We start from the raw sequence: 130,492 nt of genomic DNA on the forward strand, positions 1-130,492 counted from the left end.
TCAAAAAATAATAAAACACAAAACTTTTTTGTTGTTGTTGGTTTTGGGTCACACCCAGCAATGCACAGGGGTTACTCCCGGCTCTGCACTCAGGAATTACTCCTGGCAGTGCTCGGGGAACCATATGGGATGCTGGGAATCGAACCCGGGTTAGCCACGTGTAAGGCAAACGCCCTACCCGCTGTGCTATTGCTCCAGCCCCATTTTTTTGTTTTTGTTTTTTGGCCACACCCGCCAGTGCTCAGGGGTTACTCCTGCCTCTGCAATCAGGAATTACTCCTGGCGCTGCTCAGGGGACTACAGTGGGACGCCTGGAATCAGACCCAGGTCATCTGTATGCCCAACCCACCGTACTATCACTCTAGTCTTTAAAAGACAACATTTGATTCCTAAAAGAAACACAGAGTCACGGCACACTCCATTGCCTCCTGTTACCATCAGAGAAGGTGGGATGTGGAAAAGGTCTGCATACAGGCTACAGTGATAGCACGGCGGGTAAGACGTTTGCCTTGCACGCGGCCGACCTGGGTTCGATTCCCTGCATCCCATATGGTCCCCTGAGCACCGCCAGGAGTAATTCCTGAGTGCAGAGCCAGGAGTAACCCCTGTGCATCTCCAGGTGTGACCCAAAAAGAAAAAAAAAAAAAGGAAAGGTCTGCATATACCCCAGACCTCATCGAGTCCATTTACTTGCATCTGTTGCAGAACTGGCCACAACTGCAGTGTGCAACAGGTGATTAAGGGTGAGTGTCCCCCATAGGCCTATGGGGTACACTCTATGAGAAAGGGAATCCTGCTGTGTCCCCAGTAGTGGTGGGCTTGGAGGAAGAAGGTCCTTGGGGAGCTGAGGAAGAGTCAGTTAGTTCTCCCAAAGGCAAGTGGGTTGCAGGGAGAGTGTGAATGTGCCTTTAGATCTTCAGCACCGTGTGGTCCCCAGAACAACTTTGGGGGCCACTCTGGAGGCCTCTGGAGGTCAGCCTGGGTCACCTAGGTAATCCCCACATCACCTCGCCCCCATAACCCTCCCCCACCTCAAACACACCCTCCACCCTCATACCATGGCCCCTTGCATTGCTCCACTGGCCAGAATTGCTGGGCATTGCCTGGGTTTTCAGAAAAACATGGGGGGGGGGGCTATGGTTTCCCCTCCAAAAAGCCACAAAGAAGCAAATAATCCAATGCCGTTACCATGTGTTCTGTAGAACAGTCCAAACCACCAGAAGAGAAAGAAGTGTGGTTGTCAGGGCCGCTGGAGGGGAAATGGGGAGTTTTCCGGTCTACAGGATGAAAAAGGAGCGGGAGGTCTGGCAAGTTTATTGGGGAATGGAGGCCAGAAAGGTAAGATACATGCTCAGGAGAGAACGGGGGCTTCTCAGAGTGGAGGGACTCCAGTATACACCCCAGCAGGAAAGCAGGAAAGTATGAAAGCACACATCACCCATCTCAAGGAGGAGATGCAGCAACACGTGCTTGGGCAACTGGGCAACACGTGGGCATGGGTAGCACTCATGTGCCCTTTCTTTGTTCCAGTTGGCTTTCTCACACTTCTCCCAAAGTGTCCCCCCACCCCAGTCTGTTGCTAGGGTGGTTGCCAAGGGGAAGAACTGATGGTATTTTTCATTTGTTTGTTTGGTTTTGGGCCACACCTGGCAATGCACAGGGGTTACTCCTGGCTTTGCACTCAGGAGTTACTCCTGGCGGTGCTCAGGGGACCATATGGGATGCTGGGAATCAAACCCAGGTTGGCTGCATGCAAGGCAAACGCCTACCCACCGTGCTATCACTCCAGCCCCACTGATGGTATTTTTTGGTTGGGTTTTGTTTTGTTTTGTTTTTTGGCCACACCTGGATATGCTCAAGGGTTAGTCCTGGTTCTACATTCAGGAATCACTCCTGGAAGTGCTCAGGGGACGGTATGGGATATTGGGGATCAAACCGGGGTCTCAGCATGCAAGGCTAGCACCCTTACCTGCTGTTCTATCGCTCTGACCCTGGGGTGGGATTATTCTGCCAGGCATGAGAAGGTAAAGCTAGACGCAGCAGGCTCCAGAAAGGGGTGCCCGGGACGGTCTCCCTGGGAAGGTGACTTCGCCGAGAAAGGAAGGAAGCAGCAGTGCAGACAGCTGAGAGGGGCACCCCAGGGACCGGTAACCGTCGGGCAAAGGCCAACAGGTGGGCTCTCTACGCCACACAGGGTCTTTGCTGGCCCCAGTGGTCCCTGCAATCTGCTTGAGGAGCAGAGGCCTCAAAGCCCCGGTCATCACTGGTCGCTGGGCACTGTCTCTATGGCCCATGGCTCCTCAAAGGTCAGCGCGTCCTGTAAGGAGGAGAGGCTGGTTCAGAAAGGGAAGGGGACAGCGGGCGGTTCCTCCACCCAGCGGGGATGAGCGGTCACCTGGTCTTCGGCCTGGCCCGCTCTGTGCAGGGTGCGTCGGCGGTGCCACTGGCGCAGGGACGCGCGGGCCTCACTGCTGAGTCCCTGGGGCGAACGGGGTCCCTCCGGCTCGTAGTGGGCAATATGGTGCAGTGCCCCAAACCATGTGGTCAGGTAGTAGCCGGCTAAGAGTAATGAGGCGACATCAGCCAAAGTCCCAGAGCAGTTGGGGGCCTGGGGTTGAATCTGGGAGTGGGGGTGTCTCTGGATGGGGGTGGGGTCTCACCCTCTCCCCGTAGCTCATCTGGATCCAAGAGCTCCATTAGAAACTCCACGTCCAGCTGTGTCTCCCCGATGTTGGGGCTCCAGATTAGTTCCTCCGTCAGTGCGGGCAGGAAGGCGTCAGCCCCCAGGGGTTCTAGGGAAGCCAAGGACAGGCTGAGGGGGTGGGGGCGTGCAGACACGTTCCGTTTGATCTAAGCCTGCACCCCTCTCTTTTTTGGGAAGGGGTGTCACCCTGCCGTTCCGTTTGATCTAAGCCTGCACCCCTCTCTTTTTTTGGGAAGGGGTGTCACCCTGCCATGCTTAGGGGTTACTCCTGGCTCTGCACTCAGGAATCACTCCTTGAGGAGATCAGGGATGTGGGGATATGGGATGCCAGAGACTGGACCCTGCTGCTGGTGCAAGGCAAGTGCCTTCCCATCCCTCCCCACACCCTTTTGAAAAGTTGTCTGAAGGTGACTGACAGCAATGGCCAAATAAGCCATGCTGCTAAATTTACCTCCAAAGGTTGGTTTAGCACATCAGAAATATCTTCCCCCCCCACTTCTCATTACAAGCAGGTACCTCCTATCTGCCCCCATAACCTTCAAGTCACTTTTTTCCCTTTGAGTCACACCCGGAGATGCAAAAGGGTCACTCCTGGCTCTGCACTCAGGAATTACCCCTGGCGGTGCTCAGGGGACCATATGGGATGCTGGGAATCGAACCAGCGTCAGCCGCGTGCAAAGCAAACACCCTACCAGCCCCTCAAGTCACTTTTTTGTTTGTTTTGTTCTGTTTTGTTTTGGAATCACACAAACTCAACTTCTTTTTGTTTGTTTCAGTGTGGTTGCTTTTTGGCGGGTTTTTTTTGTTTGTTTGTTTTTTCAGGGGAGGTGAGGGCTCACCCGGAGGTGCTCAGAGGATCACTCCTGATATGCTCAGGGGACCATACCGGGTGCAGGGGATCAAACCCGGGTCAGCCACATGCAAAGTAAGCGCCTACTGGCTTTGGAGGAGCTTACCTCTTTGACTCCCCCAACTCTACTTTTGCTTTTTGGTTGTTGGTTTGGTTGACAGGTTTGGGGCCACACAGGTGTGGTTGGGGGGGGGGGTCTCTTCTGGAGGGTGGGGCATTGCGTGCAAGGCAAGCGCCCTGTGCGCTTCTCCACTCCTTTGTTTGGGGGCCACGCCCAGCGGTGCCGGGGACTCCCTCCTGGCTGTGTGCCTCCCACTCCACGTCCCAGCAGACACCGTACCTTGGTTCTCGCTGCCAGCCAGGCCTGCGTAAATGTCCCTACAGATCGCCAGCAGGAGCGCCACCTTGCGGCGAGGGGAGCAGGCGTCGTGGAGGTACGCGAGGCGCGCGTGGATGCGGCTCCGCAGGGCGGAGGCGGGGCCCTGCCGCTCTGGCCCCGCCCCCGCCCGCAGCGCTACCTGTCGCCTCTGCAGGTGCCTCAGTTGCGAGGCGCGGAGGGTGCGGAGTCGCATCCACAGGGCGGGCTTCAGCGGGACCAACACCGCCCAGCACAAGGCCTCCTCCACCGCGGAATCTGCGTGGGGGAGGGAACAGGCAGCAAGGTCGATTTGTGCCCTCCTGCTCTGGCACCCCCTGTTCCCACCTCTCCTAAGCGGTGGGGGAACACGTGGGGGCTGGGGACTGTGGCTGTCACCCACGGTGAGATGGAGCAGGAGAGCACAGGTATAACATGTACGGCACAAGCAGGTTACAGGAAGGTCTAATGGGGGTCGGAGAGGTAGTACAAGCCTCGCATGTGGATGGCTGGGGTATCATCCCTAGCACTGCATATATTCCCCTGAGCCCCACCAGAAATGTTCCTTGAGCACAGAGCCAGGAGTGAACCCTGAGCAAAAAAAAAAAAAAAATAGTAAAGATAAAAGCGGTAGAAAATGGTGTGAGGGGCCCGAGCGATCTGGGTAGGGCATTGGCCTTGCACACAGTTGACCTGGGTTCGATCCCTGGCATCCCATGTGGTTCCCTGATACCGCCAAAAGTAATTCCTGAGTGCAAAACCAAGAGAGGAGGAACCCCTGAGCACTGCCGGGTATGACCCAAAAAGCAAAAGAAAAAGAAAAAAAAAGGGAAAAAAGAAAAGAAAAATGGTGTGAGTAGAATAGGAAATTTGTGGGCCAAAGAGATCGCCCAGGGCTGGAGCAATAGTAAAATGAGTGGGGCATTTGCCTTGCACGCAGACAACCCGGGTTCAACCCCTAGCATCCCATATGGTCCCCGGAGCATTGCTAGGAGTAATTCCTGAGTGCAGAGGCAGGAGGAACTCTTGAGCATTGCCATGTGTGACCCAAAAAAGAAAAAAAAAACAAACAGTGATTGCCCAACATGAACACGGTCACAGCTAGTCCTACCAGCACCCCAGGGAGTGACCTTGAACACTGAGACAAGAGTAGCCCTTAGCATGACAGGTGTGCCCCTCCCTAAAAAAAACAAAACAAGGGGCTGGAGCAATAGCACAGCGGGTAGGGCGTCTGCCTTGCATGCAGCCGACCTGGGTTCGATTCCCAGCATCCCGTATGATCCCCTGAGCACCGCCAGGAGTAATTCCTGAGTGCAGAGCCAGGAGTAACCCTTGAGCATCACCGGATGTGACCCCAAAAGAAAAACAAACAAAAAACAAAACAAAACAAAAAACAACAACAAAAAAAAACCAGAAAAGGTGTGCACGCAAATGGGGAAAAGTTGGCTGTCAACATACACATGGGGAGAAAGATAGTCAATGCAAGCCCATGGGAATTTGGTTCATGGAATAACCCTAAATTGCTTCCCAGTGCCCCTCATTACCAAAGTCCTCTTCCTTCTGGGTGAACCTAGGCCCCTTGCTCCCAAACACAGCCTTGACATCCAGGTCCTTGGCCAAGTGATCCTGCAGGTCGGTCAGGAGGTGCCGCATGTCCTGTAGCAATTCTGTAGCCGGGTCGCCAGGCCTGTGGGGGCCCACAGCGTCTGAGGTCAGGCGCGCCCGAAAGCCACGGAACTGCCTGGCCACGTAGTTGCTCCGGGCCCTGAGCAGAGCCCGGATGTGACGGGTGAGCACATCCTCAGAGCCTCTCTCCTCCTTGAAGTCCTCCTTCTCCTCCTTCTCCTCTGCCAGGCAGGGCAGCCCAGCGCCAGCAGGGTGCAGTTCCGGGCTGAGCAGATCTTCCACCCAGGAGACTCGATGAGGGGTGGGGTACCTGGGGGCTAGATGTGAGGAGAGGCTCAGGACCACTGAGTGGTGTCCACATGCCCCCCCACAGCGGCCCCATGGCCTACCCTTCTCACCTGGAGTTTCAGCGGCATCTGGAGGCGTCTCGGGGGGCATCTGCTCTATCCCCTGCTCCTCATGGTGGGCCTCCAGATAGAGCTTGTTCACCACAGACAACCCCCTTTCTGAGGACAGGAGAGGGACAGTAGCCTTCTACAGAAGACTGAGGGGCCAGCCCTGCTTTCTTTGGGGTGCCACCAGAAGCTTGAATTCCCACCCTCACTCCTGGAAGAGCTGAGTGAGGGCCCATGGGACCTGAGGCCCAGGAGTCGAGCCCTCCCCGCACTCAGACGCCCACCCGAGCATCTCTCCCGCCCCTCCCTTTTCCAATCCCCCAAGTGGCATCCTCAGACCCCGGTGGTGGTGAGCAACTTGGCTCTGCCCCCTGAGAGATCTTGTCTCTTACCTGTGTGTTGGCTTCCAGGCTCTCGAGTGTTGGGGGGCAAGAGCAGTGTTCTGGGCAGAACATCCCTGAGAAGAGAGAGAGGGGACTTGCAGTCAAAGTGGGGTATCTTAGGAAACGAACCCACTGACCCCTTTTCTCCGTGGGGCCTTCAGGACGGCCAGGAGCCACTCAGACCAAACCAGAAAGTGCTGAGGGGTTACTCTCGGCTCTGAGCTCAGAGATCATTCCTAGTGGGGCCCGAGGGTACCGGAGACTGAAACATGTGCAAGGCTAGTGCCCTCCTCCATGTGCTATCCCTCCGCCCCCTCACTGTGATTCTTAGCCGACTGGGTTCACTGTGAGAGTCTAAGGCCCCGTGAGGCTGGGGCGGGGGGGGGGGGCATTCCTGGGCCATCCTTGGGGTTTCCTGGGGGTCTCCAGGGCTACACCCAGTGACATTCAGAGTAACGTGGGGTACCAGGTATCAAACCAAGGTTGGCATGGGCTTTAACCCCTGCAGTCGTTTCCCTAGGTGCCCTGTACCTGCTAGCTGAGAGGAAGGCCAGGAGGTGGGGCAGGCTCGGCATGCAGAGGTTAGAAGATTCCAGAGACACACCTGACAGGAGGGACAAGGAAGAAAATTTGAGGGGTGGCAACTCCTTTCCCACGTGTTTCTTGTCCCATCCTTCAATCTCCCAGAAAAGCTTTATTGTATTTTATTTATTTATTTATTTATTTATTTTTGCTTTTTTTGGGTCACACCTAGCGATGCCCAGGGGTTACTCCTGGCTTTGCACTCAGGAATTACCCCTGGCGGTGCTCAGGGGACCATATGGGATGCTGGGAATCGAACCCGGGTCAGCCGCGTGCAAGGCAAATGCCCTACTTGCTGTGTTATTGCTCCAGACCCCCAGAAAAGCTTTAGATGAGGGGAATTCCCACCCTCTGGAGTCTTCTTTTCTCCTGGTTTTGTGCTTACATCCTGCTTAGGCTATCAAATAGTACTGATCCACTACAGAAATATTTATGGGGCACTTACTTACTTATCTCTAGGTAAGACAGAGCTGCAAAGGCCGACACATTCACTACCATTCTGCCATCTATCTTTTACTGGAGAGACATAAAAGAAATAAGCTAACAGCTGACATATATGTGTGTCTTGTATTGATCACTATAACAGGAGGGGTCAGAGAGATAGTACAGTGGCTAAGGTATCTGCCTTGCAACCAGCCGATCAGGGTTCGATCCCCAACATCCCAATATAGTTCCCTGAGCATCACCAGGAGTGACTCCTGAGTGTAGAGCCAGTAGTAAGTCCTGAACATTGCTGGGTGTGGCCCCCCACAAAACTAAACCAAGAAAGCTAAACAGAATAATGAAATAAGGTGCCGGAGAGACAATACAGCAGGAAGAGTGCTTGCCTTGCCCATGGCCACCCTGGCTTCGATCCCCGGCATCCCATATGGCCCCCAGGCACTGCTAGGAGTAACTCCTGAGTGCAGAGCCAGGAGTAAGTCCTGAGCACCGCCGAGTGTGGCCCCCAAACCAAAAATTAACTAATTACTCAATAAAATAAAAATAAGATAAAAAGGAACAGACGGATGGGAAGAGGCCAGGGCTCAGCAGTGGTGATCAAGGAAGATTATGAGGTGCTGGAGCGAGAGCACAGTGGGTAGGGCATTTGCCTCGCATACAGTTGATCCGGCTCCATCTCCAGCCAACCAGCACTGCCAGGAGTACTTCCTAAGTGCAGAGCCAAGAGTAAGACCTGAGCACGGCCAGGTGTGGCCCCCCAAAATTAAAAAATAAATAATAAATAATAAATTTTTTTTTTGCTTTTTTGGGTCACACCCAGCGATGCTCAGGGGTTACTCCTGGCTTTGCACTCAGGAATTACTCCTGGCGGTGCTTGGGGGACCATATGGGATGCTGGGGATCGAACCCGGGTCGGCCACATGCAAGGCAAACGCCCTACCCGCTGTGCTATCACTCCGGCCCCAATAATAAATAATCTTTAAAGGAAGGTTATACTTTCACAGAGCCCTGAGGATGGAGACAGAATCCCTAATTTACAGAGAGATGCTCCTGCCGGGAGAACAACTGAAAAGGTCCTGAAGCTGGGACATACTTTGGGTATTCAGGGAACAGAGGTGACTGGAGCAAAGACATTGAGGGGCAGGAGATGGAGAGGTGGGTGCTGGGGAGAAATTGAAATAAAACCCAAAGGGGCTGGAGCAATAGCACAGCGGATAGGGCGTTTGCCTTGCATGTGGCCAACCCGAGTTCAATTCCTAGCATCCCATATGGTCCCTTGAGCACCGTCAGGAGTAATTCCTGAGTGCAGAGCCAGGAGTAAGCCCTGTGCATTGCCAAGTGTGACCCAAAAAGAAAAAAAAAATAAAAAAGAAAGAAAGAAAGACAGACAGACAGAAAGAGAGAGAGAAAGAAAGAAAGAAAGAAAGAAAGAAAGAAAGAAAGAAAGAAAGAAAGAAAGAAAGAAAGAAAGAAAGAAAGAAAGAAAGAAAGAAAGAAAGAAAGAAAGAAAGAAAGAAAGAAAGAAAACCCAAAGGTGCTGCACGTCCTTGGAGAGGCTTGGCACAGCCACGTAGAACAGTACCTATGCTCGAAACGAAACACAGAAGGAGGCGGCGAGAGCTGGTGTCTGGAAATCCCTACAATCGTCCAGGCTAGACAGGAGGTGCAGATATCGCTGCAAGTACTGGGGAGGAGGTTTGCAAGTGCATTGGCTGTGGGCTGGCGCCTCGTGGGGGCCTGTTACCTCCAGGAAGATACAGGATCTGGTAGGTGTTGACGTAGGTATTGACGTTCCCTGGTGATCCGTCTGTCTTCAACACCAGGACCTGCCTTGAGGGGGGTCCAATGACCAGGAAACTCTGGGGATTGGAGGCAAAGACCCGAAGACAGTTTATGCAGATATTTCGTCTAATTCACTTTTTCTTCTTTTGTCACACCCATTGATACTCAGGGGTTCCTACTGGCTCTGCACTCAGGAATTACTCCTAGCGGTGTTTAGTCGACCATACTGGGCGCCGGGGATCGAATCCGAGTCGGCGGCGTGCAAGGCAAAAAACGGTCTACCCGCTGTACTATCGCTCTGGCCCCTAATTCACTTTTTTCTTACCAAGCACTCAATTCCTTTATTCAGGGTTGCACAACCCAAATTTCCTTCTGGGAAACCCCTGCTCAACTTGCAGGACCTGATTTAGCCAATTGGAGAACAGAGCTGTCTGACCACTGTGATTGGTCTAGAGATATCAATGAACCAATATCAGCCAATGAAAATCCCCCAACACGGGCCTGTGAGATAGAACAGCAGCCAGGAGGACGGTTGCCTTTACACACACACAGTAAATCCGGGTTCAATCACCAGCATCCCATATGGTCCCTTAAACACCGCCAGGAGTGATTTCTGAGTACAGAGCCAGGAGTAACCCCTGAGTATCGCCTGGTGTGACCCAAAAAGCCAAAAGAAAAAAGAAAATCCTCCAACAGGTTTTTGTTTTTGGTTTGGTTGTGGCAATGTCCTGGGCAGCACTTTTGGTTGGAATGAGCCAGAGGTCTAGGAATCCCACTGACTTGGGGTGGGAATTGGGGGTTGGAGGTTGATGAATAAGGATGTGGGTTTGTGCGGTGGTGCCAGGGATCCAACTTGTGGTCTCTTGATCACAGAGATGTAGGCTTTGTTTGATTTTGTTTGTTTTTGGGCCACACGAGTGGTACTCAGGGCTGACTCCTGGCTCTGCGCTCAGGGATCACTCCTGGCAGGCTCGGGGACCCTATGGGATGCGGAGGATCCAACCCAGGTTGGCAGCATGCAAGGCTGCCCATGTACCCTACCCCCTGCACTCTGGCTCCAGCCCCTGAGCTGTGTCTCTAAGCTGGGGACAGCCACCTCGCTACCTCCAGAAGCCCCCCAAAAAGGAGGCTGTGGTGGGTGCCCTCATTGCTTGTTTCTTGCAGTACTCGTTTTTGTTCCACACGTTCAAACGGGGGCGGAGGGGGGGCCGCGGTGGATGGGGAGCAAAGCAGGTCTGGTTTTTCATTTCTACCTGTATCCCTCCCAGGCAAGCTCTCAAATATTCCTACCTTGGGGCCAAGGAGCTGGATTACAGGGCTGGATGCCCTGGCTCAGTGCTCAGGAGTAGCTCCTGGCTATGCTTGGGGGACCCACATGATGTGAGAGATCAAATCTGGGCTTTCTACATGCAAAGCATGGTCTCAACCCATTGTGTTATCTCTCTGGATCAAAGGGGGAAAGAAAAATATACATATATATGTGTATACTTATCTCAAAGGGCTGCGATGCAGGCTTTGCACGCCGGAGCTCTGGGTTCAAACCCTGGTACCACATGATCCCCTTGACACTTCCCAGTGTGCCCCCCAATTTTAAAAATATTTCTACCATTCACATATTGAAGGGGCTTGGGGTGGTCGGGAGGGGCGCACACGTGCTATGGTGCTTTTGGGGCTATACCCAACTCGGTGCTCCGGAGTCCTGTCGCATCACTCCTGGCAGTGCTCGGGGGCCAGTATCAGGCGGTCTGAGAGATTGCATCTAAATCTCCTTTACACAAACCACGTGCTCAGCCCTGTGAGCTATGGCTACGGCCCTACAGAGTAAGCGTTCGTCCCCAGGCATTCAGAATTCCCCGCAGTTCACATAGACACCAATTAATGGGATGAAAATAAACTTGTGAGTTGTCTGATACTCCGAATCTGGACTCGGCTGAAAATCCCTCTCCTGGGGCTGCAGCTAGCCTTCCGGGGCCCAGCAGGTGTGTGTGTGTGTGGGTGGTGGTGGGGGGGTTTGTCTCATAGCTACCAGCAGGGGGCGCCCTGGGGCCCGTCCGGGGAGGCGCGGGGGCCGTACTCACCCCGGGCGGCCACGCCTCCACGAGGGCTTCCGCATTCAGACCTTCCAGCTCTGGGACCTGCCATGCTCCCCGCGTCCTCTGCAGGCGAAGGATTGGCTCTGGGGGCCTCGGGGCCCCTAAGCGGGTGTCAGCTACTCCGTTGGCCTGTGATGGGGCCAGTCTGGGGCAGGATCCGAGTCAAGATCAAAGAGGCAGAGAGTGAAAAGCGAGGGCAAAGGGTCAGAGATGGGGTGCAGGGTCCTGTCGGGTGGCGGCGGAGGATGGAAGGGGCATTTAAACCCAGGGATGGGAGGCCCTCCCGTCCACTCTCACCTCTCCATATCTCGGACCTGCAGGGGCCGTGGACTCTGGCCAGGCCATCGTCAGGATGCGGGGGTCCAGGCAGCCATGGTGTGGGTCCAGACAGGGTGGAAGACAAGGCTGGAGGTGGCTCCAGCCCTGGGAGTGGTAGAACTATTCACAACCAGGGCCAGACAGACAGGACAGGGGTAAGGCACTTGCCTGTCTTCTTCGGTGGGGCGGGTGTTGGCGCCACACCCAGAGGTACTTTATGCTCATGCGGGACCCCCCAGTAGCTCTGAGGGGACTATATGCGGTGCCAGGGGTTAAAGCTGGGTTGGCCACATGCAGGGCAGTAATGGTGCTTGCCTTGCATCCCAGTGACCCAGATTGACGTTGGAGCCCTCGGCACCATATATGGTCCCCTGAGCACAGCCAACGGTCATTCCTGAGCACAGAGCCAAGAATAGTGCCAAGAATAGTCCTTAAGCACTGCTGGGTGTGGCCCAATCCTCCAGCCATGAGGAAAACAAAAATAAAACTTTGGGGCTAGAGAGACAGTACAAGGTGCTTGGCTTGTATGCAGCCAACTCAGATTGAATCACGCGCACTGCCAGGCGTGATCCCTGAGCACAGAACCAGGAGAAATTCCTGACAAAGCACTGCCAAGAGTGACCCCCAAAACACATTAAAAAGAAGAAAACTATGTACAGCCAATAAAAGACTATGGACATTCTCCTTGAAGCATGGAGGGTACCGGGTGCTCGATGGTGGGGAGACCTGGGGCTCCAGTGACACCAGCCAGTGTCCATGGGTCATGGGAGGACGGGAGGACTCAAAATGACCAGTTTACCAAGTGAAAGAGTTCTGATATGATTTATTTGCTACTCCTGGCTCTGTGCTCAGGGGACTATATGCAGTGCCACAGGCAAAAAAAAAAAAAAAAAACTTTACTCCTGTACTATCTCTCTGGTTCCGAAATAGCTCAGATATTATATGATTTTGTTCTGTTTGGTGCTCTGGGCTTAATCCTGTATTCAGGGATCACCCTTTTTGTTTGTTTGTTTGCTTTGGGGCCACACCTGGGGATGGCTCAGGGGTTACTCCTGGCTCTGCACTCAGGAATTATTCCTGATAGTGCTTGGGGGACCATTTGGGATCTGGGGACTGAGCCCGGGTTGGCTACTCCCTGGCCCTCCGGGATGACTTTTAGCAGGGCTCAGGGAACTATATGGGATTGAGCCCAAGTAGGCTGTCACTGTCACTATCACTGTTGTCCTGTCCCGTTGTACATCTATTTGCTCGAGCGGGCACCAGTAACGTCTCTATTGTGAGACTTGCTGTTTTTGGCATTTCGAATACGTCACGGGGAGCTTGCCGGGCTCTCCGAGAGGAATGGAGGAATCGAACCCGGCTTGTCTGTGTGCAAGGCAAATAAAAAGCCTTACCCGCTGTGCTATCACTCATTTTTTAAAAAAATAAAAATATATAGTTATTATAATTTAGGTCATATATTTATAATAGTTTTAATGCTTATGAGTTGGAGTTTTTTTGTTTCTTTGTTTTGGGGCCACAATGACAGCGTTCAGGCTTCTCCTGGCTCTAGACTCGACATCACTGCCAGTGGAGCGTGGGAGATCATACAAGATACCGGGGATCAAACCTGGATCAGCACTTGCAAGACAGGTACCCGCTGTGCTGTCACTCCAGCTTATTTATGGTTTTGATGCCGTTACTTCCCCTCACCACCATCAGAGTGCCCAAGACCTTCCACACCCCTATACTGCTTTCAGGGCACCTGTCACCATCCCCAAATCTCTTCCTCCCTTGGATTTTCAATAGTTCCCCTTTTTTGGGGGGTGTTCTTGGCTTTGTGCTTAGGGATAACTCCTAGCTCTGGGTGCCATATGGGATGCCAGAGATGGAACCCATGTTGCCAGCATGCAGGACAGTGCCCTTCTATCTCTCTGACCCGAATAATTCCAATTTCAACAAGCGCTAATGCCCGATGATGGCACGTGGGCTGGATGGATAACAGTCCTTTGCTGAGACCTGGTGTCTGGCAAAGCCCAGAGTAGGGACTTGAGAATGTCAATAAACTTTATACAAAAGGGGCTGTGCCCAGAGATAGCACAGTGGGTAGGCACTTGCCCTTGACTGTGGTTTGACTCCACTGTTCTTTTTTTTTTTTCTTTTTGGGTCATACCTGGAGATGCACAAGGGTTACTCTTGGCTCCGAACTCAGGAATTACTCCTGGGAATTGAACCCAGGTCGGCTGCATGCAAGGCAAACATCCTACCCGCTGTGTTATCACTGCAGCCCTTTGACTGCGGTTTGACCCCTGGAATCCCAGGTGGTTTCCTGGGCCCCCCAGGAGTGATCCCTGAGCATAGAGCCAGGAGCAAGCCCTGAGCACACCCAGGTATGACCCAAGTATGACACACCCGGGTATGACTAAAATGTCAAGCCTAATACAACAACTCTTCCCGGACCAGGGGAGGGGTCCTCAACAGTTTCCCAACTTTTTTGTTGTTTTTGGTTCACACCCGTGATGTTCAGAGATTACTCCTGGCTCTGCATTCAGGAATTATTTCTGGCAGTGCCTAGGGCACCATGTGGGGTGCCAGGGATGGAACCTGGGTCGGCCCCATGCAAGGCAAGTGCCCTCTCCACTGTGCTATCTCTCTGGCCCCTCCCCATCATTTTCTTTCTTTCTCTCCTTTCTCTCTTTCTTTCTTTCTTTCTTTCTCTCTTTCTTTCTCTCTTTCTTTCTCTTTCTTTCTTTCTTTCTTTCTTTCTTTCTTTCTTTCTTTCTTTCTTTCTTTCTTTCTTTCTTTCTTTCTCTCTTTCTTTCTTTTTTCTTTCTTCCTTCCTTTCTTCCTTTCTTCCTTCCTTTCTTTCTTTTTTTGCTTTTTGGGTCACACCTGGCAATACACCGGGGTTACTCCTGGCTCTGCACTCAGGAGTCACCCCTGGCAGTGCTCAGAGGATCATATGGGATGCTGGGAATCGAACCCGGGTCGGTCGCGTGCAAGGCAAATGCCCTACCCACTGTGCTATCGCTCCAGCCCCTCCCCATCATTTTCTTATGAAAAACTAGCAAACCCTCAGAGGAAGCAGAACTTCTACAGGGAACAGCCATGTTTACCCCTGATTCCATTCTCCCTTAGACACTGTCTCCACTGCCCCTCTGCCCATCTACCAAACTCTTGGCGACAGAGTCTTCCAGGGGTGATGGCTTTTCTGAATATTTTCCCTGCAGGAATGGGAAGCTAGTGCCAGAATGGAGGGTCCCTGTGCCTCCAGCCAGCCAGCCAGGCCCAGAGCTCAGGCCCAGAACCAGGTGCCAGCACCCTGCCCCCCACCCCACCCCCCTCCCTTCTCCCATCTTGCTAGGGGTGGACACAGGTCTGGACGACACAACAGCCCAGCACACACAGGGTCCCACTGCATCCTAGGAAGTTCTAGGCTCAGGGTCCTAGAAAGGGGTGGAGTGGGGATGGGGGCCGGAGGGGGCGGGGAAGGGAGGTGAGGGCCCCATGGGAGCCAGGCGGCTGCCTGGTCCCCAAGGGCCACGGCGGGGAGCCGGGGAGCTGTGAAGATGCTGGGTCCCTGGGGGCCCTACCTGTTCCGGAGAAGAGGCCTGAGACAGCAGAAGCGAAAGTCAGTCTGGGCCAGAGGAAGTGGGGTGCAGGGGAAGAGGCGGGGCTGCGGCATCTGAAATCTACCTGCTTCCCCTTTGAGGGGGTGGGGAGCTCTGGGCTGAGGTGAGCAGGCTCCGGACCAGGGGGCCCTGTGAAGTGGAGACCCCCCCACCCACCTGACCTAGCTCCCACGCCCCACCGTCCCTGGCAGCACCCCTCACTTTCTTTTTTATCTATTTATTTATTTATTTATTTATTTTTTGCTTTTTTGGGGTCACACCCAGCAGGGTTACTCCTGGCTTTGCACTCAGGAATTACTCCTGGCAGTGCTTGGGGGGACCATATGGGATGCCGGGGATCGAACCCGGGTAGGTCGCGTGCAAGGCAAACGCCCTACCCGCTGTGCTATCGCTCCGGCCCCCACCCCTCACTTTCTTGTGAAAGCCCGAGATGGCCCGGGGTCCGCACCCCCCCCCCAGCTGCCTCCCGTGTGCGCGCCCACGCAAGAGAAGACAAGAGCCAGACAAGACGGACGAGACAGACGGCGGTGACTGGTTAGCTCCGAGCGTTTAATTTGTCTCCAGCAGAGAGCAACGGATAGGCTGCCCGTCCCTGCACGGGAAGGGGGCCCCCAAGACGAGGGGGCAGCACCCACTTTGGGAGCTGAGGTTTCCAGGCTCAGACCCCGACCCACGCGGCGAGGGCGTGGGGGCCCATACCCCGGCCCCGGCCAGGCTAGGTTAGGCTCCGTCTGTGTGGCCACAGGCCCCGGGACTCCCATGCTGGGGTGGTTAGCAGTCGGGGAGACCGTCTGGCTGCTGGGAGCAGTTAGGAAATTAGGGGAGGGGGGCGCCTCACCCCTGGGAGGGGCTGGGGCTGTTAGAGACGGCCACCCCCAGTCGGCCCCACGGTGTTAGACTGGTCAGGGTTCTGGGAGATGGGGGGCACTCGGGCGTGGGCGGGGCTTGATTAAGAGATTGGGGAACTGTTCAGCGCGTCCAGAGGAGGAGAGCTATAAGTTAGAGGGGCTGCCCTGAAGGAGGTGTGGATCCTGCAGGGGACACGCCATGGTCACTGGGTCTGCTCCTTGGCGGGGGGTGGGGAGGCCCCGGGAGAAGGCCCTGAGGTGGAGGTGGGGTTGGGGCTCCTTGGTTCTGCCTGGGCATCGATGCGGGCATGCTCCTTCCGGACCAGCTCCTCCAGCTCCTTCTGCAGGGAGTGAGAGGCCAGGTCACTACACCTCAGGGGCCCGGCCCGGGGGTGGGGGGGTGGGGGGAGAGGATGTGGTGGTGGGGGTGGATAGAGGGGTGCAAGCTCCTCACCTTCCATCCCAGGAGGTCGGCAAGGGCCAGGCAGCCCTGGTCGCAGTCACCCAGCCAGGCCACGTCCCTGCGGCAGGGGTTGGGGGGTAGTCAGCCCCCAGCCTGTCCTCCGCCACCCCCTCCCCTGCACCGCTGTGCTCACCACAGGCCAGGCCTCACCTGTAGGCCTTCTTGGAGTCAAAGTCCATGCCGCCTCCCATGCCCATCATCATCCCCAGGAACGGGTCCGTCTGCGGGGAAGGTGAGGGGTCGGGGGCTCATAAGAGCGCAGAACCCCCCTCCCCCACACAAGTCTGGAGGACTCCCCCACCCCAATCGCCTTCTTTGTGGTGCGGGGCGCCCCCTAGTGGTGCCTGCGAGGGAACTGCCCAAGCCATGTCCAGGGAACGGCCCTCCCAAGGGGGTGCGGGGTTGGGGTTGGGGGGGTCTTCTTCTTTGAGGCTCAGTTGCTCAAGAACAGAAACGACCTCGGGGGCCCAGGGACTCTGAGTGTGTGTGGGAGACCGGTGCGTGTGCACGTGCGCACAAGTGAATGTGTGCGGGCACCTGCGTGCGAGCGTGTGCGGGCCTGCAGGAGCGTGTGCACATCTGTGTGGGTGCTAGAGAGGGGGTGTGTGCAGGTGTGTGCACGCGTGACCGTGCGTGCACGCTGTGTGTGCGCATGCTGCGTCTGGGTGTGCGTGCTTGTGCACGCGCGCCTGCTGCAGGCACGCTGTCAGGGCATGGCTGGAGAAGGCGCGTCCACGAAGCCCCTCACCTGGCCACTCTTCTCCTTGTTGATGAGCAGGCGCGGGGTGGAGAGGGGGGCCCTGCGGGAAGATGCCGTGAGCCCCCCTGTTCCGGCGCCCAGTGCCCCGCCCCCGCCCCGCCCCCTGCCCACCTACTTGCTGATGAGGGAGGCGAAGGGCTGCACCTGCAGGGAGGTGCCCATGATGATGAGGAGGTCCACCTTCCGGAAGTCCTGCGAGGAAGCAGCCAGTGAGGCGTGGGGTGGGGGGGAGCAGGGAGGGGGGGCCGGCCGGGTCGGGTGTGGGGGACACTCACCGACTGCAAGCAGGAGAAGAAGCGCGCCGGCAGGTTCTCGCCAAAGAAGATGATGTCTGAGGCCAGAGACAGGACAGACACACAGACACAGAGAAAGGATGGATGGGGGTGGGGGGGAGGAGAAACTGGTGATGTGGCTGGCCAGGCCGGCAGGAGCCACTTACCCTCAGGTTTGGGGTGACCCTGTGGGCATGCATAAGTGTGTGTGTGTGGGGGGTCCCTCCTCCCTGGCCACCCCTCACCCCTGCTCACCAGGCTTCACCAAGCTCTGACACTTCTCACACTTGGGAGTCACCTCGGAGAAGATCTTCTCTGGGGAAGGGGACAGTGAGGAAGGTGAGGACCTCCCCCCCTCCGCTCTCCACGGGTCCGTCCGGGCCCCGGGTGCCCCCTGTGCCTGGCGCAGAAAGAGCCTCCTTTCTGTTTTAGGGTTGGGTGTTTGGGTGACACCTGCGGGTGCTGGGGGAACCGAGTTGTGCCAGGGACCAACCCTGGGCCTCCCACAGGCAACGCGTAAGTCCAGCCCTTTGGGCTATTTCTCCAGCCCGGCCTCCCTGCTTAGAGAGCCCCACCCGCGCCCCGCACCTGTCCACATTGCTGGAGGGAGGGACGCGGAGGGGCAGACACTCGACTGTGCCCTTCTCGCCCGGGTTCAGGGGGGCGGCAGCAGAGGGAGCGGAAAGGGCACACTGGGATAAAGCCGGTTTCCCTGGGTTCCCCCCCCCCTTCTGCAGCAGCCCCTCCCCCGCCCCCGCCGACCTTTTAACTTTGCCCCTCATTGCTTATCCATCAAGGCAGCGGAAAGCACCATGGGCGCGGCCACCCTCAGGGTCCCTGTGTCCATTCGCCCACCCTCCAGGGCTCCTGTCCTCCCTGCACCCCAGCTCCCGGGGGTCGCCCTGTCTGGTGGGAGGCAGAATGGCACAGTGTTCCTGCAGCTGCCCATCAGGGGGCTATTCAGGACACCCGGGATGCAGCTGTCCCCTGCCGGACACGGGGGCTCTGTCCAGTGGCACAGAGAGCTGCAGAATAAGTTTCCACGGGCGACATCGGTGCTTCTCGGCTGGCACAATGGGGGCCAGACACGGGCGGGTGCCCCCGTGATGGGGGCCAGCCGGCTTGTGGGGTTTCTTGGGACACTGCCCTGACCCGCAGGGCCCATGACGTCTGTGAGTCCTGCCCGCTGCGCACCTCGGGACACCCCCACCTCCCTTCCCGTCCTGCCAGCCTGGAGCTGGTATCATACATCACAGGTCCTGAGCCCGCTCTGGTTCAGTGGCCCTACAGGGGTCGGAGCTGCAGGGCTGGGGGAGTGAGGAGGGCTTTTTTCTGTCAAGCAGTAAAAGTTTTTAAAAAAATTTTTTTTTTGTTTTTGGTATTTGGGTCACACCCGGCGATGCACAGGGGTTACTCCTGGCTCATGCACTCAGGAATTAATCCTGGCAGTGCTCGAGGGACCATATGGGATGCAGGGAATCGAACCCGGGTCGGCCGTGTGCAAGGCAAACGACCTACCCGCTGCGCTATCGCTCCAGCCACCAAGATTTTTTAAATTTTGATCTTGGGGCATAGCTGCTAGCACACTCCCCCCCCCGTCCCCCCCCACACACACTCGAGTGTGTGTGCAGAGATGGAAGTAGTTTATATTGCAGAAAGCTCTTTGGACAATTCTGCTCTACTAGGACGGGGGTGTAACCAAGGCAGGATGGGGTCACAGCACCCACAGAATAAGAGTCAAGGGATCCAGAACCTGGGGGCCGGCTCTGTGGGAGGCGCAAACTGGCTAACACCTTGAATGAACCCCCTTCTCACCGGGCTGTGAGGGGTGCTGGATGCAGTGAACCCTCAAAGCCACCTCCAATATTGGGGGGTTGCTATTATCTACTCACGAGGACAGGGGAGAGGAGAAGGATCAAAGGGCAGGTGCTCATCCTGTGGCGGTTGGAGCCCCGAGTTCCATCCCCAGCACCGACAGGAGCGATCCCCAGGCATAAGCCGGGCGTGCCCCCCCCCAAAATCAAAACAAACCAGAAATGAGGTGTCGCAATGGGGCAGGACAGGAGCCCTGTGCAGTTCCTGGAGTGGCGGTGGGGACGGACGGTGGGGAGTCAGGGGCGCTCACCTTTCATCCAGCTCAAGGGGTACTCCTGCCGGCACAGCGGGCTGACGCAGTGTGACGTGTGGAAGGTGCCGTGGGCCTCCACCAAGTCCTCGGGTTCCAGCCCCGCAACACGCTCCAGGGTGTCGATGTTCTGCAAGGAGGCATGGGCGGGATCTGATCACCCTGTCAGATGGTGGCACAGGGAGCCTCGGGGCCAGGGCAAGGAGGGAGGGCCGGCCCAGTTGCATGGCTGCAGAAACTCTCCTGTCCTCTCTGCTCTTTCTCAGTTTGGCTGTGACAGGGATCGAACCTGGGGCCTCACGCACGCAAGGTTAGAGCTCAGTTGCTGAGTTACAGTCCTGGTGCTCCTGTCCATGTAGAGAGGGCGATTCAGTCACAGTGCCGGGCCAGGGATGTGTGTCGCACGCTCACAAGCACCTGATTTTGACCCCAGCACTGCGTGGTTCCCTCAGTACTGACGCATCACAAGGACCAAACTCTGAACTGTGAGGACTGGAACCATAGCACCGCAGGAAGGACGTTTGTCTTGTATGCAGCCAACCTGGCTGTGACCCTTGGCATCCCGTATGGTCCCCCGAGCCCACCAGGAGTGATCCCTGAGTGAAGAGTCAAGAGCCACCCCTGAGCACCATGGGGTGTGGCGCAAAAATCAAACCAAACCAACAAACAAAAAACAGCAAAAAAAAAAAAAAGTCACAGCCAGAAACGCAGTTCTGAGACAGAGCGCTTGTCTGGCATATGCCAGTTCTCTCCTCTGCAACACACACACACACACACACACACACACACACACACACACATACACTGTCTCATGGGAGACAGTGGGTCCAGGCCCAGTTGGAGGGCCCTGCCCCTGTGGTGTTTGGCTGCAGACTCGTCCATTCTGCCAGTTTTACAGAAACGCCCTTTTGTTCCACCCAGACTCTGTCTCGCTGCTACCAGACTGAAACCCATGGCAATCCTCGGTGCATGGCTCCAAGGTCTCCACTGTCCCCCGACCCTCCTCCCAGGTGGTGGCCTTGTGCAGTGCTCAATGCACAGCTGGATGTGGCGGCTTCGGCCAAGTACTAACATAAACCTGTAACCAGGGCGCAGGTCTGGGTGGAAACCCACCATTTTCTTAGTTAGCAACCAGGCTGCTTACTGGGATCTAGTGCCAGGGTGGCTGAAGCCTGCATGTGTGTGTGTGTGTGTGTGTGTGTGTGTGTGTGTGTGTGTGTGTGTGTGTGTGTGTGTGTGTGTGTGTGTGTGTGTGTGTGTGGTGTTGGGGGTGGGAGGCACACACAGCAGTGCTCAGGGCTTACTCTTGGCTCTGGGATCTGCAATCACTCTGGCGGGGGATTGGGAGACCGTACGTGCCGTGGGGGGATTGAGCCCATGTTGGCTGATGCAAGGCGGGCACCCTACCTGCTGCATTATCCCTCCAGCCCCTCCTGCATGGTTTTTGTTTTTTTTTTTAAAGAAAACAAAGAGATAATTTTGCTTCTGCAGCTGACACTCCACTCCTCTGTCACAGAGATCTCTGTGTCCCACCCCTCTGCAGCTGCTCTTGTCGGGGGTCTCGGGAGCTGCAGATGGCCGGTCCCTGTCCCACAGCTGTGCCTTGCGGCTTCCCAGAGACGTGGCCAACCACAGGCGGCGCTTCTTTCCCTGACCAGATGGCCCCAACTGCCCTCTGCTCGGCGCCAGCAAGCAGCTTGTCCTCAAACATGCAGACAAGAGTCAGCTGTACCCCCCCCCGTCCGCCACCCCCGCCCTGCTGGCTTTCCCACCACTGTCCGCTCCCACGGGGCGGGCTGTGCAGTGTGAATGGTGAATGCAGAGCTGGAGGAGCGTGAACAAGAACTGCCCGGTGACGGTCATTCTTCTTCCCTCTTTTATTTTATTTATTTTATTGATTTGTTTGTTTGTTTGGGGGCCACACCCAGCAATGCTCAGAACTTATTCCCGGCTCTGAGCTCAGGGATCACTCCTGGCCAGCTCAGGGGACCATATGGGGTGCCGGGGATCAAACCTAGGTCGTCTGTGTGCACAGCAAACATCCTACCTGCTGTGCTATCTCTCCGCCCCTCTTTTATTTTATTAAAAAAAAATTTTTTTCCCCTAAGGGGGAGAATGTTTGGTAATGCTGAGGGGTTACACCTGTCTCTGTGCTCAAAAATCACTTCTAGGGCCGGAGTGATAGCACAGTGGGTAGGGCGTTTGCCTTGCACACGACCGACCCGGGTTTGATTCCCAGCATCCCATATGGTCCCCGAGCACCGCCAGGGGTAATTCCTGAGTACAGTAGCCTGAGCATCGCTGGATGTGACCCAAAAAGTTTAAAAAAAAAAAAAAGGTGAGAGCAGAGGGCAGCAGCAGTGTTCCTGGGAGGGACAAGGACCCAGAAAGTTCTCTGCTGAAGGCCAGGAGGCAGACTGATGTCACCATCTGGGAACAGGCCCAGAGGCTACCCCCCTCCCCACACCCCACGGGAAATAGGCGGGGAGGGGCCTGGGCCAAGGCAATACCTTCTCCCAGAGCAGCCTCAGCTGGCGCCCGCTGAGAAATCTTTGCCAGTGTTTGTTTGGCCGCATCTGGCAGTGCACAGGGGCCACTCCGGGCGGTTTGGGGATGCTGTGTGGTGCTGGGGAGGGAACAGGGGTGGGCTGTGTGCAAGGCGAGTGCCCTACCCGCTATATTATCTCTACCCGCTGTCTTATCTCTCTGGCCCACTGTATTATCTCTACCGCTATATTATCTCTCTGACCCACAATCTCTGCAGTTTTATTTATTTCCTGTGGGTTTAAAACCTTGGCTCGCTTCTCAGGGAGGGCAGTGTCCCACGCAGTGCTCACGAGGCCCCAGGGACCCCACGGGCGACCCTCCGCCATTCAGGCTGGTGGTATAACGCAAGGACCTGGGGCGGCAGTGCTGCTTGGGCCCTGCAGAGGTGGGGAGACCCAGACCATCCTGTGACACTGGGGCCCTCCAGGGCTGCACCCAGCGGTGCTGGGAGGACTGGCGTCTAGGAATCCTTGTACTATCTCCAGGCCCCATGTGGCTCACTTTTCATTCCACGACTTCATATCGGGGGTTGGAGAAATGGTACAATGAGTAGGGCGCTTGCCTCACATGCAGCCGACCTGGGTTCAATCCCCAGCATCCCATAATGAGCCCCGAACCTCATCAGGAATCCCTGAGCACTACTAAGTGTGGTCCCACACACACACACACACACACACACACACACACACACACACACAAACACTCTCTCTCTCTCACATAAAAAAGAAAAACCAGCATACTGCTAATTGAAACACCATCTATGACAGCTTGTTAAAAGGTCAACTAGGGGCTGGAGTGATAGCACAGTGGGTAGTGCGTTTGCCTTGACACAGCCCACAGCTGACCTGGGTTCGACTCATTCATATAGTCCCCCGAGCACCTCCAGGAGTAATTCCTGAGTGCAGAGCCAGGAGTAACCCCTCTGTATTGCTGGGTGCGACCCAGAAAGAAACAATAACAAAGTCAACTTGGGACTGGAGTGATAGCACAGCGGGTAGGGCATTTGCCTTGCATGTGGCCAACCCGGGTCTGATTCCCAGCATCCCATATGGTCCCCTGAGCACTGCCAGGGGTAATTCCTGAGTGAAGAGCCAGGAGTGACCCCTGTGCATCGCCGGGTGTGAACTAAAAAGCAAAAAAAAAAAAAGTCAACTAATCCTACCAAGTTTTGTTCTACTTAATAAAAATATATTTCCCAGGGCTGGAACGATAGCCCAGTGGGTAGGGCATTTGCCTTGCACGCGGCTGACCTGGGTTCGATTCCCAGCATCCCATATGGTCCCCCGAGTGCTGCCAGGAGTAATTCCTGAGTGCATGAACCAGGAATAACCCCTGAGCATTGCTGGGTGTGACCCAAATAGAAAAAAAAAATTCCCTAGGGCTGGAGAGACAGAGGTGCACACGCTTGGCAGTCATGGCGCTCCCCGCGGTGCTCTCAGGTCGTGCCAGGGGCTGCACGCTCTGTGGTGGCACTGGCAGTCCTGCAGAGTGGAGCTGCTGGGTCTGTCCTTGGACTGGAATCAGACTCACGACCTCAGACTGTCCAGGCAGAAGCTTGGAGCCATGGAGCCACCTCCCACCCCGGTCCTGAGGGTGATTTCTGAAGAGCAGGAAAGACAGCAGAGCAGGAAGGGCACTGGCCTTGCACACAGCTGACCTGGGTTCAGTCCCGGACATCCCATCTGGTTCCCCGAGAGCTGCCAGGAATGAACCCTGAGTGCCTAGCTAGGACTAAGTCCTGAGCACTGCCGGGTGTGGTGCAAAAAACTTAAGAAAAAAAAAAAAGCAGGCTGAAGAGATAGTACAGAAGGGAGGGCGCCTGCCTTGCACACAGCTGACCTGGGTTTGACCCCTGCCACCCCCTGTAGTCCCCTGAGCACTACCAGGAGTGATCCCTGACCATCGCTGGGTATGATCCAAAACATTTCAAAAACTTATTTTTTAAATAAAATAAAAAGCAGGATTTCGGGTGACTGAGTTAGTCGGGCACCTGCCTGGCAGGAATGACAGAATGTGGTCCCTGGCCTGGCCCCACATGTGATTCCCAGTGCGAGCACTGCCACCAAGCGTGTCCTCCCCGCGGAGGGTGGCAACCAAGTCACCATGACAACAGTGAAGGGAAGGGGACAGGACCAAAATAAAACAGACCAAAGGGCAGGAAGCTTCGGGGTGGGGATGCGGCTGGCGGGGCGAGTGGAGAAGCCAGGTTCAGAGGCCGACTTCTAGCGGACCCGGCAGAGACACCGGAATCACACAGGCGCCTGGATGAGCAGCTGCGGGCAGGGCAGGTGTGGAGGACGCTGCTGTGTCCTGGGCGTCACTCCCAGATCCAAGGGCCGCATCATCACAGCTCAGAAAGCAGCACACATGGGGTGTTCCAGAAAGTGGGGTCAAAGTCCAAAACAACGAAGGTTAAAGAGGGCCACAAGTGTGAATGAAACGGTTTCATGAAATGAGAATGAAACTTAAAAAAAAAAATTTTGTGGGCAGTGCTCAGGGCTTACTTCTGGCTCTGGGCTCAGGGATGACTCCTGGTGGGGTCTGGGGGGACCACTTGGATACAGGGTGTGGGGGATCACACTGAGGTTGGCCTTGTACAAGGCAAGCGCCCTACCTGCCACACTAACACTCACGCCCCAAGATTTTGCTTTCTCTTTCTTTTTCTTTTCTTTTCTTTTTTTTTTTTTTTTTTTTTTTTGCTTTCTGGGTCACACCCAGCGAAGCACAGGGGTTACTCCTGGCTCTGCACTCAGGAATTACTCCTGGCGGTGCTGGAGGACCATATAGGATGTTGGGAATCGAACCTGGATTGGCCATGTGCAAGGCAAACGCCCTACTCGCTGTGCTATCATTCCAGCCCTTCTTTTGCCTTTTGTCTTTTTTTTTTTTAGCCGTCTCCGGGGGTGATCTGGAAAGCTTATGGGGGTACCAAGGATTGAACTGGGGATGTGGGGGCTGGAAGAAAAGTAGGGCAGGTAAGGGCACTTGCCTTGCACATGGCTGACCCAGGTTCGACCCTGGCACCCTGTCTGGTCCCCTGAGCCCTGTCAGGAGCACAGTGCCAAGTTCAGCCCCGAGGGGGCTGGAGGGATGACAGAGGGGAGGATGACAGATGCCTGCCTTGCACGCAGCACCCCCCCCCACCTCCCCGCCCCGGGTTCCATACTGGACATCATGCCATATGGTCCCCTAAGCCTCACCAGGAGTAATTTCTGAGTAACCCCTGAGCATAGTGGCGGGTGGTCCAAAACCAAACAAAAATAGGAGTCGACCCTGAGCACCACTGGGTATGGGCTTTCCCCATCCCCCCCCAAAAAAAAAAACCGAAAGGGGGTTGGCCCCATGACTGGCAGTGCCTTTACTCCTGCACTATACCCCCACAACCAGATGAATTCCCTGAAACAGACACAGTTCTCATTGTAACTGTGCCCTTGTGTACGGGACACCCCTCCCCCCCACCCCCATACACAATTCTCCTGGGCCTGCATAACTGTGCTCTCTGCTTCTCACCATCTGCTCCTCGTCCTTCCTGCCCACGGCTCTCCCGGGCCTCAGTGTCCCCGCTCCAGGGCAGGCAGGGGTATCTGCTTTGTGCCGGTCAGCAGGGCCTGGCACGGCCTAACACTTGGGACAGCCGCCGACAAGTGGGGCTGGCCGGCCGGGCCGTGGGGAGGACGGCCAGAGATCCCGCACAAGTGCCGTTTGTGTGGTGGCCGGACCGCGCAGAGCGCACGGGAAGAAAGGGCAGGCTTATCCTGAGCGCGGGGCTCCCCGGGGGGCCAGGGGGCGGCCCGGACCCTCCCCCAGGACCAGCTGGAGATCCCCAGGCCAGCAAAGGGCGCGCTGGTCCCCCTGCCGGCAGCCGCGCGCACTGCAGGTGCAGGAGTACCCAGAAACGGGACCTCTTTCTGCTCATGAATGGGGGTAGGTGGGTGGGGGTTCTGAGGCATGATTCTATCGCTGCTTCAGCCTGTCCTGGCGTTGGGGGCGGTTGGTTTTGGGGCCATACCTGGCGATGCCCAGGGACTGCTCCTGGCTCTGCGCTCAGGAATCACTCCTGGCGATGATGCGGGACCCTATGGGATGCTGGGGATCGAACCCAAGGCCAGTAAAGCGCGCTCCCCGCTGTGCTATCGCCCCGCGCCCTGTCATGCCATCTCGACGCGTGTTCATGAAGGTCGATGGGGGATGGCAGGAGAGGGGACTGCCAAGAGCAGAGTCTGGAGACTCGCTGTCCAGGGCTGCGCCCATGGCCACAGTGCCGCGCCAAAATCTAATTCATACTAAAAGGCTGAGCCTGGAGAGACTCAAAGGGCCCAAAATGTTTGATTTTTTTTTTCTGTTTTTGGGTAATACTCAGGGTTTACTCCTGGAAGGTTTGGGAAACCACAGGGGTGCCAGAGATTGAACCTGAGTCGGTTTCGTGCAAGGCAAGAGCCCTGCCCGCTGCACTGTCTCTGGCCTTCTCAAAATAATTGCTTTGGATTTTTTTTTTAACCTATTTACTTTGGGACCATATTAGGCAATGCCCAGGGCTGATTCCTGGCTCTGCATAGGACTCACTCCTGGGGGTGCTCGGGGGACCCTATGGGGTGCTGGGAACTGAACTTAGGTTGGCTATATGCATGAGGGTGCCTTAACCCTTCCTGCCCAGACAGTCTTTATTTATTAATTTTTTTTGTTTTGGGGTCACATCGGGCAATGCTCAGGGGTTACTCCTGGTGATGCTCAGGGGACCATACAGAGTGCCGGGGACTGAAACTGGGTCAACTGTATGCAAGGCAAATGCCCGACCCACTGTGCTATGGATCCTGCCCCACAGGCCAATCCTTATTTTATTTTTTTAATTAAAAAAAACTACTTTTTAAATTTTATTTTTATGATGATCTGTTCGGACTGGAGCGATAGCACAGCAGGTAGGGTGTTTGCTTTGTACACGCCGACCCAGGTTCGATTTCTCTGCCCCTCTCGGAGAGCCCGGCCAGCTACCAAGAGTATCCCGCCTGCACGGCAGAGCCTGGCAAGCTACCCATGGCATATTCGATATGCCAAAAACAGTAACAACAAGTCTCACAATGGCGACGTTACTGGTGCCCGCTTGAGCAAATCGATGAGCAACAGGATGGCAGTGTTGACAGTGATACAGTGATGATGATTTGTACAGGGCACTGAACATTCCGACACCAATCCCATTACCAAAATTAAATACTTTTTGTTGTTGTTTTGGGGCTACACCTGGCTCTGCACTCAGGAATTACTCCCGGAGAGGCTCAGGTGGCCATATGGGATGCCGGGGATCAAACCTGGCTTGGCCGCCTGCAAGACCCAGCACCCTCCCTGCCATACTATCTCTCCTGCCCCAACCACAGACAGGACTCTGAAACCTCAAACACAAGTGACAGAAAGATAGAGGCATCTACATTTTCGAAGTTAGAGGTGCAAGCCCAGAAAGACTCCTGCGTATAAAAAGCCCCATAGGGCAGCCCTGGGAAACTCAGAGTCGGCAGGTTTTGCCAGGTCAAGTGCTTTTGGGGTGATCTCCGAAAAACCCTAATCAATACCAGGTTCCCCTCAGATGGCGGGACCCTCCCTGCGGGAGCTTGCTGGACCAAGGAGGATGGAAGACAGCTGAGGGGGGTGGGGAGGGTCATGAGCGCTGCGGTCACGTGACGGGCAGCACTGCGCTCTGGGCCTGCTGGGCCCTGCTTCGGCGGCCCCCACCCCGACAGCCCCCCCAGCCCTGCTGGCCCCCCTACCTGCGTGTAGCAGCGCTGCAGCAGCCCTTTCTCCTTCAGCAGGCGGATGAAGTAGTGACAGATGGTCGGCTGCAGAGAACAATGGGGCAGGCCTCGGGAATCCCGTCCAGGGGTGGCACCTGCTTCAGCCCTCCCCCTCCCCCCACCTGCCCACTCTGCCCTTCAGTTAGTGCAAGTGCAGGAGCCCAGCACCGGCCCATTTCACAGATGAGGACACTGAGGCCCAGATGGGGAAGCGGATGTCTGCTCCTGCCCCCCCTGGCTGGAGGGGGAAGGAACTGGGGTTTGCACAAAGCCGGTCTGGCTCCAGCATCTGGGCTTTCACCAACTCACAGCCCTGAACAACCTTCCTCCTTGGCTATGTCCGGCTTCATTTTACAGGCGGGCCCAGGAAAGGAGGGGCCAGGAGCAGGAGTCCCACACAGGGCGTCCCGGCCTCCCAGCCAGGGCCCAGGGACTTAATGGCCCTCGGACATTTTGTTTTGCTTTGGGGGTCAGACCCAGTTATGCACAGGGCTTACTCCTGGCTCTGCACTCAGGGATCACTCCTCACGGTGCTGGAGGACCATAGGGGATCCTCCAGTACTGGGGATCGAACCTGGGTCGGCTGCATGTAAGGCAAATTCCCTCCCTGCTGTACTATCATACTGACACCCTCTCTCTTGAAGTGTCTGAGGGTCCAGGGGTCCTTCCCACACCCGCTGTCTGAGAGAGAGAGAGAGAGAGAGAGAGAGAGAGAGAGAGAGAGACGGATAGAGAGGGAGGAGAAGAGAGAGAGAGAGAGAGAGAGAGAGAGAGAGAGAGAGAGAGAGAGAGAGAGAGAGAGAGAGAGAGAGAGAGAGAGAGAGAGAGAGAGAACATACCTTGAACTGCCCAGGATAGAGCTCCTTGGCAAGGGCAAAGAAGGGCTCCGGATGTTTCTGTGGGCGAGACATCGTGGGCAGATGGGCACTCAATATCCACCCACTTCCCGCCCTGTCCGGGCAGACACCCCCAGGCCATCACTCACCTTGAAGAAGCCGATCTCAAAGATGGCCTCGGGGTAGGGCAGCTTGTACTTCTCCAGGTTGGCGTAGAGCCCGGTGGTTGGTGAGCGGAAGTCAGGGATGCCAGAGGCTGGGAAGGAGGGTCATACATGGGGGGCCCCTTCCCATCTATACCACAGGCCCCCCTCCCCAGGTGAGGAACCCCCCACACACGGCTTCTCCCTCCTGGGAGTGGGGGGTTGGGGTAGCAGAGAGGCACTTACACGTGGAGATTCCAGCTCCCACCATACAGATGACCCTGCGGCCTGGGGGAGAAGTGGATGCGTCACGTGATGCACAGGTTGAGGGAGGAACCCCACAGGAACCCCCAGCCCCGGGGCCAGAGCGATATACACAACAGGTCGGGCGTTTGCCTTGGACACGCCCAACACAGGTTTGACTCCTGGCACCCCAAATGGTCCCCTGAGCCTGCCAGAAGTGATCCCTGAGTGGAGAGCTAGGAGTAAGCCCTGAGCACTGCCAGGGGTGGCCTCAAAACTAAATATCAAAAAAGACAAACCCCCACAGCCCCTTTGCTACTCCTTGTGCACCAACTTCCCGGATACGATGATGATTCTGCCGTCCCCGTGGAACAAATGGGTAACAGAGGCGTGGAAAGGGGAAAGGGGACTGACCCAGTGCCAACAGGTGGAGAGCCTGGCATGGGGACAGAGAGTCCAGTGCTTAGGACGGGGCCCGCTGACGAGAAAGGGCTGTGCAGAGACAAGCGTCTCACTAGATCTACTCAAAACCAGTCTGAGAATGGTTCTGTGGGTTTTCCCGTTGCGGGAAGTGGCGCCCCCACGCCCACCCCCACCCCACCAGGGCCACCAGTTATTAAAAACAAAGTCTTGGGGTAGGGGTGGTGAGGGCTCAATCCTGGCACCTCACCTAGTGCCCCAGAATCTGAGCGGAAAGCCCAGAGCAAGCCCCTCGCATGGCTGGGTGTGGCCCCAAAATGACAAACAGAAACAAATCTTTGTGGGGGAGGGGGCTTGAAGCCACAGTACAGCAGGAAGGGCGTCTGCCTTGCAAGCGGTGGACCTGGTTGCAATCCCTGGCACCCCCCACCCACCCCAAGCCCTTCCAGGAGCGGTCCCTGAACGCAGTCAGGAGTAAGCCCTGAGCATTGCTGGGGGTGGCCCCCAAACCAGAACCAACCAAACAAACAAAACCCCCAAGTCCTTGGACACATCTGGGGTGATCCTCTACTTTTGTCAGGTTCGACCGTTCCTGGGACCCCCGACCCCCTCCCATCCTCTCAGGCTGACACGATCAAGTGCCAGCACACACCCACTGCCCAGGAATCTGGGGGCTTTTAGGGACCCACCACATGGCTGGCCACACTCAGCCCACAGCCCGAAACCAGGGGAGCAGGCAAGGCCTTCAACCCGGCCCTCCTGCTCGGCAGCCCTGGGGTCTCGGTCAGTCCGAAGGACCCCTCTGGGGTCTGTTGGCTCTGTCTCGGTCTACACAGTCCTGCACCCGTGGCCACTGTGGTCACTGTGACTCTCGGAGTCGATGCTCCCTGAGCTCCTAGAGCCCCGAGGTTCACATGTTTAGAAGCACAGCATCCCTGAATATTGGGGTGCGGCCTGGGGGGCCTCCATGGTGCAGGAGGACTCAATCCACACCTACCCGGGGTGTGAAAATGGCCTGTGGCCTCCTTAGCGGCTGGAGGGCACAGCCCTGCCACGCAGCTGCGGGACAGCCCCACGTGTCCGAGCTCTGGGGGTTCGCCTAAGCAAAGTGAGTCTGCTGCCTCTGTGGCCAGACCCGGGGGGAGGGACCCTGTGCTCTGGACTCAGCCGGGCTGGGGTCCTTCCCAGCTCTGCCTCTCTCTGGCTGTGACTCACTGTCTCCCCGGGTCTCAGATTCCTCCTCTGTCCAGATCTCTCTGGGCTCCGGGGAACGTCAGCCACAAGAGCTGCAGAGCGGGTAGAGCGCAGGCTTTGCACGCCTGAGGCCCTGGGTCTGATTCCCGGCACCACTAAAACTAATAATAATAAAGATCAAACAAGACGACGCCTGTAAAGGCCTCAGCTTGGGAGCCTGGTAAGCACCCGGCCGGAGCATCACGAGCCCTCAGTGGTGCTTCTCCACAATCTAGGTGCTGGGCACAGAGAGAATCAACGCTGCACCTTCCCCCGGCCCTGAGCACTGGCACATGGCTGCAGCCAGTATCGGGGCCAGCCAAGGGGGGGCCCAGGGCAGGGTGAAGGCCACGACTGGAGGCCAGGGAAACCAGAGAAGGTCTTATCAAGAACAGGCTGTTCTTGGGGGGGTGGGGTGGGCTGGAGCGACAGCACAGCGGGGAGGGCATTCGCCTTGCACAAGGCCGACCCGGGTTTGATCTCTAGCACCCCATAGGGTCCCCTGAGCACCACCAGGAGTAATTCCTGAGTGCAGAGCCAGGAGTGACCTGAGCATCGCTGGGTGTGACCCTCAAGAGTCGAGAGAGAGACAGAGACAGAGAGGAGAGAGACAGAGAGGAGAGAGAGGTGAGAGAGGAGAGCAGAGAGAGGAGAGAGAGACACAGAGAGACAGAGAACAGGCTGTACAGAACCCTCACAGGGATGGCTGCGGTCTGGGTTTTCTGACTCTGGCCACCTGGACTCTCTGTCCACCCCCACAAGCCTCCTTGGGCACTAGCCACGGAGCCCAAGGCTGCAGTGGCTGCGACACCCTCTTCAATCTGTTCCTTGGAGCTGGTCTCTGACTGTCCTCTGCCTTCTGGCGACCAGGCCAGTGAGGGGGGGTCGGAGGAGACGAGACCCAGGGTCTGCACAGTGCACAGACACAGTGACCTGTGGTGCCGGGGAGGGAGCCTGCATCTGACAATGTGAGGAAGCGGGGACAGCCCCCACCCCCACGGCTCAGAGTGGGCTTTAGGGTTGGGGTGGGTCCATGCTGGTGTCTTGTGAGAAGGCGCGTGGGCGGGGGGGGGGGGGCGCCAAGGGGGCGGGGGGGGGCGGGGTACTCACAGCGCTCGCTCTGCATGTAGCGGGACACCCCCTCCAGGGTGAGCTCATCCAGCAGACGCTCTTTCTGGGAGCCCAGACCCAGGGTCTGGGAGAAGAAATTCCGCAGGAAGTCCACTGGCCGCAGGGGAGAGGGCAGTGAGCGTGGGCTGGCCCAGCCAGAGGTCTCGGGGTGCTGGCACCCCAGGTCACAAGCTTCGCGTGTCACCCCCCTTCCTCCCGGCCCGGCCCTGCCCCGCGTCCCTGCGACCAGGAGTGGTACTCACTCTCCGCTTCTCCGCCCACGGCTCCTTCCTCAGCGTCAGAATCAGAGTCCTGGAAGGGGTGGGGGGTGGGGGTGACCAGGCCCGAGAAGTAGGGTTAGGGAGTGGGGGTGCCACCGGGGTTTGGGGGAGGGCTCTGGTTGGCCGGTGGGCCTGAGGGCACGTGCAGGGGGCTTGGGGCAGGCGGGGGCATGAGCTCTGGACTGAGGTTCCGGGGTCCTGCTGCACACAGAGCCGGGGGGTGCTGGGAGGAGGAAGGGGGGTGCCTCCAGAAGCACAGGCCACACTGTTATGTGTGTGCAGCGGTTTGTGGGGGGCACCTCAATCCCTGCAGCCCTCCCAGCCCCACTCACTCCTGGGACAGGGGCCATGGCAGTTCCCCCTGGGTAGTCCTCCTTGCACTGTGGCCAGCCTCCATCTGGCAGCCCCCCAACCCCAGCTTTTCCAACCCTCTGTCTCTTTATCCACTCCTTCCCTCAGCCGGGCTTCCCGTCTGCTCTCAGGGCTCTGTCCTGGCACAACCCCCTCCCGCACCACCGTCCCCTGCGCTACTTGCCTTGGCCATGCCCTCACCAATCCCAAGAGATGCCACCTCTCCCCAGATCTGGGCTCCCATGACACCTCCCTTAGGGTGACCCTCCCCCCTGCCCAACTCCTCACTGCCTAACATCTCCCCCAAATTGCTCCTTCTCCTGGGCCTTGCCTCAGTGTGGGCCCCACACCCCCAAAGTCTAGACACCTCCCGCCTCCCTCCCCCAACTTCCTGTCCGTCCCCCCAAGCTGGTCTGACCTGTCCTCCCCACCCACAGCTCTCCAAGGGCGTGGCATGTCTGGGCTGACCCCCCACTTCCCCCCCTCTAAAATCCTTTCCCTAGGGATGATAGCATAGCAGGTAGGGCGTTTGCCTTGCTTGTGGCCGACCCGAGTTTGATCACCAACATCCCATATGGTTCCATTCCCATCATCCCATATGGTCCTCCGAGCACCGCCAGGAGTGATTCCTGAGTGCAGAGCCAGGAGTAATCCCTGAGCATTACTGGGTGTGTCCCCCACCCCCCCAAAAAAAGGCAAAAAAAAAAGCCCCTTTCCCCATTTATTGTATCTTCTAGGGCAACGCTGCCATCCAGCCGGGCTCGCCCAGTGCTCAGGGTAGGATCTGGCTTCTGGCCGGGGCTCCTGAGCCAAATGAAGCCCCTCTATGCATGGCCAAGGTGGGGCCGTGCAGGGCCCAACTCACTCTCCTGCCTCCAACAACCCCCTCTCTCCCCTCACTCACATTCGGGGAGTGGGGGCCCACACCTTAAACTGGAAGCTCCCTTCCTTCCCAAGATACTTCACAGGTTTTAGCTGTCAGGCACTTTTGCCTGAGTATGTCCCCCTCCCCCATTAGTCATTATTAACAGAAATGGTTATTCCCCCAGAGTTTTGCTCCGAACAGAAAAATCATGTAGGGGGAGTCTCCTGAGCACCGCCAGGAGTAATTCCTGAGTGAAGAGCCAGGAGTAACCCCTGAGCACTGCCGGGTGTGTTCCCAAAAACAAAGGGAAAAAAAATTCATTCTTAGGCTGTGGAGATGGTACAGTGGGAGTCATAACACCCGGTTTGCATGCAGAAGCCCTGAGTGTGAGTCCCAGAATTGCATGGTCCCTAGAGAACCACTGGGCAGGGCTCCAAACCCCAAATAAAGAAATAAACATGGATCGGGAGCAATAGTACAGCAGGTAAGGAGCTTGCCTTGCAAGTGGCCGACCTGGGCTTGATCCCCAGCATCCCATAAGGTCCCCTGAGCACTGCCAGGAGTGATTCCTAAGTGCAGAGCTAGGAGTTACCCTGAACATCGTCTGGTGTTACCCCAAAACAAAAATAAAAACAAAAACAAACAATAAAGAAATGAACATGGGCTGGAGTGACGGTACAGCAGGTCAGTCGCTTGCTTTACATGTGGCTGACAATCCCTGGCACCCGATATGGTCCCCTTAGCCCTGCCAGGAGTGATCCCTGAATGCAGAGCCAGAAGCAATTAACTAACCTGAGCATTGCTGGTGAGACCCTCCCCCCAACCCAAAATTAATAAATAGATCGACAGATAAACAAAATTCATTCTTAGTCCAGAAGGTCATACTATGCTGTCCCGTCATTTTCTGCAGCCATCTAGGACAGATCCCCCTTCCCAGTCGGCAGCGGGGCCACAGACAGGGTCCCCGAACAGGCTCACTAGACCACCTGCTGCTCGCCACCCACATCCAGGCCCTCTCTAGCCCTGGTTACTCACAGCACAGCACCGCAAATCAACAGAATGTCTGGCTCTGGCACCTTTGTAGCAACAAACCTTGTCTCTTGACACTGGTTAACCAGCTGTGCAGAAGCTCTGACACGGGGGCCAGAGAGATAATACAGCGGGTAGGGTGGCCGGGTTGCCTTGCATGCGGCTGACCTGGGTTCGATCCCCGGCATCCTATGTGGTCTCCTGAGCCCACCAGGAGTGATTCCTGAGTGCAGAGCCAGGAGTAAGTCCTGAGCACTGCCCGGTATGGCTGACAAAAACAGCAACAACAGCAAAAGAAGCCGTGACACCTTCTGGCCCTGTCTGGAAGGTGCCTTCTCCCCAGTTCCTGCCCTGGCCCACTCTAGAAGCTTCCCTGGACCTGGCGGCTGGGGCTGCTGGCACGCAGGCAGTGGGGCTCTGTAGAAGGCTTTGCCTCAGCAGGTGGGCGCAGGCAGGCTAAAGGGGGGGTTGGAGGAGCCCCAAAGCCTCCCTCCCTGCTCCTATGGTCAGACAGAGGGACAGAGGCAAATTCTTCAGCTACTCTGCCTCCAATGCCTCATCTGTCAAATGGCCCTAGACCTGCTGCCCACCCAACTCCGTCCAACAGAAAGTGGGGCGCAAAACTGCCAGAAGAGCCCTAAGACACCAACCCTGATCCCCTCAATCTGGCCACTGACTCCTGAACTATCAGCCCACCGCCCCACCCAGGCTGCACCTAACACCAGCCCTAAAATTTGAAATCACCCCTCACTTGGTACAATGCATCGGAAACTTGGGGTGCACCCCAGACCCACCTGGGGTTCTTCCAGGAATGGGCCTGGCAGATCCCTCCCCACCCACCAACCCCCTACCACAAAAACCGACTCTGAGGTCCCAAGGGGCTCTGAGCTATCATCACCCCAGAGGGTCACTTTCCTGTCCCTTGTACCACCAGTCCAGGAGAGCCCTGAGTTTGGGATCAAATCAGAGACCTGCCACTCCCTGGCCCAGCACAGGTGAGGTTCAGAGAGAGGGGCGGGGAGAGGGAGCGAGGAAAGAGGAACATTTTGGGAGGGCAGAGGGGGCTCCAGGCCACACACCCCATTTACATAGTACCCCCAAACCACCATTCCCTGGAGGCTGACCTGGGAATGAGGCTCGGGCAGCAAGCTGAGTGCCCAGGGAACTGTCTTTCCCCTGCCACCTCCCTCCCACCCACCCTCACCCCCCACTGGGGAGTGCAAACAAGTCCAACTCTCTCCTTCCCTCCACCCTTGCCCCCCATCTCACCTGCGCCTCCTGCACCTTCCCTGTCTGGGTCTCCACAGGGTCAGAGGCTGGGGGAGCAGATGTGGTTATAGAGGGGGGAACGGTTAAGGGAGAACTCAGAGCTCCAACGCTGGGGGATGGGGGCAAGAGAACCCCCCTCACTTAGTTATTCCGGGGTAGGAGATGGTGGGCCAAGGCAGGATAGAGGGAGGGGAGGGGGAAAGGCAGAGATTAATGGAGCGATGAGAGCCGGGAAGAGAGTGTGTGAGCCAAGACACGGGCTGGGTGAGAGAAAGGGGATGATCCCGCCTTAGGAAGGAGGTTAGCTAGGTGTTGTACGTGGATGGAGGAGAGTTCTGTTTACGGCCAAAAAGAAGTTTCCCAAGGAAGAGAGGAGACACTCCAGCTGGAGGTGGGTTTGGGGGAGGTGGTGTGCAGGTGGATGTGGGGTTTCCGTGAGGCGCGGGAACTAGGGGGAAGAGACAGGAGGGGACACCCGGGGCTCCGCTAGCATCCCACATAACTACCCCCAACTCCCCTGGCCAACTGGGATCGCGCCAACCTAAGTCCTCAGCAACCCGGGTCCTCAGCAAAGTGCGAGAAATACATGATCACCAGCGATCACGATCACGGCGAACGGGGCGAACATACCCGTGAATTCTCGCGACCCAGACACCCACCGACTTAATCCAATGGATCACTTGGCGATTGTCCCGAACCCCACTCCTCTCCCTTTCCCCGTCCAGCCGCAAGGCAGCCGGGATCTCCTGCCCGACCTCGGGCCCCGGGGCCTGCAGCCTTCAGCCAGGCCCCGGCGCGGCCCGACCTTCCCACCCGTGCCCCCGACTCACGGTCCGGCTCGGCCATGGGTGCGGGGCGGGGGCCCTCGGGGCTGTCACCGACTTCTCTGTCCCGTGACGGCACCGGAAACAGGAGGGGCAGACGAGAACTACATCTCCCAGCAGCCACCGCGGGTCCACGCACGTTCTCCGTGAATGCCGAGAGCGCGCCCCTCTCAGGTAAGGAAGACACGCTCTGTCCGGACTACAAGTCCCAGAGCTCCTCGCGCCGGCAGCCATGTTGGTAAAGGGCGCTGGGAAACTGTGGAAACTCCGCCTCAGTCCATCTGATACTATGATTGGTTATGTTGTGAAACGGGGCGGGGCGTGTGCTATTTAGCCCACCCTGATTGGATGAGTCAGGGGGCGTGTTGGGGAATTCCCCGCAGGGCGGAAGCGCCCGAACTCCAGGCAGAGCCCAGCGACAGACTGAAAGCTGTGGGGAGCCCTTGAATCTTCGGGGGCTATGGCAGGGGTCGCGTGCTTGGGGAAGACTTCGGATACTGACGAATGGTGCGACAGTGGCCTGGGCTCTCTGGGTCCGGACGCAGCAGCCCCCGCAGGACCCGCGCTGACCGCTGAGCTGGGCCCGGGGCTGTCGTGGGCTCCCCTCGTCTTTGGCTACGTCACAGAGGACGGGGACACGTGAGTGAAACTTGGGCTGCCCAGCGGGACCCTTGCGTCCGACATCTGCTCAGTTCCTGATACTGGCCGGGTTACCTCTTCTTCCCAAACCAGACTTCTGATGCTTGACATCCTGACCTCTAACCCCCTTAGTAACTCCGGAAAATTTCTGACCTGCCTTTCTTGAGTACTGGGTTCTCAAGGGCCCCACATCCCGGGCCGGAAAGAGTATAGCCGGCAAGCGCTTGCCTTGCTGGAGGCTGACCCGGGTTCGATCCTTATCCTCAACATTCCATATGGTCCCCTGAGCACTGCTAGGAGTGATCCCTGATCCCTGAGCCAGGAGTAACCCCTGAGCATCACAGGGGGTGGCCCCAGAACAAAAACAAAAAGGGGCTGGAGCAATAGCACAGCGGGTAGGGCGTTTGCCTTGCACGGGGCCGACCCGGGTTCGAATCCCAGCATCCCATATGGTCCCCTGAGCACCGCCAGGGGTAACTCCTGAGTGCAGAGCCAGGAGTAACCCCTGTGCATTGCCGGGTGTGACCCAAACGCCCCCCAAAAAAAAGAGTCCCACGTGCCTGTCTATTGGTTTTAAAGCTCTAGGTGACCTTCCTGACCCCATTCCTGAGCTCTTGGTTGGAAGGTGTAGCTCAGGCAGGCCCTTCCTGATCTCTGACCTCCAAATAGGATCTCTGACCCTTGGCTCCTGCTACATCCAAGTCCTAGATTTTGATATTTAATTGAAATAATAAGCAGCGCCCTTTGGGAGATGCTGGCCGGCCAGCTCAGGTATATAATTTCTTTATAGGGTCTCTCTCTTGCTTCCTCTGTGTTTCTGTCTATCTGTCTGTCTGTCTCTCTTTTCCTTGCCTCCCTCTAATTCCTGGGACTGGAGAGATAGTTTAGGACATAGGCCCTTCTCCCATTGAATGTGACTGGTCTCAGTTGGATTCCTGGCACCACATGGCCAGCACCACCGGGTATGGCCCCAACGTTTTTTTTAAGGGTTTTTTGGGGGGAGGGGCTGAGCGGGGAGTACAGCAGGGAGGGCATTTGCCTTGCATGCAGTTGGCATACAAGATTAGATCCCTGGCATCCCATATGGTCCTCCGAGCATTGCCAGGAATGATCCCTGAGTGCAGAGCCAGGATTAACCCCTGAACTTTTCCGGATGTGATCCAAAAAGGAAGCACTGTAGCACTGTCCTCCTGTTGTTCATTGATTTGCTCGAGCGGGCACCAGTAATGTCTCCATTGTGAGACTTGTTGTTACTGTTTTTGGCATATCGAACATGCCACGGGGAGCTTGCCAGGCTCTGCTGTGTGGGTGGGATACTCTCGATAGCTTGCCAGGCTCTCTAAGAGGGACGGAGGAATCAAACCTGGGTAAGTTGCGTGCAAGGCAAACGCCCTACCCGCTGTGCTATCGCTTCAGCCACCCAAAAAGGAAAAGGAACAAAAATAAAAGGTTTTTGGTGGGGGTTGGGCCACAGCTGCTGGTGTTCAGGGGTTATTCCTGGCCCAGTGCATAGGAATGACCCCTTAGGGGGTTGCTCAGGGGACCATTTGTGGTGACAGGTATTCAAAATTTTGAACCAGGGTGAGTTGTGTGCGAAGTAAGCACTGTACCTCCTGTACTATCTCTTCAGCCCTTAAAACTTTTTGGTTGTTTTCATATCCTGGTTATTGTACTAATTGCTGCAATGAATATAGACATATCTATCTTTTTGGATGAATATTTTTGTGCAAAGCATCTTCTAGGGACTGGAGCCATAGTATAGCAGGGAGGGCATTTGTCTTGCACAGGGCTGACCTGGCTTTGATCCCTACATCCCATATGGTCCCCCAAGCACGCCAGGACTAATTTCTGAGTGCAGAACTAGGACTAGCCACTGAGCATCACCAGGTGTGTGTGTGTGTGTGTGTGTGTGAGAGAGAGAGAGAGAGAGAGAGAGAGAGAGAGAGAGAGAGAGACAGAGACAGAGACAGAGAGACAGAGAGACAGAGAGAGACAGAGAGGGAGGGAGGGAGGGAGGGAGGGAGGGAGGGAGGGGGGAGAGAGGGAGAAGAAAGTAAACATCCTCTAATTGCACCCAAGTCTATTATTCCCATTCCTGGATCTTTCCAGCAGCCCCCTCTGTTGTTTCTCTAGCTGCACACTATTGTTTTTTTCTTTTTTTTTTAAATTTTCTTCTCTTTTTCTTTTTGGTTTGTGGGCCATACCTGGCAGTATTCAGTGCTCACTCCTGACTCTTTGCTCAAGATTGTTCCTGGAGGGGCTCAGGGGACCAAATGGGATGTTGAGGATGGAACCTGGATTGGTCGTGTGCAGGCAGACAACCTCCCTGCTCTACAGTTATTTCAGCCCTACACGTTGTTTGTGACAATTGCCCTACCCCCAAGGTGTACTATCTCTCCAACCCAAAGAAAATACTTTATTTATTTATTTATTTATTTATTTATTTATTTATATTTTTGTGTTACATCCAGCCATGCTCTGGGTTTACTCCTAACTGCACTCAGGAATTACTTCTGGCAGTGCTCGGGGGACCACATGGGATTGAATCCAGGTTGGCCACATGCAGGGCAAATGTCCTCTTTACTATACTATCACTTTTTCTTTCTTTTTTTTTTGAGGGGGAGGGGCTTGCGGCACACCCAGCAATGCTCAAGGTCCTGGCTCTGCACTCAGGGATCAGTCCTGGTGGTGCTCAGGAAATCATATGAGTTACTTGGCATAGAACCCGGGTCAGCCTTGTGCATGACAACTGCCTTACCTACTGTAGTATTGCTCTGGCCCCACAAGCATATCCCTTCTGATGATAAATATTCTATTTGTTCTGTCAATTGTTGAGTGATAGGTATTGAAATCAACAATCATTAGGCATTCATTTCTTTCTTCGTAATCACATCACAAAATGCAATTTGATGTGATTAAGGACACACATGCTTGGAATTATTATATTCTGTTGCTTAATTGGCCTCTGACATTGTGAAATAATCTCTATCTTGGTGATCCTTGTTCTGAAATCTTTAATATTACAACTTCTGCTTTCTTTGGAATGACTGGAATTAGCATAGTTTAACTGTTCCCTACCCTTTTGTTATTCTATTTATTTTGATTTGAGGAGCATTGGGAGGAGAAGCATCACACCCGGCTGTGCTCAGGGCTTACTCCTGGTGTATTTGGGGGGACCATGGGTGGTGCTGGGGACCAAACCCATTATTTTGATTTTTAAATAGGGGTTACTCCTAGCAAAACTCTGTCCCTGTCCATGTGGCCCATGGCGTTTGGTGTGCCCTAGAGGCACACCCGATGCTGGGGTTGAACTTGGGCTCTTTGCATATGGTAGGCATATACTCTTAACAGTTGAGTGCTCTTCCTGGGCCCCACATCCTTTGGGGAGTGGGGTGGGGTGGGGAGCATCCTGGGTGGTGCTCAGGAGGCCCAGGGGATCCTTCCTGATTGTTGGCCAACCAGGCCAGTGTTCTGATTCGGGAGCCTGAGGAGGCTGTACCGCCAATGATTACCTGGGTCACATATGGGGATGCTCAGGGGACCCCAGGGCTCCATACGGCCAATCTTAGGGGACTGTATGGTGCCGGTGATTGAGCCAGGGTGGATGACATTCAAGGCATGTGCTTGAACCGCTGCACTGCCTCTCCAGGCCCCCTCAGCCTTTTATCTTGAACCTTTGAAAATATTTATATTTAGGGGCCAGAGCGGTGGTACAGCAGGTAGGGTGCTTGCCTTGCACATGGCCAACCTGAGTTCCATCCCCAGCACCCCATTTGGTCCCTGAGTGACCCTGAGTGCAGAGCCGGGCATAAGCCCTGGATACTGCTGGTATGGCCCCAAAATAACAGCAACAATTAAATATTTATTGATGTTGGTGAACCCTTGGGTGACTTATGTGAAGCGGAGAAGAGAGAGATGGACACTTTCTTTTGATCCACCTCTGCCACCCCGGGACCAGCTGGGAAGGCTGGGGCTGATCAAGTCTGCCATGAGCCTCTGCACAGCACAGACCTCAAATCCCGCCAGCCCCATTAGTTAGCTGTCGAGCCACATTTGACGCCCACTTGTTCTGCTTGGCACAGGAGCCAATCCCCACTGCCCGGCTTCTCTGGAAGCTGTGGACTCAGGCTGAAGCAAGAAATTGCTCTTTGCAGGAAAGGAACACCAGACCTAGGCCTTACCCAGGGCTTAAAGTTCCTGGCCTTTCACTCAGAAAAGAATTTCAGGAGTAGGCGAGCAGTGAAGTAAAAACAGATTTTATTTGGAGGCTTTCTGAGGAAGGGGAAGGAGGGGGAGAGAGATTGAGTAACACGCTCAAGAGAGGTTGTGAACTTCTCTGAAGGTGTCGAGAGCCCCAGTACACTTCTCAAGAGGGGAGATGCAGGTGACACATGTGCGTGGGCACCACATGTGCTTAGCCACATGGACATAAGCAGCACATGGGCTTCGGCAACATATGCGCACACTTCCTTAGTTCAAGTTGGCTTTTCCAGGGTTTCTCCAAGCCCACGTGGGGCTTTCTAGCTAGGTAAGAGTCTGTTGCTAGGGTGGTTGCCAAGGCGGAGGTAGAGGTGGGATGGTCTTCTTTGACTCCTTTCTTGACCTTAGTTTTAGTTACTCTGCATCTTCTCTTAGAGGATGGTCCAGCTTTCTCTGGTCTAAGCTAGTCAAGGGCTTATCAAGTCTTACTTCCTGTATCCTCAGGGTGGGTCCTGACAGCCTGTTGAGCTAATTGGTTATTTGTTCCCAGGAATTCTCATCCCTCTCTACCTGCCTGCCTTATTCGTATTTAAAGAATATTTCTTGGGGCTGGAGCAATAGCACAGCGGGTAGGTTGTTTGATGCCAGGTTCGATTCCCAGCATCCCATCTGGTTCCCTGAGCACCGCCAGGGGTGATTCCTGAGTGCAGAGCCAGGAGTAACCCCTGTGCATCACCAGGTGTGACACAAAAAGCAAAAAATATATATTTTTCCTAGGAAGCATATGTTTGGATTTTGCTTTTTATTCAGTGTGACAGTTTCTCCCTTTTAATTGGAGCTCTTAGATCATTTATATAGTAGAGCTATAATCTTGATCTTGTTATGTTTGTCATTTTTTTTGTTTTATCACTTGTTAGCTTTCTGAACTGTTTCTTCTTTCACTTTTTCCTCTTTTGCTGCTCTTATTTCCAAGCGAGCCAGTTTTGTTCCACTGTATTTCATTTGCTCGTCAGCTTCCACTGCTTTGTTTTGTTATTTCAGTGGCTGCTTTGAAACACACCATTCTGCCAACCACCTGCTTTTGGGTGGCAGGGTAGCTGAGGAGGAAGGTTTTTACATCCCCTCAGGGTTGAACAAAAGCCAGAAAAAGCCTCTTCTGAAGTGAAAATGAGGTGAAATGCAGATTTCAAAACCTCCGCAAATAAAGTTCCTCCAGAGTCCAGCCACTGCCCTTGTTTGCGTAGTGCAAGTAGTTTCCTTTGTAAGCCAGCAGTTAAGCAGAGTGGGGACCGGGAGACCTTCAGACCTTCAGATTCGCTCAGCCTAAACCCGAGGTGAACAGTAGTGCAGCAGGGAGGGTGCTGCCATGCGCGTGGCCAGCCTGGATTGTGGGCTCTGAGCCCTCCAGAGCGACCCCTGAGTGCAGAACCAGGAGTAAGCTCCGAGCACTGCCAGGTGGGTCCCCAAAACAAATTAACAAACAAAAAAAAAAAAAACCACACCTGTACCTATTCAGGTCTACAGCTATCTCTAAATAGCTATGTCTGTCTACAGCTACATATCCACATCTCTGTCTCTGTCTCCAGCACTCTAAACCTACACGGTCCCCATACACCTCCAGGAGCGATCCCTGAGGACTGAGCTGGGGTAGCCCCTGAGTACCGCCAGGTGTGCACAGCCCCCCCCCTCGCGCCAATCCCCCCCAAATTTCATTTCTTTGATTGTTGGAGTCTTTTTGTTTGTTAAATTTTGGGCTTGGGGGCACACGTGGTTGTGTTCAGGGGCTACTCCTGACTCTGCTGAGTGAGGGTCACTGCCTCTAGTGTGTTGGGGGGTTCATGAGGTCTAGGAGATCAAAACCCGAGTGAACCGAGGACCACCAGGGGCCTTGAGCCCTGTGCTCTGACCCGCATGTTTGTCCACAGGGCTCTGCACTTGGCGGTGATTCATCAGCACGATCCTTTCCTAGATTTCCTTCTAGGCTTCGCGGCTGGCACTGAGTACTTGGATCTGCAGAACGACCTGGGACAGGTGACCCACATGGAGGGGCAGAAATACGGGACTTAGGGCCCAGGGCCTCTGGACGTCCGCTAACCCCCGGCCCTTTGCTCCTGCAGACAGCCCTGCACCTGGCAGCCATCCTGGGGGAGGAGTCAGCTGTGGAGAAGTTGTACGCGGCGGGTGCCGGGGTGCACGTGGCGGAGCGAGGGGGCCACACGGCGCTGCACCTGGCCTGCCGCTCAGGGGCACACGCCTGCACCCGTGCACTGCTCCGGCCCCGGCCCCGCTGTCCCCAAGGGTCCCCCAACACCTACCTCACTCAGGGCTCGGGCCCTCACACGGACGACAGCCCCGCCGCCTCGGAGGAGGGGGAGGAGGAGCGGGAGAGCGAGCAGGACTGGAGGCTTCAGCTGCAGGCCGAGAACTACGAGGGTGAGGGGGCCACCGCACCCCCAGCCAGATGGCTGAGGGCTGGATCGGTGGGACACAGGCCCCCATCTGGAGGCCCCAGACCACTCAGCACTCGGGTCTAATGGCCCAAGGCCTAGAGCTGCTCGGGGCCTGTCATAGGGCATGGATGTAGCCGGGCAGAGAGCACTGTCGTACAGGTGTGGGGTCCTGGGGTTCAATCCCGGGTTCTGCAGAACACACACACACACACACACACACACACACACACACACACACACACCACCCAACCACATATACCCCATATACCCCCCACTTATCACATACACCCACACATACAACATACCACTTATATCACACCACACATATCCCCACCATGTACACACATGTGCGCACATATCACGTACACATCCCATACACACACCCCCACCCAACCACACATATCACACGTGCCTCCACCACACTTATCATATGCATACCCACACACAACATGCCACTCACATCACACACATACCCCCTACCATGTACACGCATGTGCGCATACATCACATACACATCCCATACACACCACATAGATACACACCACACCCCCCTATGTGTTCTGCACACCACACTTATCACATACACACACTTCCATAGACAACATACCATACACATCCCATGTATACCCCCACACTACGCACACAGACTCCTTCCCTCCCCCCCCACTGCCCACAACCCCCTAAAACGGCACACACGTACTCTTCCACACACACATAGACTGCCCACGCTCCACACACATGTATGGAGGGATACAGCACTCACAACCCCCACACACGTACACACGTACTCCCCTCATCACCCTCCCCCCCATATACACTGCTCACACACCCACACACCCCCACTCCGTCATGCACACTGCTTACACATCCAGCCTGTATGCTCCTGGACCCCCTCCCAGCCTTCCACTCCACAGACCACAGGTCCCACCCCACCCGTGATGGAAGCAAATCAAAGGCCCCCTGTGAAACGAGGGCAACCCAGGCTCCCCAGCACTGATGCTGGTGCTCAAGGACGCCCCCCCTTAGCTGGGCATGGGGAGGGGGAATAGATATCTGCCCAGGACCTGGCACCTGACCCCTCAGCCCAGCTCCATGGTTCAGGCCCCCCGACAGAGGCGGGCCGGCCGGCAGCCCACCGACCCAGGCCTTGGACCTCTCAGAGCCCGAGGAGCTGAGAGCCATGTCCTTTGTAAGTAGACCAGAGGCTCCGGCCTGGTCAGGACTGTCCCCAGGTCCTCCCGTCCAAGTACCCCAGCTCTGCCCCACGGGTCCCCAGGCATTGCAGCCGCAAGCCAGGCCATGTGACACAGACATTCGGGGGCTCACATGCTCAGGAACTCAGGAGTGGGAGTCCACACTTGGGTCCCCCGCAGGCTACAGTCTGCTCCTGCAGGGACCTGGTCAGTCACCCATGTCCCCATCTTTTGACCCCAGGCCACACCCCGCTGCATGTGGCTGTCATCCACAGAGATGCAGAAATGGTCCGGCTGCTGAAAGAGGCTGGAGCTGACCTCAACAAAACGGTGAGTGTGTCTGTGTGTGTGTGTGGGGGGGTGACCCTGAGGGGCGTCCCCCACAGTCCGGCGGGTGTTGACCTCTCTGCCACCCCTCCCCCTGGCAGGAGCCCACCTGTGGCCGGAGTCCCCTGCACTTGGCGGTGGAGGCCCAGGCAGCTGACGTGCTGGAGCTTCTCCTGAGGGCAGGGGCCGACCCCACTGCCCGCATGTATGGTGGCCGCACGCCCCTGGGCTGTGCCACCCTCCGGCCCAACCCCGACCTTGTGCGCCTTCTCCGTGAGCATGGAGCCCCCGAGCCTGAGGAGGAGGAGGACGACGACGAGGACGATGACAAGCCCAGCCTCTGTAGCAGCAGTAGAGACAGTGACAGCGACTGCGGGGAAGAGGTGGTGAGCTGGGGAAAGATGGGGGCAGGGCAGGCAACTCCGGTTGCAGGGGAGCGACCCCCTGCCCAGGAGTGGCAGGGGAGAAATCCTGGGAGGTGATGGGTACACGGGGGGTGGGGGGGCGGGGGGGCGGGGAGCCGTGGTGTTGGGGCCCAGTTTGGCCGAGTGGGAGTCAAAAGTTGGTCTGGGGCAGTCTTGGGTCACTGGCCAGGGCAGGGAAGAAAGTTGGGGGCGGGTGTAAGGCTTTTGCATATGGGCAGCGGTTGGGGTGGAAGCTGGACACCCCAGTGGTCCGGGGCGGAAGCGCCAGAGAAAAGCTCTGCGTGTGGGAGACAAACCCTGGAGAATTGGGGGACCCACGGTAGGAGGTGCGGGGTGGTGGTGGTGGTGGTGGGCCCCAGCCGGATCTGGCGGACAGGGGGACCCTCGGCAGCCCCCCTGAGCCCACCGTCCCACCCCCTTTGCCCGCAGGACCAATATGACGACATCGTGATGCACAGTGGGCGGAGTCAAGCCAGGACCCCTCCCAGCCCAGCCTCCAGACCCCTCCCCGCGGACCCCTGCGACCCCGCAAACCCCTGCGACCCCACAGACCCCTGTGACCCCGCAGCCCCAGAGGAGCCTGGTGAATAAAATCCCACTTTAGACAACAGACTCCGCTGATGAGCGCTGCCCGCCCCCACCCCCGTCAGGGGCTCCCCAGTAAGGCTCAGAGGCTTGCTTTGTGCTTTATTCACGCAGGAAGGTTGGGGTGGGTGAGGTGGGGGTGTCCTGAGTCAGCCTGAGCCCAGCCCAGATTTGGCCCTTCGCAGGCCCGCGGCCAAGGACCACCCTTCTCCACTCCTGCCCTTCCAGGCACGGAGCGGGGTGTCAGGTGCGGAGGGGGCTTTGGGGACGAAGGTACAAAGCCAGGGGGGGTCGGAGGGTTAGGCGGGCGGCCCCCCTGGGATCAGCCCTCCCTCCGGAGCTCCTCCCCCAGCACCTCCGTGGCCTTCTTCAGCTCCTCTCTCACGTGCTCCAGCCGCTCCGCTTCACGCTCCTGGGGATCCGAGAGGGGTGCTTAGCGTACCCAGAACCCCCTGCAGAGACGGGCACCCCACTGTCCATTTACACGGTGGCCGCAGCCTGCATGTGACTCGGGAGTGTCAGAATCAGCGGCAGGGGAGCCATGGAGCCAGCAGGAGGAGGTGCTGCATGGGGACCCCGAGGCAGGCAGGCACGCTCTGCTGATAGTGGGATGGCCCTTGTGGTCACTGCCTCCCTCCCGGGTTGTCACACACTTTCCATGGCCTGGGCAGGGCCTGGTGGCCACTGTGCACAATTCAACCAGGGCCAAACCGTGGCTTGACTCGTGGCTCCTGTGCTCTCAGGACGTCATCTGGGCAAGTGGACAGGGGTCCTGGTCTCTGCCAGGTTCTGTCTCTGGGACAGTGGGTGGTGGAGCCCTGCCCCCACCCCACCCCACCGCCTGGGGCCCCACCCTGCTGTTCCCATCACTGCCTCTATTCACCGCCTTCTCTCGAGCCGCTTCCTTCTCCTCCTGCTGGGCCTCGGCTGGTGGCTGGTGGACATGGTGGGGTTGCGACGGCTCCCCCAGCTGCTCTGCCTCAGGCCCCTGCCACAGGCCGCGGGCGTCCCCCAGCACCTTCACATCCTTCTCTGTCTCCTCGTCCCGGGCTTGCTCTGCCACCCGCTTCTGGGTACCGCCTGTGCCCTCCAGACGCAGCCACCACGGGCCCCCGAAGGCCCCGCGGGCCCCACTCTTCTGTCCATCCTCTTGCACGTCCTCCTGGACATCTTCCTGGTGGAGGCGGCTGTGCAGCTGCTCCCGGACCGCCTGTTCCCGCCTGTTCTCATGGACCCTCGCCGCCTCGTCCTCCTGGCCCGACCTGGTCTCACCAGCCTCCCGCTTTTCCAGGCTCGCGTCTGCTGCCCCACAGCCGCGCAGCTCCGGGGCGCACATTTCTGCCAGACACACTTGTGCAGCCAGGGGGGCCGGCAGGCTGGGGCTCTCGGAGGTGGCCTGGGGGGCTCCCGGCGCTACCCGGGCCCTCATGGGGCTTTCTGGGGCCGCACAGTGGGTCTTAGTGCGAGGGCCCAGTGAGTGGGGGCCCCTCCCAGGGTTTCACGGGAGGCATAGTGGGGTGTCACTATGAGTATCCCATGAGACTGGAGTCTCAGGGGGGCCCACACTCGGGCTGGGGACCTACCTCTGTGGAGAAGGGCCATGCAAGGTCCACGCTGTGCTTGGCCCAGTGTTAGCATGTCCGAGACCACCTGTGCCAGGCAGCGGGTCAGCTGGGGGTACAGGGACAGAAGGGGCTTGAGGGAAGAATCCGGTGATGGGGGGAGGGTGAGCAAGAAGTCCCGGCACCCCAGAGGGCGGCGAGGGTGGGACCCACATTCCTCACCTCCTCCTTGGAGGGCCTCAGCGCCGGGGGAGCAGCAGTGGCTTCGGAGGAAGAGAGAGGTGGGGCCCAGGCTGGTGAGTGCTGCTGTCCTGATGCTGCTCCCGGCCCCCATGACACCCTGCACCCCCACCCCCAGCCCACCTGCCAGGTGCCCCACCGTCCTGCCACATCACCCTTGTCCCTGCACCCTGGGTCAGTGCAGAGGTACCCAGGTGCCCGTCCCACTTCCTGGCTCTCACCTGCTCCCAGGAGCAGCGGCAGCAGCACGCAAGCAGGTGACATGGTGCGAGCTGCTGGGACCCTCTGCCTGGGCTGCCCGGGCCAGGCAGCGCCTCCTTATAACCCCCTAGGGGAGGAAGTGACATCATTGGCGCCCCTTCCATTCTCCTGTTCCCTACCCGCCCGGGGCAGGGCGACAGCTGCAAGGCGGTGGAGACCCTCAATTATTCATAGCACCCCAGGCCACCTGCCTGGCACAGTCCCCCTCTAATCTCCTGAGTGCCAGCATTGAAGAGGGTGGGGGCTTATCCATGGAGAAACGGGCTCTGAGCCATCTGGCTGGGGAGCACAGTGGGTTGGAATCCCCTATGGCCACTAACGGGTCAGCCTCTGCCTTCATCCTCCCGACGCCCGAACTTCATCTGGAAAACACTCCCCACTTGGCTCTCCCCGCGCTGGGGACTAGACAGCTCAAGTATCTCGCGTAGCTGTGGTGCTCCTGACGGCAGCAGGGAATCAGCTTGTGATGGCCTGAACCTCACGAAGGGCAGTGCTGGGGTTGGAACAATAGCACAGAGGAAGGGAACTTGCCCTGAGGGAGACTGGCTGACCCAGGTTCGATTCCCCAGCACCCGCTGATAGCCCCTGCCAAGAGTGGCTCTTGAGTGCAGAGCCAGAAATAAGCCCTGAGCGCTCCTCAGGGTGTGTCCCCGAAACAGGACAGTGCTGTGGGCTGGTGCTGGGGTCTCACCACACACCCTCAGGCCCCTCCTAACAGGTTCACTCCTGAGAGGCTGTGGCCGAACAGCTGAGTCCCCCTCCAGGGTGAGCACCAAGTATGCCCCACCCCCCTCACTTGATTTATTTTGATTTGAGGCCTCTGTGATGGTGCTCAGAGGCTACTCATGTTTCTTGCGTGGTGTCATTCCCAGCCATCAAACCACAACACAAGGGTGCACTGCTTGCAAAGCCCATGCTCAGCTCATTGAGCTCTCCAGCCCAGTTCCGTTTTTATTGAACACCTACTGTGCGGCCAGTCCTTGCTTGAGGCTGGGGAGAACTGGCAGGGAACTCATATCTGTCAATTTTCCTTGCCTCTTTTGTCTTTGGGGTCACACCCAGCTGTATTCGGGACTATTTGGGATGCTGGGAGTTGAACCCAGGTGAGGTGTATGCAAAGCAAGCACCTTACCTATTGTACTCCGACCCCCTTTCCTGCCCTCTTTTGGGGGGAGCTACACCCAGTCGTTCTGCCCCAGGTACCCTGCAACACCAAAGATTGAAATTTTGGTTTAGGGGCTGAGGTGATAGCACAGTGGGTAGGGCGTTTGCCTTGCACGCAGCCAACCCGGATTCAATTTCCAGCATCCCATATGGTCTCCAGAGCAATGCCAGGAGTGATTCCTGAGTGCAAAGCCAGGAGTAACCCCTGTGCATCACCGGGTGACTCAAGACCAAAAAAAAAAAAAAAAAAACCACCTTGGGTCAGCTGTGTGCAAGGCAATTGCCCAACTCCTGCGCCCTCTCTGTGGACCGTGGGGGAAGCCAGCTGTGAAGTTCCCACTCACTGGGTAAAAGAAATAGCCATGGCCATAGAGTGCAGTACAGGCCCTGCACCAGGTGGCCAGGGAAGTTCTGGGGAGGGGACTGAGTATCCATGAGGGACCACGGGGCTGGCAAGGCCAGAGGCAGGGTGCAGTAGGATCAGGCAGGGCTGGTGGCCCCGGTGACATCATGGTTTTTCCAGTGAGGAGTCACAGGAGGTGGCTGGGCAGGGGAGGGATATGACCTGCCCTGGGGCTTTCCCATGACTGAGGGTTGAGCAGAGAAGAGGGGGTGGGACCTCTTCTTTTGAGGACGGTGGGCAGCACCGGGGAGGGGCAGAGCACTGGGTTGTGGGGCTGCTGGACGCGGTGCAGCTGTGTGGTGTGTACAGCCCGGTGTGGACGCACAGTCGGGTGAGAGAATGGCCGTCAGTGGGATGGGAGCCAGCCTGCGGCTGAGGGAGGGGCACTGGGGCACTGGGAGGTGCTACTTCTCCCCAGACCTCGGCCCCTCCTGGCACCAGCCCCTGGCTGGCTGAGAGGCTGATCAGTGCCCCACATGCACGCCGCTCTCCTTCAGACCGTTTATTGGAGATTGTGTGGGGACAGAGAGTGGTTCTCTGTTGCTCTTTGGGGTGGGGGATTTGAGCCACACTCAGCAGTGCTCAGGGGCTACTCCCAACTCTGTACTGAAGGAGGGTCACTCCTGGTGGGATTCCAGGGACTTGGGGGTCTTAAGAGACCCAACTGACTTGGGCCTTACCCCACACTGTCTCTCTGGTCCCTCCCGCACTGAGAAACGGAAGAGAGACCAAGGCTCCTCCCTCTCCCTTCCCCCCACCCCAGAATCTTCAAGACCCCCAAAAGTCCACTGTTCAGGTAGAGAAAAACTACTGCGCCCCCCCACCCTGCACCAGGAGGAGGAGAGGGCGTAGCTGGGCGTGGAGCTGGCACAGCGAGGCAAGGACGGTTCTGGGGGGTGGAGGACCAGGAGCTCCAGCCAGCAGCGGCCACCAACAGTTCTTGGCTCAGCGCCTGGGCTTCTGTGGCTGGTTGGGGCCGATATAGCGCAGAGGCTCATGGGTGGGGGCCGTGATCCGCTCGGTGCCCACGTAGGGCTGTAGCACAGAGGGCACCAGCACAGAGCCATCCTGTGGACAAAGCCAGGGGCTCAGGGGGAGCCTCAGCCCCACCCCTACCCCAACTTTGGCCCTGTCCCAACTCAACATCTGCACCCAACAGTGGCCCTGCTTCCACCTCGGCCCCACCCATCTTGGTCCCGCCCCTTCCGGCCTCCGCCCAAACCCCGCCCCACCCCACTCTTGGTCCTGCCTCTACCGCCTTTGGCCCCGCCCTTCCCGCCTCCACCCACAGCCCCGCCCTACTCACCCGTGGTTCCCTTCTACTGCCTGTGGCCCCACCCCTACCGCCTTTGGCCCCGCCCCACCCACAGCCCCGCCCCTTCCCACCCCCACCGGGTGGGGATCCCCTGGCGCCCTCACTTGCTGCTGGTTGCTCTCCAGGAGGGCGATGAGGAGGCGGGGCACGGCACAGGCCGTGGCGTTCACCTGGCAGGGAGAGGGGTGAGGGGTGCTCAGAGATGGGTGGGAGGCGGGGGGGGGGGTGGGGATGGGCGGGGTGCAGCCTCACCGTGTGGGCGAAGCACAGCTCCCCGGCTTCGGTCTGGAACATGATGTGCAGGCGCCGGCTCTGGAAATCTGTGCAGTTGGAGGCGCTGGTGACCTGGGGGTGGGGGACACAGCAGGGCATCGGCCATGGGGGGGCAAGCCCATCCCCCACCCCCCACCCTGGGCCCGCGCGGCTCACCTCCCCATAGCTCCCGCGGCCCGGCATCCAGGCCTCGAGGTCGTATTTGCGGTAGGCCGGGAGGCCCAGCTCCTGGGTCGGCATGTCCAGGACCCTAAGGACAAGGTTAGTGGAGCCAGGAGGGAGAAGCGAGGGCAGCGGAACTCACCCAGATGGGGCGCCTGTCTGGCCTGTGGGGGGCCCTGAGTTTGGGCCCCTGCAGCACCCCACGTGGACCAGTGTTGGGGCCACAGTGTGGCACCTCCAGGAACCAGGGCCAAGCACCCCAGCAACGTGTGCGGGGGAGCGCCACCATCTCTCCGGGAAGGAAAGGGGAAGGGGGTGTGTCCCCACCGCAAGCAGGGGGTGAGGCAGGAGGTGGCAGGGAGCAGGGTGGGCACAGCCTCACCCCTCCCTGCTGACCCCACGCCTGACCTCTAGGGACTGACGGGGAACCAGAAGGCAGGTTTGCACCATCTTGGTCCCTCTTAAAGGGAAGGGAACCCCCCCCCCCAGTATGCCACCCTCCAGCCCTGCCCACTGTCCTGGGTGCATCAGGGACTCTGCAGAGGCGGCCTGCAGTGGGGGGACCCACGGGAAGGGGCCTTGGTGGTGCACTAGGGTGTCCTGTGTGGAGGGTGCAGTGTTGCGATCTTAGGCTCCCTGGGGGCGGGGGGCTTGTGTCCACCATAGCCCCTGCCCCTACCGGAAGTGCAGGCCCAGCTCGGTCAGAATCTCCATCTGCAGGGACAGGAACTCCTCCAGCAGCGCTGAGCTCTGCTCCAGCCCTGGGCCTGTCACCCCAAACATCTCCACCTGCAGAGCACAGGGGGCATCAGTGAGTGTGGGGCAGGCCCTCTGGGGTCACTGCTGGAAACACACCCCCAGACACACACAGTTTTAGCCCCTGACCTTGGTGAAGTGGTGGACACGGTACAGCCCCCACGGCTCCTTCCCCGTGTGCGTCTCAGCCCGGTAGCAGGTGCTGGAACAAACCATCCTGGGGTGCAGATGGGGGTCAGGGGGGATGGCACACCGGGGTCAGGGGGACAGCACACAGGGCATTGGTGGGAAGGGGAAAAAGAACTGGGTGTCACCTGACTGGCAGGTCCTGGAAGGCTACAGAGTGGTCCATGAAGTAGCCTGGGAGGAAAGGGGACAGGATAAGGGTGCCAGGGGGCCTCTGTGGGAACCAGCAGTCTCCCCAACCCCAGCTGGGCCTGCGGCTGGCTCTGTGCTGCTATCCACTGAACAGCCTGCACCCCCTGTTGGCCCTAGGTTTCCCCGTGCTCCCCGCCATCCCCCCCCAGCCCCAGGATTTGGCAGGCACCCCCACTCCCCGCTAGCCCCCGGAGTCTCACCTGCGAGTCCCACCTCTGCCGTCCCAGCCAGGTTGAGATCTTCAAAGCGGGAGGGGTCAATGTTGTAGATTTGGGAGGGGGTGGCATTGGGGGTCATCCCACAGCCCTCCTGTGGCAAGGGTCAGGGGCCAGAGGTCAGGGGGCCAGGTAACCTGGCAGGCCTCTAGTCTCCAGTCACAGTCTGCTCCTACACTGGTGTTTGGGACTTACCCTGCTCCCCCCACCCGGCCCAGGGGGATGGGAGGGCTTGGGCCTGCCACCCTGCAGTGGGCAGAGGGGTTCACTCACAAACACAGCTCCTCGGAGAAGGTCGGGTACCGTCATGGGGATGAAGCCCTGTGAGGGGTGGGGGGGATGAGGATACGGCCATGCCCCCCAGAGCTGGGCCCCAGCTGGGGTGTCCTGCCCGCTCACTCAGCTCACCCCCAGGGCAGTCGGGGTGTGTGTCACAGGTCAGTGCTCCCCCCTCCCCTGCTCCCCCATTTCGCCAGGGGGCTCGCGTCCCTCACTGCAGTCCTGCCTCACCCCTGCCTCACTTCCCAGGTACCCCTCTCCTCCAGGGCCAGCTGCACACACCTGCCCTGGGACCTTCCTCACGTCTCAGTGGGCGTATGAGAAGGGGCCACCCCCGCCCCTCGCCCCCCGCCAACTCAGGTATGCAGGCACCTGGTGCAAAGCTCTGCCAAAGGGGCCTCACGCCTCCTGAGCCAGCTGTGGGCTGGGCCACCCCCTCCAGGGAGCCCTCCCTCCTGGCCCATACCCGGCGGACGAGCTTGTTGAGTGTGAAGTTGACCAGGCCGTGCTGCAGGAGGGCACCAGCCCCACGCAGGTAGTAGGAGCGGTGGCCAGACACGTGCGACAGGCGCCTGGGAGGCGGGGGGTGGAAAATAGGCTGGGGGTTGGGGGAAGCCTGGGCACCTGGGGGCAGTATCCCAGCTGCCAGGCGGGGCCTGGGCATCAAACATTCATGCCAGGTGTGGCCATGGTGGCTTCGCATCCAGGCCCAGCCTGGGGAGAGCAGGCAGCTGCCAGCTGTTGGGGTGCAGGGGCTGGGCCGAGGGGCCAGCGGGGGGAGGGGGCTCACTTCTGGCGGATGATGTCGAGCTTCTCCCCGATTTCCAAGTGGCCTCGGGGTTGGAAGGAGAAAGCTAGACATGGAGGCAAAACAGCAGGGGTGAGGGAGGCAGGTGTAGAGCCGGGAGACGGTTTCACGGCTTCAAACATTTGCGTAGAGGCCAGAGGGGTAGTGGGGGGTTAAGGCGCTTGCCTTGTACGAGGCACCTCGGGTTCTACCTGACACCCCAGATAGTCCCCCAAGGCCCATCGGGAGCTACCCCTGAGCACAGAGACACGATATGGCAAATATAAACACGGTTACCCAGCAAGCCTCATGCATGAGTTCAAATCCCAATCCCGGGGCCGCCCTGGCACCCTGCTGTTGGGCTCCCCCAGGGGAAAGGGCCTGGAAGATGGCACGCTGATGCAGAGAGTACTCAGGCAAGGGGAAAGCTCACTGATTTGCTTGAGCAGCACCAGTAACGTCTCCATTGTGAGACTTGCTGTTACTGTTTTTGGCATATCGGATACGCCACGGGGAGCTTGCCAGGCTCTGCTGTGTGCCTGAGATACTCTTGGTAGCTTGCCGGGCTCTCTGAGAGGGGTGGAGGAATCGAACCTGGGTTGGCCGCGTGCAAGGTAAACGCCCTACCCGCTGTGCTAGCGCTCCAGCCCCAGGGGAAGGCAAAGAGGATAAATGGGGGGGGGGGGGGACGGTGAGAGAGAGGACAGCGACAGCAGGAGGGGAAGAAAGGAGAGGGACAGAGGGAAGAGATGGCAGGAAGAGAGGAAACCGGGCAGACACATCAAGGGTGGGCAAGAGTCAGACACGGGGCCCCTGGGGAGCCCAAGGGACAGATACAGAGCCCACCTAGATATGGGGCTGGGGGGGTGGAGGAAACCCAGACAGTGAGGTCCCCACCCCGAGGCAGAAGCCCCCCCCACACACCCCCATCCCCTGGGCTCTGCAGGTGACCGCCCAGGCCCTCGGCCCACCTGGCTTCTCCCCCACCACATGGAGCACGCGGGCCTGGCTCTCGTCCCCGACGGGCTGCAGGAAGACAGGAGGATGGCAGGGTCACGGGAGGACACTGCTCAGCGGTGGCCCCGCCTGCCCGCCTGCCCCCGTACCGCTCACCGCATCGGGGTGGGTCTGGTTGGGCAGCCGCAGTGCCCGCAGGTAGAAGTGCTCCTCCAGCCGCGCCTCCTCGGGGTAGAGGAGCAGAAGCTGCTTCCGGATCTCCCGGCCCCGGGCTCGGAGACTCTGATACTGGGGGTCCTGGAGTGAGGGCGGCAGGGTCAGCCCGTGGGGTGGGGGTGGGGTCCTCTCTGCCAGCCTGATCTCAATTCTTGGCTTTTTGGGCCACACGGGGAGGGGGGGAAGGGGGGCTGCTCCCAACTCTGTGCCGGGGACTGACCCTGGGCCTGCCACATGCAGGAGCCCGGCCTGAGTGCGGCGGGCTGGGCCCTTTCTCACAAGGACCTGAACCCTTCGGCTGGCAAAGCCTGGATGACGAAGACATTCGCGGCCTCCTCCTGAATTTCCTCTCGGGAAATTCATCACCACATCACCCTATCCTGGGACCAGGACTCAGTCCTCCACCACCTCACCTCAACATCCCTGCGCCTTGGTCGGTGATTAGTTCAAAGACTTAAGGCCCAAGTGGAATTTGGGAGAATCCATCCCGAATGGATGGATGGAGTGGGCCCCTCTGCACCTGACCTGCCTCCCCTTCTCCTGAGAGAAAACTCATCTGGGGACTAGAGGGAAGCAGAGCTGAAGACGGAGCCAGGAGCTGGATTTACTTTGACTCCAGACCATCTACATTTTATTATTATTTTTTTGCCTCTGTTTGTTTGTTCTCTTTTCCTTGTTTGAGTTGCTTCCTTGCTCCTCTTAAACAATTGGGGCCACACCCAGCCGAGCTTGGGGCTGTCAGGGGGTGCCTGGGACTGAATCCAGGGCCTCACACATGTGAGCATGTGCTGTCACTGATGTCCCCTCCCTGGCCCCTCGAGCTGTGTTTTCTCTCTTTTTTTCTCTTTCGGTCACACCCGGCAGTGCTCAGGGGTTACTCCTGGCTCTGCACTCAGGAATTACTCCTGGCGGTGCTTGGGCGACCTTATGGGATACTGGAGATCGAACCCAGGCCGGCTGCATGCAAGGCAAACGCCCTACCCGCTGTGCTATCGCTCCGGCCTGTGTTTCCTTCTAAGTGCAATGGGGGAGCTGTGCCTGGTGGGTTGGCCTCACTGCCCGCACCCCAAGGACCGACTCCAGCTCTCCACAGTACCTGCTGTGCTCGACTCTTGTCCTGGTCCACCTGGCGGGAAAGAGGCAAGAGGGGGTCATTGGGCTGGTGAAGCTGGGGGCTGGGGAGGGGGCGCGGGGAGAGGTCAAACAGAGGCGGGTGGGCCTGAATGCCCTCCTCTGTTGGTGCCAGAGGGGGGTCCCTTCTCCACGGTGCCTGTTTCCTGATCAGTGCGGCGGGGAGGAGGCGCGCTCACCCCATAGGAGCCAGGATCACACACCGCCCCCTGCCCAGCTCTGGCTGAGGCCTCCCCTCCCCCTGATGCTGGCCCAGCGGGGTTTCTGTTCCGTGGAGGGACTGGGGGCTGTTGAGAGCCGGGGGGGGGGGGGCCCTGTATCTCGGGGCCTTTGATACTCCTGAAATGTTCCCACCTGGGGTTGTCAGGTGAGTCAGGCTGATGGCTGGATACTACCGGCTGTGCGTTCCTGGGCTAGACATTCCCCCCTCTCCGAGCCTCTGTCTCCCCACCTGTGACCTGGGGATGCTACCAAGGTCTCCTGGCAAGGCAGCTGTGCGGCCTCTTGGCGTGGGTGAGCGAGCCCCCGAGGAGCACTTGCACGGGCCTACGGTGAGGTGGGGACTGGTGCCCACCTGGGCAGCCTATGGCCCATGCCCACATCAAATGCAGGGGTGGCCTGGACAGAGGATCCGTGTCACGAGGGGCTTCGGCGTCCTGGGCCTGGAATCCTGCCCCGCCCTTTCCCAGCTGCAGACTTTCCATCCCTCTGCTGGACAGATGGTCAGTGGGGTTCTGGCTTCCCTAGGGGGCGTGGAGCCTGAGCGTGAGTAAGCCGGGGGCCAGCCCCTGCCACACGACGGTGACTGTGTGAACAGCTGATAGTCCTTCTTGTTTGTTTTGGGCCCACGTCCAGCCGTGCTCAGGGCTTCCACATGGTTCTGCATGCAGGAATCACTCCTGGTGGGGCTCAAGGGACCATATGGGACGCCGGGGACAGAACCCAGGTTGGCCGCGTGTGAGAAGCATCTACCCTGTGCTTTGATCTCTCCAGCTCCCACTGGTCTTATGCTTGAGCCTCTCCTGGCTGGGCCCCCAGGTGCCTGGGATGGAACCCGGGTCCCCTGCAGGCAGAGTCTGAGCACTAGCCCTTTGAGCCCAAGTCTCCCCCTTGCTGCCTGGACCACTCACGGCTCCAGCATGGTAGCTCCAGAGCACGCTGGGCCCGGCATTCACGTTGCCATGACAGTGTGGAAACTCCAGTTCACAGGTGCTGCAGTGGCCCGACCGGAAACTGCCCACCTGCCTCCCTCCTCTCCCGCGGCCCCGTGCCCAGCAGCCTGCATCGCTGCAGAGGTCACCCCACCCCCTGCTGATCTGCTGATCGCCCATGTGGGTGCAGCCCAGACCCTTTAGGAAAGTGTCCCCGCTTTGCCCGTGCCCTGGGTCGGGCAGGAACTGTGAAAGGGGAAACTGAGGTCCAGGTGGCATGATGGCATCCTGGGTGCAGGGAGAGGGAAGGGGGCTGGGGGTGTTGGGGAGAGCTGCTGGGGCACAGTTCCCTGGAAGCAGAACCCCCAGGGCTTGTCGGCCGCACCAGAGGCCTCGAAGGCCCCGGCACACACCCACAGCCCCAACCCACTGCCCCGCTGCCGCGCCTGCTCACCATCAGGGCCCGCACGGCTTCCGCAACTGCGTTCTTCTCCTCCTCCAGCCTCTGGATCTGTTCTCTCAGCTGCCTCAGCGCCTGCCAGGTGGAGACCTGGGGGGAGGAGGGAATGGGGTTGTATGGTGGGGAGGGCATTTGCCTTGCGAGCAGCTGACCCAGGCTCCATCCCCGGCCCCCGCTATGGTCTCCTGAGCACTACCAAGAGTGATCTCTGAGCACAGAACCTGCTGTACTATCTTTCTGGTCCCTTTGTTGTTGCTGTTTTTTGGGGGGGTCACACCTGGCAGTGCTCAGGGGTTACTCCTGGCTCAGCACTCAGGAATCACTTCTGGTGACGCTCAGGGAACCATATGGGAAGCCGGGGATTGAACCTGGGTCGGCCGCATGCAAGGCAAATGCCCTACCTGCTGAAGCATCTTTCCATCCCCATCAGGCCAAACTTTAACCACTTGTGTTTGTTTGGGGGGTCACTCCTGGCAGCTTGGGCTGTTACTCTCTGATCAGTGCTCAAGGCTTGCTCCTTTCTGGTGCGTGGGGGGCCGTGCAGGGCCAGACGGAACCCAGGCCTCCAGCAGGCAGAGCCTGTGCTCTGGCCCACTGAGTCATCTCCCCAGTTCCATTTTAATTCTTTATTATTTGGCAAGGGGGTGGGGGGGTGCCCAAGCGCTGTTTAGGACACCTGGGGCCCTACTGGGTGATCCCCACCAACCGGGTCTGCGGTACAATACGAAAGCGGAGGGGACAGTGTTGCTTGGGTCCTTGGCGCTGGGGATTTCCCCGGGGGTGCCCTGTAGTACGTGGGCGACTCCAGGGCTGCACCCAGTGTTGCTCTGGGGGCCATGTGGTGCTGGGAATTTAATCAGGTCAGCACATGACGGGCACGTGCCCTAACCGCTGTGCTGTCCCCGGCCCCTTTAGTAAAGTACAGTTACATGGAAACGAAATCTGCTCAGTCATCCTAGAAGCTTCCACTGTCCCAAACTCTAATCCCCATTAAAACAGTAACTTCAGGGACCAAAGAGATAGTACAGTGGGGAGGGCGCTTGCCCTGCACATAGCTGACCTGGGTTCAATCCCCAGCACCGAATATGGTCCCCTGTGTCCTGCCAGGGGTGATCCCTGAGTGCAGAGCCAGGAGTAAGCCCTCAGCAGTGCCAGGTGTGACCTCCGAATGAAAATAAAATAAATATAAATGAATTTGTTGAATTCTCCGAAAGCAGCCAACCTGGGTTCAATCCCTTGCACCACATATAGTTCCCTGAGGAATGACCCCTGAGCAGGATTAAGTTCTGCACAGTACGGGGGATGGCCCAACACCACGCCCAAATATAGGAGGTCACACTCAGTGATGCTCAGCAATTATTCCTGACTCTGCACTCAGGAATAATTTCTGATGGGGCTCAGGGGATCATACGGGATGCTGGGGATTAAATCTGGGTCAGCTACATGCAAGGCCAGCACCTTACCTGCTGTATTATCTCTTTGGCCCCAATATATTCTTAGGCCCTTAATTTTTCCATTAAAAACAAAAATGGGGGGACATAATGGCACTCACTTCATAGGCTTGCTGTGAAACTTAACAGGATGAATGCAGATAACTTTAGGAGGGATGATCAGGGAAACCAGAGAGGGCTCAGAGGATCTGGGGTCCCCACCATCCTCAGCACCCCAGCACAATCTAGAAATAGTCACTCTGCCTCTAGTTTCCAAGTATGTAACATTAGTACTAGCTATTATTATCAACATGATGATGATTGTTAGGGGGGAGCTGTCACTGAGATTCTTGATCAGGGTAGCAGTTCCAAGAATGTGATGCTGCCCTGGACTTTCGGGACCTCCAGGACTACAACCAGGAGTTGCTGGGGGATCAAACCAAGGATAGTACCTTAGTCCCTGTACTATCTCCCAGCCCCCATGATGGTTACAATTCACCCTTATTCTCCTGGAGCTCTCTAAATATATGTGCAATAAAACCACTCAGTGGGGGGTGTAAAAAAAATCAAAACAAAGAGCATTCACTCATTTAACTGTGCACCATGCATGGGGTGGGCGTACTGGACTTGGAGTGTTAGTAGAACAGGTTAGTAGAACATTTGCCATGCATGAGGCCCGTCCAGGTTCAATCTCCGGTATCCCATGTGGTCTCCCGAGCACCATGAGGAAGTGACCCTTGAGGATCACACCCGCACCAAACTCCCCTCCCCCCGCCCAAAAAAAAAAAAAGCCACGTAGGATCTGGCCTCTCTCCATGTCTCATTACTATTTCCCATTATTCTTGTGCCATCAGGCTAAGCCTGGCTTGGAAGCATAGAGTGCAAAGAACAAAAATAGGCTCTTGATAGCAAAAACTGGGCCCCATGCATACTGGGAACAAGTCGCACCATAAGCCAAACCTGGCTGTACTGGGGGAGGAGAGATAATAACAGCGGGTAGGTCTGTTGCCTAGCACGTGGCCGACCTAGGTTCGGTCCCGGCATCCCATTTGGTCCCCCAAACCGCCAGGAGTGATTCCTGAGTGCAGAGCGAGGAGTAACCCCTGAGCAACACACGGGGTGACCCAAAGACCAAAAAAAGAAAAAAAGAAAAAAAGTGGACTGGCTGAACTTGGGAAGAAAGAACGTTCCCGCGGCAAGCCTGCCTCCTGCTGGCGCGGAGACGCAGATCCCCGGGTCGGTCGGGCGGGACAGCCCCGCGCACTCACGATGCTGTGCAAGTCCTCAGGCTGCAGCGACCCCTTGCGGAGCTCCAGGGCGCGCGCGGCCTCTTCCGGGCACGCGCACAGCGGCTCCATGTCCAGCTGCGGGAGCGCGCTGTAGCCTTCGCGCGCGTGCTCGTACAGAAGATTCCGGTCTCGTCTCTCCGTGCCGAAGTTTCTCCCACGACTCTGGCTGCAATTCCAATCTTTTTGGGGCCGGACCCTCTGCAGCGCCACCAGAGGCCACAAGCGCCGCGCCATGGACGCAGCCATCTTGGACGAGGGATACGGGGGTCACACACTTTTCGGCACGCCCACTCCTCATCTAAGCCAATAACATAGTGCTCATGCCATACGCCCCGCCCCATACCTTCAAAACAGTCCAATGGAAGGAGGTGTCCAAAATTGACTTACACAATGGTCCAATGGTTGTCTATGTCCCGCCCCACAGGGGCAGAAGCAGCCAATCCCTGTCGGTATGACCGGAAGGGGGTTAGAGGTCCCGGCGTGTCTGCAGACCCTGTTGGGTCGAGGAGGTCTGTGGAGTCCTTAGGTGCGTCCAAGCCCCCCTTGCCAGCTCCTGTTTCCTCTTTCGTCTTTCCCCGGGACTGGAGTGCCTGGTAGACCCCCGAGAGTCCCCAGTTTAAGGCAGGACTGCTGGCGGCATGAGGCTCGTGGTTAGAGCCCTAGGGGAACTTCCTTAGCCTTGAGCATAGCTTCGGAGAGCCGGATGCGGAGATTTGGTACCCGCGCTCCTCTCGGGCGACTTTGGGGGCTTCCTTTCTGACTCTCTTATGCCCTAACACAGGGACTCTGCAGGCGGCGGGATGACCTGGTCCGGCCTTCTCCGAGGGCTCAGTGCATCCCTAAATTACGGTAAGTGGAGGGCTTGGGCTGCAGAGGCGAGGCAGTATAAAGAGTATTTTTCTTCTGGGACTCGCGTTTTCGATCAGTGCGTGTTTGTAGCGCTAAACCTTTGCCCTCCTGCAGCATGAAATGCTGCGCTGCCTCGGGTCTGTCCCTGGAGTTTGGGTCTGTTACTGACAGCTGCACACCCGTGGATGCAGCCTCCGAGCTAGGTGACTTCCAGCACCCAGTAGATTGCATCTGTTCCATCATCATCAAACGCTTCCCTAGGCCATGCCCTTTGTGAGCTGTTTTGCTGGTGCATTCACCCTGCCAATCTTTATGAACCTCCTGGGTGCACTTCCCCACAGATCCCCAGGGTCCACTCCCCAGCACTGAGAGTTCAGGGGTCTTGCTCATGGGCATGAAGCCTACAAAGAGACTTGTAAGCCCTGAACGCCCCTGGGGGTCATCCAAAGCCCCCACTTTTTTAGGGGGGGCTGTTGTTTTTCAGCCATACCTGGTGGTGCTCAGGGCTTACTCCTGGCTGTGCATTCAAGAATCATTCGTGGTAGTCTAGGGGGGACCCTATGAGATGCCCAGGATTAAAACTGGGTCAGCAGTGTGCAAGGCAAACACTCTACATGCTGCACTATCTCTCAGCACCCCCATTCTTTTTTATTATTATTAGTGAATCACAGTGAGGTGCAGTTACAGACTTACAACTTTTCGTGCTTGTGTTTCAGTCATACAGTGCTCGAGTACCCATCCCTCCACCAGTGCCCATTCTCCACCACTGATAATCCCAGTATCCCTCCCACTTCCCACCCCATCCCTCCCCACCCTGCCTCTGTGACAGGGCATTCCCTTTTGTTCTCTCTCTCCTTTTGGGTGTTGTGGTTTGCAATAGAGGTATTGAGTGGCCATCATGTTTGATCCATAGTCCACTTTCTGCACGCATCTCCCATCCCAGTGGGCCCTCGAACCACACTTTACCTGGTGTTCCCTTCTCTGTCTGAGCTGCCTTTTCCTCCAGCGTGTGAGGCCAGCTTCCAAGCCGTGGAGCCAATCTCCTGGTACTTATCTCTGCTATTCTTGTCTGCACCCCCATTCTTAAGAAATTGACTTAGGCTTGGGGCTGGAGCCATAGCACAGTGGGTAGGGCATTTGCCTTGCACACGGCTGACCCGGGTTAGATTCCCAGCATCCCATATGGTCCTCTCAGCACCGCCAGGAGCAGTTCTTGAGTGCAGAGCCAGGAGTAACCCCTGTGCATCGCCAGGTGTGACCCAAAAAAAGCAAAAAATAAAAAGAAATTGACTTAGGTAATATAGCGGGAGCATATTTGCCTTGCACACAGCCTACCCGGGTTTGATTTTGACATCCCATATGATCCCCTAAGTGTGCCAGAAGTGATTCCTGAGTGCAGAGCTAGGAGTTATCCCTGAGCATCACTGGGTGTGACCCAAAAGGCAAACAAACAAACAAAAAAAAAGTAAGTTAATTCAGTTAATTAATGTCAAGTTCTGAGACCCTTATCTGCTCAGTAAGTAAATCCCCTGGAAGATTCAGCCACCTCTGGAGATGCAAGCAGATGAGGAATAGATAGTCTGCCCTGGATGTACCCTGGATGTTCAGGAGTGGGAAGTTGGGCTGTAAAGAGCATCTCTCACTGGAAGCTCAGTCAGGACAGACCCAGGGTTGCCCCTCCTGTCACTACGTTTCCATTGTACCTTAATGAAGGAGTGTGGGGAGCTGTTCTGACCTAGCTCGGGATACCATACAGTGCTGGGGATGGAACCGAGGCTCCTGCATGTAGCCTCTGAGCCCCCTCTCAGGCCAGGACCTGTCCCTAGCCTAGAGGACAGGGTGTCAGGATGGACGGGCTCTGAGACGGGGTGGATGGGACCTTGCCTGATGTCCCCAGCTACCCTCTGGCTCCCTGTGGGGAGTAGGGGGTGATCTGGAAGGAAGAAGACAGCAGGCAAGGTCAGTGGAGGGCGAGGGTGGACAGGACCAGGTGTTGGAGTGGTGGGGCGGGGTGACACCACCCAGAAAATCCTCTAGGTGGCATCTGGGGACACAAAGAGCCTGGAGCACTCCTCAGCCCTGTGTGAATCCACTTGCTCTTATCATGCTTGAACAGCATTAAAACTGCTACCTTCCTTGCAGAATAAAATTGAATTAATTCACAATCCAGAGACTGCTTGCCTCGCTCTGGCCCCATCCCCCGCTTTTTTCCCAAAGGCGAATTAATTCTTGTACCGTGCTGAGCCTAGAGCCTCAGCCATGGCCGCTGCTCGGTCAGCCTAGTGATCGTTACCTACGCATCCCGCCCTCGATGCAACGTGCTCCAGTGGGCGCCCAGCACGCCTGAATCAAATTGAATTGATTGAATCCGCATCCTGGGTAACAAATGAGGCCCCACCATCCTCCTGGTTGTGTCTCTCCAGGCCTCGCGCTGGCGCCCCGGCCCTGGGCCCCCCGCACCATGGCCACCCTGAACCAGATGCACCGCCAGGGCCCGCCGAAGCTCAAGCCTTCGCCTCCGGGCCCCACGGCCGGCCGGCCTCAGCTGAAGGGGGTGGTGCTGCGCACCTTCATCCGCAAGCCCAAGAAGCCCAACTCGGCCAACCGCAAGTGCTGCCGCGTGCGGCTCAGCACGGGCCGGGAGGCCGTGTGCTTCATCCCCGGCGAGGGCCACTCGCTGCAGGAGCACCACGTGGTGCTGGTCCAGGGCGGCCGCACCCAGGACCTGCCCGGCGTCAAGCTCAAGGTGGTGCGTGGCAAGTACGACTGTGGCCACGTGCAGAAGAAGAAGTGAACCCAGGTGCCGGGGGAGGTTTGGGGGACGCAGGCCATGTCTCGGCCTTCCCCTCCCCCCACCAGCACACATGCACAGCCTCCTGGGAAAGCTGTTCTAGGTGCAGCTGGGCCTGGGTTCGGACCCAGACTCTGTATCTTCCATCAAGAGTCCAGAACCTCACCTGGCCAGGGAGTGAATTTTCCCCCCGGGCTTGAGGCACTGGCTGGAAACCACCGCCTCCTGCTGGGAGGAAGTTGCAATAAATAAGAAGCCTCCGAATCTGAGCCCTTTCTCAGTGCCCTTGTCACCCTGGATGTGTGTCCTTGGCCACTGACACCCCTGCCAGGCGCTCCCGGGTGCCCGCTACTCCCAGTTAAGCTCTGGAGTCCTATGGGCAGCGCCAGGCCCAGCCCCAGCTGTGATGTTGGCACAGAGAGGCCCGGGAGGACGTAGTGGGGCGGAGGGGCAGTGCTCCCCACATGAGTGCTGCCCTTCAGGCCCGCCTGTCCCCTCTCCGTTGTCCTATGACTGGATTTCTCGGTTCTCCCAGCCCCTCTGGGCTTCAATTTCCACCCTTGGAAAATGGCACTGAGAGTAAGGCCCCCCACCCCCACCCAACCCTGGTCCTGTCCCATGCTCTATGTGAAGATCTGGGGTCAGGTTCATAGCACCCCCCAGGTGGGCATCTGTGACTTCCTGGCCAGGTGCCCCCCAGGGCATGTCCCTGGGCCTGGGCGCAGGAGGGCCACACAGAGCCTGGCAGCGGGCTGCTCCCAGGGGCGCCAATCACGGCCCAGCACCTCTCATTTGGCACCCATTTTATTGACCGGTGGCTGTGCCAGTGGGAGAGTCAGGGGAGCCAGGCCCAGAGCTCTCCCCTTTGCCGTGTCCATGGGGGTGTATCCTGGGAGGCAGAGGGACACAGATCGGCCCCGGAACTGCCCCAGTACTGTGCTGGCCCAAGAGGGAGTTTGCATCCCGGCTCTCCCAAATAGGGTTTTCTTCAGTGGCCCTGTCCCTCCTCTCAAGGACAGACTGGCCCCCTAATGAACCCTCACGCCTGCTCCCCGCCCACAGTCAGCTCACTCTGGCGACACCCCAGTCCTTGTCCTGATGGGCCTCTCGAAGCCCCCTGGGGAGGAGGCCAGCATAGGCGACCACTTTTCTGCTTGGTTCGCCGACAGCTGATGTCACTGGCAGACCCGTCCCAGGCGTTGGGTCCTTAACACCTGCCATCCCCAGCCTGGAGGCCGAGGAAGCTGGGAACAGCTGAGTCCCTGATTTGTCACAGGGCACACAGAGGCCGGCATGCTGAAGCAGCAGCAAGTGGGGTTCCTGGGCACCGTGCCAAGGACAGGCCACCTGGCACACACATACCCCCGCTGCCCCTGGGCATCCTTCGGTTCCTGCCCACAGTGGTGGCGGCGGGCGAGCGGCTAGGACAGGCGCAGCCTGACCCGCACACTGGAGTGAGTGACCAGTGCGCCGTAGTGTCCTGCCCAGGACCGCGTGTCCCGCCCGTACTGCTCGAAGGACACGTAGCGGATGCCCTTGCCGAAGTTGGAGAACACGTGGGAGACCTGTGGGGCAGGAGAGGGAGAGCGTGAGGCGCCGGAGCTCCCACTCCCTCGGCCAGACCCCAAGACCCAGCTCCGGGAAGCTGACCCCCAGGGACACCTGAGGACATGGGGTGTGGGCCTGTGGGGTGGGTGGGAGAAACAGCAGGTAAAGCACTTGCCTGGCATGCGGACAGCCCAGGTTCAATTCCCAGCATCCCTTAGGGTCCCCTGAGCACCGCCAGGAGTGATTCCTGAGTGCAGAGCTAGGAGTAAACCCTGAGCAGCGTCTGGTGTGCATTCCCACCTACGATCCCCCCCCCCAAAAAAAAAAACAAAACACCACATGGGCAGTGCGGGCAGAGACCTGGCGACAGTATTGGGGCCATACACTGCATCTGGTTGTGCTTTGGGACAGCTGTGCTAGGGGTAGAAAGAAGCAGGGTTTCATGTGTGCCAGGCCTGTGTACCAGCCTCTGAACCAGCCTCTGAACTATCAGCTCCACAATCCTTTTCTTTTTTTTTTTTTCATTTTGGGTCACACCCGGCAATGCACAGGGGTTACTCTTGGCTCATGCACTCAGGAATTACTCCTGGCATGCTCGGGGGACCATATGGGATGCTGGGAATCGAACCCGGGTCAGCCACGTGCAAGGCAAACGCCCTACCTGCTGTGCTATCACTCCAGCCCCTCCGCAATCATTTTTAGGTGAGATAAAATTCACATAGCAGGGCAGAAGGGATGGTACAAAGGTTAAGTCTCCTGCATGTGGAGACTGGTTCAAATCTGGGCACCAGAGGCCAGAGGGATAGTACAGCAGGCAGCTCACTTGCCTAGCATGCAGCCAGTCAGGTTCAAGCCCCGGCACCCCATGTGTTGCCCCAAACTCACCAGGAGTGATCACTGAGCCCTGAGCGCAGAGCAGAGCTGGGTGTGGCCCCCAAACAAAATTAGACAAATCCCTGTTCCACATATGGTGCCCACCAGGTACCTCAAGGCAGAACCTCTGAACACAGAGCCAGGCATGGCCCCAAAACCAGAGCAAAACAAATTCACATAACATACAGTTTAAATTAAATTGGGGCCTAGGGATATGAATGGGTTTTATCTTACAGACCAGTGTCCCCACCCCCGGCCCCCAAACACTTGGTGTGGTCCCCCCAAACAGCTAGGCCTGAACACAGCCTCAGTGTGGCTCACAAATTCAGGGTGGACAATTCAGGGATTTCTGTCCAATCATGGTTATGCAACCATCGCCAGTCTCTAATTTGGGAACATTTCCATCAGCGCCCCCGAAAGCTCTAGTCTCTGAGCCATTGCTTCCAGTTACACAAACACCCACCCCTCCCCAGCGGCCACCGCTCCCTCCATCTGCACCGCTGGCCCTGACCCTCCTGGATGTGCAGCCACGCGCCCTGGCTGTACAGCAGGCACGGCACTTGCCTAGCATGCAACTCCCCCTTTTTTTCCTCTTTTTCTTTTTGGTCACTCCTGGAAATGCACAGGGGTTACTCCTAACTCTGCACTCGGGAATTACCTCTGGTGGTGCTCAGGGGACCATATGGGATGCTGGGAATTGAACCCAGGTCAGCCGCGTGCAAGGCAAATGCCCTACCCACTGTGCTATTGCTCCAGCTCCAATGCACTCCCTTTTTAAAATTTAATTTTATTTGGTTTTAGGGCCATACTTGGTATGCTGAGGTCCTACTCTTGGCTTTGCATTCAGGGATCATGCTTCATGGGCTTAGGGTGCCGGGGATCGAACCCGGGTCAGCAATGTGCAAGACAAAGTGCCCTTCCCGCTGTACTATCTCTGAGACCCTAACACTCCCTCCTTTGTACAGCCGCAGGCCAGGCGCTGCTGGCAGCGCCAGGGAGGCTGATATTCCCTGGGGGTGAGTTACACAAACTCACTGGATGCCCACTGCATGTTGTGCGGGAACTAGAGCACATGCAGGGTTACCTAGATGATGAGGGAGGTCTCTGGGGGCTTGGGCTTGGAAGCCAACCCTGCGGGAATCGGGATCTCTTTTGCACCTCAGGCCAGCCTCGGATCCTCCCTGTCTCAGTGTCCTCCACTTTAGAAGGAGAGAGACCAGGGTTTTCGTTCTGTGTTGCACCCCCAGCGCCTATAGCAGACCCCAGACATGAACGCTGCCGGCGTGAAACTAACTGGTTTCCGGAACCACGTGGAATGGGGCTGGGTGACTTGCTGTTGACTGAACCAGCTGTTACTGCAGAGCCAGCACTGATGGAGCAGAGATGGAAAGTGAGCGCGTGTCTGCCTTTGCGCAGTGCAGGGTGGTCTGGAGAGGCACTTTGACCCACCTGGCGGCAGCCTCTCTCAGTCCACTGAAGAACTGGGTTGGGGGAAGCTGAGAACTTGACCACTTCATTCTCGTACTCGTCCAGGAGGCGCACCCGGAGCCGGTAGATGCAGCCGCAGTTCTCTCGGGCACCCCACCTGCCAGGTGGTGGTGAGCCTTAATGTCCCAGTCACCCACCCAGGTCTCTGAGTTGGAGGGAAGGAGGTTGAGGGCTGGGCCTGCCTGCACTAGGATGAAGCGGCACTGGCCAGCACAGCAAATGGAAAGGGTGAGACCTGGAAAACTGAGGGAGGAGCCTGGGCACAGGGCGGAGTTACGATCAGGGGGTGGAGCCAGGGCCTGGAGGTGGAGCCAAAGTCTAGGGGTGGAGTTGGGGCTTAGGAACAGAGCCAGGATCAAAGGGTGGAGCCAGGGCTTAGGGGCGGAGCCAGTGCCTGGAGGTGGAGCCAGAGTCTGGGGTTGAAGTCTGGTCCTGGAGTGGAACCAGAATGTGGAATGTAGTCTGGGTGCTCTGGAGCTGGGACTAGAGTCTAGGGGAGGAGCCCGGGAATTCTAGGGGCGGGGTTAATTTGTAGGCGGGGCCTGTTGCTTAGGGACGGAGCTCGATTGTGGGGGTGGAGCTCTGAGGGATGATTCTGGAGGATTTGGGTCGGATCTATGGGGTAAGGGAGAGGGATTGAGGGGCACGTAGGATCTGTGGGGTAAGGGAGAGGGATTGAGGGGCACGTAGGATCTGTGGGGTAAGGGAGAGGGATTGAGGGGCACGTAGGATCTGTGGGGTAAGGGAGAGGGATTGAGGGGCACGTTTCTCTAGGAAAGTGCCACAACCCCAGAGAAGAAGTTGGGCTTGTAGTGGAAAAGCAGAAGCGCTGACGCTTGTATTATGGAACGGTGGTGGTGGTGGGGGTGCGCTGGAAAGAGAAGGGCTTGTCCTGAAACCATCCCCAGCCCCTCCCCTGAGACTTAGTCCTCAGGGAACCAGAAGCCCTCCGGAGAGCCCCGAGCTCTCAGGGTGAGGGCTGAGTTGGAGGGACTGGGGTGAAGGTTAGGGGGCACAGCCTGCTTGCTTCGGACCAAGACAAGCCTGTGAGGCTCCCCGCTCCCCTCCACCCCCAAACCACTAGGCCTGCTGAGGAGAGGCCAGGGAGGACAGCAGCCAGGGGTCCTGCCTCTCATAGAGGGCATCCCTGCCCCCCCCAATTGCTCCGTGAAAGGGCAGTGACTGGCTCCTGGGCTGATGGGGACTCTTAAGAGCTGCATTGGTCCCTGGGGCTCCTCCAGGGGTCAGTTCTTCACTCACCAGTCAGCCACACAGATCTCGATCTGGGCGCTGTCCAGCAGCTCCTGCCACACACCCTCCATCACCAAGTCCACCAGCTGCCTCTTGAAGCACCATCTGGGGAAGGGAGAGGGAGGGGACAGTCACCAACCATCATTCAAGCTGTCTCCTCCAAGAAGCCTTCCTTGCTCACTCTTGTCTAAAGCAGCCCCCTGGGGCTATCAGGTGACATGGAGGTGGGGCCAGCCACACTGTGTCCCTCTCTGAGCCTCTCCGTTCTTCAACCTGCTCTGGGCTTCCAAGAAGCTGACCTGGGTAGGGCTACCCCGATATTTGTGGGGATCAGAAGGTGAGTGTTATGGATGTCCACATACTGGACATCGGAGCGAGGATAACTGGGGGTCCAGGGCTCCTTCCCAGCTGGCAGGAAGCACCCAGAGCCAGAAGGGGTGAGGAACACGGAAAACCAGGGCATTTGGCTTCCAGGCTCCCTCCCTAGAGATCACTGGAGACTGGGGTTCCCCTCCAGGAGAGAACAGCCCCCATAGAACTCGCCCTTCCTCCCCTCACTCTAGGCCCCACCCCAGCTGTCACTAGCCCAGGGGTGACAGTATCCCTTGCCCTCCTCAAATCCCTACACACAATAATAATGTCAAGTGACCCAGTGGAACAGGACAGTGTGCTTTTCAGAGACAGACCTATGGGTGCTTGGAGACTTCATAAACAAGAGAGGCTGCATCTCTCTTCTATAGAGAATGGGGATTTTGAAAAATTTTGGCTCAGGGCTTACTCCTGTCTCTGTGCTCAGGAATCACTCCTGGCAGGCTCAGGAAACCTTATGGGTTGCCGGGGATGGAACACACGTCAGCTACATGCAAGGCAAATGCCCTACTTGCGGCAGTATTGCTCCAGTTCCCAGAAATGGGGAATTCTTTAGTGGTAGAGGATTTTGAGAACACTGGCTCCATAATATATGGGAGGGGAAAAATAGGACCTTGCTCAATGCCACATCTAAAGGCAGATCAAAGAGCTAAATGTGAAAGCTAAAGCTAGGAAGTTATGAGACTTTTCATTTTATTTTGGGTCTTGGGTCATGCGCAGTGGTGCTCAGGAGCTATTCCTGTGCTCAGGAGTGACGCCTGGTGGTGCCTGGGAGAAAGATCTGAGGTCAGCAGGATGTAAGGTTAAGTACCTTACCCTTCTATCTCTCTGGTCTATTTTTAGGATCTAAGGGTAGGCAAGATTTTGTTTGTTTGTTTGGTTGGTTGGTTTTGGGCCACACCCAGCAATGTTTAGAGATTACTTCTGGCAGGCTTGAGGGATGATATGGGATGCTGGGGATCAAACCCACATCAGATGCGTGCAAGGCAAGCGCCTTTCTTGTTGTACTGTCACTCCAACCAGTAGGCAAGAATTTTTAAAAACAAAATGTGAGAAACAAAAGAAGTGCAGAGACAGAAGAGAGAAAGAGAGGTCTGAGCACATGAACACAAAAGACTCCTGCTCAATAATCAAGAATTGTATGTTGGGGGCTGGAGCGATGGCACAGCGGGTAGGGCATTTCCCTTGCACACAGCCAACCCGGGTTCGATTCCCAGCATCCCATATGGTCCCCTGAGCACTGCTGGAGTAATAATTCTTGAGTGCAGAGCCAGGAGTAACCCCTGTGCATCGACAGGTATGACCCAAAAAGCAAAAAAAAAAAAAAAAAAAAAAGGCATGTTAATACTAATTGCAAAACAGAAGGTTTCTGCTTTTTTTTTTTTTTTTTTGACCACCTGGCTGTGCTCAAAGATTCCTCTTGGTGGGCTGCAGGGACCATATGGGGTGCCAGGGATCAAACCTGGGTCAGCCAAGTGCAAGGCTACATGTTCTGCTATTGCTCCAGCCCGAAAGCAAAAGATTTCTGCAGGTCCAAAACAGACCAGGGGCTGACATGTAGAATATACAGGGAATTCTTGTCTATCAACAAGATTAAGCGATCAGCTCTCATAGACTACATGAACAGCCAACTTATAACAGAGGGAATCGGAAAAAGCAAACACATAATGAGATACTTAATTAGCAGTAAATTGAAATATGCAAATTAAATAGCAATGAGATACCACTTCACCTCAATATGCTGACAACCGCTAGAAAGTCGGATAATGCCACTTCAGAATGACAGGCTCAGGGTTGGGGATGGAGTTCTGCAGGAGAGAACTTGCCTTGCATGCGTGAGGCAGTTCCATCCCCGGCATCTGTCTGTCTGTCTGTCTGTCTGTCTGTCTGTCTGTCTCTCTCTCTCTCTCTCTCTCTCTCTCTCTCTCTCTCTCTCTCTCACACACACAGTGAGTGATTCCAGAAGGGAACTAGGAAAATGCTAGGAAGTGGGTTCAGGGTTCGAAGATAAAGAGAAACAGTCTGTTTTGTTTCTTCAGCCAGGAGCTTTGATCACAATCAGAAGCTCTGGGGCCACATTACCTGGGCTGAGATTCCAGCTCCTCCACTTCCTAGCTGATGTCACTTTCTGTGCCTCAGTTTGCCATCAAAAAGTGGAGATAATCATAGTCCCTATGTTACAGGGTAGTTGCCAGGATTAGAAGAATTATCATCTGGCATAAGCCCTTGAGATGTTTGCCATGTCTATTATTATCTTTTTTTTTTTTAATTTTTGGGTTACATCTGGCAATGCTCAGGAGTTACTCCTGGCTCTGCACTCAGGAATCATTCCTGGCGGTGCTCAGGGGACCATATGGGATGCTGGGAATCGAACCCGGGCCGGCCGCATGCAAGGCTAACACCCTACCCACTGTGCTATCGCTTCAGCCCCATGTGTCTGTTATTATCTTACTGTTTATGGTTTGTTTGTTCCGTGTGGTGAGGGGAGGGGAATATGGGGTGGGGGGGGTGCCAGACCAAGGGCCTTCACAAAGGGCAAGCATGTGCTCTAGCTGAGCCAAACTCAGGGTATCTAAATTTACTTGTTTGTTTGTTTTGGGGGAGCTTATCCCTGATTCTGCATTCAGGCATCACTCCTGGTAGGGTTCAGGGGACCATTTGGGGTGCTGGGTCAGCTGTGTGCAAGGCCTGCCACCTACCTGCTGCACTATCCTCCAGCCCCTACTTTCACTTTTTTTTTTTTTTTTTGCTTTTTGGGTCACACCTGGCGATGCACAGGGGTTGCTCCTGGCTCTGCACTCAGGAATTACCCCTGGCCATGCTCAGGGGACCATATGGGATGCTGGGATTTGAACCCGGGTCGGCCGCGTGCAAGGCAAACGCCCTACCCGCTGTGCTATCTCTCCAGCCCCCATACTTTCACATTTTTAATACTCTCCCTACCCTGCATAAAAAATGCAAACGGGCCGAGAGATAGGTGGGGTGTTTGGCCTGCAAAAGGCTGACCAGGGTTCAATCTCTGACATCTCATATGGTCTCCTGAGCACCACCAGGAGTAATTCCTGAGTGAAGAGCCAAGGTTAACCCCTAAGCACCGCCAGGTGTAGCCCCCAAACAAACAAACCAAAAACCAAAAATAAAATGCAGATAAAAATAAATGTTGACAGATTTATTCTGTGTATTTTCCCGTTTTCCATAATTACCACACCATATTTGATGGAGTTCAGACAGTAGGCAACAAATCATAGAAAGTAATATATATATATACACCTCTCGGAGAGCACAGCAAGCTACCAAGAGTATCCCGCCTGCTCGGGCAGAGCCTGGCAAGCTACCTGTGGCATATTCGATATGCCAAAAACAGTAACGATAGGTCTCATTCCCCTGACCCTGAAAAAGCCTCCAATCATTGGGAAAGACAAGTAAGGAGAGGCTGCTAAAATCTCAGGGCTGGGACTGGGAGGAATAGAGATGTTACTGGTCCCCACTCGAGTAAATCCATGAACAACCGGATGACAGTGATACAGTGAAAATGCAGATTAAAAAAAAGAGTAGATTCTAGGGTCGGAGCAATAGAACACAGGTAGGGCTCTTGCCTTCCATGAGGCCAACATGGGTTCAATCCCCAGCACTCCATATGGTCCTCCCAAGCAACCCCAGGAATGATTCCTGAGTGCAGAGCCAGGAATAAGCCCTGAGTAGCTCTGGGTGTGCTCTCCCCACCAAAATAAAACAACCAAACAAACCACCACCAACAAACCCTAGGTTCTGAGTCTGGGCCAGGGAGATAGCTCACTACAGTGGATACTTCACGTCCTGGCTCTGATTCCCAGCAGGGCATGATCCCCCATGCATTGAGGCCCCCCAAACGAAAACAAAACAAGACAAAAAGGAGTAGGTCCTGATCATTCAGAAAGTTCCGTGTCTCTCCGGGATAGAAAATAGTGCTAAGCACCTGGCAGATCCTGGCCAAAACTATTTCTGAATGGATTGGGAAAGAAGAGAGATGGTGAAAGTGAGTTAGGGTCCTCCTCCCTCCTCTTGAGGGTCCTCTTGAGAGTCACTCACTCGAAAGAAGTCACAAAGCAGGTCTGAGAAGGAGCCCCAGGCACCAGGATTAGGTTCTTTTCCACCGCCCAGCCATTCCCGCCGTGCTCCACCTCCCAGCCTCTGAAGCCCTCTGTGAAATACAATAGCGTTAGACCACCCAGCCTTCCAGGAGCCTCCATCCCCCGCTTAGAGGCCCCGCCTCTGGACCCCGCCCACCAGCATCTCCCTCCCGATTCCTCTGGCAGCTTCAACGCTGACCCGCCTTTCCAGCAGCCAGCATTCAGCATTCCTCGTGCCACCCACCGCGGCACTCAGACCCGCCCTAACTCTCAGGCCACACTAGCTCCTTCCGCCAGGGTCCCACGCCCTTCCACGCCTGCGGCTCCGCCCCGCCCCCTAACTCAGCTTTCTCTCCGGCCACCTATCAAATGAGGCCGCACATATCTCCGAAGGCTCCGCCCCCACATCACCCAATCGGCTTCTCCCCAGTTCGCCCGACTCCTCCTCCTCCGACCACGCCCACCTGGTCCTACCTACCAGGTTGTATCTTGCCAGGGCTCTCGGCCCTGGGCCAGGCGGGCCTTCGGGTTTGGCCAATCTAGGGGTACCCGCAGCCCCAGCCCACCCTTGTCCTTCGCGATTGGGCCCCACCCCGACACCCACGCTCTCCGCAGGAGTTGAAGATGAGGTTGCGGCCCAGGGGCGCGCGCAAGCAGTAGCGCGCCAGGGCGCAGAGCGGAAACTCGTCCTCGTCGTCGCGGGCCGGTGGGCAGCGCTGGGCGGCCGCGTAAAGGGCACGGCCCTGGGCGCTGCGGTCGCGGGCCAGCTGCAGCAGCCACACGGTGGGCCCGTCCACCACGTCGCGCCAGGTGCGGCACACGGCACGGCAGCACGTCACCAGGGCTCGCGGCGGCACGTGGCTCAGCACCTGTACCAGCAGCTCCGGGGGCAGCGCGTCCAAGGCCAGGGCTGGCTCGGCGGGCAGCCGCCGCGAGGGCCGGGCGCCCATCTTGGGCCTCGACGCCCTACAGGGGGAGAAAGGTCGCGCGTGGTTCAGGGACGCCTGTCTACACCTCACTCCCCCCACCACCACCCCCAACCTCTGCCCATAGGAAAGGCCCACAAGGCTTGACTGTGACTCCCCTGCCCCCTCCCCCCGCCAGATCCAGTCAGATTCCATGGACCACCGGGAACAACAGTGAAGATGAAAACCAGGACATTCCAGCTGGCTCCCCAAGATGAGTCTTTCTCTCACCATTTTTTTCTCCTTGTATTTTATGCTTTCTTTTTTCTTTTGCCACATCCGGCAGTGTTCAGGGGTTACCCCAGGCTCTACATTCAGGAATTACTCTTGGTGGGGCTCAGGGGACCATATGAGGTGCAGGGGATGGAACCCAGGTCAACCACATGCAAAGCAAGAACCCTACTAGCTCTCCAACGCATCCTTTTCTTTCCTTTTCTTTCTCTTTTTCTTTCTTTTCTTTCTTTCTTTCTTTCTTTCTTTCTTTCTTTCTTTCTTTCTTTCTTTCTTTCTTTCTTTCTTTCTTTCTTTCTTCTCTCTTTCTCTCTTTCTTTCTTTCTTTCGTGTGTGTTCAGGGGCCACTCCTGGCATGGCTCAGGGGACCATATGTGCTATCAGGGATCAAACCTGGGTCAGGTGCATACAAGGCAAGCGCCCTGCTGACTGGACTATCTCTCGGCCCTTTGTTTTCTTCCTAAAGCAAAATACCGCTGGCTGAGTGAGACATCATCTGGACGGCGAATGACCGCTGTTATCTCTGGCCAGCAGGTGCTGGGTCAGGCTGAGCACTTTATAAACAAATCTTTATCCATAAACACACTGAAGCCCCGGGAGAATGAAACCATTCCTCCACCCTTGAACTCGGGCACATCCTTGGCAAAATCTATAACCTCAGGCTCCTCCCCATCTTGCAGTTGCCTGCTTGCCTGATGAGCCTTCCTTTAGTTTGCTCAGGGGTTACTCCTGCCTCTGCACTCTGAAATCACTATCGCCGGGCTCGGGGGGCCATATGGGATGCCGGGGATTGAACCCAACTTGGCCGGGTGCAAAGCAAGTGCTCTACTTGCTGTACTATCGCTCTGGCTCCCACCCCAACTCTCCTTCTTTGGCCCTTCCATGTTGGGTGCTGTTTCCAGATCATTCTCTCTCCCCAGCTTCGAATCTCATCACAGTAACTAACTCACTACCCCATCACCTGCCTCAGTTGCTGGCCAGATCACCACTCGACACTGTCATTTCAGCACGCAGCCTCTTGGGAACCCCTTTCTCACTCCATCCCATCCCACACCCGTCATTCCCTTCTTGCCCTGGAACCCCACAATCCTCCCATCCTTTGTCCCTACCTCCTTGGTACTGCCCTTCACCCCCTCAAGTCCCCCCCCCCCACACACACACACCCTTCCTCTAGATCTGGCTCCAGGTTAATCAGAGTAATCATCTGTTTGTTTGCTTTCTTTTTGGGTCACACCCGGTGATGCACAGGGGTTACTCCTGGCTCTGCACTCAGGAATTACTCCTTGGCAGTGCTTGGGGGACCATATGGGATGCTGGCAAACACCCTACCCGCTGTGCTATCGCTCCAGCCCCCAGAGTAATCATCTCTGAACACACGAACCACTCTTTCCCCTCCAGCTTCCTCCCACCTGTGGCCCTGGCTGCAGGCAGTCCTGTGCCCACCCAGGCCCCCTGCCCATTGTGTACAAAAGAGGTTGAAGAACAGCCAATTGGCTCCTGGCATAAGTCAGTGACCCTGGCTTCCCCAACTTTTCCCCAGGGAGATGAACTGGTTTTTTTAAATTTATTTATTTATGGGTTTAGGGTCATACCTAGTGGTGTTCAGGGCTTACTCCTGGCTCTGCACTCAGGGATCACTCCTGGCAGTGCTCAGGAGACCCCGTGGGGTGCTGGGATCAAACCCAGGTCAGCGACGTGCACGGCAAGCGCACACCTATTGTATTATTGCTCCAGCCCCTGAGGACCTGAATTCACTGAGTCTCCCTCTCTCCGGATAGTGGTTGCACCTTCTCCCCGCTCCCCCAGATCCTTCCTCCTACCTGCCAGCTCTCCATCCATCCTTCTCTGGCACCTTCCACACCCCCATCCTCTAACCCTGTGTCACCAGTCCCATCAGTCCGCTGTGCCACCTCCCTCATCTGAACACAGCCCACCCCACCCTGCCTCCATGCTGCTTGGCCTGTGTGTCTTTGCTGCTCTTTACAGTCAAATCTCGGTGGCTGGACTGATAACCCAGCAGGGAGGGCATTTACCTTGCATGCAGCTGACCCAGGTTCAGTCCTCTGCAACCCATAGGTTCTCCCGAGCACTGTCAGGAGTGATTGCTGAGTGCAGAGCCAGGAGTAACCCTTGAGCATCGCCCCTGAACATTGTGGGGTGTGACCCAAAAAGCAAAAACAAAAGACAAAATTCAGTCAAATCTCTCCAAAAAGTGCCCGCTCTTGCTGTCTTTCTATATTTCCTCTCTCTCTGTCTTTCTGTCTGTCTGTCTCTCTTTGTGTTTGGGCCACACCTGGTGATGCTCCAGCACCTTCGTCTCTATTCCATATTTGGGGTGGGGAGGGCAGGTGGGAGAGAGGACTTGACACCACATCTATGCAAAGCCTGGATGAGCTGCAGCCCTAAGCCCATTCTCTTCCCCTGCCCTCTCCTCACCGTTCTTGCGACTCCCCTCCCCATCTCTGATCTCTTAGGCTTAAGGTTCTGGGGTTTGTTTCTATTCCCTGCCCCTCCAGCCTGTTCCTTACAAACAACCAGATCAGGCAGCCACAGGGAACCCTGTGGTCTGGTCACAAGCCCTCAGGTGCTGCCCCACCCCGTGTGGTCAGCCTAACTCCCCTCCCTGCTTCATGGCCTCTACAGGCACTTCCCTACTTCAACTCTTCCCTCAAATGTCGATTTCTCTTTGAGATCTTTCTTTATTTACTTATTTCCAATTTTAGGGCTTCACCACCCTTTTCCCTTTTCCTCTTTCTCAAAGGCTCTTACCAACATCGAACCATACCTATTTTTGTTTGTTTGTTTGTTTGTTTGTTTGTTTGGGAGCCTATGGCTCTATGCTCAGGAGTCACTCCTTGGCAGGCACAGGGAACTCTAGGGGATGCCAGGGATTGAACCCGGGTTGGCCTCTTGCAAGCGAGGCAAGTGCCCGACCCACTGTGCTGTCACTCTGGCCCCCGAACACATCCCATTTATCTAATTATTTCCCAGCTCCCTGACCACACCGGATGGGCCACGTGGGCGGAACTCTCACTCCTTTGCCCACTCCTGCCCGTGTCCAGGCCAGGTCAGTGAAGACTCATTCCGGGAAATGGCCACAGTGGAAAATCCGCTTCACTGATGAGGAGACTGAGGCATAGCAAGGAGACACCCCCGGCCCCCCAGCCTGAACTGGAGATCAGCCCCAGAGCAGGTGCTTTCCCAGGCTTCATGCTGTGAACAGGGGCACGTTCCGTCCTGGCTGTGGGCCTCAGTTTCCCCTTCTGACACGGAGGAGTGGCCAGGCTGTGGGGAAGATGAAAGGAGGGCACAGTGGCCCAGCGCTCCCAGAAAGCTGGTGGTGCCTCATAATGAAGCTTGAAACTAACTGAATAGGAAACACTAAATTATGCCCGAGGCTGCCATGAAAGGGACAGGGCACCCCAGGAGGCCACATTATTTTCATCTGATGACCTGGACTGGCCTCTGTCAAACCGCTGCGCTGGGCATGGACGTGGGATCATCTCACAAATTCCATTATGTCTAAAGGACAGCATGAGCCTCCGAGGTTACCCGGGTTAAACAGCCTCAATGATGTAGAGTTGGCGCCGGAGATCAAAGGCCAGGAAGCGCTCACCTCCCATCCACGCGATCACTTTTAAATAAATTGATGACGGTCGAGTTAAGAAATAAGTCTGGATTGAGGTCGGGGAGATAATAAGGGAGGAAGGCATTTGCCTCGCTCACGGCTGACTCAGATTTGATACCTAGCATTGTACATGGTGCTCTGAGCCCTGCCAGGAAGGATCCTTGACAGCAGAGCCAGGAGGAAGCTCTGAGCATCACTGGATGCAGCCCCAAAGCCAAATAATAATAACAATAATTGATGACAAGGGGCCAAAGCAATAGTACAGTGGGGAGGGCATTTGTTTGCCTTGCACACAGCCAACCCGGATTTGATCTCCGGAATCTCAGATGGTCTCCCGAGCACCACCAGGAGTAATTCTTGAGTACAGAACCAGAAGTAACCCCTGAGTATTGCTGGGTCTGACCCCCAAAAACAAAACAAAACAAAAAGACAAGCCCAGATGGGCCTGAAGTGGTTAGACAGCAGGCAGAGTGCTTGCCTTGCACGTGGCAGACCCAGGTTTGATCCCCTGCAACCCATATGGTACCCTGAGCATTGCCAGGAGTGATTCCTGAGTTCAGGATCAGGAGGAAGGCCAGAGCATCACCAGGAATGGCCCCAAAACAGTAATAATAATATGCCTGGGTCAGTCACGTGATTCGAGGGCACCCTGGTGAAATGGAAGTGGAGGGGGCACTGGAGTGTCTGGAGGTGGGTCTGAGGTTAGGCTGTGCTTTTCCCCAGGGTCTGAGCACCTCCTGCATTAGACAAGCCCGGGTGCGCAACTCACCAAAGAGCAGTTTCAGGAGCACTTTCCTGAGGAATGTGCCGGCCACAGGCACCTTGGGCTTTCTGGAGCTGGGAGACCCCTCACGCACCAAGCGCAGCAAGACTTCACCGAGAAGCAGGACCTTCAAGAGATAAACCTGATGATTTCCAAATGCTTGTTTGAAGGCCAGAGAGATAGCTCAAGGACTGAGAGCACACTTTGCATTGTCGGAGGCCTGAGTTTGAGTCAGAGCACTTCCGGAAGTGATTCCTGAGCACTGAGTGTGGGGAGTTCCTGAACATAGCCAGGTATGGCAAATCCAAAACAGGGCCATATGGGGCTGGAGCAATAGCACAGAGGGCAGGGCGTTTGCCTTGCATGCGACCAACCCAGGTTCGATTCCCAGCATCCCATATGGTCCCCTGAGCAATGCCAGGAGTAATTCCTGAGTGCAAAGCCAGGAGTAACCACTGAGCATGGCCAGGCATGACCCAAAAAGCAAAAGCAAAAACAAAAAACAAAAAACCAAAACAGGGTCAGATGGGGCTAGGGCCATACAGGAAGGGAGCTTGCCGTGCATGCAGCCAGCTCGTGTTCAATCCCCATATGGTCTCCAGAGCATCACCAGGAGTGATTCCTGAGTACAGAGCCAGGAGTAAGCCCTGAGCACTGCAGGGTGTGGCCCCCAAACAAAAACAAAATATCAGAAACAGGATCAGAGATCGTACAGCAGGTAGGGGTGCATTTGTCTTGCATGCAGCCAACTGGGGTTCTATCCCCAGGACTACATATGGTCCTCTGAGCCCCAACAGGAGTGAGCCCTGAGCACCATCAGTTATGCACCAAAAAGACTTAAAAAAAAAAAGAAATCAGAAGACAAAATGCTGTTTGTTTGGGACACTTGCACAGGGCCATGAGATACGCTATGTTCATGCAGCTGGGTTGGGTGTGTATCAGGGATGCTGTGTCATCTCTCCAACCCCTGGATCCAATTCTTGAAGACTCTATGGTAGGAGTCCAGGGGTTGAGGCACTTGCATGGTGGACAGCTGAACCCCATTCAGTTCCCAGCACAGCATATAGTCCTCTGAGTATTGCAAAGTGTGGCCCCACAATCACTGTCACTGTCACCCTGTTGCTCATCAATTTGCTCGACCAGGCACCAGTAATGTGAGAGTAATTGTGAGACTTGTTGTTACTGTTTTTGGCATATCAAATACACCACGGGTAGCTTGCCAGGCTCTGCCATGCGGGCGAGATATTCTCGGTAGCTTGCTGGGCTCTCCGAGAGGGGCGGAGGAATCAAACCCAGGTCGGCCGTGTGCAAGGCAAACGCCCTACCTGCTGTGTTATCGCTCCAGCCCAGCCCCAAAATAAAATAACAAAAATAAATGAAGAATAAGGACATAGTATAGTATAGCGGGCAAGACAATTTCCTTGCACATGGCCAACCTGGGTTTGATCCCTGGCATCCCACTGGCCCCTCTATACCACCATGAGTAATTCCTAAGTGCAGAGTCAGGAGTAACCCCTGAGCACTGCCAAGTAGGCCCCCAAAACAAAACCAAATAATAGATAAATAAAATAAATAAAAACTTAGTACCCAGATACTCTATTAGGATCCTTCTTTAGGTGGCATAAGGCTTCTGGGGGTTCCCAGGATCTCAGGCTGCTGCTCCAAGCATGAGAGGGAAAGAAGCCCCCACAGTGGGTTTTGGAACCCCAGAGTAGAGCCAGGAGCAGATGTGGCCAAAAGGAGGAGGAGGAGGAGAAGAAGGAGAGGGAGAAGAAGGAGAAAGAGAAGAAGGAGGAGGAGGAGGAGGAGGAGGAGGAGGAGGAGGAGGAGGAGGAGAAAGAGGAGAAGGAGGAGGAGGAGGAGAGGAAGAAGAGAAGAAGAAGAAGAAGAAGAAGAAGAAGAAGAAGAAGAAGAAGAAGAAGAAGAAGAAGAAGAAGAAGAAGAAGAAGAAGAAGAAGAAGAAGAAGAAACAAAAAATAAGTGAGCTTTATTGATGTAAAATTGACATCAATAAAATGTACAACTTCAGGGCTGGGGAGATACTCAAAGGGCTGGGGCATAGGCATGGAGGTTTGCATGGGGGAGACCCAAGTTCGATGTCTAGCATCTCATTGCCCTGGAGCATTGCCAGAAGTTCTCTCCCTGAAAAATCATAACACTCCCCATATAAGTGTGCAACGGACTGCATGTGATCCACACCACAACCAGGGCAAAGAGCATTTCTCGCACTCCAAAAGGTTCGCCCCTTCCCACTCTGCAGCCCGGACTCCCCGTCTCGGGAAATCACGAATCCCTTTTCTGTCCTCTTTCAGAATTTCATATAAATGGACCCACACAGAGCGCTCGCCATCCACGAATGCTTTAATTCCCCAGGGGCTTTGCAACCCTTTTTCTGCCACCACCGCCCTGACACGATGCACAAATTTTTCCAGTAGAGGGCGCCCGAGAGCCACGGCAAGGAGAAGGCGGTTCAGCCGGCCGCTCCCAGTTTGGCTTCCACCAGCCCTGTAAGGGTTCACGGTCTGCAGCTTGCATCCTCGCATCCTCCTCCAGAGCCACATCAGGTCCCCTCCCAGTGCTTCTGCTGAGACATTTCTTGGGCAGGGTTTCTGGGGCTTCCTTTTCCCAGCCAGACGCAGGTGAATATATGGTACCACTGAATTGCCATCACAGGCCCAAAAGGGACGCATCGAAAGATGCAGGAAAGGGGGACAGAGCCATAATACAGCGGGTAAGGCACTTGCTTTGCACGTGACTGGCCTGTGTTTGATCCCTGGCATCCCATATGGTTCCCCCTCCAAGCCCACCAGCAGCGATCCCTGAGCACAGAGCAAGGAGTAAACCCTGAGCATCACCGGATGTGACCCCAAAATAAGCACTCTAGCACTATCATCCCGTTGTTCATTGATTTGCTTGAGCGGGCACCAGTAACGTCTCCATTGTGAAACTCGTTACTGTTTTTTGGCATATCAAATATGCCACAGATAGCTTGCTAGGCTCTGCCATGTGGGTGGGATACTCTTGGTAGCTTGCAGGGCTCTCCGAGAGGGGCGGAGAAATTGAACCCGGGTCTGCTGCGTGCAAGGCAAACACCCTACCCGCTGTGCTGTCCAAAACCAAGATGCTACAAGAGGGGGCTGGATATGGGAGAAGAGGAGAAGACAGCACCCACAGTAGGAACAAGGGTCCTAGGGAGGCAGCACGCATGCTCGAAAACTGTGGGGCTGGTGCTGCCACTCTAAGGTCACTGAAAAACACAGAACTGTACACTGAGAAGGGACGTCCATTTGGTTTTGGGGCCACACACGGCGGAGCTCAGTTCTTGTGGTGCTGACGATCACCCAGGCCACCCCAGCAGTGCTCCATGATGACACCTGACAGTGCTCAGTGGTGCTGGGGACCATGAGGTGCTGGGAGTTGAGCCCGGGATCCCTTCTACAAAGCACGTGCTGCAGTGTTCAGTTATCTCCCAGACCCCAAGGACTTGGCTTTTGTGGATGCAAATGTCTCCTTGATAAAGCTGTCAGAATGATAATACAGCGGGTGAGCATTTGCCTGCAGATGGCCAATGCAGGTTTGATCCCTTGCACCCCATATGGTCCCCAGAGCACCACCTGGAGTGATTCCTGAGTGCAGAACCAGGAGTAACCCCTGAGCATCGCCAGGTGTGACCCAAAAAGCCAAAAAAAAAGAAGAAAGGAAAGAAGAAAAAAAGAAAGAGAGAAAGAAAAAAAGAAAGAAAAAAGGAAAGAAAGAAAGAAAGAAAGAAAGAAAGAAAGAAAGAAAGAAAGAAAGAAAGAAAGAAAGAAAGAAAGAAAGAAAGAAAGAAAGAAAGAAAGAAAAAGAAAGAGGGGCTGGAGTGACAGCACTTGGTGTTTGGTAGGGTGTTTGCCTTGCACAGGGCAGACTCAGGTTCAAATCCCAGCATCCCATATGGTCCCCTGAACACCGCCAGGAGTAATTCCTGAGTGCAGAGCCAGGAGTAACCCCTGTGCATCGCTGGGTGTGACCCAAAAAGAAAAAAAAGAAAAGAAAGAAACAGAAAACAATGCTGCCAGTCCCTGCCTTTGGGGGTCAAAGCTGTAAGACTCCAGCATGATTGATTACTGCCCGATCTTCACCTTGATAGTAAAAGTACATGAGAAGGGGCAGGAGCCAAGAGGCTGGTACGTGCTCCCACTTCCTCTCTAGGGAATCCAGCTTCAATTCTGAAGGATGCATGAAACAAACAAGTGACTGCTACAACAGTAAGCAGGTCATCATTTATTTCTTGTTTGTTGTTTTGGGGTCACACCCTGCAGTGCTCAGGGGTAACTCATGGCTCTGCATTCAGGAATTATTCCTGGAAGGGCTTGGGGATCATCTGGGGATGCCGGAGATCAAACCTGGGTCAGCCGCATGCAAGGCAAATGCTCTACGCACTGGACTATGTCTCCAGTCCCAAACGGTTATCTTTTGCAAGTATAAACACTGGATTTAGCATGCACAAGACCTAGAGTTGGATCCCTGGCACCACTGGTTCCGAGAACTGCTGGGTGTGGTGCTCATGAACCAGGGACCAGATCATCTGGCCCACCAGCACGTTTGTGCGTGTGTGTTAGTCTGGGGGCCACACCTGCTGGTGTTCAGGGACCAAAGGGTGGCTGGAGATTGAACCTGGGCCTTTAGCCTGCAAAGCCTGTATTCTAACCCACCCGGCTCTTCATCACTCCCATCACTCTCTTCCACAGAGAGCCCAGCCCCCGCGCCCCCACAAACACACCTTGAGCTGGTGGGAAAGTGAGATGAGCTGAGGCAGGGCAGGACATTGGACGAGAGCGGGTGCCACCCTTCGTGTTGCTACTGTGATCAGCTGAAACACTGGCACCTGCTCCTCTGGCTAGACATTTGGCTGAAGGGAGCTGGGTTTAGGTATAATGGGGTGAAGTCACTGTCACTGTCATCCCGTTGCTCATCGATTTGTTCGAGCAAGCACCAATAACGTCTCTCATTGTGAGACTTATTTTTACTGTTTTTCGCATATCCAATACACCACGGGTAGCTCACCAGGCTCTGCTGTGCAGGCGTGATACTCTCAGTAGCTTGCCAGGCTCTCTGAGAGGGGGGGAGGAACTGAACACGAGTCGGCCACGTGAAAGGTCACAGGACTAAAATCTGTACTAACGTATAATCTTTATGGAAAATGGTACCAAGATTTCTTTAAAAGAAAAGAAAACAGAAGAAAAGAAAGAAAGAAGAAAGAAAGGAAGGAAAGAAAGAAAAGAAAAAAAGAAAAAGAAAAAGGAAAAAGAGGAAATAGGGCGAGAGCAGTAGTACAGAGGGTAGGGTGCTTACCTTGCAAGGGGCTGTCCCAGGTTTGATTCCCGGAACCATATATGGACCCCAGAGCCCACCAGAAGTGATCCCTGAGTGCAGAGTCAGAAGTAAACCCTGAACACCATCCACTCCGACCCGAAAACATAAGAAAAAAGAAAGAAAATCCCAATAGGAGAGAGGACAGAGCGCTTGCCTTGCATGAGACTGACCCAAGTGCAATTCCCAGCATCCCCATCTGGTCCTCTGAGCCCATCAGGAGTAATTCTGGGGGGCAGAGCCAGGAGTTACCCCCAAGCACCGCCATGTTTTGTCCCCTCCATCTCCCTCAAGGGCAAGAAAATCGACTTTGCTGCATGTTCTATCTCTGCCATCTGTGTCCCTAAATATTTTAACTTCTACTAAAGAATTAGGTGCTCTGAAAGGTCTCTCTGTGCTACCCTTCACCCTCTCAAAGAAATCCACTCGGCCCCCAAAGAAATCTACTCAGTCTCCTCAGTTAACTGGGGCTCACTGGCTAAGGACTTTCGTTTTTTGGTTTGTTTTGGTTTGGGGGCCATACCTGGTGGTGCTTAGGGCTTACTCCTGGCTCCTCACTCAGGAATTACTCCTGGTGCTACTTAGGGACCCAGATGGGGTGCTGGGAGTCAAAACCTAGCTGGCCATGTGCAAGGCAAGCACCCTACCCACTGTACTATTGCACTGGCCCATAATACAATTTTATTATAGATGTTTTGTGTTGTTTGTGATGCTCAGGAGTTACTCTTGACTCTGCACTCAGGGGTTACTTCTGGTGGTGCTCAGGGGACCATATGGGATGCCAGAGATCATGGCTCAGCTACATGGAAAGCACGTGCCCTATCCACTGTGCTATTGCTCCAGCCTCTTGTAATACAATAAAAAATAATAATAATGTGAGGCCAGAGCAATTGTAACCAGCAGGCAGGGTGCTTGCCTTGCACCTGGGTTCGATCCCTGACACCTCCTATGGTCTTCTGAGACCATCAGGAGTGATCCCTGAGTGCAGAGCTAGGAGTAAGCCCTGAGCACCGCTGGGTGTGACCCCCAAGCCAAAAAATAAATAAATAAAAATAAAATTGTATCATGGAGCCACACCCAGCAGAAGCCCAGAGCTGTGTGCTGCTTGGGGCAGGGCCCACGAGGGTAATTAGATATGCAATTGTGGGCCCTGCTCACGCCAGGCTGTGTCCTACCACTTATACCACTTGTACCATCTTGTCTTCTCGAGATTCCTTCCTTGGGGGGTGGGGAGATCTCCCAAGCAGTGCTCAGGGGCCCCTGATGATACTGGCCAGACTTTTGGGCCTCACTCTTTTGTGCTGGGGAAGGAGCGGTGTGTTGCCTGGGATTCGATGGGGGACCCCGTTGCTATTCTCCACTTTTCAGCAATCACATTGATCACAGAAAAAAACAAACAGAACTTAAGGGGCTGGGGGAGATGCTTAATTGTCTGGTGTGCATTCGTTTTTTGGGGGGAGGGGGGTGGGAAGAGGGACATACCCAACTGTGTTCAGGGTTTAGTCCTGGCTCTGCACTCACTCCTGACAGGCTTGGAGGGCCATATATGGGGTTCCAGGGTTGGAACCCAGGTCAGCTACGTGCAATACAAGCGCCCTCCCAGCTGTACTATCTCTCCCGCCCTGAACATAAACATTTTATTTAAAAAGATATTTTTGGGTGTGTGACCCAGCATTCATGCCTCAAACATCTGTTTGAATCCCCAGCACCTCCCCCCAAATATTTTTAAGCAGATCCGTTGGCCAGGCCTCTCAAAAAAGAAGGCTGCAGAGCCCAAGATACATTTAAAGGACCAAAAAACACCACTCACAGAAATGTTTTGTTTTGGTTTTTTTTGCCAGTTAGAATGATTTTAAAACCTTTAATGTAACAAGAAAAATATTTTTTCTTAAGGCATAATGTAGAAAACAAATTACATTAAAATGTACTTAGTTTCTTTCAGCTGAATATTCAGAAATGCTTTTATGATACAAAAGTAGCGGTGGAAAAACCGCAAGGGAATTCCAGTATGTCGGACAACTAGTTAGCTACCTACTATTTTAAGCCAAGAATAAATGGCCATTGTACACAAGTTACTAAAATGAGTAATAAGTCAAGATTTTTGCTTTCAAGATTTGGAAGCAACACAGAGGCACAAAACGCGCGGGGCGGTGGGGGATGGGGGGACGGAGAACGGGGGCGCCTCCCAAAACCATGTTAACTTTTACCCTTTTTGAAAAGTTCACTGAATTCCCGCAACTGTTTGGCTGGCCTGGGGTAGGGAGCTGCTACCGTTTTAAAGATTTATTATTATTTGTTTAATGCAAAGAAAAAAGCCTCGTGGGTCCGATTTGTCTTTTGTTCCTGGGTGTCCCCGGGGCATTTAAAAACTGCAGCTGACTTGCCAGGGAGGCTGGTCCCGGCGAAGCGGCTCCAAACGGGGAGCCGAGGCAGCAGCTGCGGAACGTTGAAGGAAGGCTCCGGGCGGGCGCGGCGCAAAGACGCGACAGACGGGGACAAACGGCCACTTAGTTTAAATGGGCAGGGGCGCCCGCGGCCACCCGCGCCACGCACCCGAGTGGCTCAACCCCGCAAGGGCGCACCTAGGACTTAGGGTTCGCAGGTCGGACGGAGGGGCACGATGAAACCCGTGGGCAGCAGGAGGGCGCCTGGACACGTGCTGGCCCAGGGTCTTTATTTAAGGGGCGCGGCGGCGGGCTGGGGGGTGGCGCTCAACGCCTCTAGAGCCCAGCCCCGTCGCTCCCCTTTGGGACTTCAAACGTGCGTCTTCCTAAGTGACCGAAATGCACTGGAGGCGGCTGGGGCGGCCTGAATTCAGGGGAGCTGGGGGCGGGGGTGGGCATCAGAAGCCCGGGGACCCGCCCCTCCATTCCCGGGACGTCCCAGCTGCGAGTGGCCACGGGTCCCCGACCCCCACTCGGGTCCCGCCCTACCTTGTCCCGATGCTCACCTGGCGGCGGGCTGGAATCCCGGTTGCCCACCGAGCTTTGGGGGGCTGGGCGGGAGGAGGGGGGGCTCCCCGGGATCGGCCCCGCCCAGGGAGCCCCGTCAGCGCCGTCCGGGTGGCCGGTCCTTTCCCGCTGGTAGTGGCTGATGTCCTGCGCCGCCGGGGGGCGCGCGGCTCCGAGATCCGGCGGGATCTGGGAGGGCCCAGCTGCCCGGGGGCGGGCGGAGGGGAGGTCCCGTCCCCCTGCTCTGAAATTTTGGGGGGTGCGCCCCTTGCGGAGCCCCACACTTTTCTTCTATGTGTTACCTGCGGCTCGGGGCGCGCGCGGTCCGAGCCCGGGGTCCCACGCGCGCACCCCCAAACCCCTCCGCTGGTCCGGCCCCACCTCCCCAAGAGCCCTAGCGGCCCCTCTGCCCGCCCCCAAACCCGCGTTTCCTTCCTGCCGGCCGCCGCCCCGCTGCCCGAGCTTCGATCCCGCCGTCTCCGCGGCAGGCCGGGGGCGCGCGGTCGATCCGCCCCGGGGGCGCAGTCCGGCGCTAGGATCCGAGTGCGGGCGCGCGGCGCTTCCATCCGGTGCCCAAGTGTGCCCTCCCAAGGCCGTGCCGGTCCAGGGATCGAACCTCCCTATCTCCTCCCAGACCACCTAACGGTGCCCCCGCCCTCCCCTCCACCCGCTGCCCTAAGAGGTAAACCGCGGGACGAATGGGCAGGTTCCGCTGCACGAAGGTGGCACGAGGGGGCCACCACCGGCTTTTCCTGGCTCCCCATCCTGACCCCTCAGTTCCTGCGGATCGAAGCCCAGGGCGAGTGGCCGGACGCAAACAGGAGTGGGGAGGCACTGGTCAGAAACTTGCCTGGAGCCAAAGCACCCACGGTGTCGTGGGGTCGTAAGTCCAGGATTGCCCCCACCCCCTAAAAAAAATACAAACCAAACTCCAAGGATTCTTCTTATAGGGGTGTGGGAGGGAAGGTTCGGACCAGATCCCGCGGGGCCTCAGGGCTTTTCCTGGCTCTGTGCTCAGGAGTGACCCCCTAGCGGTAATCGGGTCACCCCACACAAGGTACTTCCAGGATCAAACTCGGTTGGCTGCATGCAAGGCCAGCGGCAAGAGCACTGTCCGCACCGAGGATTCTTACAGATGCGCGCACCTGGGACCTGGGCATGGTGGGGACCGGTGCCCCCTGGACATGGTGCCCCCCTGGACCCTCATGCTGGGTAGGTTGAGACGAGCCGGAACTGTGCTTTCTAACCTGAAAACCATTGTAGCTGCGGGCATTTTATGGGACCCGCCCACGCAGGGAGTAGAGATGCAAAATCCGAGGACCAATGTCCTGAGGACCCCACTTGGGACGGTCAGGAATTTTACTTCCACTTCTTCTAGCGCCTAGGAAGTGTACTCTTTTTTTTCTCTTTCCCTTGGTTGTGACCCAAATGGAAGGAAGGAAGGAAGGAAGGAAGGAAGGAAGGAAGGAAGGAAGGAAGGAAGGAAGGAAGGAAGGAAGGAAGGAAGGAAGGAAGGAAGGAAGGAAGGAAATCAGGACTAGAGAGATAGTGTCAGACCCCCCCCCCAAACAAAAAAAAATAAAAAGAAAATGAGATCACTTGTGTGGTTACCAGAAAAGGGGATGGGAGAGTGGGGTGGAGGACGGGGTGTGACACAGCCGGAACAATAGTACAGCACATAGGTACAGCCTTGCACATGGCTGCCCTGGGTTGGATTCTCAGCATCCCACATGGTCTCCACGCGTGCCCTGAGTGATGGCTGAGCACCGCCGGGTGAGGCCCAATAACGAACAAATAATCGAAAAAAGTACACACTTCTAAATCAATAAGCACTCGGGTCCAAAGGTGGAACATGATGACGATTACCAGCTCTCTGGGATGTGCATTATTAAGGGAAAGAATCCGAAGTGCTCTCAGCAAAGACAACAAGTACTTCCTCTCCACAGACAGAGATTATTGACTCTCTGAGCTGAACCCATTGTGGTCATCACTCCAGAATATGCCTGAATCAAACCAGCAGCTCGGTCCCTCCAGTTGGAAAGCAACGCATGGCAATGATTTTTCAATAAAAGTGGAAGCAAATTTTAAGTGCACAAAATTGCCTATGCAGAAATCTCATTTTTTAAAAGATAGATGGAAAAAAAGTAGTTGGAGGCTGGAACAATAGTTTAGAGGGTAGAGTGCAAACTTGGCACATGGCCAACCTGGGTTTAATGCCTGGCATCCCATAGGGTCCCCCTGGCCTGCCAGGAGTGACCGACCCCTGAGTGCAGAGAACAAGCCTTGAGCACTACTGGGTGTGTCCCCCCCACAAAAAAACACCCCAAATAAAACTAGTTGGGACCCGAAAGAGAAAAGGGCTGGAGAGTCTATATGATGGGCAGTGTCTGCCTTGCAGGCAGCCCACTGAGGTTTACTACCCCTCACCGCTTAAGACCCCCAAATACCTGGAGTGACCCCTGAGCACAGAGCTAGGAGTCAGCACTGGCTTTGGGCATGGCCCCCAAATAAAACCCAGCAATGAAAATAGGTTGGGGGCTGGGGAACTGACTTGCACGGAGGAGTGCAGACTTTGCACGCAGCGGATGGTTCTAGCCCTGGCGTGGCATGGTCCCTGAATGCCCTGGGAGCCATCCCCGAGCACCCCTGAGCATGACCTCAAAGCCAAAACCAACATTAATATTAATAAATGGACAAAATTGAACCAAATAGGCGTAACAAGCAAATCCTGTGTGGAGCATGTGGGGTCCTGCGTTGGCTGTTTACTCAGGTGCTCAGGTGCTGGCTCTGCCTCGCCCCCTCCATGCCCCCCACCCCCCCCCCCGCAGTGCCGGAGCCGGGGTCGGAGCAAGGAGGTGTGCGTGCGCCAGCAGAAAGGCTGCACTGTGCTCATACAGAGCATGAATGGGAGCGTTGTGTGTGGGCATGGGATTTGCCCAGAGGTGGGAGGGCGGGAGGTTGGAATCTCCCTGGGGCTCATGCCCCCTTTTTCCCCAAGTGACTGTAGCATACTGGCTGTTCCTAGAATCCTGTCTCCTCTGGTGACCCACCTGAACCGTCCGAGAGCACAGAACCAGGCGTGAGTTGCGAGCACTGCCGGGTGTAGCTCTCCACAAAAACTTTCCTGGACGTGTCTGCCTGATCTGAATGAAAATTAATTTTTTTTCTTTTTGGGTTATACCTGGCGATGCACAGGGGTTACTCCTGGCTCTGCACTCAGGAATTATTTCTGGCGGTGCACAGGGAACCATATGGAATGCTTGGAATCGAACCCGGGTTGGCCGTGTGCAAGGCAAACGCCCTAACGTGGTGCTATCGCTCCAGCCCTGAAAATTCATTTTTCTGATTTTGTTTTTAGGCCACACCTGGGAGTGCTCAGGGTTTACTCTTGGCTCTGTGCTTAGGGATCATTCTCTTTTGGGAGGCAAGCCATAGCCGGTGGTGCTCAAGGGTTATTCCTGGTTCTGCATTAAGGAATTACTTATTCCTGACAGTGTTCGGGGGACCATATGGAATGGTAGGGATTGAACCCACGGTGGCGAATGCAAGGCAAACACCCTCACTGTACTATTACTCCAGCCTCCCTCAGGGATCACTCTTGGCAATGTTCAGGGGATCAGATGGGGTTCCAGGGATCAAACCTGAGTTGACTACATGCAAGGCAAGTGCCATACCCACTGTACTATCAGTCCAGCTCTCTGGATGAAATTCTTGAAGACCTGGGGCTGGAGTGATGATAAACAACGGGGAGGGTGTTTTCCTTGCATGCAGCCAACCTGGGTTCCATCCCCAGCATCACATATGGTCCCCTGAGTACCACCAGCAGTAATACCTGAGTGCAGCGCCAGGTGTCACCCCTGAGTATTGCCAGGTGTGGTCCCCAAAAACAAAAACAAAACATAAAAACCCTTAAAGGCCGGAGAACAGCGTCCAGGATGGAGCTGCCTCTGCCCACTGCAGTCTGACCCAACACAGACTTGATATGTCACTGTGCTCCCGGCATTCCTAGGGGTTTTCAAACACTGGTCCAGGGACTGGTGTCCATTTGCAGGCGTGAGAAGTAGAAAACCACTGATCTGCCCAGGCCAGCCATGGCACAGTCGGCGCTTTTCAGGAGATGCAAATGCTCTCACAGGCTAAAGCGCTAGAGGATGCATTTCTCAGAGTGCCCGGCACACAGATGGTTGCCTTGTGTCCACCAATTGGCTTCTGTGGGAACGTGTACTCACCGGTGTCTGCCTCTGTCACTACTTTCATCTCATTGGAGGCTGTGCCCAGAGCTTGTCAGCGAAAGGTCCTGTTCCTTGGCTACTATTCCCGGGCCCCTCCCCCACTCAGATGTGAGATCACTGTAGCACTGTAGCACTGTCATCCCGTTGTTCATCGATTTGCTTGAGCAGGCACCAGTAACGTCTCCATTGTGAGACTTGTTACTGTTTTTAGCATATCAAATACGCCATGGGTAGCTTGCCAGGCTCTGCCATGCGAGTCGGATACTCTCGGTAGTTTGCCGGGGCTCTCCGAGAGGGACAGAAGACTCAAACTCAGGTCGGCCGCATGCAAGGCAAATGCCCTACCCACTCTGCTATCGCTCCAATCCTGATGTGAGATCACACACACAGAAAATTGATAACAGGAATGGTCTCTTGAGAGCACCAGATACTTTCTGATTATCACTGGAAGGGGGCTTCTGGGGGAGGGAAGGGGGCTGCCCCAGACCCCTGGGGTAACGGCAGAGTCCAAACTGGCCTTATGGAAGGGTTCACCAATAAGGTGGCACCATTCCAATAAGCTCCTGAAAGAAAAATCTCAGGCAGCGTTAGCAGCATACATGGAGCTGAGTTTGAACCCCAGATCTACATGGTCCCAGAGAACTGCTGGAAGAAGCCTCTATGTTGAAAAATAGAGAAAAGAAAAAGAAAACAAAAACAAAGAAAACATAAAAAACAAAAACAAAGAAAACATAAAAACCCTTAAGGGCCGGAGAACAGCGTCAGTGTCAGAGGGACTGTCAGAGGGCCAGTGCAGAGGCATAGCTGCACATAGCCAACATGTTTGTTTTTTTCCCCCCCTTCTGGCCATGCCCAGCGTTGCTCAGGGATTTCTCCTGGCTCTGCATTCAGAAATGACTCCTGGTGGCAGTGCCTGGGGAACCCTATGGGATACCAGGGATCAAACCCGGGTCTGCTGTGTGCAAGGTAAACGCCCTCCCCATTGGACTATCTCTCTGTTATTTTCACAGGCCCCAGGTGGTGGTGGGGTCTGTGGGGCCCACCTCAGAGCTGGTCTTCTTCATTGTGAGGTGACTGGAAGAGGAAGTGGATTTGGGGGACCAGAGGCTGTGGCCAGCCCTTATCTTCTGAGGCGGAGATAGAAACGCACAATGTGCGTTTGGTGGGGAAGGCGTGGTCTTCTACGCACCTTAGCGGCAGACAGAACAAGGAGGCTTTCTGGGGTGTCGGGTGGGAAATCCTCGAGCTGCCCGGTTCATTGCAGGTGAATCTTTCACGTAGTAAACATAGTAAACGTGCCCGTGGGAAACATCGCTTGCCTGAGGCTACAACGTTCTCCCCCCCCAATTATTATTCCATTTATAAATCTAGAACATTCCAAGGCCCTTTCAGGAGGTCTCTGATTAATGGGCCGCCGACGCCCGTTTCCACAGTTTCACATTCCATTTAGCAGTTTGGTTAATTAAATTTCCTTAAATGTTCTGCTTTCATAAATTTAAACTGTTCAATTTTCTTCAGATGTTCCATGGACGCTTCTAAGAAATTAAGCTCTGCCGAGCACTTAACCCCCAGAATAAATCAGGGCGGTGTTGAGAGTTTCCCAGAATCCCACACTGCTCATTCACTCCCTGCATTGCTCTCCCTGTCTCCGGGGCAGAGCTGCGGCCCCACGGCTGGAGAGGCAGGACACGGGGAAGGTCCACCTGAGTTTGATCTCTGCCACTGTGTAGGGTCCCCTGAGCCCTGCCAGGAGTGATCCCTGAGTGCAGAGCCCGGAGCCAGCCCTGACCACTGTTAAGTGTGGCCCCCAAAATGAAACAATATTTTAAAAGTTCTTTTTTAGATACAGAGCCCGGGGGAGGGTGGCAGGCGCCATGTCCAGCTATGAAGGTGGCAAGAAGAAGCCCCTGAAGCAGCCCAAGAAGCAGGCCAAGGAAATGAACGAGGAAGAACAGGCATTCAAGCAGAAACAGAAGGAGGAGCAGAAGAAACTTGAGTAACTGAAAGGGGAAGGGAAGGGCCCCCTGGCCACTAGGGGGAATAAGAAATCTGGCAAAAAGTAAACTGTTCCTTGAGCTGGAGATAATGGTGATCTTTAATTCTACTGCTAGTTAAACACCTGGATTCCCTGCATAGCGTCTGTTGCCAGCAGTACCTAGAATGAATTGTTTTGGAACCTGTATAAAGTATAAACTTTAAGTTTATACTTAAGAATAAACTTCTGTAAAAAAAAAAAATAGAAGGGGTTGGAGCGATAGCACAGCGGGTAGGGCATTTGCCTTGCATGCAGCCGACCCAGGTTCGATTCCCAGCATCCCATATGGTCCCCTGAGCACCGCCAGGAGTAATTCCTGAGTGCATAAGCCAGGAGTAACCCTTGTGCATTGCTGGGTGTGACCCAGAAAGCAAAAAAAAAAAAAAAGGAAGAAGAGGAGGAGGCGGAGGGGGAGGAGAAAAGAATTCATAAGGTTCTCAACTATTTTTACTGTAGCTGTGAGGTCAGTAAACCTAGCCCAGAATCCTGCCAAAATGTACTTTTCTCAAGTGTTTGGTCTATCCCGTATCTGTACCATCTGAACTTAAACCAACTCATTTGAAAAAAAAGTTTTTTGGGGGCCGGAGAGATAGTACAGCAGGTAGGGAGTTTGTCTTGCATGCAGCCGACTCAAGTTCAATCCCTGGCTTCTGGTATGGTCCTGCGAGCACTGCCAAGAGTAATTCTTGAGGGGGCTGGAGTAATAGCACAGCGGGTAGGTTGTTTGCCTTGCACGTGGCCGACCTGGGTTTGATTCCCAGCATCCCATATGGTCCCCAAGCACCGCCAGGAGTAATTCCTGAGTGCAGAGCCAGGAGTAACCCCTGAGCATAGCCAGGTGTGACCCAAAAAGAAAAAAAAAAGAGTAATTCTTGAGTGCAGAGTCAGGAGAAACCTCTGAGCATCACTAGGTGTGGCTCCCCAACCAAAAAACAAAATAAAACAATATAAATTCAGATATAAATTCAAAATTGTGTAAAAATGCAACATCTATCCCAGGAATACAAAAAAATGAAATGTGCTAACAAGCACTTTGTAGACCATTAATGTATCAAGGAATTTTTTTGGTTTGGTTTGGGTTGGTTTTGGACCACAGCCGTAAATCCTCAGGGGTTACTCCTGGCTCTGCACTCAGGAATCACTCTTGGTAGTGCTTAGGGGACCACATGGGATGCCGGGGATCACACTTGGGTCGGCTGCATGCAAGGCATATGCCCTCCCCACTGTTCTGTTGCTCCAGCCCTGTGGCAAGGAATTTGTAAAGAAAGCCCAAGTGCACGTGCGCATGCGCCTGGGTCTACCTCTCTGAACACAGACACACGTTTCCTTCCCCTGGACGAAAAGACTGGGGGAACCTTTCAATATTTGGTTCCCAGGTTTGAAAGAGCTCAAGGAACTGAGCTCAGACTGCATGGAGGAGACCCAGATTTCATCCCTAGCACCACATGGTCCCCTGAACTCCTCTAGGAGTCATCCCCAAGTACTGACGGAGCTGGATATATATAGCTCCTGAGCACTGCCAGGTCTGACCCTTCCCCACCAAACACACATTTGCTTCTTGTCTTCCTCTAATCTCTATATAAGCAATATTGAACTGTGCAGGATCTCAGAAGGGCTGGAGTGATAGCACAGCGGGTAGGGTATTTGCCTTGCACGTGCCGACCTGGGTTCGATTTCTCCGTCCCTCTCGGAGATCCTGGCAAGCTACTGAGAGTATCCCGCCTGCATGGCAGAGCCTGGCAAGCTACCCATGGTGTATTTGATATGCCAAAAACAGTAACAAGTTTCAAAATGGAGACGTTACTGGTGCCTGCTCAAGCAAATCAATGAACAACGGGAGGACAGTGCTACCAGAGAGAAAGAAAAAGAGAAAAGAAAAATAAGAAACTATTGGCTGGGACTAGAGAAATAGTACAGCAGATAAGGTGCTTGTCCTGCATGTGGTCGACCTGGGTTCGATCCTCAGCATCTCATATGCTCCCCTAAGCACCACTGGAGTGATTCCTGTGTGCAGAGCCAGGAGTAAACCCTGACCATCGCCGTCTGTGGCCCCGAAACAAACAACAGCAAAAAAGAACCTACTGGCTGAAATTGTTCCTTTGTTGTTGTTTATTTTTTGTTTCGGGGCCACACCCTATAGTGCTCAGGCCTTACCTCTTGACTTTGGGCTCAAAGATCACTCCTGGTGGGCTCAGGCGACCCTATGCAGGGTTGGGATTGACCTGGGGTCGGCTGCTTGCAAGGCTAGTGGTCTCTGCATTGTCCTGTCTCTCCAGCCCTCATAGTTGTTCTTTAGAGAAGTTTGAGTGTGGGCCCGCTGGCCACCAGGCATCAGGGTCAGCTGGAGGCGGGGCACATGTGGGGTGGGGTTCCCTGAGAGCCCTGCAGTGGGGAGATTCCCCTTTGGGAAGAAGCATCCCAGTTCTCCTGGCACAGGACAGAGAGGTGCTGCAGTGTGGGTGAGGCTGTGAGGACGGCTGCGGGACCCCTGCTCCCCCTCCCCCACCTCCCGCAGGGATGGCCGGAGCTGAGGGGCAGCCACACTGGCAATGTGCTCGGAGACTTTCTCTACCTGGGGGCCCATCAGCCAGGGTGGGCAGCGTCTGGCAGCTCCCTTAAGACTTCCGGTTCATTCCTTTCCTCCCTTGCCTGTTGGCTTCTGTCCTTCAAGGTGGCAGAGGCCCCTCACCTCCCAGGACATGTGCCACCCTGCCACCTCCCCATGCTCCACAGCGAGACGCGAGGCACCTTCATCTGCTAAAGGATGCCATGGGCACAGGAAGGAGACGCCTGCTCCCCTCTTGGGCCTGCAACCCAGTAACTCATCTGCCCTGGCAGGAGGAAGATGACAGCAACCCATGTCCCTTGGCTAAGAGTGTGAGCCCGTGGACCACTGCGCCCAGGCAGGTGTGCAGACCCCATCATAACAACAATAGCAACAACCACCAAGGTGGGCCGGTTCGATAGTACAGCAGGCAGGGCATTTGCCTTGCACATAGCCAGCCCAGGTTCGGTCCTGCAGCCCATATGGTTCCCTGAGTCCTGTCAGGGCTTATTCCTGCATGCAAAGCCAGGAGTAACTCCTGAGCATCACTGAATATGACCCAAAAATTAAAAAAAAAAAAAGAAGGAAAAAGAAAATCTCTCTTCATACTCAGCAACAATCAAGAACAGAAGAAGGAAGGGGAGGAAATAAAAAAATAATCACTGGGTGCCGGAGAGATAGTACAATGGGTAGGGCTCTTGCCTTGCATGTAGCTGACCTGGGTTTGATCCCCGGCACCCCATAGGGTTCCCTGAGCACTCCCAGGAGTGATCTCTGAGCACAGAGGTAGGAGTCATCCCTGAACACCGCCAGGTGTGTCCCGGCACCCCAAAAATGTAATTAGAATAAGATCAAACAAAAGTTAACCAATAAACTGAGAGAGTATTCCAAAAGAACACCGGTTATCTCTGAGGAGGAGGGAGGGGGAGGACCACAGTGGGCTGTGAAGGCAGTGGCCATGTTCAAATCCAGAATGAAGTTGGGGACACGTCAGTATTTATTCGGGGCTAAAAATAAGCATTGCACGCACACAGCTAGCTTTGACATGTAAGGTTTCCCGGGAAACAGGCTGCAAGCCGGAGGTGTGTGGTATGACAGATGGTATCGGGGGTGCTCCCTGGGGCAGCCCTTGTCAGCAAAGGGGGGTGTAGGGGCCCTGGGAGAAACCCAGGTGACCCCAACAGGGAGCCCCTAGCCTGGGCCACGCAAGGGGCAGGTGAGCTTTATTCCCCAGTGGAGCAGACATCAGTGTTGTGACCCTGGGATAGGACCACCCTTGGGACATGTGTCTCTCTGACTGAGCACCTGGTGACCCAATGCTCCTGGCAGGGGTGGGGAAGGCGCTGAGACCTTGGGGCCATGTCACAGCAGTGAATCAGCTCTCCAGCCTGTGACATTTCTGCAAAAATATCATCTGCAAGCAAATCTATGAATGCTGTCTGCCATATTAATAATTTAAGAGAAAGAACAGGGGTCAGAGTGATGGTACAGTGGGGAGGGAGCCTCCTTTGAATATGGCCAATTGGGGTTCGATACCCAGCATCCCATGTGGTCCCCTGAGGACTGCCAGGAGTAATTTCTAAGTAAGCTGGGCATGACCCAAAAGAGAGATAGAGAGATAGAGAGACAGAGACAGAGAGAGAGAGAGAGAGAGAGAGCATTGGACAGAATACAAAGCTTGCTTACAATTAAATATATATATGTATATATATACATACATATATAGTGCTATAGTGTCTGGGCTGGAGGGACAGTCTAGGAGTAAGGCATTTGCCTGGTATGCAGCCAACCCTGGTTTCATCCCCAGCACCACTTAGGGTCTCCCGAGCACCATCAGGAGTGAACCAAGAGTAGAACCAAGAGTAGGTCCCTAGCACCTCTGAGTGTGACCCATCTCCCACAAAGAGTAAAATTAGGGGCTGGAGCGATAGCACAGTGGGTAGGGCGTTTGCCTTGCATGTGGCCGACCTGGGTTCGATTCCCAGCATCCCATATGGTCCCTTGAGCAATGCCAGGAGTAATTCCTGAGTGCATGAGCCAGGAGTAATCCCTGTGCAATCCCGGGTGTGACCCAAAAAGCAAAAATAAATAAATAAATAAATGCAATTATTTAAAAAAAAGTAAAATTAAATTAAAATTTAAGTTTAAAAAAATTGGAGAGCAATTAGGAATGAAAGGGAATAGCCAACAGATGATAGGAGCTGTTCCAAGCCTATAATAGGTATCCAAGTCAGAAAAAGTCCCATTAAAGAACAAATGAGAGGCCCAGGGATATCACTCAAGGACAAAATGAGTGCCAGGCACGCAGGAAACCAGGGTTTGTTCCTCAGAACTGCAAAACAGAAAGGACGAAAGAACCAAGAAGAAATCTTACTAAATCTGTTGGATATGAAAGCTGTGTGTGGAATAATAAAATCATAGCACTCCTCAAATAGCAGCAGTGACCAATGATAAATATAGTTTTTGTCTGTTTGGCTCAGGAGTAAGTCCTGAGCACACACCTCGCAGCTCTGTGCTCAGGGACCACTCCTGGAGGGGACCGTGGGACCCTATGTCATGCCAGGTATGAAACCTGGGTTGGCTGTGTGCAAGGCAAGTGTATTAGCTCACTGGCCCCGTAAATACAATTCTTCTTCTTCTTTTTTTTTTCTTTTTGGGTCACACCTGGCGATGCACAGGGCTTTGCACTCAGGAATTACTCCTGACAGTGCTAGGGGGACCATACGGGATGCTAGGAATCAAACCCAGGTCGGTCGCGTGCAAGGCAAATGCCCTATCTGCTATGCTATCGCTCCAACCCCCCATAAATACAATTCTTAAATACTGAATCTAGAGTTTTGGGGAAATGGCTCAAGTCTGATTCTGAGTTGTGCAGGGTCCCCCGAGTACTGCTGAGAGGGGCCTAGGTAATCCCTGAACCCCAGGGGCTCTCCAGCACTGCTCACAGGGGTTCCAGTCACTCCTATGACAACCCTGGGTGTGCCCCCACAACTAAAAATACATGATGTACACACACACATATATACATATATGTATATCTTCTTTTATCGAATAGTAAAGAAAGGTACACAGCCCAAATGCCAAGGAAAGTTGTCCAAGTTAATTTTGTTTTGTTTTGGGGCCACATCGGTGGTACTCAGGGCTGACTCCTGGCTCTGTGCTCGGGGATCACTCCTGGTGAGGCTCAGGGTGATGTCGGTGAGCCCCACGGGTGACTTACGTGAAGCGGGGAGGAGAAAGATGGTCACTTTCTCCCCAACTGCCTCTACCACTCGGGACCCAGGGTTACTGGGTTCTTGTCTCGCTCACGGAAAAGAATTTCAGGAGTAGACAAGCAGTGAAGTAAACAAATTTTATTTAGAGGTTTCTGAGGGAAGGAGGAAGGGATAAGTGGGAGAGAGAATAGTAAGAATAACGCGCTCAAGAGAGAACGTGGGCTTCTCCGAGGATGGAGAGAGCTCTACACACATCCTAGCACTGGACACGAAAGCATGAAAGTACACATCTCAAGAGGGGAGATGCGGGCGACACATGTGCTCAGGCACTACATGTGCTCGGCCATGTGGGCACAAGCAGCACATGGGCTCAGGCAGCATATGTGCGGGCTTCCTTTGTTCAAGGTGTCTTTTATAGGGTTTCTTCAACCTGCACCCACGTGGGGCTTCTTCCCAGGTAAAAGTCTGTTGCTAAGGAGGTTACCAGGTAGGTTGGGAGTGGTGATGGTCTTCTTTAGGCTGGATCACATTTTAATCAGGTTAAGGGAGAGGTCAAGGGAATTTGAGGAACTTCATGGGGAGTTTTGGGGAAACTCATGGGGAGTTTGGGTCCAACCTCCTCAGGATCTGCTGAAGGTCTTATCAGATCTGTTTTCTGTATCCACAGAGTGGGTCAGTCTCAGGATTCTCCTTCCCAGAGACTTTGTTAATCTAAGTTTCATTGCCAAGGGCCTTTCCCTAACTACCTACCTACATCAAGGGGACCCTATGTGGTGCTGGGGTTACAGCCCAGGTTTGCCACATGCAAAGCAAACGCCTTCTCTGTAGCATTCGCCTTCTGGCCCTGTGGAAGTTAATTTGCAAGTGAATTAGGAGACTTGTTGAAAGGCTGACAAAGATGATGTAAATAAGGAGATCATAGTTCAAAGAAATGAATTAGCCCGACCCAGAAGGACAAACACTGGAAGATTTCACTTCTCCACAGGAGACTGGAGGCAGGCTGGCGGCTGCAGCGGGCAGGGGCCAGGAGTTCTTCTTGCTGGATGGTTCTGCATTTCTGTCTGGGATGAAGTAAAGGTTCTGGAAATGGGTAGCGGTGGCTGCCAACATTATGAATGTACTTAATGCCACTGCACTGGAAGCTTAAAAATGCTGGGCCAGGGATGCAGTTCAGCAGTAAAGCATTTGCTTGGAATGTATGAGTGCTGTGGGGAGGGGAGTTGGGGGGACCCAAAATCCTGAAACATTGAAAAATAGGGGCCAGAGAGATAGTTCAGGGGTTAGCGACTGGCCTTGCACGTGGCTGACTCCAGTTCAATCCCCAGTACTGCATAAACTTCCCCGAGCATACCAGGTATGACCCCTGAGCACAGTCAAGGTAAGGCCCGTCTCACACCCAAGGACAGGAGATATAAGGGCCAGGAGGATTGCCCCATAGCTGGAAGCCTGCTTCACGAGCGGAGGGGAGAAGGCAGATGTAATAGAGAAGGGATCACTAAGAAAATGATGGCTGGAGGAACCAGTTGGGATGGGAGATGCATGCCGAAAGTAGACAATGGACCAAACACGATGACCTCTCAGTGTCTGTGTTGCAAGCCATAATGCCCAAAAGTAGAGAGAGAGTATGGGGAATATCGTCTGCCATGGAGGCAGGGGGAGGGTGGGAAAGGGGGGGTATACCCAGGATATCGGTGGGGGGGAATGTGCACTGGTGGAGGGATGGGTGTTTGATCATTGTCAGATTGTAACCCAAACATGAAAGCTTTTAATTATCTCATGGTGATTCAATAAAATTAAAAAGAAAGAAAGAAAGAGAGAGAAAGAAAGAAAGAAAGAAAGAAAGAAAGAAAGAAAGAAAGAAAGAAAGAAAGAAAGAAAGAAAGAAAGAAAGGAAGAAAGAAAGGAAGAAAGAAAGAAAGAAAGAGGCCAGAGTGGGGGTAGGGGTGGGGGTGGGGAGGTAAGGCCTGTGTGGTCCTTTTGCTGTTGTTCTGTTGTGTTGTGTTTGGTGACCAGATGACGCAGTGTTCTGGGCTTACTTCTGGCTCTCCCCCATAAGTGGTTCTCGGACCAAACCCGGGTCAGATATGTGCCAAGCAATCTCCTTACCCACTGCGCTATCTCTCTGCACCCAACAGTAAGCCCTGAGCTCCACCAGGGGTGGTCTTGAACCTCTCACCTCCCAAAGTAGATAAAGGACCAAACACGATGGCCTCTTAGTATCTGTATTGCAAACCATAATGCCCAAAGTAGAGAGAGAGAGTAAGAGGGAAGTTGTCTGCCATAGAGGCAGGGGAAAGGGTAGGATGGGGGGTGGGGTGGGGGTGGGGGCACCGGGGACATTGGCGATGGGAAATGTACACTGGTGGAGGGATAAGTGTTTGATTATTGTATGACTGAAACTCAAACATAAAAGCTTTGTAACTGTACCTCACGGTGACGCAATAAAAAAAATTTCAAAATGAAAAAAAAAAAAAGGAACGGGCATACAACTCAGAGCACTTTTATCTTCACTGACTCAAATCCAGCACTTAGACATAAATCCAGCATCGACAGGGTTAACTCACAGCTGCCAAGAGACTGGAAGAGGTGTGCGTGTGCGTGTGCGTGGAGTGCGTGCTGCCACGCTGGGCTGGAGGAAGAACAGTAATGGTTTTCTGGTCTGCTTGTTTTTGGGTCACACCGGCACAGTTCACTTACCGTTGGCGACGCAGCCCACACTCGTGCCCAGGAATGTTCCTTTGGGCTATTTCTCCTCCTGCCTGGAGGAGAGGCAGAAAGTGAAGAGACCCAGGCCCTTGGGCGTGTGCATGTTCTGGCTTTAGCTAGACCGGGCAGAAGTCAGTTAGGGGTTCCTGAGAAATTGGACGTACTGTTTTCAATCCCATTGTCACTTTTTGTTTGCGTGTGTGTGTGTGGGGGGGGGCGTGGCATACTCAGTGGTTCTCAGGACTTGCTCCTGGCTTGGTACTCATTGCTGACTCTGCTGACTCCTGGTGGGGTGCAGGGGATCGAACTCAGGTGGAGCTTTGTTGCAAGGTAAATACCCTAACCTCCCCCTCCCCCCACCCCCCCATACTTTCTGGTCCTTCCACTTTTGTTTATCTGTTTTGGGGCCACACCCGGTTTCTTCTGGCTATGTGCTCAGGAATTAGTCCTGGCAGTGCTTCGGGAACCCTACGGGATCCAATCTGGGTTGGCCACGTACCAGGCAAGCGCTTTCCCCGCTGTACTATCTATCATCTCTTTAACCCCACAGCACGTACCAACTCAGCTGCTGTTTCAGACGCTCTGCAGATGGACAGTGGGGAGAGGAGTGGCAGCGCAGAGGGGCCGGGCTCTGCCACGGCCTGCCTCGGTCACCTGGGGCAGTGCCTGGGGAGGCTTGGGACCAAGTCTGTGATGGGCTCCGGTGCGAGATCTGTATCTATCTGGATACCTCACATGTCAGCAGCCTGCATGGCAGCCATCAAACTGCACGTGAGCTTCACGTGTTCTTGGGCATGACTGGGGGTATGGGGCACCCCTGCCTGAGCCTGCCATTGCACGCACAATTCAGCTCGTGCCCAGAAAGGCACAGCTGGCCATGGCTGAGGACTGCATCCACCAGCAGCCTCGTTCGTGCCCTGAACTCTGAACTGATTTCCTGGGGTTTGGAATAGTCATCTGCATTACTCCTGTAGGAAGTTCTCCCTCTGCGTGGTCCCTGATGTCTCTCTTTTCACACCTGTTGCTCTGTTTTTTTTTTTTTCTTTTTGGGTCACACCTGGCGATGCACAGGGGTTACTCCTGGCTCTGCACTCAGGAATCACTCCTGGCGGTGCTCAAGAGACCATATGGGATGCTGGGAATCAAACCCGGGTCTGCCCCGTGCAAGGCAAAAGCCCTACCGCTGTGCTATTGCTCCAGCCCCAACACCTGTTGCTCTGAACCAGGTAGCAAGCAAGGTCTCTCTCTCTCTCTCTCTCTCTCTCTCTCTCTCTCTCTCTCTCTCTCTCTCTCTCTCTCTCTCTCTCTCCCTCTCTCCCCTCTCCTCTCCTTCCTTCCTACTTCCTTCATTCTTCTTTGGTTTGGGGATCACACCCAACAGTGCTCAGGGCTTACTCCCGGCTTTGCACTTGGGAATTTTTCCTGGCGGCGCTGGGGGACCATATGGGATGCTGGGGATTGAACCCGGGTTGGCCGCATGCAAAGCAAGTGGTCTATCCGCAGCCCCGGCTATTTCTATCTTATATTTTAATTCCTTTTTATTGGGGGGGGGCAGGTCACAGCCAATAATACCTGGGCACCAAACTAGGCTCAGTCTTCTGAGGGATCTCTCTGGCCCAGAGTACTGTATTTCTCTGAAAAAGACGCCCTGGAGCTGGAGAGATAGTACCGGGATTAAGGCACTTGCTTTACATGTATTTGACCCTGGTCCCAACCCCAGCAATCAATTGGGTGCCCTGAGTATGGCCAGGAGTGATCAGCTGAGCACTTGAGCCAGGAGTAAGCTCTGAGCACCGCTGGACGTGTCCCCAATGCTGCCCACCTAATAAAAGAGTTGAGGAGAGGCCAGAGAGCCTGAGAGAGAGCTCAGTGGCAGGATATACACCTCATATGTATGAAGCCCTGGGTTCGATACTCAGCACCTCCAAATTGTAAAACTCTAAGGCATTTTGGGCAAAATTATGTATTTATTACATGTGGCTGTCGATAGCTGTTGGTGATATATATATATATACTCAATGCTTGAAAACATTTTAAAATTAAAAAAATATCTTTAAACACCACACAATTCCAGGAGTAACTGAGGGCCAAGCAGGGGCCAGGGGAGAGCCCCTCGTCCCTCAGACACGGCAGTGAACAGAACCAATTAACTCCAAACAATTTCTCAGCTATCTGGATTTCAGCTGGGAGACCCTGTCCCAGTCCTGAATCCTTGAAGGTCAAGGTCGTCACCGGAGGTGGGTCCACTCTATTAGGCAGAGCCAGCTTTGGGTACCCAGCTGGAGAGAAGCTTCTGGAAGGCCCGTCACAGAAGTCAAAGGGGAGCAGGGGTGCAACCCCGCCGTGTCCCCCCACGGGCTCTTCTCTAGTCGTTTCTGGGACCTGCGCTCCCGGGAAACCCGGGAGGTAGAAGTCGCTGGGGGACGGTGGAGGCCCGGCCCGGGTGATGGACCTCAAGTTGCAGAGACGCTGGCACCTGCGCGCACGATCACGCTGGAGTTGGTGACGCGGGCTCCGTAGTGGCCGGCCCAGAACTGTGTGTCCTGGCCCCAGTGCTCAAAGGACACAAAACGGACGCCCGTGATGTGGGAGAAGACGTGGGTGACCTGCAGAAAGAGGACGAAGTGGACCCCTGGTCCCGGCCAAGAGCAGAAAAGGACACGCGTCCCCTTTCTCCCTGGGCGCCATCCACGCACGAGCGGCCCTGCGCCTCTTCTGCGAGGGTCAGCGGGTCAGCCCAGGTGCGGGGTAGGAGCGGGCAGAGGTAGGAGGGGGCAGGAGGGAACCTTGGCTGCGGGACACCCCTGGCTGCCTTCGGAAAGGCGGGGCCGCGGCTGCAGTGTCTTTGGAAGCCTCGCGGGGGCGCTGCAGGCCGCCCGCGCTGCCTGAGCGGTAAGGCGCTGACATTCTCAGGGCAAATTCTTGAATTTAATAAAGAGATACTTAGCCTGGGAGGAGGCTCAGCAATGAGCGCAGGCCTGAGATCTCAGTTTGATCCCCAGCACCGCAGAGAGATGGGGGAGGGAGGGAGAGAGAGGGAGACGGAGAGGAAAAGGGAGAGGGAGAGGGGGAGAGAGAGAGAGAGGGAGAGGGAGAGAGGGAGAGAGAGAGGGGGGAGAGAGAGAAAGGGGGAGAGAGAGAGAGGGGGAGAGAGGGAGAGGGGGAGAGAGGGAGAGGGGGAGAGAGGGAGAGAGAGAGAAAGAGAGAGAGAGAGAGAGAGAGAGAGGCGGGGGGGGGGCGGGTGGCAGTTTGATGCTTGCACTGCACTCAGCTGACCCTGGCTCAGTCTCTGGCACCACGTGTGGTTCCCCCAACACCTTAGGGCTGCAGCAGCACCACATCCTTTTGGCCCTTGCATTGAACCCCAGCCTCCAAGGTTGCTCCCTCCCCTGCCCCAACCCCACCACCAAACCAAAAATGGGCTTGGAACATGATTCAGAGGGCTGGCAGCACTGTAGTTTGTTCCCTCACTCTCTATGATGCTCAAAAGCACAAAGAAAGATACTTGCACATACGCACATGTGTGCACATGTGCACACACACATATATGCATGCACATATGCATTTACATGCACACACATGTGCATGCACACATGCACTCACACCCACATGCACACCCCCCCATATGCACCCCCCTACATGCACATGTACACACATGCATGTACACACATATACACATGCCTGCCTGACAACTCTACAAGAAACCACACAGAGGTTGTGAAGATGCCTTTGGTGTCAAGTCACGGAGTTTCGGGGGCTGTTCTGTGGCAAAGGTCATCACAGGGCCCGTCCCCTTCGCCTACACCCTGGCCCCAGCTCACCTGCTGACAGGCGTCATTATTCCACTGCGGGATGGGCTCGGGCGTGGCTGAGAATTCCTTCAGGACGGTGAAGTTGGAATCTAGAAGCTGGACGACGAGCCGGTACTTGCAGCCACAGTCGTGTCGGCCTCCCCACCTGGGGGACAGGGAGCCCAGCATGGCCTGGAGTGTCCTTCTCGGGCTGTCTGCCCGCCCCGCCCGCAGGGCTTTTCCTAGAAGCGAATCCAAAGTGCAGGCGGGGGGGGGGGGGGGCCCACCTTCACCAGGCGCCGGTGTCTGTCTGCCCCACTTGTAGGGCCTCCCTGGAAGTGGATCCAAAGTGCAGCCCAGGGCCCCACCCTCCTGCATGCAGCAGGCACCCAGCTGGTTTATTACTGTTGTGTGTGTGTGTGTCGGGGGAGGGTCTCACAGCAGTGCTCAGGGAGCCCCAGGAGGCACTTTCACCAACACTCAACCTAGCACTCCTTGGGTTCAGCAGTACTGGGGGCCACCAGGTTGCTTGGGAGAGACAATGAAGGATCAGGAATCGAGCCTGGTGCCTTTTCATGAGACCCTCTAAGTGACTTCCACACCCCCACAGTCATAGTATGTCTTTTGTTTTTTTTTGGGGGGGTCTCACCCAGCAGTACTCAGGGCTTCTGGTTCTGTGCTCAAGGATTGCTCCTGGTGGGGCTCAGGGGGTGATATGGGGTGTTGGAGATTGAACCTTGGTCGGCCACGTACAAGGCAAGTGCCCTCCCTGCTGTGCCCTCCCTCCAGCCCCAAGGGAGACAACTCTTTTGTGGTGCTTCATTCACACACCTGACGGTGTCGCCAGAAGTCTCTCACAACAGCAGGAGCCACCAGTTAAAGATAGCAAATATTCAATCAGGGGCCGGAGAGAGAGTACAGAGGGCAGGGTGGTGCCTTGCATGTGGCTGACCCAGGGTTCATTCCTGGCATCCCATAGGGTTCCTCAAAGTACTACCAGGAGTGATCCTTGAGCACAGAGTCAGGAGTAAGCCCTAATCACATCCAGGTTCCCCTAAATAAAAAATATATGTATCAATAAGCCACACATGAAAAGATAAAATGTTATTTGTTTTGTTTCTGAGGCCAAACCCAGCTTCACTCAGGGTTTACCCTGGCTCTGAGCTCAGGGATCTCTCCTGGAGAACTCAGGGGCCCTGTGAGGTGCTGGGGATCAAACCCGGGTCAGCCAGAGGTAGAGCAAGTGCCCTACCCGCTGTATTATTTTCTCTCCAGCCCTGATAAAGATGTTTCTTTTTTTTATAATATCTTTTTTTTCTCATTAATAATAAAATCTTTGATACAAGTTTTATTTTCTCTTAGAATTTATCTTCCATTTATCGCCTGACATTGTTTCTTCTTTCTCCTTGGACATGACAGCAGAGCTGTCAAGATCATGCCCAGGGCATGTAGAACACCAGGGATTTGAACTCGGGACCACACACTTGCAAGGCAGGTGTGCCAAGCCCCTGAGTCATTCCTCCAGACCTTCATCCCAGGCTTAAATGGTGGTGAAAGATGTAACAAGCCAATGTATAATGTTGATGCTTTCAAAAATACTTCCCTAGGGCTCCCGGAAATGGTGCTCAGTAGAAGAATGCCTGACATGCAGGCATGTGGCAGAGTTCAATCTTAGGCGCCAGCCCCCGTGACAAATGCAATCCTGGTGACAATGCCACATGTGCTCCCAGGAGACCCCACAAAGAGTGCAGTCTCCAGGGCACCATGACCAAGTGTGTGTGCTTGTCTTGCTACTCTGGCCACTGTAGCAACAACACACAACAACAAGGGAAACATACAAATTTCCTATCAGTCACTCAAAAGGATTCAGCTGGTGACGGGCTGCCAGCTTCCCCGGAAAGAACAACATCCGCTCTCCGTAGACCCGTGGGTCAATGATAGTGTAAATGCCAGACAATAAGGAAGTAAACCAACAACAACATACAGTGATGGATGGATAGATGGATCTATTAACACAACTGAGTGAAGTAAGCCAAATACAAGGCACGGTCTGAATGATTCTGAACACACACAAACACAAATATCTATGTATGTAGGACGAAAATGGTCAAAACTAAGAATTTTGGAGAGTGTCAGAGAGATTGCTCTATAGACTAGAGTACATGCTTTATTTTTGTTTTTGCTTTATTATTATTATTAATTTGGTTGGGCTGGAACGATAGCATAGCAGGTAGGACGTTTGCCTTGCACTCGGCCAACCCGGGTTCGATTCCTCCTCCCCTCTCGGAGAGCCCGGCAAGCTACTAAGAGTATCTCGCCTGCACGGCAGAGCCTGGCAAGCTCCCCGTGGCATATTCAATATGCCAAAAACAGTAACAATAAGTCTCACAATGTAGACGTTATTGGTGCCCACTCAAGCAAATCGATGAGCAACAGATGGTAGTGATACAGTGACAGTGATATTTTGGTTACTGGGCCACAACCAGCAGTGCTCAGAGCTTACTGCTGGCTCGTCACTCAGGGATCACTCCTGATAGGGTTCGGGGGACCATATGCATTTCCAGGTAGTGAACTAGGATTGATTATGTGAGAAGAGAGCTCCTAACTGACTGACTATACTATCTCTCCAGCCCAATATTAATATACTTATTTTTTGGGGGGGTTGTTTTGGGGCCACAGCCAGCAGTGCTCAGGGCTTACTCCTGGCTCTGCATTCAGGGATCACTCCTGCAGGGCTCAGGGGACCATCACACTCATATGGGTGCCAAGGATATAACCTGGGTTGGTTGTGTGCAAAGCAAATGCCCTTTCTGCTGTCCCACTCCCATCTCTTCTGTCCCAATATTAATATTCTTTTTATGTTCAGAAGCTTCTGTATCACCCATCTGGACTGCTTTGTGAGAACCACAAACACACAGAATATAAATAGAAAAGGAAAGATTGAAAATGTTTCCGGCGACACCCAGCAGTGCTCAAGATTGACTCCTGGCTCTACACCCAGGAATCACTACTGTCGGGCTCGGGGGGTACCATACGGGATGCCAGGAATCAAACCCAGGTCAGCCACATGCAAGGCAAATACCTTACCCACTGTACTATCATTCTGGCCTAGAAACAAAAAATATTTTTCCTGTGACCAGAAAGCTCCAGAGGCCACATTTATTCATTCAGATTGACTTAGGACTCACGAGTGGCTTTCTAGATTTTTCTAATGGTTGGAAATATCTAGGAAGGTTTCAAAGCTGGGGATAGGGCTGGAGCCATGGTACAGGGGGAGGGCAATGGCCTTGCATGCAGCTAACCATTTCAGTACCTGGCACCCCCTATGGGTTCTCAGCTCTGCCAGCAGTGATCCCTGAGCATAGTCAGGAGTAGACCCTGAGCACAGCCGGGTATGGCCCCAAAAGTAATTATAATAATAACAATGATGATGCCTGGGGCTGGAGTGATAGTATAGCAGGTAAGGTGCTTTCTTTGCATGTGGCCAACCCAGGCTTGATCCCCAGAACCTCATAGGGCCCCATGGGCCCTGTCAGGAGTGAACCCTGAGTGCATAGCCAGGTGTGGCCCCCAAACTAATAATAATAGTAATAATAATAATAATAATAATAATATAATGCCTTAGGCAGACAGGCTGGAGCAATAGCACAGCAGGTAGGGCGTTTGCCTTGCATGCGGCCAACCTGGGTTCAATTCCTCTGTCCCTCTAGGAGAGCCTGGCAAGCTACCGAGAGTATCCCGCCCACATGGCAGAGCCTGGCAAGCTACCCGTGGAGTATTCGATATGCCAAAAACAGTAACAACAGGTCGCACACTGGAGATGTTACTGGTGCCTGCTCGAGCAAATCGATGAACAACGGACGACAGTGCTACAGCGCTACAGTGCCTTAGGCAGGCACAATAATACAGTGAGTAGGGCAGTTACTTAATACACGGCCACCCTACGTTTGATCCCCAGCACCTCACAGGGTCTCCCGAGCCTTGCCAGGAATGATCCCTGAGCACAGAGCAAGGAGTACGCCCTGAGCACTAAACAAACAAACAAAAAAATGATCCAATCTGGCATCTTCCAATCCTGTGGGGATGAAGACAGGGGTTCGAGGAGCATGGTCACTGAAAAACTAGTGATGGACTCACTTCCCTGAACTCCGGTTGCTTATCTGTGAGGGGTTGTGAGGTTTCAGCGAAGTCGCCCCGGCCCAGATCATGCGTGGTCGGGGCTTAGCCAAGGGCTGTCTCACCATCACACTCACCAGTCAGAGACACAAATTTCAATCTTGCCACTATCAAGCAGTTCCGGCCACAGCCCTTCCTCCTCCAGGTCCAACACCTGCTTCTTGTGACACCACCTAGGCAGGAGGGAGAAGGGTCAGGGGGAACAAGGACACGCTGTCCCGACTTGGCCCAGGCCACCGGGATATTCACCTGTAGGAGGACACGAAGCAGGTTTGTGAAGGGGCCCCAGGAATGCTGGTCCGGTTCTGCTCCACCACCCAGCCGTTCCCATCGTGCCGCACCATCCATTTCCGGAAGCCTTCTGGAGGGTAAAAAGGGCTAAGGGGCCCTGGAGGAACAGTCCAGGGGCAGGCACGTGCCTGGCCCCGGCAGACCCTGGTTAGGTCCCCGGCAGCTCACACAATACCCTAAGCACGGCCAGGAATGATCTCTGAGCACAGAGGCAAAAGCCATGGCCTAGGACCGCAGCCATAGTGCACTTGCCTTACACCGGGCAGACCCAGGTTTGATCCTGGGCGTTCCATATGGTCCCCTGAGCACCACCAGGAGTGACCCCAGAGTGCAGAGCCAGGAGTAAGCCGTGGGTCTAGCCATGGCAAAATTAATAATAATAATAATAATGCCTGGGGCCAGTGTTATAGTACAGAGGTTAGGGGGTCTGGTCCCCCACTTAGAAATCCCCAGCCCTGTCAGGAGTGATCCCTGAGCACAGAGCCAGGAGTTAACCCTGGGCACAGCCGGGTGAAGCCTCAAGGCTAATAATAATAATAATAATAATGCCTGGGGCCGTAGTGATAGTAGTGGGTGGGGCGCTGGCCTTGCGCTCGCCGACTCAGGTTTGACCCCAGCACACAGCCCCAATCCCGGGTCCCCCAGCCCCGCCAGCAGTGATCTTTGAGCGCAGAGCCAAGAGCAAGTCCCGAGTACAAGCCGGGTGTGGCCTCAACACCAATAATAAAAATAATACTGATGCCTGGGGCTGGCATCAGTATTATTTTAGTTGGTGGGGCGCTGGCTTTGCACTTCCAGGTTTGATCCCGCCACACAGACCACCCCCTCCCTCTCTCCCCCAGGCCCCCCCTCCAGGGCAGCAGCGATCGCCGCTGAGCGCAGAGCCCAAGCGCCAGCCCCGGCGGGGCCCGGCTGCCCCCGGTGCGCCCCAGCCGTGCGCCCCAGCCGACGGGGCCGGGGGTCCCCGCCGCGGGGGCGCGGCCGCGCTCTCACCCTGGCCGCACGGGTTGCGGATGAGGTTGCGTCCCAGGGGCCGGAGCTCGCAGAAGCGGCCGAGCAGCGCGGGCCCCGCGGCGCGCGCGCGGGGCAGGCAGCTGCGGACGAGCGGCAGCAGCGCGCCGTGCTCGCGGGCCACGAGCAGCAGCCACAGGGCCTGGCCGTCCACCAGCGCGCGCCAGCCGCGGCACACCAGGCGGCAGCGGCGCAGCAGCACGCGCGGGGGCACGTGGCTCAGCACCAGCAGCAGCAGCTCGGGCGGCAGCTGGCTCAGGTCGGGGCCCTTCTCGGGCGGCGACGGGGCCGCGGGGGCCCGGGCGGCCGGCGCCCGGGACGACAAGGCGCCCATGGCCCCGCGGCCGGGCGGCGACGGCGGCGGCGGCGGCGGCGGCGACAGTGACCCGCGGGGTCAGCGCCCGGCAGTCCCTGCGGCGCGCAGCCGCCGCCCGCCCGGCCCCGCTGGCGCCCGCAGGGTCCCCGCGTCCCCGTGTCCCCACCCACGCGGCCTCTTGACGCTCACGCACGCGCCCCTCTGCGGCTTTCCCGTCACGGCAAATAATAATAATAGGTATATATTTTTTAAAAACAAGCATTTTGATTTTGTTGTTTATTTGGGGGCTCAGGGTCACACTCGGCGATGCTCAGGGGTGTTGCTCCTGGCTCTGCGCTCAGGGATCACTCCTGGGGATGCTGGGGGACCCTTTGGGGTGCCGGGGATCTAACCCGGGCCGTTGCGTGCAAGGCAAGCGCCCTCCCGGTCTTTGGGGAACGCCACCGCCCGCCTCGCACGCTCTCTCCCCTCCCCCTCCTCCTCACTTCCTCCTCCTCCCTCTACTTAAACGTCCTCTTCCTGGGCGCCGGGGTTCATTCACTAACTCGCCAAAGTAACGGAACCCTGGAACGGGGAGGGCGCGGGGCTGCGGGGACCCAGGCTGTGGCTCCTCGTGCTCTCTGGAGGGACCCGAAGGCGCCCCGCCAGTGCAGGCTGGGACTTCAGACTAGTACCAGGGCGAATGACTCAGGATTTGTTGAATCAAATAATAATAATAATAATAATAAGGTCTGTAGAGATAGCACAGCGGGTAGGGCGTTTGCCTTGCACGCGGCCGACCCGGGTTCAAATCCCAGCATCCCATATGGTCTCCTGAGCACCGCCAGGGGTAATTCCTGAGTGCAGAGCCAGGAGTAACCCCTGTGCATCGCCAGGTGTGACCCAAAAAAGCAAAAAACAAAAAAACAAAACAAATAATAATAATAATAATAATAATAATAATAATAATAATAATCCGCCACCTGAAGGTGAGCATATAGGCAGTGGAAATTTCACAGGGGAAATCCGGTTGGCCGGGGCCAAGCGCGGTTCTGCTGTTTTTCCTGCGCCCTCCCCCAATGGGCGGGGCAACTCATTTGACAGGCGCCTCCTTGGAGCGTCGTGCTCCCGGTCCTGGTAGCAGCCCCACGAGGTTGGGGACGAAACCTCGGCCCCAGGAGGCCAAGTGACTTGTCCCTGGTTCCCCAGGTACTTTCCGCGATTCCCTACTTTCCACGTCTGCACCGCCTTTTCCCTTTTCATCAGAACAAAACGCGAGCTCTGCTGGACGCTTAGGATCCACAAAACTCAAAACACTGATTTTTTTTTTTCTTCTTGGGTCACACCCAGAGATGCACAGGGGCTCCTGGCTCTGCACTCAGGAATTACTCCTGGCGGTGCTGGGGGACCATATGGGATGCTGGAAATTGAACCCGGGTCGGCTGTGTGCAAGGCAAACGCCCTACCCGCTGTGCTATTGCTCCAGCCCCCGATTTTTTTTAATTCATTGATTATTTTTCTTTGTTTGTTTTGAGGGGGACACACTTTGCAATGCTCAGGGGTTACTCAGGGGTGCTAGGGATTAAACCCCGGGTGGGCCACTGTGCAAAGCCAGTGTCCTCCCGGATGGATGTACTATCGCTCCAGGGACTCCTCCTCCCTCACCCTAAACACGAATTCTGGCCACTGGGAACTTACCTTGGGGAGAGAGACATGACAAACAAGAGGAATAAAGGGAAAATCAGCTACTGCTGGGAAAGAAAGAGTAAAATTGGAATTAAATTGTAATTTAATGAATAGCAATTAGGACATAATTTAACATTAAAAAAATCCTCTCCACAAATGTGGATTCGAAGGAGTTTCATTATTGAGTATGACCGTACGCAATGGTAGACCATAATATGAATGGCCTGGAACGCACAGCGGACCCGAGAGAATTTAATAGTGCCCAGAAGACCTGGGATGCTTTGGGGAGAGAGAGCAGGGGAGGGATTGGGGTGTACGTAGACTGGGTGAGTGGACAGGCGAGGCACGCTTTTTCTAATTCTGGGGGGTGGATTGTCTACTGGCTTTTTTTATTTATTGTTTTTTGGGGGCCACACCTGCCGATGCTCAGGAGTTACTCCTGGCTCAGGAATCACTCCTGGTGGTGCTCTTTGGACCACATGGGATGCTGGCGATCAACCCTTGGTTGGCCACATGCAAGGCAAATGCCCTACCCGTTTTAAAATATCTCTCTGGCGCCCCTGGCCTAATTTATTTTCAGGCCAATTTTGACTATTGGGGTCTTTCAAATCTATCCTGATGTGGACGGGTGAGGTTCTGACTAGCTCTGAGGCTGAGATGGGAATCACTGACCTTAACTCTTCGAAACCAAAGTTAGGGTGTGACCTTCTCCTCTTGGATAGAGACCAGGAAGGCCGCCCCTCCCCAACACAATCCATCTTTACTCACTGCACCATAGTCATAACAGGGTGATAAACACAGACTCATCCCGGCCACAATTTTCTTTTTAATTTGTTTTTGGGCCACACCCAGCTGTGCTCAGGGCTTACTCCTGGCTCTGAGCTCAGGGATCACTCCTAGCAGGGCTCAGGGGACCAGATGGGGTACTGGGATCAAACCCGGGTCAGCCATGTGTACGGCGAGTGCCCTGCCCGTTGTTCTATCTCTCTTTCCCACCACAGTCATTTTAAACTACTCTAACAGAACTCGAAGAGCCTAATAAGGAACCCCACAGCTTAGACCTCCCTATAGTCCCTAGAAAGTGCATGAATAAACCTCATTGGGGTTTAACATATAATTAAAAAAATGTGTTAAGACTCTGAAGACGGGCTGGAGCAATAAGCACAGCGGGTAGGCCGTTTGCTTGCACACGGCCCACCTGGGTTTGATTCCCAGCATCCCATATGGTCCCCTGAGCACTGCCAAGAGTAATTCCTGAGTGCAGAGCCAGGAATAACCCCTGTGCACCATGGGGTGTGACCCAAAAAAGAAAAAAAAGGGACTGAAGACTCTGAAGACTTCTCAGAGAATGAATGAACTTGGCTCCCGTCCCAGCTGCTGTCACCCAAAAGCCTTTTCTTTCTTTTTTTTTTAATTGTTTTGTTTTGTTTGGGAGCCACACCTCGAAGTGCTCAGGCTGGCTCAGGGGACCTTATGTGGTGCCGGGGATCAAACCTGGGTCAGTCATGTGCAAGGCAAACGCCCGACCCGCTCGCTGTACTGTCGCTCTGGCTCTCGAAGGCCCTTTCAAGGGCCTCAGAGAAGCTCAAGGGCTGAGCATGTCTGCCTTGCATGTGAGATTCAACCCCTGGCATGGCATGCTCCCCTTGAGCACCACCCAAAGCAACACCTGAGCACAGAGCCAGGAGTAGCCGCTGTACCCCAGCCCCGCTGGGTGTGGCAAAACATAAAAATGTCCTTTTCACTTAAACCTTGTGTTGCCCTAAGCTCCCTCTTCATAATGAATTTTGTTGTTGTTCTTTTTTTTTTGGGGGGGGTCCATAAGCATCGGTGCTCAAGGCTTATTGGCCCTGTGGTAAGGTCATTCCTGGCGGTGCTGGGGGACCATATAGGATGCTGGGGATCGAACCCAGGTAGGCTGCTGGCAAGGGAAATGCCCTCCCCACTGTACTTTAGCTCTGTCCCACCTCCTTATAGTTTCTAATGTAAGGGAGCAAAAGTAGCTCCTGTTTTCCTTGTAACAACAAGCCCAGTGATCTGGTTTTATCTCTATTCTCACCATTTGTTCCCACACTTTGCTGCAAATCTTTCTCTTTGGGGGTGTGTGTGTTTGGACCACGCCAGGCGGCCCTCAGGACTCACTCCTGGCTCTGCACTCAGGGGTTACTTAAGGCAGGCTCAGGAGACCATATGGGCCACTGGGCATTAAATTTGGGTCAACCACATGCAAGGCAAGTGCCTTACCTACTGTACTATCTCTCTAGAGCCTTTGCGCAAATCTTAACTATTTAAAAGGAAGAGAAGATTGTATGTTTTCATTTTTCAGAAAAGGGTTGCGTGGCCGCGTTACAATCTATTGATGCCATCCAACATGTCTGACTATTGGAGGAAAACCTCCAAATAATGATAGTGAGATCCCTGTTGAAAATTGAATGTAATCAAAGTAAGGAAAGAGTAAAGTGAAAAATCCACACAGGCAGAGGGGGAGTGGGGGGGTATGCGGGGGTTGGTTTGGTGGTGGATCAAATATGAAAACTTTGTAACTGTATCTCAGTAATTCAATAAAAAATAAAATTAAAAAAAAAAGGAAGAGAAGGGTCAGAGCAACAGTACAGTGAGGAGGGTGTCTGCCTTGCATGTGGCCAGCCAGTGCTCGATCCCAGGCATCCCACATATACCCCTGAGCACCACCAGGAGTGATTCCTGAGTGCAGAGCCAGGAGTTACTCCTGAGCATCACCAGGTGTGGCCCCAACCACCCCCCACCCCCACAAATAAAAGAAAAATAAAAAAAGGAAAAAGGAAAGAAGACCCACCTTTCCCATTGTTGCCAGGGTGATCTGGGGCTCTGCTCTCTTTTGCAGTCCCAGATCCCAAACAGGAACATCTGCCTGGGAGATGTGTGGGGCGTGCAGGTGGCTCAGGGAACACACAGGGGCCTGGCATTCTCAAGTTGGTGCTTTTCCATCTGAATCAGCCCGGGACTCTTTACAGTTTGTCTGGTTAATATTTAATTTAGTTTTTGGTTTGGGGACCACTGCCCGACGGTGCATGGGGGCTATTGCTGGCTCAGGGGTCGCTCCCTGAGATGCTCAGGGAACCACATGGGATGTTGGTGATGGAACCCGGGTCTGGCACACATAAGACAATTACCCTACTCACTGTACTATCACTCCAGCTCCTACCTTCATCTTTTCCTGAAATTCTTCTGGGGGAGGGGGCGATGCTGGAGGAGAGACTGGGGAGAGGTTGGGGTCACACCCAGCAGTGCTCAGGGCTTACTCCAGGCTTGGTACTCAGGGCTCACTCCTGGTGGGGTTCAGCCCACTGAACAGGGTTTCCAGGATGGAGCCCGGGCCGCCACATGCATGGTAAGCACAGGAGCCCCTCATCCTGAAATTCCTTCCTGTGAGTACAGTCAATGGATCTGGGGACCTGGGCAAAGGTCAGGATTGACTATTTTTCTTTGCAAAGAGAAAACCCTTGGCCATGCCCGAGGCTAGGGCTCCCCCCAAACTCCAGAGGTGGAGACAAGTTTCCACGCTGTGGCGGTCAAGTGGACCTCGGAGGGGCCTTAGTGGCTGCCCAGTGGGGCTGGCAGGATGCTTGGTCCCACATGTTCAGGTGCTCACGGCCAACTCTCCCAGTCTGCACCCCGCCTCCTCCGGGCAAGAACACAGGGGCAGGGGCTGGAGTGATAGCACAGCGGGTAGGGCATTTGCCTTGCATGCGGCCGACCCGGGTTCGAATCCCAGCATCCCATATGGTCCCCTGAGCACCGCAAGGAGTAATTTCTGAGTACAGACCAGGAGTAACCCCTGTGCATCACTGGGTGTGACCCAAAAAGCAAAAAAAAAGAAGAAGAACACAGGGGCAGTCTCTGTTGAGGTACTACCTCCCTCTCTTCATCTGCCCAGTAGGTCTGGCAGGATGCTTGGTTCCACATGTTCAGGTGCTCATGGTCGACTCTCCCAGTCTGCACCCAGCCTCCTCTGGGCAAGAACACAGCGGCAGTCTCTGTTGAGGTATGACCTCCCTCCCTCCCCACACTCCCTGCAGACACAAGCATGCCGGGCTGGGGGGCTTATGGGGTCTCATGCTTGGCCATGATGCTCTCCAAGACTTGCCTTCCTTTCATTATGGGGCCCACACATATGCTCATCCTCATAATCGAGAAGCATAATTGTGATGCTTGAGGGGGGTCGCACCCCCCTTGGGGATGCTCACACACACACACCTGGCTGAGGTGTGGCTGTAAGTTGGTGCTGGCACCAGGGAGCAGAGAGAGCAGAGCTGCCAGGCTCATGCTCAATGCATGCAGGGGGCCAGAGGTTTGAACTCTTGACCAAACGCTTACAAGGCAGGTATCTAAGCCCCTGTTCTATTCCTCTAGGCCCCTGGGGAAATTTTTTAAAAATTATTATTTAGGTTTTGAGGAGAGCAGTTTGAGTTACACCCAGCAACTCCAATGGAGATTAAATTTTATTTTAATTTTATTTTTTCAATTTAATTTTTTAACAGAAATCACTGTGAGATATAGTTACAAAGTTGTTCATGATCCAGTCTCAGCCACACAATGTTCCAACACCCATCCCTTCACCAGTGAACATTTCCCACCACCAGTGTCCTCAGTTTCCCTCCCGTCCACCCCCCGCTCCTGTTCCTGCAGCCTGCCTCTATGGCAGACACTTTTCTTCTCTAAATTTTTTTTAAATGAACCAGACTTAACTAAGTCCTATACTAAGTTCTCCAACTGGGGAATTATTTTCTCTTTCACTTCTACTTTCCAAGAAACCTTCCTATTTGCCCTCAAAAATTTTTTGTTTGTTTTGGTTTTGGGACCACGTCCAGCTGTGCTCAGGGGTTATTTCTAGCTCTGTGCTCAGGGACCATTCCTGGAAGTGCTTGGGGGAACCGTATGCAATAGCAGGAATTGAACATGCAAGACTAGTGCCTTAACCCTGATACTCTCTCTGACCCCTGGCGCAAGTTCTTTAAACGCAGGTGCTAAATTATCAAGACTACATTTAGTACAAGTTCCCAGGATGTTCCGAAAATGAGAAACCATAAGTGATAGTGGTGATATTTTATGAACGTCGAAATAATTACCTCGGGCTGGAGCGATAGTACAAGAGGGAGGGCGTTTGCGTTGCATGTGGCCGACCCAGGTTCCATCACCAGCATCCCATATGGTCCCCCAAACAGTGCCAGGAGTACTTCCTGAGTGCAGAGCCAGAAGTAACCCCTGAACATTACTGTGTATGACCCCTAAAAACAAAACAAAAAACAAAAAAAGAAGAAAAGAAAGAATTACTTGCAGGGGGGCCTGGGTGTTAATACAGGGGTTAAGGCTTTTGTCTTGCATGCAACTGATTTCGTTTGATTCACTGCACTGTATATTGTTCCCTGACACAGAGCCAGGAGTAGCTCCTCAGGGCCACTGGGTTTGCCCCTTAATACCACTACTCCCCCCAAAAAAGAGAAGGGTAAAGAATTGCCCATAGGAGTCAGATTGGTTATGCAAGCATTTCATTCTGAGTGGAAGTGATGTGAATTGCAGGGGTGGCCAAGAGCAGCTCAGCTGAAGGAAGGGCAGGAGGAGTGAGTGGGGGGCACAGGGGCCTCTGTGCTGTGAGGGTGAGGTTGGGAGGTGGAGGGAAAATTGCCAGTAGGTTTGCAGAATAGAACATTCTCGCACCTTGTGGAACGGAGTCTTTTTAAATTTTTATTTATTAGTTATTTATGGGCTGGAGCAATAGCACAGCGGTTGGGCGTTCGCCTTTCACACTGGCGACCCGAGTTCGATTCCTCCGCCCCTCTCAGAGAGCCCGGCAAGCTACCGAGAGTATCGAGCCCGAGCAGCAGAGCCTGGCAAGCTACCCGTGCATATTGGATATGCCAAAAACAATAACAATAAGTCTCTCAGTGAGAGACGTTACTGGTGCCTGCTCAAGCAAATCGATGAGCAATGGGATGACAGTGACAGTTATTTACATTTGGTTTGGGGGCCACACTTGGTGGTACTCAGGGGTTACTTCTGGCTCTGCACTCAGGAATTACTCCTGGTGATGCTTGGGGAACCATCTGGAATGCCAGGGATCAAACCCAGGTTGGCTGCATGCAAGGCAAGCACCCTACCCACTATTCTATCACTCTGGCCCCCATATTTCTTTTTTTTTTAACATTGGGTTTTTATGCCATACCAAGCAGTGCTCAGGGATTACTCCTGGTTCTGTATTTATCAACCCTGGAGGGACTTAGGGCATCATTTGTATAGAAGATAGAACCCAGATCAGCTGTGTGCCATGCAAGCGCCTTACCTGCTTTACTATCTCTTTGGTCCCCAGGGGATTCAGCATTTTCTAGGTAAGCAGAAGAGTTGCTGGGAGGAATCTGTGAGAATTTCCCAGCCCTCCACCTCCCACAACAGCTTCTAGAGAATTATGCAAAAATAATTATATCTAGGGGCTGGAGCAATAGTATAGTAGGTAGGGTGTTTGCCTTGCACGCGACAGACCCGGGTTCAATTCCCAGCATCCCATATGGTCCCCCAAGCACCGCCAGGAGTGATTCCTGAGTGCAGAGCCAGGTGTAACCCCTGAGCATCGCTGGGTGTAACCTCCCCAAAATAAGCAAAAAAAATATCTAAACAAAGGAGTCACTAAGCCAACAAAATTTCTTTTTCTTAAGAAATATTGAAAATGGGGACCAAAGTGTTAGTACAGCTGGTAGGATGCTTGTTTTGCATGTGACCAAACTGGGTTTAATTTCTGGAATTCCATATGTTTCCCCAAGCCCCACCAGGAGTGATCCCTGAGCACAGAGCCAGAGTAACCCCTAAGCATTGCTAGGTGTGGCCCCAAACCAAAAAATCAAAACAAAACAAAAATGCTCTTTGAAAAACAGAATGTAACCCTAAAATTAATTCAGAATAAATCCAACTGAAGAAAAGTCAATAGTTAATGGAAAAAAAAATAAACATTTAAAATGTTGGGGCTGGAGCAATAGCACAGCGGGTAGGGCGTTTGCCTTGCATGCGGCCGACCCGGGTTCAAATCCCAGCATCCCATATGGTCCCCTGAGCACTGCCAGGAGTAACTCCTGAGTGCAGAGCCAGGAGTAACCCCTGTGCATCACCAGGTGTGACCCAAAAGGCAAAAAATAAACCAAACATTTAAAATGTTACTGAAGGGCACTAAAGAAGAGTGAATTGAATATTGACAGGCCAGAGAACAAGGCCTACCCTCAGCATTATGGATCAATTCAGGAGCAAGCCCTGGGCAAGAACTGAGTGGCACAGGCCCACAGTGATGGTAGAGCGGACAGGGTGCTCACCTTGCACACAGTTGACTGGGTTTGATCCCCGGCACCCCAGATGGTCCCTTGAGCCTGCCAAGAGTGATCTCTAAGTGCAGAATGGTAACCCCTGAGCATCTCTGGGTGCCCCCTCCCCAGGCCTCCCCAAAAGAACTACATGGTATGATGGTGATCTATCTTTTCCATAATACACACACACACATAGAACACACATAACACACACAGAGAACACCACGGAACAATTGTGAAGATGCCCCCAATAAAATGTCTCCCAGGCACAGAGCCTGGAGTGGGAGCAGAACCGGAGAGGGGCGATAACAGCGGGTTTAGTGCAACCGGGCTAGGATCTGAAACCAGGCAGACGTGGCTTCTCAGTCCATGCCACGATGCCTCTCTCAACTTCACCGACTGCTCCCTGCCAGAGCCATAGTACAGAGGATGGGACACTTGTCTTGCACACGGCCAACCTGGGTTCAATTCCCGGATGACGATCTCAGATGGTCCCTAATCCAAGAGTAACCCCCGAGTACTCCTGGATGAGACCCAAAAGCAAACCAAAAAGTTCTCCAATTGCTTTCAGAGTTTTTGGGACCAGACTTAGCCCCTACCTCCACTGGAGCAGAAGAGCCAGTCCTGAGTTGAGACTAACCCCCTTCCCGTCTCTGTGCTGACCTGGTTAGGAGCTAGCCCGCTCCCCATGTCACTGTCTCATCATGCAAGATATAAGAGGTAGCAGGGTTCGACCTGAGCACCCCAGATGGTCCCCCGAGGCTTCCAGGAATAGTCCCAACACAAAACAGAACAAACAAACAAACAAAAAAACCCAGAAGCTAGTGATTCCTGCCTCAAGGAGCATTGGGAGGAATTAAAAATGCTCCCAGGATGACTCAAAGAGCTCAAGAGCTCAGGACAGCTGCTAGATTGGAGCCCCAGCATTGCATGGTCCCCCAGCATCTCCAGGAGCATCCCCTGGGTGCTGTGATGAGTGTAATCCCTGGGAACTAGCCGGGCCCCAAACCAAAACAACAAAATAATGCCCCTAGGATGCCCAGCAGAAGGCCTGGGAAGGGAGAGGCATTATTATTATTGCTGTTGTTTTGCCATTATTGTTATTATTATTACTACTATTAACAGTGGCTGGTTTAAAGCCACTTGGTCATCATTTGGGTGCCCTTGGCAGTGCTGGTTTCAGGTACTTGCCACCTAAGCCACGCCCCTGGTTTTTGGGCCAGTACCAGTGCCACCTGCACCGTCCCAGTTCCTTCCACGAGGGGGCACAGTGCAAGGATTCAGACGCGCCCAGGCTCACCTCGACTGAACCTGGTAGTCGCGAGTCTCCCAGCTGGCAGCTTCCGGGAGTGCAAGGGGGACTGGACAATGATTTCCTGCATGAACTGTCATCACGCAGCAGCTCAGGTGCGCAACTTGGCCAAAATGGGAGGAGACCCTAGGTGGCCTGAGGGCCCTTGCATGTGGCACGTGATTCACGCTGGGAACAATGAGGCACCTGGCATAGCCTCTGAAGCCCAGAAACCAATCAAGAGTGAGGGTGGGAACCCAGAGACAGGAGGATGGGGAATGGTGAGATGGAGCTCAAGGGGCACCAGCTTTGCATGCCAGAGGCAGGGTTCAACCCCCAGCACCCCATATGAGCCTCCATAATGGAAATAAAGTCAGTGGTGGTTCATTTTCAACACAAATATTGACTTTTTTTTTTGCCACATCTAGTGAAGATCAGAAGTTACTCCTGGCTCTGCACCCAGGAATCTCCTGGTGGTGTCAGAAGGACCATATGGGGTACCAGGGATCGAACCCTGGTTAGCTGCTTGCAAGGCAAGTGCCTTACCTGCCAGCTCCTAAAATATTTCACCTCAAATGAAAAATAATTGGCAGCGTGCTGAAGTAAGGACTCAGAGACTAGTAGTGTTTGAGCTAATGGGGTACGGGGTGTAGAAACTTCTGCATGCGATAAGACACCTCTGTCCAGAAGGCAGTCCCGCCAAGAGAGAGGAAGGGGGTTTGGAGTCAATCAAAATCCACGCCTACACTCCTCAAGCAGGAACTGGGGAACCCTGTGGGGTGCCAAAGATCAAACCTGGGCCAGTGGGGTGCAAGGCAGTGCCCCAAGGTATCCATCCAGGCACATGCGCCTTCTCCTGCCCTCCTGGTGCAGACTTGTCCTGATTCCCCACTCTTTCCGTCTAGGGTGTGGGGACCTGAGTTCTTCCCGCCTGCCTCTGCTGCTTGATTATTCCTCTCCTCCCAATTGTACTTACCACCTCATTTTTTTTCCTGCCTGGTTTGTTTATTTTTAGTGCATAACTGGCTGTACTCAGGGGCTACTCCCGACTCGGCACTGGGCTTGGGTGCCTAGCTTGAGCTCCCAGAGGTGTTGGGGTATTCAGATGTTTAGCATGTGAAATACTCCACATGCTAAAAATTCAAAGCCTTGTCCCCCGCCCCGACGAGACCCCTATCAACGGCCTCTCTGGCTGCTTCTTAAGCTCCTTAATGGTCATGATCTCAGAGACACACAAATGAATCTCAGAACCCAGCAGCTTTTAGCAGAAATCTCTCCAGACTTTATTAAAATTTCAGAATTCCAAGTTCATATGCTATTCATAATCAGCAATAGAAAACAAATTGTCTAATGTTGCCTTTTTGGCAGGTCTGAGAATTGAGGGGAAATTCCAAATAATAATGGTGGGGCTGGTGTCGAAATATTGAACGCAACCAAAGTAGAGAGAGTAATGTGGAATTATCTGCCACACAAGTAGGGGGAGAGGTAGAGTGGGGGGTGTACTGGGGTTTTTGGTGGTGGAAAATGTGCACTGGTGAAGGGATGGGTGTTTGATCATTGTATGACTGAGACTTAAACCCGAAAGCTTTGTAACTGTTCTCACGGTGATTCAATAAATAAATTTATTTTAAAAATAATAAAAATAAAAAATTCAAAACCTTGAGAATCAGCAAAAAGCAAAGCTTTAATAGCTCAAGGTGTTGAAGATGGCAGATGGCACACCCAAAGTGATCATAACAGACATATTCCTCAGTGCGAAAGTCCCTTCTCCGGTTCCTCATTGCCTGAGCACTGTGGTGAGTACATCTTTGCCCAAGTTTTATTGGATACTTTGAATGCACTCACCTCTTGGGATTGTTTGTCATTGGGGGAGGGACACCTGGCAATACTCAGTGCTTACTCCTGGCTCTCCACTCAGGCATCACTCCTGGCAGGACGTGGGGACCATATGGGGTGCCGGGGATCGACCTGGCTTGGTCATATGCAAGGCAAGCACCCTATTCACTGTACTATCACTCCAGCAAACAAAATATTTCATCTTAAATGGAAAACGACTGGCAGCATTATGGCAAGGATGATATCTGAACTCAGAGCTAGGAAAAGCTTGAGCACCCTGGGGTGTGGAGAGAGAGGAGAAGAAGGAGAAGGAAAAGAAGGAGGAGGAAGAGGAGGACAAGGAGGAGGAGGAAGAAGGAAGGAAGGAAAGAAGGAAGGAAGGAAGGAAGGAAGGAAGGAAGGAAGGAAGGAAGGAAGGAAGGAAGGAAGGAAGGAAGGAAGGAAGGAAGGAAGGAAGGAAAAAAGAAAGGAAGGGAGGGAGGGAGGGAAGACGGACAGCAGGTAGGGCCCTTGCCTTGCATGTGGCTGACCCAGGCTCAACCCCCGGCGCCCCATATGGTCCCCCAAGCACAACTGGGAGTGACCCCTGTATATAGTGCCAGAAATAACCCCTGAGCGTCCCTGGGTGTGACTCCAAAACAAAACTAAAACCCAACCCAACCCCAAGTACCTGGGAAGCTGGTAGGGAAGAAGCAGGGAGGGGGAGATCAGGACTTCCAGGGAGGGAAACTGAGGCTCAGAGAGGTTGGGTCCAAAGGCACAGAAAATGGGAGACCCCAGTGCCGCTTCCGCCCGGACGCCCCCTCCGCCTAAAGCTCCCGAGGGGCGCCTGGCAGGGCTGGGATGCCCGGGTCTCCCGGCCTCACCTCCCACCCGCACACAGAGGCGGCTCCCGGGCGTGGCCAGCTGCCGCCTGGACTGGGCGCCGCCTCCTGCTCCCAGGCCCTAGGCCCCTGCAGCCCGTGGGAGAGGCTCTTTGGAACGCGCCGCCTGCCCGGGGCTCTGGGGTTCGCCAGAGGGGGTCCCCACGCCCGGGGATGCCAGGAGTCCCGCGTCACACAGCGCAGCTTCATCCTGCCAAGTCCCCCGCCACCTCCCCCCAATTCTCTCACACCCACGTCCAACCTTTCGCCAGCCCCGCCAGCTCCAGCCTCACACAGTCTCTCTAGAACTTTCTCTCCCCGCTAGGGCCACCACCGCCTTGATCCTGCACACCCTCCTGAGCGAGCTCCTCGCCTCTCCTGCCCCCAGTGCCAGTCATTGCAGTCCCCTCTGTTATGGCCCCGGGAGGGAGTTTTGCTGGCCCAGTGGCCAGACCAGACTGGAGGATGCAAAGGCAAGGCCCCTTTATCTCTAGCTCGAGCGAGGGTCCAAGTCTCGTCCAGCGAACGCAGTGGAGTCTTGATAAGGTCCTGGTATGGACCCGGATGCTGAATTCTGAGTAGCTTATATAGGGTTTGGTTCCGTAACAGTATTTTTTCCAGGAACTGACACTATGTTTCCAATTTTGGTCCCAGTCCTGTCCCTGACTCCAGGGACTAACAGTATGTTTCCAATTTTTGGCCCCTATCCTGTCCCATGACTCATCTCCATTGTCCACCTCCACCTGGCTGGGCGCCACTGCCCTTGCCCCCTACTCTGATAGGTTGTTGCCAAGGGTCGGTCTATCTGCCCAGGGCGGTACTGTTTTCTGAGAAGTCGGGACTTTCTGATAGGGGAAACGAAACTTAGGCCTGCTGAGTTCCGGTCTAAGAGTGGAGCCTTGTCCTGACTCCACTTCGGCCTCACACCTCCCTGAGAAACTCCCTTCCTTAGGGGTCCCTCTCCTCCCCTTCCACACCTGTGCTACCAGCCCCTCCTTCTCCTGTGCCCCTTCTCTGCTCAGGGAGTCCCCCCACCCCAGCAGACTTCATCAGCCCCCCTGTTGATCTCATTCCTGTCACTAAGACCCCATCCCCAGACCACTGGGGCCACCTTCCCAGACTCCCCTGGGAATCCGACTGACCCAGGATAACTGGTCAACTTCGTTATTTTATTTAATTTTTAAAATTTATTTAGTTTTTTTTGGGTCACTCCCAGTGATGCTCAGGGATCCATTTGGGATGCCGGGGATCAAACCCAGGCCAACCGCAGGCAAGGCAAGTGCCCTACCCTCCATACTGTCTCCCCAGCCCCTATTTTATTTTATTTGCTTTTTGGCCAGACCCAGCAGGGCTCAGAAGTCACACGTTACCCCGGAGTGAACCCAGAACTCCGGATGCAAAGCTTTACCCCCTTGAGCCCTCTTTATGGCTCCAACTTGGTTTAAAGCAAATATTTAGGGCCCGAGCCATAAGTCCAGCAGGCAGAGCACTTGTCTCACACAAGACCATCCCAAGCTTCACCCCCAGTTACTCCATATGGTCCCCTGAGCCCCCGGGAGTGATCCCTGAGTGCAGAGGCAGGAGTAATCCCTGTGCACAGTTGCGTGTGGTCAAACCACCGCAACAGACATTTGTGGGCCAGAAAATAGGAAGTCAGGAGAAGGAGCAGAGAACAGAAGTGCATACTTTCCTTGCAGGTGCCCTGGGCTTGGCACCCGACGATGCATGATCCTTTGAGCATCAGGACATATAGCAGCTGAGCAGATTTTTTTGTTGTTGTTGTCTTTTATTTATTTATTTATTGCTTTTTGGGTCACACCCAGCGATGCTCAGGGGTTACTCCTGGCTTTACACTCAGGAATTACTCCTGGCAGTGCTTGGGGGACCATATGGGATGCCGGGGATGGAACCCAGGTCGGCCGCGTGCAAGGTGAACGCCCTACCCGCTCTGCTATCGCTCTGGCCCATGTTGTTGTTGTCTTTTTTTAAAATTTGATTTTGAGGCTAGCCCTAGCAGCTCTACCCCTGCCTCTGTACCCAGGGACCAATCCTGGAGTGCTTGGGAGATCGTATGGGATGCCCGGGATTGAACTCGGGGCAGCCAAGTGCAAAGCAAGCGCCTTACCCGAAATGCCACCTGGGATTCTCCCAGTATGGCTGAGAAGACCAGCTGGTTTCTAAAGCAATGCTTCCTACAGGGCGTCACGGAGGGTGACTGCCGTCAGCCACCCCCACCTCACCTCACCCCACCCCACCCCACCGGTGTCAGGACCAGTGTTTATTGCTCTGGCCACAGACACATCCTGGGCCAGGGACCAGGATGTCACTGTCCCAGGAGTCATTCTGGGCACTGGCCAGCCAGCCCACACCACAGCCCAGGAGCTGGCCCAGGAAACCAGTCCAGCTCAGATCGCCAGGCTTCGCCCCAACGGAGCACCAACTGGGTTCAGAAACATCTCACGGTTTCCAGGAACGCGCTGTGGAGTGCGACAAAGGAAGTTTGTTCCCTGATTGGCATCACTGATGAACCCACCTCTGCCTTCCTTTGTAACCGTGCAGACGTTGTTGGGGAAAGATCCTCCCCACTCGGGCCCTGAACCCCATCATTACAGCGCCCAGGTTAATCAGCCTTTTGTGACTGTCTTGCAAACAACTTTCTTCTCTCTCTTCCTTTAGATGACAATTAGGACATTGTCTTGGTTCTCAGCACAAATCTTGCATTGTCGGTAGGTGGTATTACCGCACATTTCATTTCAGGGCAGGAAAGGGAGTCTATGACAGTGTGTATTAATATGCCCCACTCTGGGAATGCAAATCAAAATAGCGCTTACTCCAGGGCGTGGGGTGAGGGGTGGGTGGCGAGAGGAATGACTTGGAAAGGGCACAAAGGAACTTTCTGGAATGACAGACATGTTCTCCACCTTGACTGGGGAGGTATATGGTTGTCAAAATACATCAAGCTGAACCCTCAAAGTGGGAGCCTTTCATTGTCATTGTCATATAAATTATACCTCACTTCAGCAGAATGAAACAGCAATGTAAAAATATCTGTATAGACACTTTTGAAAGATGTATTTGCTGTAGAAAGGAGACCTTGGGCCAGGGAGATGGCCCGGGGGGCTGGAACACAGGCTTGGCACACGGGGCGGTTCAATCCCCAGCGCTGCGTGCTCCCGGGCTCAGTCGGGGGTGATCCCTGAGCACAGAGCAGAGAGGATTCCCCTAGCACTGTCAGGCATGGCCCAAACCCACTCTCCCTCTGACCTCCCCGAAAAGGGGGAAAAAGAGGCATGAGTCTGCTAAAGTCTTGAGTTTTCAAAAATTATGTGGATTTTTTTTAGGCATTTCAAAAACCAAAGTGAGGGTTCGGGGCGATAGTACAGCAAGGAGGGTGTTTGCCTTGCACGCCATCAACACAGGTTCAATTCCTGGCATCCCATAAGGTCTCCCGAGCACTGCCAGGAGTGATTTCTGAGTGCAGAGCCAGGAGTATCTCTGAGTATTGCCAGGTATGACCCAAAAAGCCAAATGAACAAACAAATTAAATTTTAAAAAGTGAGGTTTTTTTTTTATACTTAGTGGTAGAATACCTGCCCAGGAATCATTCCTGACAGTGTTCAGGGGACAATATGGGATGCCAGGGATCAAACCTGGGTCAATCACATGCAAGGCAAGCGTCCTTTCCACTGTATTACAGCTTTGGCCTTTCCTTCCTTCCTTCCTTCCTTCCTTCCTTCCTTCCTTCCTTCCTTCCTTCCTTCCTTCCTTCCTTCCTTCCTTCCTCCCTCTCTTCCTCCCTCCTTCCCCCTTCTCTCTTTCTGTCTCTGTCTGTCTGTCTGTCTGTCTGTCTGTCTCTCTCTCTCTCTCTCTCTCTCTCTCTCTCTCTTTCCCCTGGCAGTGTTCAGGGGACAATATGGGATGCCGGGGATCAAACCTGGGTCAATCACATGCAAGGCAAGCGTCCTTCCCATTGTACTACAGCTTTGGCCCTTCCTTCCTTCCTTCCTTCCTTCCTTCCTTCCTTCCTTCCTTCCTTCCTTCCTTCCTTCCTTCCTTCCTTCCTTCCTTCCTTCCTTCCTTCCTTCCTTCCTCTCTTTCTTCCTCCCTCTTCCCACTTCTCTCTCTGTCTCTGTCTGTCTGTCTGTCTGTCTATCTGTCTCTCTCTCTCTCTCTCTCTCTCTCTCTCTCTCTCTTTCTCCTGGCACTGCTCAAGGGATTATGCAGTGCTATGAATCAAACCTGGTGTTCCAACAAGCAAATAACGTGCTTAGTTCTTTGGCCGACTCTCCAACCTTCACATACCTTTCTTCGTGATTTCTGATTTGGGGGTAAGATGCTCTCTCACCAGGAGACACCAGTATTTCTTAGCCAATAGTGCGGCAGTTCAAAGCAAGGGCCCAGAGATGTGGTGCTGCTCAGGGCCTGGAGCCCTGGATCTTACAGGTCATCCAAGGACCCTCTAAGGCCCTCCAGGACCACATCTGGTGATGCTCAGGACCATGTGCTGCTAGGGTTCAAACCAGGATTGGCAGCATGCCAAATACACACCTTAACCCCTGAGTTGTCTCTGCAGCTCCCATCTCCTCCTCCTCCTCCTCCTTCTTCTCTTCCTCCTCCTCCTCCTTCTCCTCCTCCTCCTTCTCCTCCTCCTCCTCCTCCTTCTTCTTCCTCTTCCTCCTCCTCCCCCACCTCCTCCTTCTTCCTTGTCCTGCTCTTCTTCCTCCTCTTCCTTCATCTCTTCTCTTCTTCCTTTTCCTCCCTCCTTCTTTTCTCCTTCTCCTCCATCTCATTCTTTGTTTTGTGTCACACCCAGTGATGCTCAGTGCTTACCCTTGGCTCTGTGCTCAGGGATCACTCCCGGCATGGTTTGAGGAACCATATGGGGTGCCAGGGGTGGAAACCAGGTCAGATGCATGCAGGGCAAGTGTCCTATCTGCTGTACTACACTCCACCCTCGCTCCTCAGTCCCCATTTCTAATTCTTTTCTGGCAACCTTATCAGGTGTGATTGGTGCATCCTGGGTTTCATGGGGACACTTGCTGGTCAAGAACTTATATTTGAAGGAGAATCAGACAGAGGGACATGTGGCTTGATGTTCATTAGGGAAACTACATAGGAGAAAGAGAGAGTTGAGAGAGAGACAAAGAGAGACAGAGAGAGAGAGAGAGAGCAGAAGAAAACTGTTTTCACCTCCCATAGTGAGGAGATAAGTAATAAAGTCTAATTCTGATCCACCCAG

At 55.0% G+C, this 130,492-nt stretch overlaps 8 protein-coding genes and 1 pseudogene across 16 annotated transcripts; 3 read left to right on the plus strand and 6 right to left on the minus strand.

The window, feature by feature from the left end:
- Positions 1–2,260: 2,260 nt before the first annotated feature.
- RINL (Ras and Rab interactor like) lies at positions 2,261–9,044 on the minus strand. Its single transcript, XM_055146424.1, has 9 exons — positions 8,919–9,044; positions 6,845–6,917; positions 6,289–6,387; positions 5,934–6,037; positions 5,454–5,852; positions 3,895–4,188; positions 2,661–2,792; positions 2,396–2,559; positions 2,261–2,317 (listed from the first exon to the last, which is right to left on the minus strand). Exons 2-9 carry the CDS (start codon positions 6,886–6,888, stop codon positions 2,261–2,263), a joined length of 1,293 nt encoding a protein of 430 aa, XP_055002399.1. The 5' UTR covers positions 6,889–6,917; positions 8,919–9,044.
- Positions 9,045–15,668: 6,624 nt separating this feature from the next.
- Positions 15,669–36,669, minus strand: SIRT2 (sirtuin 2). Of its 5 annotated transcripts, none has more exons than XM_055145825.1 (16): positions 36,546–36,650; positions 35,716–35,762; positions 32,184–32,232; positions 31,921–32,034; positions 29,161–29,202; positions 28,921–29,027; positions 28,775–28,831; positions 27,912–27,980; positions 19,609–19,738; positions 17,739–17,798; positions 17,487–17,542; positions 17,327–17,403; positions 17,200–17,251; positions 16,602–16,672; positions 16,443–16,509; positions 15,669–16,329 (listed from the first exon to the last, which is right to left on the minus strand). In XM_055145825.1, exons 1-16 carry the CDS (start codon positions 36,559–36,561, stop codon positions 16,192–16,194), a joined length of 1,152 nt encoding a protein of 383 aa, XP_055001800.1. In that variant the 5' UTR covers positions 36,562–36,650; the 3' UTR covers positions 15,669–16,191. The 5 variants fall into 5 exon arrangements, with proteins under 5 accessions (XP_055001800.1, XP_055001801.1, XP_055001804.1 ...); XM_055145826.1 differs by lacking the exon at positions 36,546–36,650 and adding an exon at positions 36,346–36,363; XM_055145829.1 differs by lacking the exon at positions 35,716–35,762 and having other exon boundaries at positions 36,546–36,669.
- A 238-nt stretch (positions 36,670–36,907) lies between these two features.
- NFKBIB (NFKB inhibitor beta) lies at positions 36,908–46,383 on the plus strand. 2 transcript variants are annotated; one of them, XM_055145764.1, is made up of 6 exons: positions 36,908–37,178; positions 43,304–43,409; positions 43,496–43,811; positions 45,263–45,351; positions 45,450–45,731; positions 46,203–46,383. In XM_055145764.1, the coding sequence occupies exons 1-6, from the start codon at positions 37,000–37,002 to the stop codon at positions 46,362–46,364; spliced, it is 1,134 nt and encodes a 377-aa protein (XP_055001739.1). In that variant the 5' UTR covers positions 36,908–36,999; the 3' UTR covers positions 46,365–46,383. The 2 variants fall into 2 exon arrangements, with proteins under 2 accessions (XP_055001739.1, XP_004617343.2); XM_004617286.2 differs by having other exon boundaries at positions 36,909–37,178; positions 45,450–45,734.
- Positions 46,384–46,463: 80 nt separating this feature from the next.
- CCER2 (coiled-coil glutamate rich protein 2) lies at positions 46,464–50,331 on the minus strand. Its single transcript, XM_055146302.1, has 5 exons — positions 48,382–50,331; positions 48,143–48,183; positions 47,942–48,029; positions 47,242–47,696; positions 46,464–46,770 (listed from the first exon to the last, which is right to left on the minus strand). Exons 1-5 carry the CDS (start codon positions 48,422–48,424, stop codon positions 46,681–46,683), a joined length of 717 nt encoding a protein of 238 aa, XP_055002277.1. The 5' UTR covers positions 48,425–50,331; the 3' UTR covers positions 46,464–46,680.
- A 146-nt stretch (positions 50,332–50,477) lies between these two features.
- SARS2 (seryl-tRNA synthetase 2, mitochondrial) lies at positions 50,478–61,062 on the minus strand. Its single transcript, XM_004617288.2, has 16 exons — positions 60,767–61,062; positions 58,063–58,158; positions 56,423–56,452; positions 55,267–55,407; positions 55,125–55,179; positions 54,157–54,220; positions 53,833–53,938; positions 53,361–53,408; positions 53,073–53,181; positions 52,809–52,854; positions 52,624–52,711; positions 52,418–52,527; positions 51,733–51,826; positions 51,556–51,648; positions 51,408–51,473; positions 50,478–51,056 (listed from the first exon to the last, which is right to left on the minus strand). Exons 1-16 carry the CDS (start codon positions 61,031–61,033, stop codon positions 50,934–50,936), a joined length of 1,536 nt encoding a protein of 511 aa, XP_004617345.2. The 5' UTR covers positions 61,034–61,062; the 3' UTR covers positions 50,478–50,933.
- A 180-nt stretch (positions 61,063–61,242) lies between these two features.
- On the plus strand, positions 61,243–64,696 carry MRPS12 (mitochondrial ribosomal protein S12). Its single transcript, XM_004617367.2, has 3 exons — positions 61,243–61,313; positions 61,569–61,636; positions 64,060–64,696. The coding sequence occupies exons 2-3, from the start codon at positions 61,588–61,590 to the stop codon at positions 64,428–64,430; spliced, it is 420 nt and encodes a 139-aa protein (XP_004617424.1). The 5' UTR covers positions 61,243–61,313; positions 61,569–61,587; the 3' UTR covers positions 64,431–64,696.
- Positions 64,697–65,190: 494 nt separating this feature from the next.
- FBXO17 (F-box protein 17) lies at positions 65,191–88,602 on the minus strand. 2 transcript variants are annotated; one of them, XM_004617366.2, is made up of 7 exons: positions 87,955–88,599; positions 79,659–79,779; positions 74,670–75,031; positions 74,025–74,136; positions 69,597–69,692; positions 68,298–68,433; positions 65,191–65,992 (listed from the first exon to the last, which is right to left on the minus strand). In XM_004617366.2, exons 3-7 carry the CDS (start codon positions 75,013–75,015, stop codon positions 65,849–65,851), a joined length of 834 nt encoding a protein of 277 aa, XP_004617423.1. In that variant the 5' UTR covers positions 75,016–75,031; positions 79,659–79,779; positions 87,955–88,599; the 3' UTR covers positions 65,191–65,848. The 2 variants fall into 2 exon arrangements, with proteins under 2 accessions (XP_004617423.1, XP_055001794.1); XM_055145819.1 differs by lacking the exon at positions 65,191–65,992 and adding an exon at positions 67,657–68,217 and having other exon boundaries at positions 87,955–88,602.
- Positions 88,603–94,061: 5,459 nt separating this feature from the next.
- LOC129406753 (translation machinery-associated protein 7B-like) lies at positions 94,062–94,250 on the plus strand (annotated as a pseudogene).
- Positions 94,251–104,635: 10,385 nt separating this feature from the next.
- On the minus strand, positions 104,636–112,336 carry FBXO27 (F-box protein 27). Of its 3 annotated transcripts, none has more exons than XM_004617289.2 (5): positions 111,940–112,325; positions 110,905–111,016; positions 110,733–110,828; positions 106,510–106,645; positions 104,636–105,294 (listed from the first exon to the last, which is right to left on the minus strand). In XM_004617289.2, the coding sequence occupies exons 1-5, from the start codon at positions 112,289–112,291 to the stop codon at positions 105,142–105,144; spliced, it is 849 nt and encodes a 282-aa protein (XP_004617346.2). In that variant the 5' UTR covers positions 112,292–112,325; the 3' UTR covers positions 104,636–105,141. The 3 variants fall into 3 exon arrangements, with proteins under 3 accessions (XP_004617346.2, XP_055002326.1, XP_055002327.1); XM_055146351.1 differs by having other exon boundaries at positions 110,905–111,043; XM_055146352.1 differs by having other exon boundaries at positions 105,157–105,294; positions 106,510–106,721; positions 110,905–111,043; positions 111,940–112,336.
- Between the last annotated feature and the right edge of the window lie 18,156 nt (positions 112,337–130,492).

This window comes from Sorex araneus, chromosome 8 (genome assembly GCF_027595985.1).
Source record: "Sorex araneus isolate mSorAra2 chromosome 8, mSorAra2.pri, whole genome shotgun sequence".
Classification (NCBI taxonomy): Eukaryota; Metazoa; Chordata; class Mammalia; order Eulipotyphla; family Soricidae; genus Sorex; species Sorex araneus.

Coding starts and splice junctions, on each gene's coding strand:
- NFKBIB (XM_004617286.2), top strand. CDS start 37,000: ATGGCAGGGGTCGCGTGCTTGGGGAAGACTTCGGATACTGACGAATGG. Junction 45,352..45,449: donor GAGCTGACCTCAACAAAACG/GTGAGTGTGTCT, acceptor TCCCCCTGGCAG/GAGCCCACCTGTGGCCGGAG. Junction 45,735..46,202: donor GCGACTGCGGGGAAGAGGTG/GTGAGCTGGGGA, acceptor CTTTGCCCGCAG/GACCAATATGACGACATCGT.
- RINL (XM_055146424.1), bottom strand. CDS start 6,888: ATGCCGAGCCTGCCCCACCTCCTGGCCTTCCTCTCAGCTAGCAG. Junction 2,793..3,894: donor GGCTGGCAGCGAGAACCAAG/GTACGGTGTCTG, acceptor TGGCTTCCCTAG/AACCCCTGGGGGCTGACGCC. Junction 2,560..2,660: donor AGATGAGCTACGGGGAGAGG/GTGAGACCCCAC, acceptor CATTACTCTTAG/CCGGCTACTACCTGACCACA.
- MRPS12 (XM_004617367.2), top strand. CDS start 61,588: ATGACCTGGTCCGGCCTTCTCCGAGGGCTCAGTGCATCCCTAAATTAC. Junction 61,637..64,059: donor CAGTGCATCCCTAAATTACG/GTAAGTGGAGGG, acceptor GTGTCTCTCCAG/GCCTCGCGCTGGCGCCCCGG.
- SIRT2 (XM_055145825.1), bottom strand. Junction 29,028..29,160: donor GGGAGCTGGAATCTCCACGT/GTAAGTGCCTCT, acceptor CCTCCTTCCCAG/CCTCTGGCATCCCTGACTTC. Junction 17,404..17,486: donor TCTTCTCCTGCTTGCAGTCG/GTGAGTGTCCCC, acceptor GCTTCCTCGCAG/GACTTCCGGAAGGTGGACCT.
- SARS2 (XM_004617288.2), bottom strand. CDS start 61,033: ATGGCTGCGTCCATGGCGCGGCGCTTGTGGCCTCTGGTGGCGCTGCAG. Junction 55,408..56,422: donor ACAAGAGTCGAGCACAGCAG/GTACTGTGGAGA, acceptor CCCTCACTCCAG/GACCCCCAGTATCAGAGTCT. Junction 51,827..52,417: donor GAGCTGGGCCTGCACTTCCG/GTAGGGGCAGGG, acceptor CCTTGTCCTTAG/GGTCCTGGACATGCCGACCC.
- FBXO27 (XM_055146351.1), bottom strand. CDS start 112,291: ATGGGCGCCTTGTCGTCCCGGGCGCCGGCCGCCCGGGCCCCCGCGGCC. Junction 106,646..110,732: donor GAAATTTGTGTCTCTGACTG/GTGAGTGTGATG, acceptor CCTGTCCCCCAG/GTGGGGAGGCCGACACGACT. Junction 105,295..106,509: donor ATAATGACGCCTGTCAGCAG/GTGAGCTGGGGC, acceptor CTCTTTCTGCAG/GTCACCCACGTCTTCTCCCA.
- CCER2 (XM_055146302.1), bottom strand. CDS start 48,424: ATGTCACCTGCTTGCGTGCTGCTGCCGCTGCTCCTGGGAGCAG. Junction 48,184..48,381: donor GCCGCTGCTCCTGGGAGCAG/GTGAGAGCCAGG, acceptor CTTCCTCCGAAG/CCACTGCTGCTCCCCCGGCG. Junction 47,697..47,941: donor CATGGCCCTTCTCCACAGAG/GTAGGTCCCCAG, acceptor TGTGTCTGGCAG/AAATGTGCGCCCCGGAGCTG.
- FBXO17 (XM_055145819.1), bottom strand. CDS start 75,015: ATGGGCGCCCGGCCCTCGCGGCGGCTGCCCGCCGAGCCAGCCCTGGCC. Junction 74,137..74,669: donor CTTCAACTCCTGCGGAGAGC/GTGGGTGTCGGG, acceptor TGTATTTCACAG/AGGGCTTCAGAGGCTGGGAG. Junction 69,693..74,024: donor TGCTTTGTGACTTCTTTCGA/GTGAGTGACTCT, acceptor TCCCTTCCCCAG/ATGGTGCTTCAAGAGGCAGC.